Source organism: Gordionus sp. m RMFG-2023, chromosome 4, assembly GCF_954871325.1.
Source record: "Gordionus sp. m RMFG-2023 chromosome 4, tfGorSpeb1-WG-v2, whole genome shotgun sequence".
Lineage (NCBI taxonomy): Eukaryota > Metazoa > Nematomorpha > Gordioida > Chordodea > Parachordodidae > Gordionus > Gordionus sp. m RMFG-2023.
Genome location: NC_088778.1, coordinates 28,774,414 through 28,918,592, shown reverse-complemented (window position 1 = coordinate 28,918,592; position 144,179 = coordinate 28,774,414). Strand labels below are relative to the sequence as shown.

Genomic DNA, 144,179 nt, shown 5'->3' with positions numbered 1-144,179 from the left:
CAATGTAATGAATAATAATCAAAAATAGCTCTTTCGAAGTTAATACATCTGTTAAGAGAAATTATTTACATTATGAGAATACAACAGAAACTTTTTAAATAAATAAAATATCTTCGGTCCAGAATTGGGATACTTGACATTTTCTTGATGCCAATTTTGAAAATTCTTATTTTGCCAATAACTTAAAAAGAATTATTGTCTTACTTTACCAAACGGATTGAGGCACTAAACAAAAATGAATACTAATTAAGCATTACCTATTAGTATAAACTTTATAATTAGTGCTTCCAAAAGCTTGGGCACACTTCATGCTTAAGGGCTGCGTCTTAATATGAGTTTAGGTATCGTCTCCAAATCTTTGAAAATTATAACTCGATTCAAAATATAATGAGATCTTAAGTTTTAAGCCAGTGTACTGTGGTACTACCTAATTTCTAAACACCCTAAAAAGTAAGATGCCACTTAGTGTTGGCTAACTCAATATTTCATCCAGAAAAATACTAGGCAAGCCTGAAGATTTTGCTCATAGAAGGTACAAAGGTGTAGACATATATGAACGAAATCTCGAGGCTTAGACTATATTTTTCTGGCTAAAATATTGAGTTATCAGTTTTAAAAAATCGGCTCAAAACGAGCCGTTTAACAAAACTAGTTATAACCTCTATCAGGGACCTGGAGAGGTACCATTTTCACGGCAAAATATTTTTCTGTATATTCAGGCCCGGGTATATTTTTTAAAAAATATTCCGGCCCTTCAGGCCCGCCCAGATATATTTAAATAAATTAAAATATGACGGCGTAGGGCCGGGCCTGACCTGCAGGTCTCACCAAGAAATCGAATTTGAAATGAAATTTTCGAAAATTTTGGATAGAAATGTGTTGTAGCTGTTGAAAAAAAGATGAAATAAATTTAATTTAATACATCAAATGTCAGTTATTTTCTGACAAGAGATTGGAGTTTTCCTGGTGGATGGGGGGAAAACGTGATCATCACATGGGTTGTTGTTAATAAAAAGTCTTTTGTTGGAGATTTGGAGTGAAGATATTGGATTAATTGGAGAAGATGTCAGCTGGGAAGAACAAGGACCTTTGGGAGTGAAGAATATATGAAGCTGGATAATTATGATTAATAATCTTTATATTTTAATTAATGGATAGGTATTAGATTGTTTTTTTAATGAATAAATATGAAATCTTCTGATAAATATAATTATGAATAAATATAGATCTTCGTTATTCGTATTTTGATATTAATTTTTCTAATATTTAATTGAGAAATTAAGCCTTACTAACTCTATATTTTTTTTTCCTTTATCCACATTCCTATTCAAAATTCTTTAGATATCAAAATTTTTATTTTGCAACACATTTTCGTTAAAGAATAAAAAACATATTGTTTATTTAACACGGTTTTAAGGGGATAAAAAGTAATAAAAGCAATGCGTCGTAAAATATGACGTTATTTTTTTTATAAAATAAAAGAATTGATTAAAATGAAGAGAAAAAAAAGATACGAAAGGAATTTTTAAATAAATACAAATAAAATATATAAATAAATGGAAAAATTACAAAGGATAAGAAAAAAAAGGAACAAATATTTTGTAAACCAACCCTATTCCTTTTAGCTTAGCTTATTACATTTTGCGTGTAAGATCAATGATCATATTATTTCATTTATTTTAGTTATTTATTGAATAAAACAAATTAACATTCCTATTGTTATTACTTTATTTTTTAGGCCTTAAGGAAGAAATGATAGGAAGGAACAATAAAATTTAATCAAATAATTATTTTACGAAAATGATAGGAAAATTATATATAAAAGTGATTTGAATTTAAACAGATGTACTAAAATATCATTTTTTTTAAAAAAACATTACGTATATACTTAATTTAGAGAGTTACTTAATATTTACATCATCACAACATCTTGCTTAAGCCGAATATTTGCTTACGTATAATATAATATTTAATATAATATGATATGGGATCTTAAAGTTAAACCTCTGATTAAACTTACATTGATTTTAATAAATTTATTAGGACATGGCCGGACTTGAACCATAAGTCTTTCCTTCCTCTCTTCCTTTTACTAAGAGCTGGGAGGGCAGGGGGACTTTTTCCAATAAATTGAATGACATTGATTAAGTAAACGGGAAAAATTTATATAATGAATTATTAACATTCATTTTCTAGTTCAAAATCACAAATTATATGAATATTTATGGAATTTGTTGTTATTTATTTTCTCTAGTTAATTCTATTCAAAATTTGTGAGTATTTTATTAATTTTACAAAGTATAAATAAATGATATGTCAGCATTTTAGGGTTCAGTATAAAATTTTCGTGAATAAATTTATTTGTTATCGGTATTTTATTTTTAATAATAGATTTACCAAATAAATATTTTTTTTTTCTTTCAATATTTTAAATTGATTACAATTTTAATGATATTACCAATAAAAAAATAATTAAATAATACATTATTTAAATTATTTAGTAATAAAATAAATTCATTATTATAAATTAATTGTATATCTAAATTTTAAAATTTTTGATATGAATTTACCCAAATTTATTAGCTTGTGATAATTTTTTTTGTATATCATAACATTAAATAACAATTAATGCATCCTTGCGGATTAAAATTTGTATTTTCTTATTATATGTTACATTATAGGAATTACTCATTATCGCTAAATATGTAATGCTTCCCATTCAAAGATTCGAAGCAAGAAATCATATCTCTCAAATTGATAAATTCGAACAGAACATCCTCTGTCCCACTAATTCTTGAATAATTTACATCACAATTATAAGTTAAGTCGAACAAGATGTCATAAATTGAAATATTGTAGGGGATATTAATTAACTTGAACGAGAACATAATATAAAAAAATGAATTTACTTTTCAATCTTCTTATATATATAGGGAAAATTTTTTTTTATTTTTTAAAGAAAAACATTTAATTTCCATAAGGTGAAGATTCTTTTACCTATTATGGAGCACCATGCAAAGGAACATGTATTGTGCTATTAAACAAAAATGTATTTTTATTATTAACTTTATTATATCTATCTTTTCCATTTCACACTTCGTTTATATACATATTTTATAAATCCAAATTAGAATACAATATTAAAAAAACGAAAAACAAAAATAAGATTAAAATATAAAAAAAGTAAGGTTATGAAATATAACAAGTAAAATTAGATTATAAAAAATAAAAATTAGAATGCAACGACGCAACATTCTCCCTCTTCTGAAAGTCTTCCCATAGGTACATCTAAGAGTATTTTATTTGCATATCTTAACCTCAGGATTGAAAAATTAATTTATAAATATAAATAAATTTAATTCTAAAACGCGAAATAAATTAGAGACTAAAACGCGAAAAAATAAATTGGAGACTAAAACGCAAAAAATTAATTGAACACTAAAACGCGAAAACTTAAAACGCTGAAAATTTTATATAACAATCTTATTGATTTTTTATCATTCTTTACATATTCTTATATCCAATTTGATGAACTATTATTTCTCATTAATCACAACTTACTGATGATAATAACATTTTGGAAAATGATAATAACAACTGAGTACAACTAAGCAAGCTACATGGTAAAACATTCGATATGGATATCAAGCTTACGATTTAAACAAAAACGTGCAAAAACGAACAAACCAATGATTTGGACAAGCCAACGATTAATGACTTATGCAACATTGACAATCAAAACGATAAACCACTTGAACAACAAACTCTCTATGACTTCTTAGATGAAATTATGGGAAGGCTTGTAGAAGAGGGAGAATGTTACATTATAGGAATTAATAAATTAAAATATTGGTTATTGAATAGTAATATATTTTAATTTATATAGCATACATTCTTTATATTTTTATTTTGTTAGGGAATTCAAATTCAACTTGTATTACTTTTTATGAATTCAAATTTATCTTTTCAATTCAACTTTTTATTTTTGTAATTCAGCTTATATTACTTATTATTTTTCGTAACCTTACTCTTTGTTTTTATATATATTCTAATTTATATTTATAGAAAATATATATGTACCTTAAGAAAAGAGAAAGAAGTTAGTTAATAAAATATATTTTTACTGACTCGCACCTCGCGCCATATCCTTAGTCTCCTTATACTTTTCATTATAATTATGTTTTAATATATTGTATAAATTCATAATTTAAAATATACCATTAATTTAATTTTAATGGCTTGTTTAGAGTGTAAGAAAATAAATTTAAAATATAATTAATAGAATGTATAAAATAATTTTTGCCCCCTGGATTTAGAGCTACAACTTAGGACATATCGAGGACCTAACCGCATATTGAATTTAATATTAATTTAATACTGGAGGTTTTAATTATTGGCTTCTAAGAGTTCGAGCTGGGCTTTAAAAAAAATTACTTCTAAATAACATGTCAAGCTTAAAATTTTTAAATCCGCGATGAGCATCTAAAGAAGAAAAAAAATTATAAATCTGAGTCGCGAGGGCTAAGAATTCACCTCTGTATCCCTGAATTCAGATACACTAACTATGAATTCAAGGTGTCTCCGCTTTTTAAGTAATAAGATATATATATTAACTTTTTTTAAATATAAATTCTTTCTTTCTTTCCTTCCTTCCTTCTTTCCTTGAAAGAAAGAAAGTATCAATCTTAGTTTGTTCAAAATTTGATTTTTAAAAAGAAAATTGGCATGGAGTTGACAATTGGCAACGAATTAGAGTAAATAAAAGTTTACATTTTCATAATGTAAAAGTCGGATTTTTTAAGATCGATATAAATATTTATTTCTCACCTGCTAACTAAATATTTTCTTGATCTTGGTCTCTTATAAATTCTTCCTTTCTTTCCTTCCTTCCTTCCTTCCTTCCTTCCTTCCTTCCTTCCTTCCTTCCTTCCTTCCTTGAAAGAAAGTATCAATCTTAGTTTGTTCAAAATTTGATTTTTAAAAAGAAAATTGGCATGGAGTTGTCAATTGGCAACGAATTAGAGTAAATAAAAGTTTACATTTTTATAATGTAAAAGTCGGATTTTTTAAAACATCTTTCTAAAATAATGAATAATTTGTCTTACTTTTTTTTTTACAACGTGGCGTGTTTAAATTACGTTAAAGTTTTTTTAAAATTATTATACCAATTATCCGCATTCACAGTTACAGTTAGTGCCATTTCACGGCGAAGCACATGAAATACATATTTCACCGCGAATTCAGGGTTAGGGCATGTGACAAAAAAATAAATCCGCTAAACATTTGAGCGCGTACAGTTCTTATATCGGGTTTCCTCGAAGGTTTGAACCATTATTTCGGTTAAGACCTCGATGCTAAGGTGATAGTTTTTGGGAGATAAAAATCGATTTTGCCATTTTTTGGAGCCAGCTCAAATCCGACTTAAATAAGGCGACTTTTAGTGTTGTTAAACGGCTCATTTTGAGCCGATTTCTAAATACGGCTAACTCTATACTTCATCCTTAAAAAATATTACCTAAGCCTGAAGATTTTGCTCATAGAAGGAACAAAGGTTTAGACATATATTATGGAAATCTTGAGACTTAAGCAATATTTTTTGTGGCTAAAATATTGAGTTAGCCGTTTTTAAAAATCGGCTCAAAGCGAGCCGTTTAACAACACTATTTACAATAGTACAGATTATAAATGAATAATAAATCATTTTTTTAAGCACTAAATATCGTTCGAGGCTAATTAATATATAAATCATTTAAGATAAGATATATTTATTCGTTTTTTAAATTTCATGCTGTTAAAAACCAAAAATTTCAATTTTTTGAAGGCAAAAAAAACCTGAAATTCTACACCACATGAAATGAAATAAACAATGATTTTTACCTTTTTGTCAAAAGGAATGAATTTTTTTTCTTCTTCTAATTTTTATATATTTATTGTTATAGTATAATTGGAAGCGTTTTGAAAATTTTAAAAACAATTGATATAAATCAAATATCTTCTCTTTTATTAAACTAATATTATATAATATTATAAATAATTAAACAACCAAAAACAAAGGTCAGAAAAATGATTTTTTGTGTGATTTATTGATTTGTTATTGTTGTATATAAAAATTTAAAGGTGACATTATAATAAATATACTAATACACAAGTAAACAAAGTGGAAAAAATTTGCATATTTTCTCACAGGCCAAGATTGAGAAAAATCCTATCCTTTCAGGCATGGAATTACTTTTGACAAAAAAATCATTTTTCAATCGATTATAATCCCCGAAATTTAAATAATTAATCCTTTATGACATTTTGATTATAATATTTCTTTCGATTTTGATTGATAAACTTTTTGATACAAATCAGATTTTTATAAATAATTTTAATTCCTGCTTACTTCCCCTTGCGTAATAATTTGTGATGTTTGTGGAGATCGGATAGAAAAATTTATCTTAAATGTATCTTAATTTTACAAATTGAAACCGGAGTTATACAACTAGTTAAGAAACTGACAGGAGAATAGAATTAGATCGGCTGCGCCGGTAACTAAACCTTTTTTGAATTGTTAAGTTATGGAATTTCAATTTTTCCCAAATTTTAGGTAAAATTTTTTTTCCATTTTTTGCTTATTTTGAAAAATAAATAAAGGAAATGCCCTTTCCCCTTTAAATCAAATATTCCTAAACTACAAACTTTGTTTAACTGTCTTAAATTTTAAACTTATTAGCAATAATTAATTTTTAATGAATATAAAGCTAGTTTCTGTTTCATTTCGCCCTCAATCGCCTGTCCGTTGGTTCATTGTCTAAAAAAAATTTCCGCGCGAATTTCAGAGAATCGCCGTGAAATTTTTAAATAATCTTAATTAATATTAATAAATTCATAACGGAATCTGATATTCAAAGGCAAAAATATACGACTCCGCCGGGTCTTTCAAAATAAAGAAACGCGAGCTATAAAATAATTTACGTTTCTAAGAATTACTTGAAAAACTCGAGTCACTGAGCATGGTCATAGATTCACCAAACTCCCTAAAGACTAGGATATATACATTTTAAAAGTGGCGTTTCGCGTATAAACTTTATTATTGCAAACAATATAAATTGCTATATAATCGTCAAGAATCGCATCACTCGCTCTCAGAATATTAACTTTTCAAATGTATCGAAATTTCAAAATTATCAGTTACCGTTCGATACATAAAAAAAGAGACATTTCGAGGGGAAATATCACGACACTAACAAATTTGTTATCATTTAGCCATTAATTTTAAAAAAAATCTCAAATAAGCACGTTTTTGGCTGCCTTTAATTATTTTTAAATTTTACTATATATATAATTATATACTAAAATAAAACTTTAAAATAAATACAGTAGAATACGTTTTTTTTTAAAAAAATCCAGGCCAGCCTTTATCTACTTTGTTATTTAATCATCATAGTATTTTTATTTTGAAGAAAAAAAGTAATTAAAAGAAGATAAATAAAAAAATAGAGATCTTTAAAAAAGCCGCTATTAATAATGGATATTTATTAATACCTTCTCTTCTCTTTGAAATAAAAAATAGACTTTAAGTAGAATTTTAGCAAAAACAAATAGTAATACATTTATTTTGGATAATTTAAAAAAATAATTCAATTTTATATAGTATCAAAAAATGAAAAATATTCCGTAAAATAACAAGGTTTTTTTTTTGCATATACATAAGAGTTCAGCAAGATATAAGATTTTATAAAGCGATTTTTTTTTAAAAAAAAAACAAACAAAATTCCAGGCCGAGAAGAGGATAGCCAAAAAATTTAATTAGGTAAAAGATTAAAGATTTATTTTTTCCTTTCAAAAATTTCAGGGAGCATGCGCATAATCAATGGGAAGGGGGGGGGGGAGAGATGGGGGAAAGGGTGGGTTTTGCAAATTTATCCGTTCTCGTAAATATTATTTTAAGCTAATAAAAATCTCCCTCCCACTTTTCCCCAAAAAATTTAGACAATATACCATCATTATAAGTTGTGTTGTTAAACGGCTCGCGTTGAGCTGATTTTTAAAACCGGCTAACTCCATATTTTAGCCAGAAAAATATTACCTAAGCCTCGAAATTTCGCTGATAGATGTCCAAAGATTTGTTCCTTCAACAGATAAAATCTTCAGGCTTGCGTAATATTATTCTAGATGAAATATTGAGTTAGGTTTTTAAAAATCGGATCAAAGAGAGCCGTTTAAAAACACTAATTGTAAGGAAGAATTTGTAAGAAAAAATTGTTAAAAATTAAAATAATAACTTTTTAAAATAACGACTATTATTCAAAATTTTTTTTAGAAAAAAAGCATTTTAATTAATAAAAAAAAATGTGTGTAAATTTAAAATTATATTTATAAAAAGATAATATAGCCAAAGGCATATACAATAATTGGATCTTTATATTTCCAATAAAATTTACGGGAAAAAAAAAATTCACCTAATAATGGTTCCTCCTTTCTCCTTAGCAAAATCCTCGATAAGCCAGTGCCAACGAGATTCCAATATTTAGTCATTATTTTTATATCAGAAGGTTATCTAAAAAAAAGGACTCATTTAGCTTAATATTTCTCGGACAAAAGTATGCTGGGCAAAAAGACACCGGACCAAGACACCCCAATTTTATTTTAAAAATATTTTTAATACCTTTAATAGCAGATACTTTTGTCCAGTAGCTTTTGGACAAGGATTCAATTATTTGATCTGAATTCTGGGCCAATTCTTTCTTTTTATCCTAAAAAATCTCACTTCATTCCAATTAATTTATAATATTGCTATAAGCATTTAAGGCAACGGTAATACGATATTTACCATCCTTTATTCAAAAAATAAGCTGACTAATCAGTTAAAATCGGGGGGAGTTCGGCTTCATTTGCAGACGCGTGCCGTAAAAATTTGCTAAGCCTCGAGGCCGCGAATTAATTTTGCTCTGCTTTCTCCAAGGTTGAGAATAACATTTCCAAAAAAAATCCCGAGATAACAGTTTTTCGGCTAAAAAACCCGCTTTCGCAGTTTTTAGAATGGACTTAAAATGAGAACGATTTCCCAATCCAACTATATTATTATTAAGCTTTCACATTTTAGGAGTTGCACAAAATATTTTCATAATTTCCTTTACAAAATTAATCAATTTTAATCTATACCCTAAAAAATTGGTGATTAACTTTCATATATTTTTTTTAAGCTTACATTTATGCTTTATATTTAAAAATTCGAAGAAAGTACTGTTTCCGTTCTAAATTACTAAAAACAAAAAATCACTAAAATTGAGAATCTTACTTAGAGGCCTCAATTAGCGGTACCCGCTCGATAGCATCAAAGTTATTTTATTGATTTGGCTCTTTATTTAATTTAAACTTATACAATATGCAATTATTATAATATTAAAAAAAATGATTATTAATAAATACAAGCCCGAAAAATATTTCAGATTCACCCAATCATTGTTTTAATAATATTTTTTTTAACCCACCTCCCCCTTTCCTCCTCCCAATGTTTAAAATTTTTAGGCCGGAGAACTATAAACCTACTCATTGCAGATCTAATTTGCTTATACCTCCAAGAAAATATTTTTTAAAAGCATATCGAAGATAATGTTAATAAAATGCTAGGGAAACTAATACTTTGTATTTTTCAATTGAGGTTTTGTTTTTTTTTTAAAAAATTGCTTAAAAATGTGGAAAAATATTGTTAATATTATAAAGTTAAATTTTCTTTTTCCTTCGTCTCAATTAATTATAATTTTAAGTTATATTTTCCATAGCATAAAATTTAATAATCATTCTTAAAAAGAATTTCAATTATTTTAAATAAAAATGATTTCATCCATTACGGGAATATTGAAGATATTTTCCCCATTTCATCTTATCAAATATTATTTATTTTTCAATATTGCTTTAAATTTTTTTAGGAAGAATGTAAGCAAAATTCCCGATTTAGAAACCTATTCCTAAACTAAAGTAATTATGTCGTATCGGCTAAAAGTGGGAGAAGGTTAAAAAGCTGAACTGAATACTAAAAATTGATATTTATCGTGATACAAAACTATATTTTTTATATACCTATTCCCGGATGTATATTATGGAACTTGTGATAAGAATGGTCGATTCGAATAAAATGCTGAAAGGATGGAATGGCTTCCGATTATTCCCCAAGGAAAATTAATAATTTAAGATATTGAACAAAAAAAATGAACAGAGCAAATAATCAAATCTAATTTTTTTTTCTATTATCTTTTTAAAAGATAAACGAATAAATAAAATAAAAAAAAGTACAAAAATTTGTTTTTGTGATAATTATTTTTATTCTTGAGAGAAGCAAAGGTAAATAAAAGAAAAAAACGTAATAATAAAAAAATTGAATTTTTTTTTTAAAATATTTTACTTTTTTGTTTTACCTGAAAGGGTAAATATTTCATGTTTTAAAAATAAAATAAATATTATATTACAGATAGATATATAGATAGATACTAAAGGAATTAACAAATCAACAATAAAAAAATATTTTTTATTACTATGTGATTTTTATTTAATTAGGCACATAATTTTGAGATATCGTCCTAGCCTTATATTCTATGTTATCTTTATCACGTCATGTTATAACATTTTTTTTTAAAAAATAAGATAAATTATTGTGTAAAAAAAAATGTAGCATGAAATGAAATGTTATTTTAAATCAGAATGCAATTAAATCATTAATTTTTTTTTTAAATCGGATTTTATTGTCATTTTTTTTCTCATGGGTTAAATATAAGAAAATCTTAAAATGAGGGGATTTGTGATTTATGAAATAAATTTTTGAAATGTTAAGTTAAATTAGAATGCATTTAAATCATTAATTTTTATTTCTTTAAAGTTATAAAAATCGGATTTTATTGATTTAAATCATTTTTTATTTTTTAAAATAGATTGGGTTAAATAACAAAATCTTTAAATGAGGGGATTTATGATTTGTGAAATAAATTTTTTAAATGTTAAATTAAATTTCAATTAAATTATTTTTTTTAAAAAAAAGTTTTAAAAATCGGATTTTATTGATTTAAATCATTTTTTTTTTCAAAATAGGTTTTAGGTTAAATATGACAAAATCTTTAAATAGGGGATTTATATGATTTGTGAAATAAATGTTTAAAGCGTCTTATTTTATGTGATAACCTATATTTATTTAAATTTTAAAACATTTTACAAATATATAGAAAAATATAAAATTAAATATATAATATATAAAAATGAATTTAATTGAGAATATGTATACAAGTGTAGATAATAATGCATAAAATATGATGAAGATGAGGATACTTTTAGTATTTTGAGATATTTCAACTGACGCGCTTTTCAAATATTTAATCTTACTTCTAATGATTTAGAAGGTAAGAAAAAGTGTAAAGGAACATATATTAAATATTTTAGAAATAATCATTTTGCGCTCTAAAGATAGCAAGGGTAGACAGAATACAGTAACAAGGTTTAAATCAATGAGTTAAAACATTTTTTTAATATATACGAAATATTTAAACAAAAAAAAATATTAAGGGTACGGTACTAAATCTAAACTTTGTATACTAGTATCGTTTAGATTGTTCCCTTATTCAAAATATTTTAACCTCGATATTTCTAGTAGCTCAAATTTAAAAAAAAACATATGATTTTAGATTAAATTCTGATATATATTTTTTAAAAAAAATTTTGATGAGGATCTGAATGAGATTTATATATTTTTATGAAAATAAAGATTATTCTTTGAATATTTTAAATAATTCCCCCCCCCCCTCCCACCAAATAAATGTTTATATACTAAATATAATACAACACTCCCGTCTTCTGCATCAGTTGAACGTGTTTAGTAATGTTGTTAAACCGATTAATATTTTAGCCAAAATAATATTATGTAAGCCTCGAGATTTTTTAAATAGAAAAGATGTCCAAAACTTACTGCCGTCTATCAACAAAATCTCCGGACTTACATAATATTATTTTGTCTAAAATCTTAATCGAATCGTTTTTAAAAATCGACCCAAATCACACTAATGTTGTGAAATCTGTTTTAAGCACTAAACGCTTTTGTTTACGTCATTAATTTTAAAAATCGATTGGTAACGAGCAACATATCTCTTTTTGAGGCAACGTTTACACCACTCTTAAACACGAATAAAATAAACACCTAAGATGATGAGCATTTGAATTCGTATATTAGCGCTAATATTTTCATTTTTCATCTTTGGGAAAAATGGCGCGTAGGGGTGGGTACAATGCAAATCCTTCATTGAATTTCAGATGGGTGATGGTATTCTCTTCTTAGTCCGTATCCTTACTTAATTTAAATCATTTTATATATTAATCCTTAAAGGGACTTAAACACTGAGTAATTCTAATTTGACTAATAGGATTTGGAAATAGAGAAAAATGAATTTATCCTTCTTTGACTGTTGAATGTATTGCAATTTTTTTTGAGCCGCGCTGAGCTAGTTTTGCTTAACCCTTAGAAATGCCATTAATTAGAGGAATATTCGTTTTTGAATACTCGTTAATTACTACTGTAAAATAAAAATTTATTAATGAATGTCTTTGTGATGGGGAAAACGAATAAATATATGGAATTATGATCAAAATGAATTAATTCGATTTTAATTTATATAATAATTCTAAACTCATATTAAAATAATATTTTTTTAAATTAATAATATCGATTAAAATTAATACAATAATTGAAATTACGAATTATAACAATTTCTTTAAAAATTCTATCTTAGGGCATCAAACACTTTGTTCTTCAGAGTAACTAAACGTCACCAGCTTAGAGGAAAACCAAGCAACTCTACAAATTTAATTATGATGACCTCACCTTAGCTGATTTGAGCCTTTGCAATAGTGGCAAAGGACTTTGGCTATACAAATTTTGTCTTGAATTATTAACATTTTTAAATGTCTCTTCTCTTCTAAGCTTTAAATTTTCTTCATCTTTACGGACATTAATATCGATACAGGGGTTGCTTAGAAAATTCGCATCAAAATTAGATGTAATTTCCCCATGATTTTCAAATGTCAAATCTTCGAATATTAGAGCGCTTTGGTTAGAATCGGATTTACCATCAATATTTTTAATAATTTGATCATTCAAGTATGAATGAAAGACGGTGGGTGATAAAGAATCTAAAAAAACGTCATCAATTATTGATATCGCATCATCGCATATTTTCTTTGGCGTTTGAAAATCGATTTTTGTAATTTCAGCTGTGATAGTTTCTCGGGAATCTATATTAGCTGAACGAGGGAATGTAGGAGATATAATTTTATTGAAAATTTTGTCATTTTCCACGATTTTACTAATTTCAGAATTTAGAGATAATCTAGATCCCTTTTCTGTTTCCCGTGGTCGTAAACTATCTTGTAAATTTTCGTTGATAACAGTATTCTTCATACGAATATTATAATTTAGGGAATCATTAGACGATAACTTATAGTGGTTAGGGATTTCGAATGATGTTTCATCTCCACTGATTATCACTGTGTCATCTTGACAGCTACATCGGTTGTCACTCTTGTGCGAGAAGTGACTAATCATCTCTTTATGACTAATTCCAAGATTTTTATCAAATTTTCTATCGGAGGAAATATGTGAAGTGGGTGAACGAATAACGATGATTGGCGTGTCTAAATCTAAATCGATTTTCGCGTTATAATTTTTCTTAGTAGAATGAAGGCCGTATGAGTTAATCATATTTTTGGCGCTATTTTTAAATTCGTTTTCGTTAAGACTCAATTTGGCAGCGAAATCTGTGATAAGGCGATTATTAAGAGTGGCATCATTATTTCTCGAAGATTTTTTCGAAACCTTGCTTTTGATACCTTTTTTTGGAAGGGGGAAAATATTAATTATTAATTTTAAATATTAGAAAAATAATAGTAAAATGGAAATTAAAAATAAAGATAAAAAAAGGTATAATTTAAAAGGAACTAGAAAATTTGAGGTAAGAAATATAATAAAATAAATAAAAATATAGCCTTGCACACAACTACCCTAATCCGCGGTCAGATGGGCTTCTCGAACACTATGTTTCTAGGCTCGTAGTGCGGGTAAAATTTTAATATTTTCTCAGTCCGGACCAGATCTCATTTTAAGTTAGATTGAAATTTAGTGGGATCTGATTGGCCAAACAAATATAATTTTTTAAAATATTTTACCCTCAAATAGAAATGTGACTCAAAAGCATACTGGGGAAACAATATTATCTGAGATTGATAGTATTGAAGAGGAGTTCCTAAAAGCCAAAATAATACAAATGGTAACTGATGCTGGGGCCAATGTCAAAAGAAGCGTCAGATTAGAGGATTATGAGCATCATTTATGCTTAGGGCATGGACTTCATAATTTGGTTACAGTTGATGGCATGAAAAAAGTTACCAAGATTGATATTCTCATTAAAAAAATTAGAGAAATTATTTCAGCCCTCAGATATCGAGTAGCTGATTTGTAATGTGAAATTGACTGCATTTGAATGTACTTTTAATTTTGGATTGCTTAAAGGATTTCACGATGGCCGGGTAAGCTAAATCCATATACCGAAACTTGACAGGGATCTCATAAAATTGTAACAGTCTATCTTTAGTGCTCGCCACTTCCTCGTGTGCTTCAGTAAAATTGTCGAATTCTGGTGCGATAATAAAAAGTTATAAATTTTTTTTATTTAGAAACGAAATTGACAATTCTTGTTTAAAGTATCATTTCAAATTATACCCAATAAACCCTTTCGCGCCCCATGGATAACTTTTAGAATCATAATTTTAGTAATTTTTATGGATTAAAAATGACCACTGATAACTTTTAAATTTTTAATATTTGCTGTTTCGTATTTTATCACCAACTGGCTGCTTCATATGTAATTATATCATATAATAGTTATAAAAAATCAATTTTTTTTTGTACCATTTTTGCGCCAAAATTTTAATTCATATTTCTGGTTATCAAATTTTCTTAAAAAATGTAACTAATCATTTCATATTTATGTATTAATATTTTTATTTAAAAAATATCATCTTTTAAAACATTTTAGGTGCTGGAAATTGAACATAATGCCATTTGGCATCAATGGTCATTTCTTATGCACTAAAAAAAATTTATTCAATAAATGGAAATTTTCGGCAAATTATTTAGGAAATTAAGATTTAGGGTTATGGAAATTGGAAAGGGGGGTGGGGGTAATTAGATTTTATAATAGTTAACTATATTGATTATCTAATATCTGATTTTCTGGTAGGAAGAGGTTCTAATAGCTATTTTATATAAATAACATGTAATATGAAATGCTTTTTTTATCAGTATGCATTTAGATATGACTACACGTATCCCCGAGGGTGATATGTCTGAGGCTGATATAGAGAGCTCAGACGAAGAATACAATTATTATCCTTTGCTGGGAGATGATTTGCCGAAATCATCTAATATTACAAATGAACTAGGCCTTGAATTGGAGGATATAATAGAAGATACTACTATATCTAAAGTAATAGATAACCCTCTTTGGTCTAAAAAAGACGCCGGAAACATGATTACAGAGTTTATCCCTATATTGAAAATTCCTGAACAGGATTCAACTCCTCTAATCTATTTTCATAAATTTTTTGGACAACCAGATAATTAGCAATTTTGTATCGGAAACAAATATTTATTCCCTTCAATGTTGTGGTAAATCTATAAATACAGATAGCGATAAAATTGTAAAAATTTATTGGGATACACTTATATACTAGCTTAGTCAAGATGCCTTCTATACGACAATATTGGTCTGGTGAAACATCTCACAAGTAGCGCAAACTATGCCCTGCAATCGTTTCCCTTTGATCCGGAAATTTTTCTGATCATTTCAGAGAGTTCGTATAATGTTTTCTGGGAATAATAAGAATCAGGTTTATTTTATCAAAGAATCCCATAATATATTTTAATAAATTCATGAACCAAGTTTATTTTATTAAAGGATTAAATTTATTTTTCACCGAAAATACAAATGAAATTCGTTGTTTATATAATAAAATATTTAATTTAAATGATCTCCGAAAGGTAACAAAATGACCTTTCGAAATAAATTGTAACTTGTATAATGTCATTAACAATTAGAATTTGTAACAAAAAAAGAAAAACATTTCAAAATTTAAAAGTCATTATCAAAACAAAAAAATTAATAGTTTAAAGGAGAATATAAAAAAATATTTAAACGACTTCTTAACATTTTCCATATTAATAATAACAAGGATATGGTAAATAGGGGATAAAGGATACAACAAATTAAACAAATTTCACCCGATGGGGATAAACTCTGTATTCATGTTTCCGATGTCTTTCTTAGACCATAGAGGGTTATCTTTTATTTTAGTTATAGTAGTATTTTCGATTATATCCTCCAATTCAAGACCTAGCTCATTTGTAATATAAGATGATGTTGGAATATCATCTGCCAGTAAGATAATAATTGTCTTCTTCGTCTAAGCTCTCTATATCAGCCTCAGTTATATCACCCTTGGGGATAAGTGTAGTCATATCTAAATGCATTAAAAAGCGTCTCATATCATGTTATTGATATAAAAAGCATTTCATGTTATTTATGCAAAATATTTATTAGAACCTCTCCCTATATCCAAGAAAACCCAATAATAGATATTAGATAATCAATATAGATATTTTATCAAAATCTAATTAACCCCCACCCTATTCCCGTTTCCATAACCCTAAATCTAAATATCCTAAATAATTTGCCTAAAATTTCTATTTATTGATAACAAATATTTTAGTGCATAAGAAATGACCATAGATGCCAAATAGCATTATAGCTCAATTTCCAGCACCTAAAATGATTAAAAAGATGATAATTTAATAAAAATATTAATACATATAAATATATATTAATAATAAAATTATTACTTATATATTTTTAGCAAGATTTGATAACCAGAAATATGAATTAAAATTTTATGAAAATGGTACGAAAAATTTTTTTTTTTATATAATTATAAAATGATACTCGAAAAGTTATTAATAGCTTGAAATGATAAACTATAAGTTTAAAATGATACTTAATGAAGTAAAATACTCAATTAGGCGAAGTTGTTAAAATAATACATATCAAGTCTAAATACAAAAAAAATGTTTGTATCCTTATTTATAAAGCTGAATAAAGTTTAGCTAATTGATATCCTCATTTATTAATTATCCATAGGTAAGTTCAATAGAAAACATCATGGTCAACACATTACATATCATTCATATAATAAGTAATAAGCCGCCATTACATTAACATTAAGCGAATCTTCTCGAAAACGACTCCCATAATTACTTGGATGGATTTCACACAATCCCCTGGACTTCATGTTTGATACTCAATCGTTACACTTATTATCTAGATACATTTTTAGTTGCATCTATTTATAGCTACATTTTTGATGCGATTTTATTTTATGTTCTTTAATTATATTTCTATTAAATATCTGTCCTAATTAATTCTTTCCAATTTCAGATACGTGTTATTTTACAAGCAATGGATAACGAATATCATGGTAAATAAGTTATTAATTATTCATCTTTATATAAATATTTAGACGATTTATTAACGCTAGATGAAGAAAAAACAATCAACACAGTCATTACCAAATTTTTCGAACTTTATTGAACTTGGTTACAAATTCCAGAAAATTAAACAAATTGACAACGATTAATCGATAAACTTTCAATTCCAGATGACACAAATGGCAGGCGTCTTACTTTATTAATATTTTTAAAAATTCAAATCGCATCAAGATACTTTTTTAGGTAAAATATTTGTATCTAGATACTTTAATACATATATCAGTTCCAAGAAGTTGGCAGATAGATTGGAAGTACTACCTAAAATCTGAGGCCATTTTTTTGTGGTAACCAAAACTAAGGAAAAAAGTTATAAACAAATACAAATAATAATTTTGTAAACTTTTACGTTTAAAAGGTCGAATGAAAGCAGTAACGATAAAGCATAGGCCTATTCAAAAACGTATTCGAATATAATAGTGCATTATTCGTATTCGATTCGAATTATTCGAATAATTTTCGAATAATTGAAATGAATTTTCTTAATAAAATAAATCATACTCAAATATATTGACAAATTTTTTTATTGCAAATTTGATTTCAAACAGAAAAAATTATAATAATCCAATGACAAATAAATATAATCAAGTTATAAACAAAATTAAAATATTATATTATTCATTTAATTTATAATTTTAAGCCAATTTTTAAGGCAAAGGGTTTTTCTTATATTTTCTTCTTTATACGACATGCGGTTTTTTGACAACAAATTAGTGCCAACTGAGAAAAGTCTTTCACACGCAGTTGATGTTCCTTGTATAGATAAATAATCTCTTGCCATTTTTAAGAGTATGGGGATCCTATGTGCATTTGTCTTCCACCACATTAATGGATCAGTATCATTCTTTGATCTTGGTTCACTCAGGTAAAAATCGATTTCACATAATTGAACATAATTTTGTTTAAAAACAATGTCAAGCCTGTTTTTGTTGACTTTCATCCTTATTTTGGCAGTTGTAATTATCAGTAGCTTATAAAATAAAATGATATGTATTTAAATGGGGGTAAATTAAATACCTGTATATCTGCTTTAAATCCCTTTAAACTTGTCTGTTAACCTGTACTTTATTAACATAACATACAGGAGGAATGGGACGATCTTGTAAAAATTAAATCTATCCTATTGCCTTTGTATGAAACTACAAATATGGTTTGTGGGGAAAATTATCCTACTTATAATTTGGTTATACCCTATTATATTCTAATTCTTGAACACTTAAAAAATGAGAAACCTTGTTTCCATAAAACCTCTAACAATGATTTCAAAGTGGCATGTGATAAATTTTTGGGCTATTACAATTTAACTGCAGATGATGCAATAATAGCTACAATATTGGATCCCAGGCTCAAAATAGAATTTTTAAAATCAATATCTCTTGATTATGACATTGATATATCCAGGTTAACAGACAAGTTTAAAGAGATTTATAGCAGATATACAGGTATTTAATTTACCCCCATTTAAATACATATCCTTTTATTTTATAAGCTACTGATAATTACAACTGCCAAAATAAGGATGAAAGTCAACAAAACAGGCTTGACATTGTTTTTAAACAAAATTATGTTCAACTATATGAAATCGATTTTTACCTGAGTGAACCAAGATCAAAGAGTGATACTGATCCATTAATGTGGTGGAAGACAAATGCACATAGGATCCCCATACTCTCAAAAATGGCAAGAGATTATTTATCTATACAAGGAACATCAACTGCGTGTGAAAGACTTTTCTGAGTTGGCACTAATTTATTGTCAAAAAACCGCATGTCGTATAAAGAAGAAAATATAAGAAAAACCCTTTGCCTTAAAATTATAAATTAAATGAATAATATAATATTTTAATTTTGTTTATAACTTGATTATATTTATTTGTCATCGGATTATTATAATTTTTTCTGTTTGAAATCAAATTTGCAATAAAAAAAGTCAATATATTTGAGTATGATTTATTTTATTAAGAAAATTCATTTCAATTATTCGAATAATTCGAATCGAATACAAATAGTAGATTTTATTATTCAACGAATCGAATACGAATAATGCACTATCCGATTCGAATACGTTTTTGAATAGGCCTAGTATAAACTAGATTCTTCGGGTAAATAAGAATAATTATTAGAAACTTAAATAGTATTTTTATCGCGTTTATTAAACCGATTGAAGCACTAGCGTCTACTAACAAAGCAGTAAAGAATAATATAGTTAGTGTTGTTAAAAAGCCCAATTTGAGTCGATTTTTCAAAATTAGCCAATTTAAGATTTTGGCTAAAATAATGTAAGCATCGAGATTGGACAAATAGATGTCCAAGCATTTCTGCCAGTTATGCGCAAAATCTTTAGGCTTACATAGTTATTTTGGTCAAAATCCTAATCGGGCCGTTTTTTGAAATAAATAATCGAGCTTTTTAACAATACTAATATAGGGTTCATCGTTAGTCCTTCCAATCGATTGGCCAACTTCACGAAACATCATACAGTATCTGTATTTGTAGCTAGACACATTAAAAATATCTTTTAACGACCCTGATAATAAGTTTGTTTCATATTTCTCTCTCATTGCGATCGCCTAAAAATTAGTGTGCCGTCTGAGGCGATCTGCCAACGAGTCTTGCTCTCCGCGAAACAGAGTGTAAGAGCGAGCCTAGCAAAGTGTACAGTGGTTAGATCCGAGAAATGGTAAAAAAAATTTTTTACTGATTCTTCCTTTTTTCCCTAAACTTTCTTAAAAGTCATAAATTACCATAATAAAAATAATGAATATCGAAAAGGAGCTACCAAACATCGTCCAATGAGTCGTATAATACTGAATCCCTTGTTTAACGCAAGTTTTCCCGATCCGTAAGGGTTTTATACCGATTGAAAACGAAAGTAAACGATCGTTAAAATCGTCTGGTTTATATTGGCTTAAATTGTTTTCCCATTTTTCGCGATTCGCCATTTTAAAATACGAGGTAAAGTAATGATTCACGAGATAAGGAAGCAATTTCTGTAAGGTGTAGGCTTTGTTCCAATCCAAAATTTTCGAGGTAAATTCCTTATTTTATAATCGTAATTTTTTTTTTAAAAAAAAAAGAAGTTTAAGTCTGGAAACCGGAACCGGAACAAATCTAGCAACCGGAAATGTTTGCCTCAAATTTATAGAAACCGGAAATTTGTGCCTAAAATTTATAGAAACCGGAAATGTTTGTCTAAAATTTATAGAAACCGGAAATGTTTGCCTAAAATTTATAGAAACCGGAAAATGATTTTACGATCTTTTTTAGGAAAATAGTAATTAGTTGTAATAAAAGTTCAACCATTTTATACGTTCAACCCTAAATCATATTAGATCGCCATAAATTTAATAGTATAAATTTCCACTTAAAATTTTACAGGTTGATAAATTAAATAATAGTCTTTAATTTAAATGAATCTTAAAGATTTACATGCCCTTTAAATATTAAAGGGGAAAATGGATAAATTATTAACTTTCATATAGATAACGTAGTATCCATTTTTGAAAGCTCTTATATTATTAAAGAAAATAAAATGACACCTATGTAACTAAAATAAAATACTAGGTCTGGGAGTAGTATTGTTAAACGGCTCATTTTGAGCCGATTTTTGAAAACGGCTAACTCAATATTTAAGCCAGAAAAATGGTGCCTAAGTCTAGAGATTTCTATAAGTCTAGACCTTTGTTTCTTCTATGAGCAAAATCTTCAGGCTTAAGTAATATTTTTCTGGGTGACTATATTGGAGAATCCACAAGTTTTTTTAACGATCCGATATACATGTAAAAGATATCAGATATTTTAGATTGATGTTTATTTACCATCCATCTATGAACCAAGCCATAAAAAATAGTCAAAATTTTGAAGAGTTTGAATAAAAAAATTTGATTTAAATTACAAAGGATTTATTTATAAATGATTTTGACATTTTCAAGGTAAAATTTGTATTTCTAATCGCCACAGGAATGATTAAGTGTCTTTTTTTAAAAAAAAAAATTTCCATAAGGTTAACTATATTTCTAATTGTTGACCTATCGACATAATAAGAAATTTAATAATTATCTTAATTATATTTATACCTTATTAAGGTATGTTCCAGTATCTTTTTTAAAATATTCAAAAAGTTATCAAAACTTTCAGAAATTTTTAAAATTTTAGGGAATTATATTTTGGACATGTTTTTATTTTTTATATGTTTAAAAAAAACATATTTCTTCTTTTTCGACAAAGTTTCAAAAGTTCGCGAATCGAGTTTTTTTTTTGTTAAATATTTTTAATCCTTCTCTCATAATATAACAAAATTTCTTTTTAAAATAACTCGATCATTATTTAACGCTGCACTTGGTTGAGTTGAGGGGATCAAATCCATCGAGGGAAGACCAAATGACGACGAGGATGAAAGTAATAATGGGTGACATAAAAATAAAAACGATGGGTTTTACCGATCATCGACGCCTATGACCGAAAAAAAATGGAGAAAAGGGATAAGAGGGGAAACTGGCTTAACCCGGGTTAAACCTGGAAAACCGCTTGCAAAAATTTTTTTTGAAATTATATAAAAATATAATATATATCAAAATAATTCGGACAGGATATTACGCCCTAATAATTATAAAGGACTGCATAAATTTTCGGATCATTTTACCCCGGTAATAGAATTAAGAATCTCGGCCTTCTGTCCATAGGAAGACCCAGTTGGAATCGTCCTTGTTAAAAATACGCTCGAATGTAACATCATGAATTATCATATTTGAGAAAATGAATTTTATACACTGAAATAATATGATTTTAATTTATTCCCCATTATATTTTTTGGATAATGTAGTAGCATCGTTTTATATAAAAATTCTTTTTTTTAAAAAAAATCTATGGAATTAAAAACAAGATTAAATATTGTTTACATAATTTGTGCTCTTTATAATGTGAGTTTCTGCTCGAAAAACAACGGTAAACCCTGTGTTATATAAATATTAATTAACTTAAAATATTCTTAATGAATTTTGTTTTCAAAGTGGATATGCGGGAAAAAATTTGTAGTCAAGCGTTCTAATTATTTAGGGTTGAAATCGTTCTAAATGCTGGAACCGTGCTAAATCTATGAACAGGAACTATTTTTTTTAGTAACCGGTATACGCAATGATATTAATACTAGCCTAAACTGATAATTCCTTTTCTTTTAAAGTGTGCGACTTTGAAGTCAGCTGTAGTCGATGTCATTGGCTATATTAGACGTTATTGAAAAACCTTTCGACAAAATAGCCCGAAATTGTCTTTCAAATTTCGTCTAAATGCCTTTTGATGGTGAAATTCAATGTGTAGAACACTTATTTTTTATTAAATCCATTTTAATGTATAAATCATTCGCAGTCTCGGTTGGTATCTAATGTTAATGTCAGAAATACTTTAAAAATATTCAGAACCCGATATGAAAGAAATTAAGAATTGTAAATTACTAATAATACAAGTTCAAACAACTATATATTTTTTTTTAAATATGATTATTAATTAAAATAAGATGTATATCGTCGGATGAGTATTATAGTGTTCTATATCAATTTTTTTTTAAATTGTTCAGGAGAGAATTTTATTTAAAAAAATACGTTTGCACATCATATTCCTGGCTTATTATATTCAATGAATTAATGTATAATACATTAAATTGCTCTAAAATAAAATTAGTAATGCTTTGAGCATACATTGTAATTAATGATTCCTATTAAACTTTTTTGGATTTCTCCACAAAAAATATAACGAATAATTATGCTCAGGTTTTCACAACTAAATAAAAAAAAATTTAAATATGGGGGGGGGGGGGTTAAATTTTTTTTCAAGGGACCAAGTTATGGGGGTGAAATTTTTTTGGGAGGTTTGCCTTTCCGCCGCTACGGTCTTGTAGAACAGTATAATACTCATCCGACGATAAATGAAATCATTCTAAATACCAATATTCCTTGCACATTCGGAGCGCTAGGTAATAATTCGTTATGTTCCGGGATTCTTTCCTTCGAGCTATTAGTAAATTCGTCTGCTATCTAGACAAACAAACAAAAATATTTATAATTTTTATTACAGTTTATTATAAAAAAAATATATATCCTGGCGGAAAATTTTTTTTTGCCTTTTTTGAAGAAGGCACAACTTAATAGAATACTTTTACTTTAAAGGTATTCATAAAAATTTTGAAATATATGCATATTTTTTTTTTAAAAAAAATTTATTATGAATATTGAATTTTAAATGAAAAAACACGATTGTAATTAAATAATAGGGCCTAATTTTCCAAGCCTGGCCCCGCCGGAAATTTGATTAAATAAATTTACCCTGACAGGCCCGGCTCGATAACGAACAAAATTTTTTTATTTGTACTGAAAAGCCCGACCCGAAATTAAAATTGTTTGTCCGCTCAACCCGGAGAGAATTTATTTAAAATATAGAAATATCGAGTTTTTGATCATTTCTACAAAACAAAAATAAATATTGTCTCCATGTTTCTTGTAAAAAATTTTAAAATCAGCCTGAACCAAATTTTTTTTTTAAATGTGAGGGCCGGGGTTGGTTTGGGCCTACTCCCGCAGATCCCGAGTTAATATAGCATAAAATATATATTAAATTTTTGAATAGGTTCATATTTGGATTTAAATTCAAATCATAACACAATCGTGAAATATGTAAAAAGTGCGTGAATCACAAAATAAATCGAACATCCACATCCGTTCAGATATTTAAAATCATATTTTCGTGCCCCTCCTAGCCATTTCATATATGGCAACTTCTTAACTTACCTAAAAAAGAAAGTAAACAAATATGTAGTAATGTTTTACAATTTACAAATAAAAGTTGATAATAATTATATTGTTTATTTTTATTAATTATACGATTGATTTTTATGATGTTTAATTTTATTTATATAAAAGTTACTTTAACAAGAAAACAGATTTAATATTTATATATCGCTAATTGAAAAATCTTTTCTTATATAAAGATAAATATTTGCAGAACAAAAAAGGAAAGAATTTTTGTTTTACCTTTAAAATTGAAATTTTGACAGTTATTTAAATTTAATAAAAAATACTTCTGATTCGGAGACAAATTAATTATTTTATTATCGCCATGTCTTAATCACTATACCAGTTAAAAATCCCCTACAAAATAAAATTTCAATATTCCTAATTTTTAAACAAAAAATTAAATTTGACAAAAAAAATAAATAAATGTATGATTTATTACTTGGGAATACGGAAACTTTTCAATGGGTATGCCCCTAACTTTTTTATAAATATTTAGTTCCAACTTGTGATAATCCAAGATTTCTTGAGCCATGTGCCATTGGCAAACACAGACCCTCGCAATTTGTTTACCTGTTGTGTTTAACATTGATAAGATTGGATTTATTTAAGAAAATCACAGTTTAAAAAAAAATCTGGTTTTGGAGAACACAGATTTTTTTGATCAAATTTTAACTAAAATTCCCCCCAAAATATTAAATTTTTTTTAATTTGAACCAAAATATAAGATTTAAATTTGTGTTTTCATCATTAAAGATTATTTCATAAAAATCATAGAAGTTTATACTTATAAATTAAGATATTTTAAATAAAATATGATCAAAAATACATACTTGAATCATTCTCAAAAAAAAATCTTCAGATAAAAAATTTTTATTTTGAAGATCATTTCAAACTCTAATGTATAAAAAAAAAGAGAGAAAGTATATATATAAAACAATTGAGCCTTTTTTCCATCTTTCTTTACATAATTCTTTTCAACAAGTTTCAAAACGATTTCTTAAAAAAATATTTCAAATTTGTTTAAATTTTTGACTTAAAGATTCTTTTTATACCTGAAAATCACTAAAAAATTTTTACTTTGTATAAAATTATTTTAAAAAATGATTTTGGTATTTATTTTCTATTCAAACTCTGATTAACCCGGCGAGATTATGAGGCGTAGTCTAACGTGGTAAATAAATGAATGAAATATTGGTTAATGGTTCATTTTAAAATTTTAATTAAACTTTTCAATGATAAATTATTTGAAGATAAATAGAAATCAAATCGGAACTAAAAGAACCATATGTCAATTATAAATTATAGCGACCAAGAAGGGCTAAAAAGAATCAATTTTATAAAATAAAATTTAAAAAATGATCAAATTTAAGGGTATTTTTGCTCAATTTTTTAAAAAATAAATGGCAAGAGTTTGAAAAAAAAATTCCAAAATCTTTTTTAATACATTAAATATTTTGTAATTTTCATAGATGTGTCCTGCCTGAGGAGTGGCAACGTCTTTTGGCGGCTAATGGAGGTCTAAAAGGTTCCCTGTGATCTGAGTCTAAAATAGGATCACCGTCTCCTCGACGGGGTGTAAAAACCTTCTAAAGGGGGGTTGATGTCAGGAAGGGTATCCGATTGTAAAAAATCTTGCTAGATTTAAATCAGAAGGAAAACTGGCCAACCTGGAAATCGCCATTAAACGGAGAAGAAGAAGTGTGTCCATATTAGTGTTGCTGAATGGACCGATTTGGTTTCGATTTTTAAAAAGGCCCAAATTAAGAAGCCTATAGATTTTGCTCATAGGTGAGAGAGAAAGGTTTGGACAACTATTCCAAATCTCGAGACATATACACAATATTATTTTGGCTAAAATCTTCATGGGGTCATTTAAAAATAGAACCCAAATCGGGTAGTTTAACAACACTAGCCCTGATTCTAATTATTTTTGATACTTATTTGTTTAGCCTAGTCTAGACAGCATCAGCTTTTGAACTAGGATACTCTTATTTTGGTTTGTTTTAAGTGTTTGATGGCATTACTATTTTTTTTAGAGATGTACCGATATATTTTATCGGATAGGATCGGGTCGATATTTCATCTATTTGCAAATATCGGTTATCGGCCAATATTATAAAATTTTCCGATCCGACATAAAATGGCGTCTTTAACAAAAAATAAAATATTATAAAATTTTTAAAAAAGGTTATATTTAAAATCATTTATTTTTATAAAATAAAATCGAAATTCATTTTTATGTATATTTTTTAATAATAATAATTAATTAATAAACATTCTACCATATTGTTATTTTTTGTGCTCATTCTGTTTATAAAAGTGCGCGATAATCTCTTCAGAATCTGTTTTTAGTGAAGCTGGTGATATACTTACCATCGCCAAAGGCTGATCTCTGATTAATTGGAAATTTTGGTATTTCTAAAAAGAAATCTCCGATATGTTAATGGTAAATATTTATTTCAAATTAATATATTTGTTTATTACTTATTATGTATATAGATTAATGTTATTACTTATTATATAAAAGTGATTTAAAAATAAAAATATTTTAGATACTTTTAGAATTGCAATTTAATTGAAAACTATAACTGATCATTATAATATTTAAATGACATAAGTTATGGTATAGTTAAATTATATATATTATACCAATAAAAAATATATTAAAAATTAAAACCATTGGTATCTTAAAATTAGATATGATATCGGATCGGTAATCGGCCGATATCAATTTAATATCGGATCGGATAGGCCTCCAAAAAGTGGTAACGGTATACCCCTAATTTTACATCTCTTTTTCAGGCTGTTTAGTCGAAGCTATATAGCTGACTAAACAGCTGGTTTAGTGATAAGTTGAACCAGGGAACACCCTCAAAGATTTTTGATCATAAGATATTTTTTCAAACTCCGATTAATATATTGATTTAATTTAAATTCGAAAACAAAAATTTTATAAATTACTTACTAGATTTTGTGGTACAACGTTTGGGCAAATTTTCAAGTTCAACCAAAAAATGAAAGAAAGGATCTTGTCGCCAGCTATGAATTCTACATATTTATAAGTAAAATAAATTATTAATTTTATATATATATATATATATTTTTTTAAAAAACAAAAATTTCTTTTTAGCTTTCACTTTTTCTGGTGAAAATATGGATTAATAATCTCAAGGAACCTGATAGATGGGCATTTTTTAGCCTTTCCTGTTCCTACCAAGGAAAGAAAAAAAATGGCTTACCAATTTTTAGAACATTTTTCAGAAAAAATATGACTCTACTTAGACCAACACATTTTTCATATCAATAAATCCAGATTTAAGACTGGTAACTAAGGGCTGAATTCAAAAGTTTACAACCAGCTGATTTACTTTTTGTGAGCAGTGTATTAAGATGTAAATGACCCAAGTTTATTTTGTAAATATTCAGTTTGTGATTCAAATGTGATTTAAATTTTTATATCAACAACCTGAAAATAACCAATATAATTAAAAATTAATGTAAATAATTTTGAGTGATAGATTTTTAAGGGCTATAAGGACTGAAAATGACTAGGATAAAAAGATGATTATGGGACTTTAAATTCAATGTTACTGGGTAAAATACTAGTGATGTTAAAAGTTACTTTTGAAACATAACTAGTTACAGTTACTAGTTACATTGGCAAAAACATAACTAGTTACAGTTACTAGTTACATTTTTACAAAAGTAACTAGTTATTAGTTACAGTTATTTTCAAAAGTAACTAGTTACTTACTTTATACATCATTCATATACGCATTATTTATTTATTAAATGCATTTATTTAATATAAAAAAAATTAGGATAAACAAAGTATAATCAGTTATTTAAAATAATATACAATTTATTTATATAAAAAAATATCGCAAAATTGAATATTTACATCGAATATAAAAATATATATTTGCATTGAAAAAAAAATTTATTTTTCATAAAAATTAGAATCTAATAAATGTTTATTTGCTTTTAACAACAAATTAATTTCAAAGTTATTATCTAGGAGACGTGCTCGTTTATCTCCAAAAATGAGCTTACCTAGACTGAACAAGGGCTCTAAGGGAGCACTTGATGTTAGAACAACATTATATTTAATAAAGAGTAATTTTAATTTGGAAAATCGTTATATAAAGAAAAAGTGTTATTAGATTTGATAAAGTTTTCTATAAGTTCATTATCCAGAATATTTTGGCGCTTTAGGTCAAAAAATCCAACTACATCAAGTGATGTTGGTTTTGAGCATGATTTATTCGTCTGGGATTCACTTTGAGGTATTTATTAAATTTAAAATTTACTCCTTTTTGGCTTTATTCCTTTCTTGCCTAATCCAAGGCCAGTCAGTTTTAAATAAATGGTGAAGAATTGCAGCACTGATGTTGTCATTATCATAAAGATTATTAAACCTATAACATATTTTTGTTAGACTTGGTTCTTCTAAGTAATGATTAATAATTTAATATTAAATTCTAAAATAATCTGTCTTTGTTTTCCCTTATACTATATTTAATTTTATTACGTATGATATGAAGTTCCAATGCTTGTTACTTGACGGAAAAAAATATATTGTGCTACATTTGTAAATAAATATAATATTAAAATTTATTAAATACTTGAATTTGCTTACAAAATTATGAAGCCCAGCAGCAATGTAACAATTTAAGAAAAGAAAATCAATTTGAATGGGAAATTATAACAATCAGACATTTTCACAAAATTTTAATTTAATAAATTTAATTTAATAAATAAATTTGATTTAAAATTAATTTATCACAACATATTAAAAATAAAATTAATTATTTGAATATATCTTTAAAAGTAACTAGTTACTTTTGGCAATTACATTTCAAAAATTATAACTAGTTACAGTTACTAGTTACAATTTTAAAAATATAACTAGTTACAGTTATTTTTTAGCCAAAATCTAGTTACCAACTAGTTACTTGTATCTAGTTACCAACTAGTTACTTGTAACTAGTTACCTTAACATCACTATAAAATAAAATGGGAAATATTGGGAAGAGATTCAAGTTTAGGTTAAAAAGTCCAATTTAAAAATAACCAGATTAAGATTTTAGCCATATGTTGGCAAATAGATGTCCAACCTTTTCTGCCTTCTATGAACAAAATCTTCAGACTTGGATATTATTTTGGCTATAATCTGAATCAGGTTTTTTTTAAACAAATCAACCTGAATCTAGATTTTTAATAGGGATGTACCGATATTTTATATCGGATCGGGCCGATATTTCGCCCATTTTAAAATATCGGTTATTGGCAAATATTATAAAATTTTCCGATCCGATATAAAATGGCGCTTTTAACAAAATTTAAAAAAAGTTATATCTAAAAATCCATTTATTTTTATAAATAAAATCAGAATATATTTTTATGCTTAATTATTTTAATAGTAATAATTAGTTAATAAACATTCTGCAATATAGTTATTTTTTTTCGCATTCTGTTTAAAAAAGTGTTCATTAATCTCTTCAGAATCTGTTTTTAGTGATACTAGTGATATTAACAGTCCCCCTCACCACAGACCGATCTCTGATAAATTGGAAATTTTGGTATTTCTAAAAAGAAATCTTCGATAAATTAATTTTATATATTAATTTCAAATTTCAATATATTTGTTTATTACTAATTATGTAAATAGATTAATGTTATTACTTATTATATAAATAATTGCAATTGAATTGAATATAAACTATAACTGATCATTATAATATATTTAAATGACATATGTTATGGTATAGTAAAATTATAGATGTTGTACTAATAAAAAGAATATTAAAAATTAAAACCGGTATCTTTACAGAATACAAAATTAGTTATGATATCGGATTGGTTATCGGCCAATATCAATTAAATATCTGGAATATCGGATCGGATCGGCCTCCAAAAAGTGGTATCGGTACACCTCTAATTTTTAACAACCATAATCAAGTCATTTTGGTAAGTTTGAGTAGGTCTAAGATTCAGCACCATTAATCTCACATAGATCCAAAGATCAACCCAAATTGGGCCATTTAACAACATTACTATGCAGTGTATAGGTTTAAAAATCAAGTTATAACAAAAAAATTCAAAGAAAACCTCCCAAAATTGTTTTATTTCTAAAGAGAGTAGATTGTGCTATATTTATTTCAAACTATCCTCTAAAATCTTAAGGGTTTGGAACATAACCATTCTGTTTTAATCTCTGTCTAAATAAGATAATAAAAAACATACTTTACAATTTATAAGGCATAATTTTTACCGTGTCATAAGATTTTGATTTTCTTCACCTTCTTTTTGTATATGAGATATAATTTTGAGAACTTGTTCTTTTCCCACACCATTAACTCCCCCTTGTAAATAATCACAGCCCAAAAGAACAGAGGCACCAATTAAATCAGGAAGAGTTAAATTTAATTCTTTTAAGGTTTTTTGACAGTCAAAACTTTTTATAAAGTTTTTCTTCATTTAAATTTTTTTTAAAATAAATAATAAAAATAGATACCTTTTTGTTAGCTAGATTTATGTCAAAATTCTTGTAAACAATATTAGCTCCATATAAAATTATATCACTATCATTTGAAATACATCCATCCACTTTCTAAATAAATAAATATAGCTAATTAGAAATAAGTTTACATTGTGGGAGTTCAAAAGTGCACAAAGCTTTTCTGCTTCACTTTGACTTTGTAAACATGGAATACCCATAAGAGCTATTAATTGTCTACACTTTTAAATATAGATTTAAAAAACTTGCAATACAAAATTACTTTGTCTGAAAGTTTTTTAAAATGTGGTCTTGAACATTTGTTACCACTATTGAAATTAATTTTAGATTTTAATGTGTTTTTTGAATTCCTCTGGTTTATAGTTGCATATTTCAATTCAGGGGGAATACCATCCATTATAAATATTAAATTTATTTCATGTTCATAAAAAGCAAGGATACGAAAAAATAAATTTCTAGATCGTGCAAAAAATGAATAAATATTGTATTATCATGGAATATATATAGGTCACCTTAAGTAAAGAGTATTATTTATTGGACCTTGCAAAAAGTGACCCATGGCTAAGTTTTCACAAATCCATATACTTAAATCAACGCCTAAAGTCTTGCCTCTTAGTGATTCTATATCACAAGTTGTATTAAATTGAGCAAATATATTCCATATTTCTTTCACACCCATGTGGTAAAATTTGAATTTACTGGATATTTAGCAGACCACCAATTCAAGGAATGTTCATTTGAAGGAACTATTTTAATTGGTTGAAATAAATATAAATTTAGGTAACAAATGGAACAATCTATATAATTATCAGAATAGAAGTTTATTTTATTAGTTTCATTATTATAATGATAGAACAAAGAACTTATTAATATTTATAAAATTATATCTTAATTTTATAGGATTTAAAAATCTGGAGTCTATTTTAAAAAATTTAATAATTCAAAGATGATTCTTAGAACAGCCCATATTATCTAATAAAATGGGAAACTTTTGTTTATAAGATGAAATAGGCAACTATTTATCATTTATTATTTAGACTATAAATAAGTCCTTCAATAAAAAGTTAACATATGCTTTTACTTCAAACTTACAAGCAAGGATATTTAAATTAAATATTTATAAAATTTGATATCTGGAATCCAGCTAACTGTATTCGCTAGGAGGAAAATAAAACATAGAAGATACAACTATATTCGTTAATTTTCTTCAATTTTTTTTTTATTTAACTCATTTTTTTTGAAAAATGTATTACCTCTAATTTTTTAGTTTTTATCAATATTTTATTAACAACTTTATTTAAAATAATAAAAACACAAATATTGTTAGGGGAACCAATTTGATGAGCTTATAAGCTAGGATGTCATCTTAAAAAATTATTGGCTACATAATAATAAATAAAGGTAATATTAAATTTTTTAGGTCATAAATTGGAAATATATGAATATTAAATTTAAATCATTCTTTATTGTGGATGTAAAAACATTTTTTGAGATTTTATGAAATTGATAATAACATAAAATTAGTATATTGCAAATATGTTCCAAATATATGTTGATATTGAAAATACTAAATATATACTTTTACTTAAATAACATATTTTATAAAAATAATTAAAATTTTGGAATCAACATTCATCAAATAAAAAGTAAATTTTGATTCATCTATTACCGAAATGAGAAATTCTTGAGGGGCAAAATAATTGAAATAAAAGATAAAATAACCGAGTTCTATATAATCACGCGAGTTTTCTGATTTATATATAGAATATATGTAATCATTGTTGGTTGAAGAGAAAATGAGGCATACCAAATTAAGGCTGCATTGAGAAATATATGTTTCCAGATAGGTCTAATTTGATTTTAGTTGCATTTTGACCTATTTATAGGGATTGCATATAACATTTACATTCAGCCCTTTGATTATATCTTGGTCAGCCAATCTTCAATAGCATTTTTTATTTTTCGTAAATAATAAATGGTGGCAAACCATAAACCACAAAGTTGAAAGAAAAAGGAGAAGGAAAAGAAAAAGGGAAACATAAAGGAAGGTAAAAAGCTAAATTAAAATACTACACTAATTTGTAAAGGAGTCAATATCAAGTGCTTTTCTAGAGGTTCGAGCATTAACATCATTAAAGGGCATATCCACTGTTTGGAAATATAAGCCTACTGTCAGGTATCGCTATCGGGTGAGGTCGAGAACTAAAATAAAGATATAATATTTAAGAATCATGGGAAAAAACCCCCGGAAAAGAAACCCCGAAAAAATAACCCCCGAAAAAAAACCCCTAAATTTTTTTTCGAATTTACTTAAGATCTAATAATATCGGTAGATTTTTATTTGGATTTATATAAGATATAGAAAAATTAGTTTCAAAGTTTCTCTGCACAGAAACGTTTAACTTAGCAGTTTATTTTTTTTTAACCTTTTTTTTTTATTAATTTCACAACAAGGAATAATATCTTCTTTTTTTTTAATTTCACAACAAGTAATAATATCTCGTCTTTATTTTTCTTTTAAAAGAAAGAAGGATTTTTAAAAAAAAACAATATATAAAAAAAATATAATTATAATAATTAATTTCCACTTTTTTTTTAGTTTATATATGATTATTTTTTTATAAATATTAAATTATTTTTTACATAATAAATATTAAAAATATTTATATAATAATGTTCATGATGACTGCGCGAAACTAAAAAAAAATATTAAAAATAAAATTCCAAACAAAAAAAAAATATTTCATGACTCATACAAAAAAAATAAAACTATTTATAACACGCCCCCATTAAATGAAAACCCTTGAACATACAAAAAAAAATTAAAATTGTTGTTTAACAAAGACAAACAGGGGGGTTTTGTACATAAAATCAAAATGTAATTACTTATTATTCTCTACATGTGTTAACATAAATAAAAAAAAATATATGATGTAAAATATTTTAAAAGTTTTACTACATATATTAATATCGTATTTTAATTATTCCCGAAAATCTATTAAGGAAAATGATATTTAAAAAAAAATTGTTTCATTATTACAAAATTTGTAAAATTTATTCTGGTCCCATTACATCCTCCAACAATTCCTGAATCTCAGAGGCCGACAAATCAACCATCGGCCACTCCTTAGCGTAATAGGCCCTGGGACTCATCTCCTGCGTTTCTTCTCGAAACGGCTCAATAATCACCACCGGTCGCCCCATCGCAGTTATGGATTGATATTGTTGCGGCATTGCCCCTATCGTCAAAGGCGGCAAAATGGTCCTAACTGGGCGTGCGTCGCTCCTTCCCGGGCTTCGGCTTCTGTGGCTCGTCGTTTCCCTATTATCATTTAAGTCTTGCCTACGATTTGGCCCACGGGGGCACCGCATTCGCAAATGACTAGGCGAACCACACAAGTAACAAGAACGTCTCCTCCTCGAGCGCATGCTGAGGTGCCGGGGCTCCGGTAATTCGGAGTGATCTAAATTATTCGTCATTATCCCGGACACTCCCCTTTGGACCTGGGGCGATCTACTGCTCCGGCGTATTGGAGGCGATTGGTCTATTATGTTTCGGTAAATCGAAGGCGAGATTGGTCGCCTATCCTCATTAACATATCCTCGGTAAATACTTATTCTAATGGTAAAATTCTCCCAATATATACACCTATGCCTCCCCGACATTCATTTTTAAGAAAAAGGTATAATATAAAAAAAATTAATAACAGTTTTCACTCACTTTTCTTTTGGGTCAAAATGAATAAATACAGGAAAATTTTCTTTAACAAAATTAACAATTATACAAAAAAAAAAATTAATATTTTGCATTTATAAAATTCCCCTTTTAAAACCCAATTATTGGAACCTTCCTTGTTTTGTGTCTCGCTTCCAACTGTCATTGCCGAAATCTTCCGTGTTTCAGTCCAACTTGGAACCATTTTTTATTTGTTTCCTAGTCCAATTGTCACTCCTTTTTATTCTATTCTTCAACTATATACAAGTTCTATTTCCAACTTTTGATTTACGATCCCGACATCTCCCAAAATTATCCCTTACTTTAATTTATTACTTTGGTTAACATACCCAACATTTTTAACTTTTTGTGCATTATTTATTGGCACTCTAACTAAGTTCCCCCTTTTTTTTAGAAAAAAAATACTCGCTTTATTCCCCGAATCACGAAATCATTGACTAACTGATATCATTGATATTTATTTTATTTTTTATTAAATGTGATGTAATCCCGTAATTGCGGAGGTATTAATATCTTGGGTTAATTATCATTATCGATTTTTTTTTTAAAATTAAATTTGATTTAATCTCGAAACTGCGGAGGTATTACCATCTTGGGTTAATTATCATTATTAGTATTATTATTTTCTATGTGCTTTAACTCGAGAATCACGAAAGTTTATATATATATATATATATATATATATATATATATATGCCCCTTAACCTCCAACATTATTAGCACCGGTTACCATTATTATTATTGATCCCCTTTTTTTTTATTAAATGTGATTTAATCCCGTAATTGCGGAGGTATTACTATCTCGGGTTAATTAATATTTATTTTGTTTTTTTATTAATGTGATGTAATTCCAGAATTGCGGAGGTATTACTAACTTGGGTTAATTATCATTATCGATTTTTTTTTAAAATTTGATTTAATCTCGGAATTGCGGAGGTATTAATATCTTGGGTTAATTATCATTATCGATTTTTTTTTTTAAATTAAATTTGATTTAATCTCGGAACTGCGGAGGTATTACCATCTTGGGTTAATTATCATTATTAGTATTATTATTTTCTATGTGCTTTAACTCGAGAATTGCTAAGATATCTATCCCTCTCTCCTCGCCGCATGATGGCTGGATCTCAATCTTTCAGACTCTACTCTCTTCCGTATCTGTTCTACGTGTCTAACTCCTTCCTTTCCGTCAACGAATTTTACTCTCACCATTTTATGCCCCATGTTCTGTATAATTATTCCTGACTCCCATTTTCGGGTACCTCCAAAAATTCTCGCCCATATGGTCTGACCATTCACAAATTCACACTGATTATCCATTGAATTTTCCTCCTGCGCCGGTTTGGGTCTTAAGAAATCCAACTGAATACGAGTTCTACAGCCCAAAAACTTTTCTGCTGGGGACAATTCCTCTCCCTTTCGACTATTGTTTAAATATGCAATCGCTATCCAAATCTCTCCACCCCCATATTTCGACTTCCTCAACCAACTTTTCACCACCGCCACCATCCTTTCAGCCTGCCCATTTGAGCTTGGGTGGTAAGGAGGCGCCAAAATGTGTCTCGCCCCAGTTTCAGTTCAAAACACTTTAAATTGTTTACTTATGAAAGCGGGTCCTCCATCCGACACGACTATTTCCGCTACCCCAAATTTTGCCCAAAGATCTTTTAACGTCTTAATTACTACTTGCGTTGTTAACCCCTTTACTTCTTGATACTCTACCCATTTTGAGTAAGCGTCCACCACGAGGAGATATATTTTATTTTCGAAGTCGAAAAAGTTTAAGTGCACTCTTTCCCATGGTCGAGTATCCCTAGGCCAAATACTTTTCTTGTCCTTTCGAGGCATACTTGCCCATGAATTACACATTTCACAACTTCTCACCATATTCTCGATTTCTTTATTCATGCCAGGCCACCATACGTATTCCCGCCCCCATTGTTTCATTCGTTCCATACCCTGATGTCCAGCATGGATCATTGCCTTTACTCCCTCCCGTAATCTGGACGGCACCACTCCCCGACTTCCTCGTACCACACACTCGTCCACTATCGTTAGCTCTTTCTCCACTTGCTTGAACTTTTTGTCCCCATCTCGCCATTGCTTCCGACCCAATATGCACGCTTTGATTCTCGTCAACTCGCGATCTTTTAAAGTAGCATTTTTGAGTTGTTCCTGCAACTGGTCCTCCTTTAGATATTCCGACTATCGCTTTAATCAACCCGTGCTCATCCTCTTCATCCATATCTTTCGACCTACTCGTTTTGCAATCCTCTCCCGCTCCACATCTAGAAAGAATATCCTGTAAGTAATTTTCTCTTCCTCGTCGGTATTTCACTTGCACGTCGAAACTGCCTACCAGCAATAGCCATCGCTGCAACCTAGGCGACCACATGAGCTCCTTGTTGTCCTTCCTGAAAAGATGAACCAAGGGCTTGTGATCCGTATATATGACAAATCGATGTTCGATCAAGTATTCCCGACATTTAGTCAATCCAAATATAACCGCTAGCGCTTCTTGCTCGATCACTGAATATCTTGTCTCGGCCTCTCTAAAGATTCTTGAGAAAATAAAATAGGTCTCTCCAATTCGTCTATACAATGTAATAGCGCTCCACCCACACCCCTATTCGAAGCGTCAACGGCCAATGTCACTGGCACATCGTTATCAAAACACACTAGTACTGGATCCCTTCCAATCCTCAATTTCAACTCCTCAAAAGCCTCCTCCTGTTCAATCTTCCATTCAAATCTTTCTCCTTTCTTTAACAATTTATACAACGGCGCCGCTATCTGCGCGAAGCCTTCCACAAAACGGTGAATAATTCACCATTCCCAAGAAAGCTTGTACTTCCACTTTATTATTAGGCTTCAACATGCTTGTTATATTCGTCATATTTTTGTCTAAAAGTCTGACCTCTTTCCCATTGATTTTATGCCCCAAATATACGATTTCTGATACTCCCAACACACTTTTTTCAACGCTTGCCCGCAATCCTTTATCCTTGATCCTTTTGAACACCTCCTCCAATCTTCGTTCGTGTTGCTCGGGAGTCTCTCCCATCACCAATACGTCATCCGTGTAGTAAAATACTCCCTCTAGTCCTTGAAAAACTGCCGCCATCGTTCGTTGAAAAATTGGAGCCGACACGCTAAGTCCAAACGGCAATCTACAGAAGGCATACAATCCCTTCGGAGTCGTGATCGATAATAGCTTTTGTACCTCGGGTTTCATCTTCAATTGTAAGTAAGCGTTCGAAAAGTCCACCTTTGAAAAATATATGCTACCCTTCAAATTAGCTAATATTTCTTCAATCCGAGGTAACGGATATTTTATCTCCACAACACGGGTTTAGCGTGACCCGAAAATCAGCGCATAAACGAAGCTTTCCATTGGCCTTCTTCACGGGTACTAACGGTGTTGCCCATTCGCTATATTCCACTGGACAAACAATGCCCTTCTGCACCCACTGCTCCAATTCCTTGTCTACTTCATTTAGCCATTCGAACGGTATCCGACGTAATGCACAAAACTTGGGCACATATCCCTCCTTTAATTTGATATCCACTTCATAATCTCGGAGACAACCCAACTTCTCATCAAAAATCTCCTTGTAATTTTTCATCAAGTTTCTCACTCCCTCTTGTACTTTGATCATACCAAATTCTATCTCTCTATCCCGCAATTCCCTCTCTTCCCGTCGTCTCGTTTCCTTTCCATCCATTTCCATTTGTTGGCTATGTGTTCCCTTAGTATTTCCTTGTTCCAAATCATCATCTTCTCTAGTTTCTTCTTCTGGCAACATTATTTTCCCATCTGCCAATTCCTCCAGCCCCGCTTCAAACTTTCCTTGATCATAAATTTCTTTCTGTTCTTCGGTATCATTTCTTTCTTCCTTTCTCCCAAAGTCGCGACAACCCCTAAAATTCCCCCGATACCTCCCCTATAATTCCCCCCGATACCTCCCTAATATTCCCCCCGATACCTCCCCTATAATTCCCCCTGATACCACCCCTATAGTTCTCCCCAATACCTCCCCTAAAATTCCCCCCGATATCTCCCCTATAGTTCCCCCCAAAACCTCCCCTAAAATTCCCCCCGATATCTCCCCTATAGTTCCCCCCAAAACCTCCCCTATAGTTCCCCCCAAAACCTCCCCTACAGTCTCTAACAACCCTATTATCCTCTCCTCTCCTTTCCCCTTCCAAAAAGGTTTCAATTCCTGGCAAACTTTCTCCATACCACAAATTCATATCTCTATTTTCTTCACATCTTGCAACAGGTAAAAATACACCACACCATGCGAATACCCCCCAAAAACCACAATCTGGACCAATTCGGGTGATCCAATCCCATCCCACTACTGACTCTACTTTTCGATCTACTATCCATAAGTCCAAAATCTCCACTCTATTCTCTAATACCACCTTTAACTCCACCCTTCCCATCACTGCGACTTCTGATCCATCCAACTGACGGATCTTGATGTCCTCCCGTTTAATTATCCCTTCCGACCAAATACTCTGATATTTCTCATATCCCATCACGGATATGGCTGCCCCGGTATCAAATAACATGGATACCATATTTCCATTCAAATTTATCCAAACTCTAGGGCAAGGATCATGTATCTTTTCCTCTTGTATCATATTTATGCCCTTTGATACCCAATCTTTCTCACTATAATCTAATCTTTCCATCTCTTTCGCTCAAAGCCCCCCCCCCCCGACCTTTGCGGCATGCTCTTTGCCATCATATAGTCACAAATACTCGCAATCTCTCGCCCCATGTCCTTCCTTCCGGCAACGGAAACAGATTCTATTCTGCTCTTTATTCACAGCCAAAAATGGTATTCCTACCTCTTTATTTTTTTCACTTTCTATAATTCTAACATTTGGAGCACTTTGCCCCATGTCCCTCTGTGGAAAACCGCCTCTAGTTTTGAAATTACCCACATTGCATTCCTCCCTATTGTGACCAAATCGACCACAACCTGCACATCGTAGCTTATCACGTCTTCCTGGACAAAACGTGGCTATATGTCCATATTTTCCACATTCAAAACATTTCGCTTCTTGGCAATCTCTGACCATATGTCCCTGTCTTCCTCAATTATAACAATTCATTCCCCCCCTTACTCTAGAATCAAAGTTGGGTCTCATTTCTCCTCTCCTTCCCTGAGAACTTTTTCTAGGTCCCCTATATGTCCCCAATCTCTGATTAGTATATGAATCTCTCCTTTCAGGCCTATAGGTTAATTTATCTAATTCGCTATCCGTCCACCCATTTATTAACTCCTGCACTGGGAATCATGTTACCTTTCCCATAACATCCTCTTCCCCATTATGTCCTTCTATCGTCAATGTCTGCCCCTTTATTTTCACACTTCGACTTATTTTCAACTTTCTTCCCCATATTAAGCTACACATCCATATTACTAATATAACCAATGCCCCAAAAATATTATACTGTATTTCCCAGTATTTTACAAATTTTAAACTTTTCATTTCGACCTTATAAAAAATTTATAATTAATTTCAAAATAAAAATTTTGGTTATTTGTAATGTTAATAGATATGATATTATTAATAGTGTAAACAACCCAATAATACACATGTACATCTACAGTTAATAAGTCTAAAGATACGACAAAAATTTGGGCAAATTTTGTGTAACAGATTTACAACTCGTTAAATTCGGACAGCACTTCCGTACGATAAGATTTTTTTTTTTATTTTGGGAGAGAAGAAAAAATAAATAAATAAAATAAATGGACAGCTGATGTCGATGATGAAGACGATGTACAATTCACTTCAAGACTCAAATACCACTATATGATATTTTTCACTCGAAGACTCAAATACCACTATATGATATTTTACCGTAGATGTAGATGATGAAGACGATGTTCAATTCACTTCAAGACTCAAATACCACTATATGATATTTTTCACTCGAAGACTCAAATACCACTATATGATATTTTACCGTAGATGTAGATGATGAAGACGATGTTCAATTCACTTCAAGACTCAAATACCACTATATGATATTTTTACTCGAAGACTCAAATACCACTATATGATATTTTACCGTAGATGTAGACTCAAATACCACTATATGATATTACAACAACCGCACTAACCAGGTGGTTTTGTATAAACACGGCACCAATTTCAAAGTTTCTCTGCACAGAAACGTTTAACTTAGCAGTTTATTTTTTTTTTACCTTTTTTTTTATTAATTTCACAACAAGGAATAATATCTTCTTTTTTTTTTAATTTCACAACAAGGAATAATATCTCGTCTTTATTTTTCTTTTAAAAGAAAGAAGGATTTTTAAAAAAAAACAATATATAAAAAAAAATACAATTATAATAATTAATTTCCACTTTTTTTTTAGTTTATATATGATTATTTTTTTATAAATATTAAATTATTTTTTACATAATAAATATTAAAAATATTTATATAATAATGTTCATGATGACTGCGCGAAACTAAAAAAAAATATTAAAAATAAAATTCCAAACAAAAAAAAAATATTTCATGACTCATACAAAAAAAATAATTTATTTATAACAATTAGTATTTTAGAAAATATTATAAAATGATTTATCAATAAAATAAACAGATCTTATTGCAAATTTTGTCAAATTTTTGTCAAATTTAGTCTACTTAATATAGTAATTAAGGAAGGATATTTATTACTATAGCAAAAAATTTTTACGAAAATAAGTTATACATGGGTTATTTTACTGGGAAATATTTTTTCCCAGTACCATTGAATATCACCATTTTTTCTTGTTTAAGCACTGCGATTTTGTTTTCAGTGTCCAACTACCTACACGCCATCGTTCAAGTTTGGTTTCATCGGCAGCCACCTCGCATTTCATTTTTTTTAATCAATACCCAGATTGATGGGTGTTTATTCCCAATCAGATTAGAAAAACGATGATTCGAACCTTTGCATTGACTATTTATGAGTTATTAGTTGGATAGAGTGCTCTGATTCAAGTTTCTGGAGGAAATCGAGGCCAAATTCGACCTGTCTGAGATTGCGAATTGCTTCTTGTGACCTCCCTTGATATTCCATTGATGTAATTTTTATCGAAATATTCAAGTATATCCATATCATTGCTCGGAGTAACCGATCTAAAGAATGCCATTGCATTGCCCATATCACATAAAGGAACAAATGCTAAGCTGTCCATCATGCCACAAAAGAAGCTTAGGGCTTCATCGATTATGTATTGGCTTTCCAGAACTAGCTTTTAAATTTTTCTATGGGTACTTTGACACAAATGGTAAAAGCATCCTTTGATTATGATGTGATCTCCTAATTGAAAAAATAAATATAAATAATTTAACATATTAATAATCATACCAATGACAGTTTTAACAGCGCTCATAGCAGACTTTTGAAATCCATGTATATATATAATGGATCAGGAAATAAATCCCGTTTTTGACATTTAGACATTATTACTTCGAATATTTTTTCGTATATATTTTGTGTTTTTTTTTGGAGTCTAATAGCTGTTAATGATTGTGGCATTCGCTTATAAAATTATTTATCAATATTAATTATTGCTAGGTTATACTTAAAAAAATTAAGTGAAAATTGAGAAGAAAAAAATTGAGATAGAAAAATAAAGATTAACAATGACTTAAAGCAAAAATTGGAAGAAAACAATAAATTGAGAAAAAAAATTAAGAAAAATTGACAAGAAAAATTTTTTAAAAAATAACTATTTTCTTTTTTTAAATTTTATTTCCATGGGGTTTTTTTTCCTGGGGTTATTTTACGGGGTTTTTTTTTCCTATTACCGATATTTAATAATAAATATTATTATGTTCATATAGATTTTAATATACTATCAATAAAATAGAAGGAAAATATTAAAAAATGGAATGATAAAGAAGAATGGAAAGGAAGGGAAAAGCGAAAAGCGAAATGAAAAAGAAAAGATAACGGATAAGAAGAAGAAAGCCGAAGAAACAAGGGAAGAGAAATGAAAAAAGAAAAGGTAAGGAAACGAAAAGAAAAGAAAAATGAGAAGGGAAGGAAGGAGAAAAAGAAAAGAGAAAAGGAGAAGGTAAAAGAAAGGGATTGGAATTTATGTCTATAATAAAATTTAAAACACATGATAATTGATTTATCTTCTGAATTATGTCAGTAAAAATTAATGTCGAATACTTGTTTTGAATTAATGATAATTTTAAAGAAACACTTAATTTTAACATAGAATTTGTAAAGATAATTGAAAAATTGCAAAGGTAAAATTGAAAGTTTTATAATTGTAAGCAAATTAAAGGATAATAATTATATAAAATAATTACTGAGATTATATAAATTTTAATTGATAAATATAGAAGAAGTAAAAGAAAAAAAAACTAATATAATTTTTTGGTTTAATTTTATATTTTTAAGTTTGATTTTATATTTTTACGTTTTAGTTTATTTATATGTTATTCTTGAATGATTTTGATTATATTTAATAAATTAAACTGGCATCTTCAATTCGTGTTCATATTAAATTTAAACTTTCAACAATTAATAGTCGGCAAATTCTAACTTATCAATGATATTGATTTGTAACATTGTATTAAATGTTTTTATTTAATATTTTTTATAAATATAAATGGTTAAAAGTTTTAGGGAATTTGGGAAGAAATTATAAACTATAAAATATAATTCATAAAATTTTATGTTGAAATTATATTGAAATGGTCTCAAATATTGATAGCTTAGATGTATTATTTTACGTTTCCGGTTCGAAAATACATATATTTTAATAATTTTTATGTGTAATATAAAATTGAAAATAGCGAGGTAGCGCAAATTAGTGGCTAGCTACAACTACAGCTATTACTATTTTGTTTGTTTAAGGTAAAGATAACACACTAACGATCTCGCTACTTGTAAGAATTAGCTCGGAATTTAAAATATCAGAATTATCTTTATTAAAACAAACAACGGCTCCAATAATAATAATTTGAAAGTAAAAATAACTGATTGGTATAAATAATATTTATCTTTGTATAAAAAAAAACGATATTCAAAGAGTGAACAATTTACCATATAAACATGAAAATATATTAACTTTTACAATTATCGATGATTAAAATATTTGATTTACTATTCTGCTGCAATATACAAATATACAATAAAGATAATTATAACTATTTTGTTTAAAGGTAACTCGCTAAAGCTCTCGCTACTGAAAAAAAAGTGGCGCGCTATATTAGCTCCTTTTTTCCATTAGTGAGAATATATGTCCGGAGAATCTTTGTCTGGGATTCACAGTATATGTATAAGCAAATAAGAAAAATAAATTTTAAAAAATATCATTGTTGCGCAATAAAAATTGTTTTAAAATGCTCTCAAAGATTATTATAATATCTACAAAGAAGAAAGACTAAATTATATAGTTGAGAACCTTTTATTCTAAAACTTTTATAGCTGGTTGCAAAATTTAGGGCTCCCAATATTAAAAAATGAATCAGGAATGGTATAAAAATAAAAGCATCTTTTGTAGATTCCAATTTTTAAAAAAAAATCATTTTGTAGAGTTTGTTTTATTCCTATCCCTCAGAAAACTATTTTTATAATAAGAAATTTCAACAACTTTAAAAAAAAAGGTTTTATAGAAAAACGTCTAAGTCAATCTTACATATTAGTTTAAAGATGAAATAAGCCTTTCATTTTCCAATGGGGTTGTTCATTTAGTCAAAGGATTAGATCTACGTGGCCTATCTATGTTAAACAAATAAATTTTTATAAAGGTTTCAATCGGAAACTACTTTATAAATATTATTCATTTATATGGGTTCACAATGCTTCACGTTAAATCCTTTTGAAAATAAATATTCTTATAAAATATAATTTATTCAAAATTCATTTTTAAGCAAAACCTTATCTTTGAACATTTTCTTTTTGAAAAAAATTATTTTACGAGTGTTATTTTATAATTTTCCGTTTTATTTTTGGTGAGAATGAAAGCAAAACAAAAAAAAAATCTCATAATTATAAAAACAACAATATTTAATTTGCAAGACAAATTTAATATTTGAAGATTTTGACAGCAAAAAAAAAATAATATTCTTTCATTACTTTGTTTGTTAATGGTGACAGAACCATTTCCCACTCCTTTCACAATAATATTGAATATTTAAATACAATGTCCATTCTTTATTTGCATTTACACGCCATGCATTAAATAAAGGTAGTAGTACCCCAATAAGCAGAATTATTATTATATTTATTACAAAAATAAAACTTTTAGATCTCTTATATTGTCATTGATTCAAAACGTTCGGAAAAATAAATGAAAAATTTTTATATGAATAAATGGAACAGATCTTTTAGCTCGAGTTAATTAGTGATTAAAGAGATTTATTAAAGACGTAATTTGGGTCTCTTTTTAAAAAAAAATTAATAGGTTCCATATCAATTCAGTAAAACTTTTAATGGAAAAAAACCCTTCGCGAAACTTTTATCTCAAATTTTTATTACAGCGAAGATTATTGCGAATTTTTTAGAGCAAAAAACCCATCAATAAGCAAAAAAAATTTTATTTTTTATAGCAAAGTCATTATCGCGAAATACAAATTGCGAAGACAAAATAAGCAAAAACAATAGCGCCAAAGCTATACAACCGCGATCCGTGATAATTGCTAATGGTTTATATTTTATTTTAAAAAACAATTTATTTTTTAAGACCATGTTAATTAAATAGTATTTTTTTTAAAAAAAATAGGTTGTGAAAGATCGATTCAAATGTTAAAGTTTTTTTTTTAAACCAAGAATAAATATATATATAATGATTTTCGTAGTGTTGTTAAACCGTTCATTTGTGCTAAATTTTTAAAAAAGTCTAACTTAGTATTTTAGCCAGAAAAGCCTAAGTCTCGAAATTCCGCTAATAGATGTCCAAACCATTGTCCCTTCTACAAACAAAATCTTCAGGCTTGCGTAATATTATTCTGAATGAAATATTGGGTTAGCCCTATTTAAAAATCGGCTCAAAACGAGCTGTTAAACAACACTAGATTTTCGAAGTTTCGTATTGGTTTAGAAAAATTTATTACATGAATATAATTTTTTTTTTGCTACCCTTGTGCTATGCATCTCCTCCAAGATTTATTTTCTAAGAATAACGTACTATGAACTCGGGCTTTAAGAATATATTAGTTATTGGGTTTATTAGTTAACTTTGATCCTTATTGGTTGTTTTGGGCTTTATAGACTTAAGATCAAATTATTTACGAGAAATCCCCTTGAGTTGTTCCACTAAAAACAAAAGGTCTATAAAATTTTCAAGTGAGGCTTCAAATGCCATTCACACAAGGATAAAATTATTTAATTTTAATTTAATATTATCCCTGAGACTAGCTATCTATCTTCCTTTTTTTCTTTTTTTTTTCTTTCTTTCTTTTTTTCTTCCTTCCTTCCTTTCTTCCTTCCTTCCTTCCTTCCTTCCTTCCTTCCTTCCTTCCTTCCTTCCTTCCTTCCTTCCTTCCTTCCTTCCTTCCTTCCTTCCTTCCTTCCTTCCTTCCTTCCTTCCTTCCTTCCTTCCTTCCTTCCTTCCTTCCTTCCTTCCTTCCTTCCTTCTTTGTTTCTTTAATAGATATCCAAAATTGAAAATATTTTGGCCATATGATATTAAGGAATCCACTACTAAATTTGCCTTTTATTTATAAAAAAACCTAACTGCCAATATGCACAAAATATTTTAAAAATGATTGAGGAAAAAATTGATTTTCAAGTTAAATTTAAATATTTTGCAATGTCAAAGTTAGAATACCCTAAAAACGACATTTAGGTGACACACAAAGAATATGGATTATCCATAAAAAATTTTAAACTAACAAGACATCATTAAAATGAAATCAATTTTCCCATTTACCAAGTGTATGAAAATATGAAGCAATTATTTTATAAAATGGAATTAATATTCAAAAGGCGTCAAACAAAAATATGGTATATGTAATTATAATTATAATTATAAATTTATATAAATATTAAAAAAAAACTAATTTTAACAAATTTTTTATTACAGTTACGAAACCGAATTATGAAATATTTATTAGGTATAATAATATGTTCCATAATTATCGTTGGTTTTAAATAAATATGTTATACTAATTTAAAACAAAACTCACAATACTTTATATTAAAAATTTTTTTTTATGAATTCCATATAAAAATTTTTTTGGCAAGGTCGATTTCATAATTTTCCCATAGCCATTTTAAGAGGGGAAAAAAATTGAATACATTGTCATTAAATGGATGAGGAGGGGGGGTTGAAGAATACCAGGGGAAATAATATATATTTTTATAAATAATAACTAAAAAAATTTAATATAGTGTTAACTTGCCTTTTTATATATTTTTTTTAAATATTAAAGTCTAACTTAGATGATTATTATCTATATTCTATCCCATATGCATAATATATATATTTTTTCGACAGTTTGATATATGTATATATTTATTTTTAAATAGAAAATTTGGAATATAGAAGCAAACGTTAAGCTATAAAATCTTAATTAACACAATTTTCAGTTAGACCTCATAGTGAATGGTTAAAAATTTTGAAATGCGGAAAAGGGTATAATATCGATAACGCGAAGAATTATGAATGTCAAATCGTTGAAGGGAACAATTGATCGAAAGCGTGAAACACTGAAGGCGTAAAAACTAAAACAAAGACCTACAAAATTGCTTCTTTTGTTTTGTTTAAGGAAGATAAAAATTCTTTTTCATAAATCTACAAAGTACAAAGGCTTACGAACAAGTTTTTGACAAAAGAAAATCGCGCAAACTATTTACCTCAATGTCAGGACTTGTGCGATAGATCAAACATGATATCCATATTTTATTACAAGACAATATACCATTCAGTGCCAAATATAAAATTTCTGTATGAAAACTATCCAAATTTTGTCAAATTATATGAATTGCTATTAGATTATCTGTATGTAAACCTGTTAAATTATCATATTTGGAACTAACATAAACCTGGAGAATAAACACCTTAAGAAAGTCGTTTAAATCTCTGGAGTTACGCAAATAATTCAAGATATAGGGCCTCTCATATCTAAAAAATTACAATAAAATAGTCATCAACCAATAAAAAACCTGGTCTCTGATTATAATATTGACACACCCAGTGGTGCAATGTAACCATTCTTTAAATTAAAAAAAGATTGAAATGTTGCTGTCACCTTAACCTCCAAAAGGAAAAAAAAAGTGGGAAAATAGTTTTAAAAACAATCTAAAAGTGGTCGCATCGGGTTTAACTTTGTGAGCCCTCCACGGCCCGTAATAAAATATTTATCCGGCCCGGCCCGAACTTAAACCCGAAAAATATTAGGCCCAACTCAGCCCGAACTATAAAAAATTTTTTTTTAAATAGAGTCAGCCCGGCGCCCATACAGGCCGCACCTATTTTGACAAATTTCTAGCCTATATATCATTTTAACGAAATTTTAAAATATGTGATTCAAAAATTATCTGAAAATTAAAAGGTTAGATTTTTTCTAATAATCACAAATTAAGCAAAATGAGTGAGTTGTTTTAAAATGATTATGATGATAAAGAATTAGCCAAAATTAGAATAATATTGGTAATTTATAATCTAAGGATGATTGTGATAATGGAAAAATTTCAATAAAAATATATTAGCAGCATATACTTTTTATAAAATAAAAATAATGGGAAATAAAAAAGTTATTTTTGTTTCCAACTCAAAAATAAGGGATTTTTATTTATTTATTTATTTATTTATTATCTTTCTTTCTTTCTTTCTTTCTTCCTTCCTTTCTTTCTTTCTTTCTTTCTTTCTTTCTTTCTTTCTTCTCTTTCTTTCTTTTCTTTCTTTCTTTCGAAATCTTTAATGTTGTTAAACCGTTCGATTTGAGCCGATTATTAAAATGACTTACTCAATATTTTAGGCAGAAAAAATATTTCCTTAAGGCTAGAGATCTCGCTTCCAAACCTTTGTGCCATTTATGTCCAAAATCTTCAGGCTTGCGTAAAAAATCTTCTAAATAAAATACAGTCTTTTTATTTCTAAAAAAATTTACTCTTCCTCTTAATCATTAAAATAATCTTTTTTTAAATCAACAGAAGTCTTTATCGAGAATCAATTTAACATGATACGTTATTTATTTATTTTTAGCATAGTAAAAAAAAAGAAGAAAATTCAACTCAAGGAATGTTCAACTGCAGATAGTTTTTAATTGGGTGAAATAAATTTAAGGATAAATAACTACCTAAAGTAAGGGGTCGTATTAAAGGTTAAAGGGCTGCTGGCTAGTATTTATTAAAGGTTTGAAAGATATGGGTTAAGGTTAAGATATTTCAAAATGTTTCTTAACAAATTATAAATATTTTTTTTAAAATTTAACAGGTCATGTGATAATAAATAGACGAATAAAATTTAGAGATATCAGCTATGCTAAGGTTGGAACAACAATTGTTTTGAAGAACTTAATTTTTTTTTTAAATGTTGGCTAACTTCCAAAACGGGCATATTTTTTTGTAAATGATAATCGAATGGCATATAACAATACCTAAACTGTGTATTCTTTCATATAAATGTTTGCCAATATAAATCAGCTGTTGGCACTCCATTTTTGGTTTCCTCGTATAAAATATTTATATTTAAATTTTTATGAAAAAATCAGTAGTATTATTTATAATAATAATAATATGAATTATATGGGACGACACCAAAATGACGTGAAACCAAAATGATGTGACACCAGCCTAAAAATTTGTATAGAACGACGTTTCGAAATACTTTGGGAATTATTGTATGTCATTGGAAATAATATACTCTGAAATAAATGTTCAATAAAAAAATCTATATATTATTTTAAAAAATAAATATAAATAAAAATAAAAAGAAGGTCGCCATTGAGTTCATAGAAAGCTTAGATAGTTGCGTCGGAGCACAGTTATTTGGTCTTATTGTAAATTTGATCTACAATTCTTAATATCTCAGATTTTTTTTTTTACCTAAAATATTAAAAACAATTTGTTGTTTAGGAGACTTAAGCATCAAGGTAGAAATAACTAATGTGATGAATTGAAAGTTACTTTGTAATTTATTAGCCTTCCAGCTATTATAATAAGATAAATGTTTAGGTTATAGAAGAAATGGGAGACTTAATAATTTCAACCAAGGGATATTAATTGTGAGGATACAGGGATAGATAAACGGGTTCAAGGTAATTTGGACAGTTAGTCAAACCCAATTTATTTGAGCTTATCAATAATTGCACTATGGCAACTGAACCGCCCTTTAGAACACAGGTAAGCTGTGCCAGCAGATCTACCTTTAGGATCGGACTCTTTCCCACATCATTCATATAGGTAGACATGTGTCGCGAACTAGTCTATACCCTGTTGTCACCCTCAACTCATCTTTCAACCACAGACCAGGTACTTGAAACTGCTTTAGCCAATCTTGACCCGAGTCCCAAGTAATTGAGAATGGGAATGTCTTCAATGTTATTACCCACCAATCTAAAGTTAGACAAAAGAGAAATCTTTCTGCCGTAGATTGTTGCCTCCATATATTACAGGCAGCTTTAGTTAATCTCATACCTTCACAAGCTTATGGATAATCTCCTCGCAATAACGACGGGATGAATGGAAGGCTGACACAGATGCCTAATTGAGAGGGAGAAATAACCGATTCGAAAGCTGGTTCCAATTTAACTAAGGGAAATTGATGTTAAGGGTTAAGGGTAACTTCTAAGAAGATTTTGATTTTTAACATCTAGGAAGGAAAGAAAAATGGAGTTTAAAAACGAAGAATATGCCTAATATAAATATTTTTGAAGGTAACTAGATGGAATATTTCGCAGTTCTGCTTTTTTGTTGTGAAAATTTCTATAGGCTAATTATTATCAGAATAGCATTAAATGGAAACTCCAATAAAGTGATTGAATCCCTGTCAATAACCTTAAATCTGTTAAAATTGTCAGAAGGTGATTCATATGAAACACATATTTCTATTTTATATTTAATACAAAACCTATAAATTTTATTACCTTTTCCATGATCGATCACTTACAACACATTCGCACCTGGACCCTGTGTTTACATAAGCGGAATGTGGGGGGGGGGGGTTGTAGAACAGTTTGCCAAACGGCTAATTCAATATTTTAGCCAGAAAAATTTGCCTAAGTCTCGAGATTTCGCTAATTGATGTCTAGACCTTCGTGCCATCTATGAGCAAAATCTTCAGGCTTGCGTAATATTATTCTAGATAAAATAATAAGTTAGCCTTTTTTAAAAATCGGCTCAAATCGAACCGTTTAACAACACTAGTTATAGGTCCATGAAGAAGTGTGTAAGATTAATTAAAAGTAAGTAATTGGGAATTGGGAATTGATCTCCTACCAAACGTAAACTGCGCTTTTTTTTAAACATAAACGCGAAGTGGCAGATGATCAGTAATTTTATTTAGTATCTCATCTTATAATTGAACCTTTTATGATAATTTTGATATAGGTTTCATCAATTTGAATTATCATCTTAAAAATAAATTGTAAATATAAATAAAAACAAGTCTAGGCTTAATATCGGGTCGCTATTACCTCTCTACCTGCCTTATTGACAAATATTATTCCTTTTTTAAAAAAAAGGTATATTGATTGACTCTACAGTTATCAATTATTCTTTCATATTAAGTTTCAGTTTCAGTTTCGCATTATTTTAATTTTTAAAATATTTAAAAATAAAAAAATAAATCAGAAGAAAAAATTTTTGTAAATTTTTTATTATAAAAATAAAAATGGTATAATAAATAAAAATAATAGGGGAGAGGGGAAAATCAATAATTATAAATAGGATATTAATGAAAGAAATTAAAAATTTGAGTTAGAAAGGCTTTAAAAAACCCCTCCCGTTTTTTTTTTCAAAAAAAAACTTTTATCCTCCTTTGTTTTTCTAATTAAAAAGTATAGATTTTTTTTTATATACTTTTACGATTTTACATTTTCATCAAATTTTTGGGAATTGGTTTATATATTCGCGAAAAATCCATTTAGAAAAACCACAAACTCACACAAAAAAAAAGTATACAAAGATTATTTAATTCGGAAGGTTCCATTTTCTTATGTTCTGTTGCAGTGGAAATGAAGTAAAATAAAAAACTAATTTTTTTTTATTTATAATGTGTTAAGTATGTCCAGATTATTTCAAACTGGATCCAATATGCTACCGAGGAGTTAAGTCGGAAAAACACTCGAAAAAAATGAAGGTTGGGATCTTTTTAACCCCAATTCTTCGACTATCAAATTATACGTTTTAAAGTTTAATTGACTTTTATTTTTAACACTTTATTTAATGAAGAATGATTTTGGTCAGTCACCCACGTTGAGTGGTAGACAGGATTTATTTCGAAAATAATTAACTTTTACTAATTTTTCTTTCAGATTCTTGTTTATGATATATTATAACATATATTTTTTTTAGGGGGAAAAGGAGTATATGTAGGGGGTTGGGGGGGGGGGTGTTTAATAGTTTAAAATGTTATTTAACAGAACGGGCGATTTACCGAAGAGGGGGAATCATTCTTCACCACCACCCTGAAGGCGCCTATGTTGCCACCAAAATATAATCTCGTGATACAAGCCTATATATTAAATTTTTATTTGAATTGTTGGGTAGGAAATTACTATCATTTTATTTTATGGAAATTTTGATCCTGTTAGATAATAATGGGTTGGTTCTTTTTGATAGTGAATTCTAAAAGATATTTAAGCTATTAACGAATAAATTTTTAAGATAATTATTATTTTTTTATCGGTGATGGAATGTTTATACATATATATATATATTATTCTTTTTTTTTCAATGCTTAAATTAATGGTAAGATCTCCATCTCCTGCATTTCTATTGTAATCCATCTTTAAAATGATTGATTATCATTTATCATTATAAGATACTAAAATTATAACCCGCTCCAACTTTAGTGTTTCCTCAAGGACCCGGTATTTATAAAAATTAAAAGCGGGAAACGTTATAACCGGAAGGTTTGCAAATTATAAGATTTCTGGGGAACTCAAAGCTCAAAACTGTATTAAATCTTGTATAAAGTTTTATTATATTTTTAATATATAACATTTTTTTTTGTCTTAATAAAGCGATCATTTTTAAAAACCTTGTAAAATATTTATTCTAAACTTGAAGGTAATCATTCCAAAACCTGCAATTTTTTGCAATTCGTGAAATTTGAAATGATGAGAAATAAAAAGATTTAAGTTCAGGAATGATGATTGATATTAAGGAAAAAATAAATAATGTTAGATACAATAAATTAAAATAAAAGGAGATCAGTGTTTTGTCTATACCCTCAACTCTCCCTAAGTAAATAACGCGGAGGCATCTCTGATACTAATATATTTTAAGTATAAATAGGCTTTCACAGTTAAAGCGATCTCGAGGCGAAATATATAAAATACACACAAAATATAACATTTTTTGTCTTCGTCCCGACTTCGTACTGTGAATGGATAGTGATTACTCATTCACGGTTTGCGCGAAATTCGAATACAACATCTTATTTTGTATAATTCGCCGTGAATTCCTAACTATGAATGATGGGTAAGAAGGAGTCCATCTGGATGTATCTTTAACTCGATTAATTCGTACCCAAATATGTGCTAGAGGACCCTGAATAGTTCAATATCACCTGATATTATTTGGATCTGGCCAATAATTAACGAATCACTTTTATCTACTAATCACGTGTAAAATTCGAATCCACAGCTCATATGTGGAATGTTGCATTACATTTTTACAGAATTAAAATGCTATGCAATAATACAAGAAGGGCATTATGTCTTAAAGAGATTATATTTATGTACTTAGCCAGATTCTTCTTAAAAAGTGATTTGGATTGTACCTCCTCGCCCCCCCCCCACCCTCACGCTATAAATTATTTTTTTTGAATACCATGACACGTGACAAATCTTAATTGTATTTTAATGAAATATGATATTCAGTATTTATTGGGGGAGAAGGGGAATTGTAGAGATATAATTTTTACTTCCATAGGCAGATTTCCTACACACTTTCGCCATCTTGGCCACGTTTATGGTTACCTTTGATATAATGAATTTTTTTTTATTGATTTTGTATATATTGTTTTTTAATTGCAAAAAAAGGGGATAATTTTTTTTTATCTTTTCTATACAGCTGATTTTTAATAAAATGGGGGATTTAAAAGAAAAAAAATATATAAAAATTAATTAACACAAATATCATAAATCAAAAAAAAAATGAAGACAATATAATGATTAATATTGTCACGCGATTACAATAACAATTCAAACAGAATTTGGGATTAAGTTGTCATAAACTTTGCCTAAATAAAATATTTCTTTTCTTTTCTTTTCTTTTCTTTTCTTTTCTTTTCTTTTCTTTTCTTTTCTTTTCTTTTCTTTTCTTTTCTTTTCTTTTCTTTTCTTTTCTTTTCTTTTCTTTTCTTTTCTTTTCTTTCTTTTCTTTTCTTTCTTTCTTTCTTTCTTTCTTTCTTTCTTTCTTTCTTTCTTTCTTTCTTTCTTTCTTTCTTTCTTTCTTTCTTTCTTTCTTTCTTTCTTTCTTTCTTTCTTTCTTTCTTTCTTTCTTTCTTTCTTTCTTTCTTTCTTTCTTTCTTTCTTTCTTTCTTTCTTTCTTTCTTTCTTTCTTTCTTTCTTTCTTTCTTTCTTTCTTTCTTTATTTCTTTTTAGGCATACAAGGATAATTGTTTACTTAAGGTTTTTTCAATCCCACATTCGCGTTTAATATAAATTCTATTATACATACTCTTCTCTTAGAAATAAACCATTACTGAAATTTAGTTGAATAGGAAAAACTGTGTCATCAGCCTAATTTTATCCTATTCTAAAATGGCTTAATCAACTTTTTTATCCTAAAAAATTGGTATATCTTTAATGAGTTGATTTTATTGGTTCAAAGGTTATGCTCAAATCGGAAATATTTTATGGGGTGGAGGCGACTAGGGATTACGGGAAATAGAACCCTGAAAATTCAACTTACTTGAACCCGACTAGAAAATTTTTATAAATATTTAAGCTTGAGCGTGGCCCGACCTGGAATATCAAATTAAAATGAATATGAAAATTAAAGCATTTTTTTTATGAAGATGACTGAAGTAATAATCACAAATCGCTTTGTCTTTATCACACTATAAATTCCAATTATCATTTTATTTTGGTAAAAGAAAAAGAAAACAGCATTTTCAATGTTATTTTATTAGAATATTTTAAGCCATGGCCGTGCATCAAAATACTTTTAAATATCCGAACTTAAACTGGGCTGATTTTTTCTGGCAAAATCGGGACGCCAATGTTAGTCCCTAAAAGTCAAACGTCAGTAATATAAAGAATTACCCAATAATTTTAAATAAATTGTATGGCCGTGGTGCCCATCTTGTTTTATTTTCTAAACAGAAATCTGTTTTAGTCGGTCTATCTAGCTTCCTCGAACATAATTTTTTTTTTTTTAAAAAGAGGCTATTTAGATTTAGTCTACATATAAAATAAAATAGTCCAGGACTTAAGACTAACCAGGACACGGTCAAAAAACCCAAGAATCCTTGGGGTCTTTTTTATTCATATTAAATATGGCCACGATTTTATTGTTTCGATTTTATTGCTTCTCAATCAAATCATTTAAACAAATTTTAAAGTTTAATCAAATATATATGTCGTATTGGGATATTGAATCCATAGGGGAATCCCTCCATTTTAAGCTCATTTAAAATGGACGATTTTTTAAAGATTGGAAATGTATTCCAGAATATGTAGAAAACTTACATTGTGAAATTTATTTCGCTGTGAATTTTAGAACCACTTCACAAATTTACATAAATTTTTATATCGATTTTTAAAAAATATAAATTAAAATGATATATACACATAAAGTTCTAACGGAAATTATCTGAAATAAATTACAAATAGTTATTATTTTATACGTGCTCTGAAATAACATTTCAGGTCAAATAAGATAATAATTTATGATTTAAGAAAATTTCCCTCAAGTAAAATGATTTTAAAATAAGATTAAATTCCAAATTCCCCGCGAATTCAAAATTAAGTGATGTTGATAAATGGCCCGATTTGGGGTAGAATGATAGGAAAACCTCAAAATTTGGCAAATAAGAGGTCCAATCTACCACCTGTGAGCAAAAATCTCAGACTTTACATAATAGTGCTAAATTGCACGTTTCAACTCAGCGTTTCAAAACGCAAATAATGCATTTTTAATGTATTCTTTTAAATTGGACAGTATTTTATTTTTGTTTTAAATTTAGACGTTTCATATTAAAAAATAAATAAAAATTAAAACAGTTCAATTTAAACATAGCTTGCGTTTACGTTGTTTTTATTTGCGTTTTGAAACGCTGCTTTGAAACGTTCAATTTGTGCGCACTATAATATTATTTTTGGCTAAAACTCTTAATAGGACCGTTTTAAAAAAAATAGACTCAAATAAGGCACCTTATTGGGATATGGGATATATATTTTTATTATTTCGGTAATTTGCCATTTCTATCTATTTTTTTTTAAAAAAAAAAAACTCTCTAAAATATGATAATTATCTTGTCATTTTTTTTAGTTATATATAACCTTTTTATAATGTTAAGCTTCGTACATAATTATATTTAGACAGTAATGTGTTGTGATGATTCATAAAATATTTATGGTTTTTTTTTTGAAAAATGATAATTTTTTCAGAAATACAAATAATGTAATAAAAAGGAAAAGATTTTTTTTTTATAAAAATAAAATTTTTTCAAAAATTTTTTTGAAAATTAAAAAAGATATTTTCATAAAAAAAAATATATGTTATAATAATAATAATAATTGATTCTGAATCCCCGATAATGTATTTTTAATGGATTTTATTGATTTAAAATTATATAAAAAAAATAAAATAAATAATGTATATTGATATTGGGCGGTGGTCTCTATCCAAAATTTGTTAGGAATTTTGTATTTTTTAGAGAAATAAGGGATCCGTGGGATTTGGGGAACTCTCGACTTTATATCATTTACTGAAAGACATTTTTATGAAATTTGAAATTGACTGAAAATTGATTCGCCATATGCTTTTATTCAGGGATTCAAACTGAACCCGGAAAAGAGAACCCGAGTTTTTGAAAAAAATCCCTACCCGAACCACACCTGAACCTATTTATAAAATTTTCAAAACACCGAACCGAATTCGGGTATTTTATTTGAACCCGGGTTCAACCGGGTTCAGTGTATTGTTTATAATCATATATTAAAATATATATATAATTGTTAAATACAAATATTAATAATTTAGATGAGATTTTATAATATTTTCAAATTTCCAATAAAGTGAAGTGTTAATATATTTGAAACAATTTAATTAATTTACGCCATTTTTAAATTTTAGTTAAAATTTATTCTCAAAGTTTCTTATTGTATAGTGTTAATAAATTTTAAACAATTAAATTCAATTACGCCATTTATTTTTAATTTCTGACTTATTCTCAAAGATTAGAAAGTGAACAAATTCAAAGTTAAAATTATTATATTAGATATTGTTAATTTAAAAAAAAATCTAACTTAACAAAGATATAGGGCAGTTTTTGCAAACTTTTGTATTTTTAACTATATTTTGCCTATTATAAATAGAATAAAAAATTAATTTTTTATACCAAATTTATGTCTAGTTTTTTAACTATGATTTAAATATAAAATTTTTTTTTATCAATTCAATCTTAAACCCCCGGAACTAAACCCGGGTTCAAAGATATTTCGCTGAACCGAACCCGAACCGAACCCACCTATTTTTTTACTTTAAACCGAACCCCGACTAAAATTTTGCCGGGTTCGCATCCCTGCTTTTATTAGTGTTTTAAACCGTTCGATTCGAGCCGATTTCTAAGAACGGCTAACTCAATATTTTAGCTAGAAAAACATTGCTTAACCCTCGAGACTTTTCTAATAGATGTGTAAAACCTTTGTGCCATCTATGAGCAAGGTTTTCAGACTTGCATTTTATTTTTCTGGATAAGATATTGAGTTAGCCATTTTAGAAAATTTGCTCAAATCGAGCCTAATAACACTAACTTTTATGTATTTATTTTTTTTTTCGAAAATTTATATGCAAAATCTATATAAAAAATTGATATAAATTTTAAGAATACTTAAAAAGTTCTGGGCTAAATTGTCTGAAATTCACAGTGTGGATGGAAGCTTCTTCCATATGGGGTACTCGGATTTAAAATATTTTTAAAATCGCTCTGGGGTAAATGATTCAAAATTTAAAAATTCCAAATCCCAATGGATTCCATTACCCCCAAAACGACATATATAATATATTCGATAGTCAAAAAATGATTTTTTTTTTAAAAAAAATTTCCAATCTTAAAGTTTTGAAGATTTCAATCTCTAAGCAATTCATAAAATCTTGATTTATTTATATTTTCACCCTCTAATAATAATATAGCGCTATAATTTAGGGATACATTTAAATCAGTTTCCTTAGCTACATTTCTATACCGGAGTGAGCAGAAGTATTTTTTTGGAGCGCGGGCTTTCCAATAAGATAGCAAATTAAATATTGCTATGCCGCAGATTAAAGTGTCTAATTTTATTTTTATTACCTGGGAATTATATTCTGAAAATCTGGCTTATAGTTTGATTCCCAATAAATGTATTGCTCATAACACTCTTAATTATCAATCATATTTATAATAAATTACATGATAATAAAATACCACTCAAATCTTCGATCGATTTAATTATGAGATTCTAACCTTACTTTTCAGTATAAAATTGGTTAGATTCCAAATTCTATAACGGGGCCAATTACCTTCATTCCCCCTACATTAAAGGCCTAAAATACATAAATAATTCATCTTTTTTTAAATTTATAAAACAAAAAGTTATTTTATTATAATTGTTACTGTAAGTTTTAAAAAGAATTATCATTTATGAAAATGGTTAAAACCTTTCCTAGATTTTTATAGTCGTATTTTATATTCTCTCTTAATTTTTTTTTGTATAAAAATGTGATTAATTTTTATTTTTCGTTAAAATTTTTATTTGAGTTTTAAGTGGCAATTTAATCGTTATTACAAAAATGATTTTTTTTTAAAAAATAAAAATATTAGAAAATTGTTTCTAAAAAAAACTTTTTTTTTAAAAAAACGTATATAATGACCATAGTTATCTTTGATAATGGAATATATAGTTTAAAAATATTCCTTCCTTCCTTCCTCAGCTGATACCATCCGATACCCAATGCCAAAAAATTAATTCCTATTAATTTTCAATTTACATATATTTTTTTTTAAAATTAATCATGTTTTTCCGATTTCATAATCATATTTTAAAGAGGGATATTAAAGATCATCGGAATAATCCAAGAGGTTAAATTCATCAAAAGATAGTGACAATTTCTCTTAGGGATTCGAATAGAATATTTATATTTTATTAACCTTTTTAATTTTCAATGTATATATTTTAATAGTATTAATTTTAAAGCCTATTTGATAGAATAAAAAGAAATATGATGAAAATTTTTTTTTATAATCTCAAGGTTGATACTGTATCCTCTTTTAACAACTTTTAATATAAAAAATGTTTTTATTTAAAGATATTAAATATAAAATTGTATTTTTTTTAATTAATCAAAAAAGAATTTCCCCTAAAAATTATATATTCTAAAATATATTAAAATTAAAATTGAGATAAAAAGATACAAGTTATGTAAAATTTTTATTTAAAATTTAAATTTTATGAAATTTTTATCTCTCGATTGTCGTAAAACTTTAACAATTTATTTAAAAAAAAATATATCTGTGCATTTATATTGATATTTTATTAAAATTTATCCAAAAAAAATCGAAGTTATTTATCGGTAGGGTAGGGATCAATGACATATAATAATACCTAGACTGTCGCTGCATTCAATAAAAGTGTACATCAATGAAAACAGCTGGGGACCCCATTTTGGTGACCCGTATCATTATTAAAAATTTTATAACTAGAGGCCAATTTATTCCTATGTCTGACACAAACTTTATTAAGGTATTGCCTGATCATCGAGATAATAAGGAAGCAAGCTATCGATTTAATAGTAGTTTTTAATGTGAGAATAATTATTATATGAGTTACCAAGATGGCGGATCCGGCTGATTTGCATTCAACAACACTTTCAAATGCATTATTATGAATGCGTCTTCAGTCTAGGTATTATTAAATTGGGGGGGGGGGGGGATAAATATTATTAGAATATATTAAATTTTTTTGAAATTATCTAATCATAAAAGCCTATTTAAGACTCTAATAGATTAGAAATATCGATACTATACTACTGGTCTAAACTCAATCTGTATTATCAAATAATTTTAACCTCTTTTCTTCTTAAGATTATGATTTTTAGAACAAAACCTTTCTCTATTTTTTTTGTTAGCCCGACTGAGTGATAAGTGCTAGCGGCGTCAACTTGTTTGGATTGGTAATATAAATTTATACATTTGTAATCTATTAAAAAGAATGACCACAATTTCAATTCATAAAAAAAAATGGGTGATCTTCGAAAAAAACTAATCAATATTTTTGAAAAAGAAGTGTTTGAAAAAATTAATTTTTTGCCCAAAATTTTGAGAAATAATTTGAGATATTAAAAGACTATAAAAGTATTTTATTATCTAATAAAAATATCTACGATAAAATATTGTACAAAAAAAGATTTATATTTAAATGATAAAAGGTGTTCGTAACCCGGTCCAGATGATATAAAAATACTAACACAGATTATATTCTAATATAAAATTTGACACAGTAAAATAGGGTTCAAAGCTTGTTGCATTTATTACATTGTATATGATTTTTAATCTTATTACTCCAGAGATAAAATTAATCCAGTTAAATTTTCTTTAAATTTTAGCGTTAAAAACATATCTTCGAGTACAAATTTTTATTGGGTCAACATAAGGTAATCATTTTTTTTTCTCACGAGAGGTACATATCATAGTTATCTATTTTAGGATAAAATTTCAAACCTTAAATTTAAATTAGTTTTTAAATGAATCAGACTAGACTCTGATGCAGCCCTTGATCAACTCTCCGGTCTCCCTTAGTAACTAATAATATTTTGGAATTCCTGATATCTCATTTTCTTTCTGGATTCTTTTTTCTTTTAAAATCTCTTCCCCCCTAATTAACTTGTCGCAAAATTGTTATCTGAATAATCGACATGGTGGCCTAGTGGTGTATGATGTATGTTTGTAAACCGAAGGTCCCAGGTTCAATCCTGGCAAGGAGCTAAAATATTTCGGGTTTTTCTTCGATGAAGGATGTGTACATACATCTTATAAGATTTTCTGAGCTGAGAAATGCTACCCCGGTCCGACAGGCTTGGACAGACGGGTGCTAGGATACTTGTCCAATGAACCAAATAAGATGGCCAGCTAAACTCGTGGGTCATTCAAGGATGATAACGATCTCTTGACCAGCACTAGGATAATAGTGACCTCGGGAACCTTTCAAGCACTGTATACCAAGCTACAATGGATTTGATAACGATACTCCGGTGGGAGATCAAGCTTATAATAGAATCGATAAGAATACTTCGGTGTACTCTGTAGGATATCTGTCGATATTAATGCTTTGGTGTGAGGAATATGTGGGATATCTATCGATATTTAAAGAGTGAGACCAAGATACAATGGCCTCGGTGGGAGATCCAAATGATCGATCAGAAATATAAAAATAGATAGTATGAGTAATAAAGTTGAGAGAGATTGAAAAGGAGCTTACCATCAGAAAAGGTAAGCGAAAAGGGGAAAAAAAATGTTATCGAATAACATGTCTTTCGCATTATCATCTTGTATATTAATTTATATTAACAAAAAAAAAGTTTTTTTTTTTTACATATCATAGATATATGATATTTCCTTTTCTCATCTGACAAACAACAGTGGTATACTCCAGCCATAAATTATACTAGATATCCCTTTTATTATTACCTCATTCTATTACTATTTATAGGGATCGCATCTTTACCTGACTTTATTCTAATCCAATCCTGCATTAAATAATTTCTGAGGCTCACCATCATGCGCCTTATTTATTTTTATTTATTTTTATTTATCTCGTTCCCTCTTTATTTCTCTACCTCCCAAGTAATGATCTTGCTATCATCGTTTTCATCTCCCCCATCATTTCGTCAACTTCCTTATTTTTATTTATCTCGAGTCTATTGATCAATTCACTGTCTTTCCATTTTCTACCTTGCATTTTATTTCCATTTCCTGTTTCCTATTTGATTATCTATCCAGACTATTTTTTTTTAACTTCTATCTTCCATTGTGTCGGGTGATTATTTCTTCTCTCTTCTTGCCCTTCTGGCCAGATCTAATTTTCACTTCAAATAGCGTTCTTCTTTTGCTACTATCCTCATAGTAAAATACCACTTTTCCACTCTTAGCATTCTTACCCCTTTTCTCTCGTGTGTTCTTCTGCTGATAGAATAGTAAATATCTAAATATTATAATAGTTGTTTGAGAAAAAAAAATCTATGATAGTTAATAAAGATGGATATACTGCAAAAAATTTTGTAGCGACAGCTTATCTCTATTTGAAAGTTAAAAAAACAACTACATTTTTTTTTCCTAAAAATAATTTAAAATTTTTTTTAAAAAAAAAAAATTCAATAATCATTATGTCCATATAATAAACAATATATTTCTTTTATGGTTATCGAAAATAAAATTGTTATAAAAAAAATTTAATTAATATTAATAAAAAATATATATATTAAATTTTTTTTTATGAAAGTAATTCTTTTGTGAGTATAAAATGAGAGTCATTTATAGTTTTTTTTTGAAAATTTAATTATACTTAAATAGTTAAGGTAATTAAATAAAAATATGGCTTGAAAATTTCATAATGAAATATAAGGTGATGGCAAATATTGCATATAATAACTCTAATTTTCCCAAACAAAAATGAATGATTTAAAAGGTCGAAAGGTAATTGGGCATGAAGGGTGTTGAGCAGGAAGGGTGATTGACATGAAGGGTGTTAGGCATGAGGGTTGTTAGGCATGAAGAGTGTTAGACATAGAGGTTGTTAGGTATAGTATGGAGAACTTAATAGGCATGAAGGGTATTATGCTTCATGGATGTTCGTTATAGATGTATTGTTGAAATAATTGGGTTAAGGGGAGGGGTGGTTTAAAATTTAAAATTACGCTATAATATATTTCTAAGTAAAAAATGATGGTGGAGAATTTCAGCCTTTTTAACCCCCACCTCCTTTGTAATATAATGGTGTTATACATAGTGGATGTTTTAAATGTTATACATAAAGAATGGTGATATGAAGTTTTCTAGAAATGAAAGATGTTAGATATGGAGAGGTGATAGGTATGGAGACAGTATTAAGTAGTATGAAGGAAGCATGTTAGCTATGACGGGTGTTAGATATGAAAGGGTGATGTATGATGGATGTTAAGTATGAAGGGTGTCAGATATGAAGGATGTTATGTATGAGAGATTGAAAGATTTTAATATAAAAGGCGTTAAGGGTGGAACTAAGCTGTTTGATATGTGAAAAATACTATAAATATAATGTGACTATATTTTTGTTTAATTCTAGGATGAGAAAGCAGGTTTCAAAGCATGGATAGTTTCACATCCGAATTATTATAATTTTGTGAAATTATAAGTATAACCTCCCTCTTCCGTTTCTTATGTATTAGAACATTCGCGATATTAGGATATTCGCATCGAAATATTTCTCCTGAGCAAAAAATTTGTACTTATTATTCAGGAAAAATTCGTAGATTTTCTGGCACCAATCCTCATCGAATAAAAATTCTAAATAAGGACCTTATGGGGACAAATTCTAGAGAAAATTATCTTTTCTAATTAAAAAAAAGGTTATGCTCCCAAAATTTGATTTCATGAATAATAGTCAATTATATGAAATACAGGACAGCTATCTGCAACAACCTGTCAAATGAGAATTCACGAAATGGAATATTTTTTTTAAAAAAAGTATTTATTTATTTATCATTATTGTGCCTATCTTAATCTTTTATTTAAGCTAAGAATAACACTATAATGAATGATTCAAAAACAAAACAAAAAATATTAAAATGTGTTGTAAGTAAAAGATTATTGATAAGGTGTCGATCATCACGAATAGATGCTAAGAATATTGGAAGCACGGTATCGAGTGATCCCTATTAATTTAAGTATTGGAGTTTTGTGATTTTGAAAAGAAATAGTAGAATTGCATAGTGACATGTGATCGACTTTCTTCCCATCTGTATTTATATTTATATTATAATTCTATTACAGATACATTTAACAAAATTCTCCTTTACCTAAAACGCTAACATTGTTGCCGAAATCAAGTTTATTCTTTTCAGTTTAATACTCTTAAAAATAGCTTTTCGACAAACACAAATTACAATTTTAGGATATAGTGTCATGAAGAAACCCCTGTTAAAAATAATATTATTTTTTCTTTCAGGTGAATCCAGTTTACAAAATAAAATGTGGTAATATTAAGAATCGTGTTATCTGAAATGAGAATGGAAAACCATTAAATATTTAGCAAGAACAATGATAAATATGATTTATGAATTCAAAAGAGTGTTGGAAGTTTGGCCTTCTATACAGCATAATAAACTCTTAAAAATATCAAGAAATATTAAATCAGTATCTTCAATAATTATTATTATGGCGTAAGGATACTTCACTTCAACAATACGTGCCATGTCATACCGAAATAGACTAATCTGGTTATCCTATAAAAGGATTAATATAATAAAATAGCCAACATCGACCTGATTTAAACCAAATAAAACCTAAGGGAATACCATGTATAAAACAATTCAGCCATATTATTAGGATGAATTTAAAGAATAGATGATATATGGAATTTTATTTGGCTAGAATTATGCAAGTAGCAATACCTGATGAATATATTAAATACAATTGGACTTTATGTAGCTGTATTATTTATTTTTAAATGTAATATAATATTTTTATATATTCTAATATCTATATTAATATAATTAATAAATATATAAATAAGTAAATTATCAGGGGCGTCGCTAGCCTTTACAATCTCAGGGGGCTCAATATTCAAAATAACATTTTGTAACTATAAAATATGATATAGAGTGATATGATGAAAGCAATTAAGAATTTATATATTATTGTCGCACCATCTCCAGTTGGTATATTAAATCTTAAAATAATAATAGTTTGTAATAATATCAAAAATATACTGGTGTTAAAAATTTAAATCAAAACTGTTTTTCAAGAAAAAAATAGCTTTCCTAAAAACACATAAAAACTAGAAGATAAGATATCTAATTTATTACATCCACTGTGGAATGAAAAATTAGATGTTTAATTTTAATAATATTTTTAAATAAATAGATGGCGTTAAAGAATTGCATGCAAATTGTTACTTATATTTATTATTAAAAGCATTTATTAGTAAAATATATTAAAATAATTAACTGTAATATAATATAAAACCATCAAATACGTCTATAAAAGTTGCATTTTATCTAATATTTTATAAACAACTGTATATAGTAGAGGATTATAAACTATATGTCTGTCTACTAACTTTTTATAAAGAAATCTCTTATATTTATTTGGACCTTTAAAATATTTTTAGGAATAGGTATGATAATAAAATTTAAAAATAAATATACAGTTGATTAGTGATTTTGAACTCGGCTAATTACAATATTAAATTTATTAATTTTCAATTAATAAATGATTATATTTATTAAATTAGTTATAAAATAATTTAAATAATAAAAGTGAATTAAGCTTCAACTGTTAATGCTAAATTAATATTTGGGAGTGATATTGATATTCCTATGTTAACACAGAATTTGATTGCAAGCTGATATAGTGAAAATATAATTTATATGAATTAATCTATTCTAGTAATTAAAATAGTATTCATTTTAAAAAAAGTTTAGATAGTCTTATTAATTTTTAAATAATAAATTTAAATCTATATATTACATAATAGAATTATAAAAGAAATCTTTCAGGGGCAATCAAAAAAATTTATTTTTAGTTCAAGGGGATATTAAGGAGCCATTAAAAAAAAAATTATTCAGATTTTTAAGCCCTAACTCCCCCCCCCCCCCACCCTAGTGACAGCGCTGTAAATTAATATAATAAATAAATAATAAAATAAATGAAGTAATTTAAATAAAGTGATATTATCGAAATTTATTAAAATTTATAAATAAACAAATATATTGCGAAATGGACGAATATATGAAGTATTACACTAAATATTTAGTAAATTTTATCTTTATATATCAAAACCTGTTATTCAAATAATATACCAGTGTTGCTGAACGCTTAAAAGTAACGCGTTATCCCTATCGCTATTTTACAAAAAACTCGCTACTGATATTTCTCAAAGTAGCGCGCTCTTAGCTACTTTAAAAAAGGTAGCTTAGAGCTAGCTATTTTTTTTTAACTAGCTACTTACTTTTTTAAAGCTACTTTGGATTTTTTTAAAAAATATATATTTTGCGTATCTCTATTTCCACAAATAAGCATATTGGTATAAAAATATGAAATATATAATATAAATTCTTTTTTCCATACTGTCATACCCAAGTCTAGAGCGAAGATCATAAAGTATAAGCTTTATCGTACTAAATAATTGTTCAACTTGAGGGCAATGCAATATTAAATTTAATAGATATTTTAAGAAAAATCATCAAAAATTATCATATGAGTATTTTTAGATCTAAAAAAATGCTTCTTCAAAAGTATTATTATTTGTTTCAAAAAAATCATATATAGTATGCGGCGTTTTTGACCTGGCTAGGGTATCCTAGCTTGGTTTAGTATTAATTAACGTTATTATTAGCAATCAAGTTGCCCTTTGAATTCAGGCAAATTTAACAATTCAACTTGAAATTAGGGCAAACAATTGCAGCTATGTTTAACATACAGATAATAAAGATAGTAATTTATAAAATATTATCATAAAATGTATAAGTTTGATGATAAAAAATGAGTACAATTAATTATTTATTGTAATTTTTAATTTATAAATAATATCTTATGGTCAGTTAAAACAGACAGTGTTTGGACTGGAAAATCAACTTTCACATAAACTCATCTAGCTCGAAAACTATTATAGATTCAAATTTTATTTTTAAGATTAAGGATTGGGCCTTCACATTGATATTAAATTTGTTTGATATATTACCTTTAAATGTTTTCTCAAGTAGAACCCACTAGTTTTGTTTGATAATAAAACTTTCTGGCAAATCTTACAACGAAATTTATAACCTGTGTTAATTTTTTTTATTTAAATTAAAATATTTTGCGAATTTAGGAAAAGGAAATTCCATATTATCATCACTATCCATAGAAATTTCCAAAATTATCTTCAATATCAATTTCTATTGTCGACTTAAAATTATAACTAGATTTATACTGTATGTTTTTAAATATAAATTTAAATTTCAATATTAAATTAAATATAAAGAATGTGATATTGGAATTTCTAAATTAGAAGCGAGATACCACTATCGATATTTTAGCTTGCTACTTTAGCAGCACTGTAAATAATATTAAGTATTAAAAAGATATTAATGGGCATTATTTAAAAGTCTTACTTGTCAAAAGATATTTTAATATGTATCTTAATAAAAAGGTATCATTTCATTACAATTTATTTCAAAATATACTTAAGATGCCATTTTTTATTACGAATATCTAAGGTGTGCATGCTAAAATCAAAATTTTGAATAAAATTTTTAATCTATTGTTAGAACTCAAAATTTTAATATAGCTTAATCCTGAAATTTCATTCAAAGTTTGATGGCTGTTTCGTATCCTCGTATCATCTATAGAGTTGTTTAAGAAAATTGTATATAAAATTCTTCGATTTTTTTTGGCCCTTTGTGTAAAAAATTTGTTTTTTTTCGTAATTGTAAAAGAAATAAACTCGCAGAATTTTAATAAATTTAAATCCAAGAAAGGGGGTAGTTATTAGTTCTAAACTCCCATGCCTTGGGCCGGGTCTAGCCCCCATATATTTCTGATTATGCATTTTTTTTAAAAAATATTTCTTATTTTATGATTGTTTTTATATTGCTTTTTAAAAAAATGTAATATCTTTTTATTATCATTTACTTGAAGTTGACCAAACAATTGGAAGCAATAGCTCTATATTTCATTCTTTATTAGTGCCTACCTGTATAGTAAGAAAAAAATTATATTCGCAGCAAGTTTATGGCTAATTTTGGGTATAAAAATCGACAGACGATATTTCTTCTGAAAATTTTATTAATATTACATGCTTAAGATGGCGAAATATGTGGGAAAAATGCCAAAATTGATATTATATCCATAACGAAAAAATATTAAAGTTCTGGTTTATGTTAATATTGCCTTACTTAATGTTTCTTCAATCACTTTCACCTACTATAAAAAAAAAATTAACTGAATTATAAGCAAAATAAATACGATGTTTCGAAGAATTAATTTTTATACTTATGTATATCAATAATTAGTGCGTATTTAATACATTTTTACTGCCTCAAGCCTTTTGGTAGATAGTTTAAGAAGTATTATTGGGACAAAATAAAAACAAATTGCCACGATTGGCATTAAGCCAGAACAAATTCTATAAGCAGTGATTTAATTACTTCAAACATAAATATTAATATATCAAAGTCAGGCACTTAAACATAAAATATTACAGAAGGGCATTTATTTAAAATCAAAATAAACCATAGCAAATTTTTTTTCCCTAACATGTTTTCCATAGAGAGTCCAAATGATCCTTCATCTTCATTTTTCTAAATTATGAGTAGAAAATTATTTTAAAAACAGATAATTTTACCCCAACATATCCAATTGAAGGGGGGGGGGGGGGTTCATTCCAGAAAACCTCTCCTGTAAATGCCATTGATTTATTAATAGATAAAGATAGGTCTAAAAATGTATTGATAAAAACACTTTTTTTAAAAATGTATTATAGATATAAAATACCAGTTATATAGACATTAAAACAACTCTGACCTAAATATATTTTTATCAAAAAACTTTATATTTGTATATATTTATTATATTATTACATAATGACCTTCCAAATTTGATGATAAAAACTAAACTTATAAATTAATTATAGACTGTATATTTGTAAAAAAAAAAGTTAATGAATCTACGATGCATAATTGCTTATTAAAAAACAGTTTTTTATTCTTCTCTCTCTTTACTAAAAAAAAAACTTTACACTCCTTATCAATATTCATGCAATCTTATAAACATTCGAAATTTTTCTTATTATAATAACGGTTAAATATAATACATATAACATTTTACTTAATAATTTTCCTATTTTTTTAAAAATAACGATTAAACAGTAAGCAAGCAACTTTTTGAGCTTTTTAATTAAATATAATAACAATTTATGAATATAAAATTTTGATTTCGATATTGTTTTTAACCATTTTTGGCTTTTTTTCACCTTCAAGGAATGTTTTAGGCATTAGACAAAATTCAAATTAATTTTTTAAGTTATATAATTATAATTCTCTGATTTTTTTGGGGGGAAATATTATTTAAAAAGTTTTATATCAACAATTTTATACTTTTGAAAATGAATATTTTATAATTTACATATATAACACTACGCTTTTATTTTATAGTGTAAGGAAAACTTGTCTGGCTTTGGGCATCTGCTAGCCGAATAAATAATATTTATATGATTAAAGTTTTTAAGGACTATAAAAGATAAAAGTTTTTCTTTATTTCTAAAATAACTACCATCAAAGTCTTTGTAATGTTTTCCTGAAAATCAATATTACATATCTTAATAACATTGGATTATAAATAACAAAAAATCATTCTCACTTATGTAAAATGAGCCCCTTATAAGTAGGTTAGGTTATATTTTAAAATATATTTAAAACAATTTAAAGGGACGAAAATAATTATATACATTTTTTAAATTATCAACTGTTTGGATTGTACGGCATGAACAGACCTACTTAATTTTATATTAGTCATAAATTGACCACATTAAATTTTAAAAATATTTTTTTTTTGGATTTTAATAGTGTTTTTAATTTATTTTTTGGGTTTGCTTTTTATGATATTTTACGAATTTTTAAATTATTGCAGAAAATTCTACCCTCTCCCCCCCACCCCCCTTCTACTCCTATTATCCTGGTGAATCAAATTAATATAAGGTGTTAATCTATGCATAATTATACTTATGTAATTATATTAGGATATGACTCATAACTAGTGCTGTTAAAAAGCCCCATTAGGGTCAATTTTCTAAAAGGGGCCCGATTAAAGATTTTAGGGAAAATAATTTTCTATAAGCCTTGGAGAAGATTTTACTCATAGGTGACAGAAAGATTTTGACTTCTACTTGACAAATCTCGAGGCTTACATAATATTATTTTGACTGCGTTTAGCATATCACACAAATATCAAAACTTACCCACTTTTTCTAGGGTTAACCCATTGCCAATATCCAAACCACATTTTCTACGTTATCATTATTATGTATCCCTTTCATACATGTTCTACAAATAATGGTCATTCTTGCTAACATAAAACTTCCCTTATCCCGCTATTATGTACCCATTTCCGTCATCTGTTGGATTATATTTCTAGCATTTCTTTTCCCACACACATCACAAGGCCACTTACTGGATTCCACCATTTTTAGATTTCTTCACCAATCCTCACCTTTGACTTTGCTGCATTCATTTTCAGACTTTGCTTCCATAGTCATCTTCCATTAATTAATTTTATCCCTCAATTCTTCTTCACTGTTTGCCATAATAATGTACTCAGCACCGATCCTTGATAAAGTCCTACCTCCACTTCAAAGCTTCCACTAATACCACAATCTGCCCGTACTGCTGTTTGTGCTCCCACTTACATTGCCATCACTGCGATAACCAAACATTCCTCCATACCTGATTTTCTCAAGGCCCATCTAGTAACCTCATGTGGCACCCTGTCAATGCTTTCTCCAAAATAAAACCCACAATATAGTTTTTTTTCCTTCGCAAGATATTTCTGCATTTGTTTCACCACAAAAATCGCATCTGTCGTGCCTTTTGCCGATGTAAAACCAAACTGCATTTCATCAATTTTAGTTGTCCCTTATTCGCTTCTCTACCACCCTCTCAAATATCTTCATTGCATATTCCAAGAGTTTAATAGCTCTTTAAGACCCGCAATTTAAAGGATCACATTTTCCTTTGTATACCGGGATAATAATACTGCCAGTCCTTGGGAATAGTTACTTCTGTTACAATTTGATTGGATCCCTAAGTAATCAGAACCTTTAAACATCTCTGATACCACCATCGTTAAACCCGATGCCTTCCCTTTTTTCATCTTTTTCACTGCTCTCCTTATTTCGTCCTTGCCAAATTTACACCCTAGACCTTCTACCTTTGCAAACTAATATTATTATTCCATTCATTTTCTTCGTTCAAAAGTCCTTCCATGTAGAACTTCCAGATATTTACAATATCACTATTATCAATCACCATTTTTCCTTCCATATTTTTCAAACATTTAACACCTACCACATTCTACCTCTTTTTCTCCATCTGCTTTGCCATTCGAGCCACATTTCCTATTCCTTCAGCGCATTCCATTTCTTTAGCAAATTCCTGCCTTTTTTCTTACGCCATTGCTATTAATTTTTTAGCATTTATTTTCGCTATCTTGTCAATATCGTTATCACTATTTTCTTTACTACCATGCTTTGGAGCACCTCTATTTCTCATCCACAGATTTCATTACCTCCGCGTTTTACCACCAATCCTTATGTCTAGGCGACCCTTTTATCCATCCACATACCTACTCAGTTGTCATCACCCAGGATTTCTTCATGGCTTTCCCACTTGCCATTTACCCCAGAGTGCCACCTCTTGAATTGACTTATACCACTCTCCTCCTTCAATTTCCAAACCCTCAGCCTTGGCACAAACTCTTAGTGATCCTGGTGCCTATTTAGACTTCCTATAACTAGTCGATTTGATTAAAAAATTCCTCCCGGTATCGCTTTCACATTTTTACTAAACATCTATCATATCTCCTTAACAATAAATAATCCACTCCACTTTTTCCTGTTATGTAAGAATTATTCATTTCTTCTTCATGTAACAAGAATATCTCATGGGTAATTCTTAGAATTCCACGGGACATTTGAAAATTAAGAATAAAAAAAAATTGGGAAAAACTTATGTTCGTTTAAAATTAGTTATGACCATTTAAAACAAAGTCTAATATAAAAAATTAAAAAACGACGTTTTTTTGAAATTAAAATAACTTTATAAATATATTGTTATAACTTCGAAATTAGTGATCAAAAATAAATTATTAAAACACCACAATTGGAATTTTAAAAATAACTATAAATTACCATATTAAAATCCATTAAAGAAATCTTGAGGCTTAGGCAATATTTTTCTGGCTAAAATGTTGAGTTAGCCGTTTTTAAAAATCGGCTCAAATCTAGCCGTTTAACAGCACTAGTCAGAATACAACTGCATACAAAATATTTCGTCACAAATTAGTATAAAAAAAGACAAGATATAAAGCCAGTGTTATTTGAATTTGGGTCGATATATTGACTACTTGGATATTAACCCGACCCCCCCCCCCTCTTTAAAATATTACCTAATTCTACATTTTTTGTCCTTGAATTTTTATATAAATCGTAAGAACAATCTTATATTAATTTTATGATAATAGTAAAAGATATTTCAAATACAAAATTTAATTTATATGCAAATATTATGTAAAATAATTTATGTGGCCATTTATCTAGGCAAAGATTTCAGTAAATAAATCAATTTTTAAATAATATATCACTAATCTAATGATATAAGATTTAGTACTTAAATTTTTTTTATGAAAGTAAATTTAATTTTTGCTGAATTTCACTGGTAAAAGAAAAATCGACAAAAAAAAAATTAGTGTCTTTAAATTTAAAATTGATACATTAAATATTATAAATTTTAAATAAGATTATGTTTTATATTTTTTTTGAACTATTATGCAAAAGTTGGCCAAATGGGTGAGAATATGTTTTATATTTTCTGAACTTATAAAAAGTGAGACTGCAAAATAATATCAAATAAACTATAGACCGTTCAGAGGGGAAACGTGCGGTATTAGTTTAAATGATGTGTTAAAGATGCAGAGCTACATTTTCAAAATCGTCTTTAAATATTGTGAAATAGTTTAGCCACTGTGAAAAGCGAAAAAGTCACCATGTCTTATTACATCTTATTTTTGAAATGTAATTCTGTTAAGAGGCCAGTCAACTCAGATTTTGAACTAGTGCCACCCTATTCTGCTTTATTTTAAGTTTACATTAAATCTAAATAGCATCTTTTTATTCATTTTAGAGGAGGCTATATAGACGGCCAAACATATTTTTAATTAGAAATTAGAAAAATGTTGGGAAACGGCCCAGGGTTTTATTATACGATTTGGACGGTTATTATATCAACTTTGGTCGATAAACCTTGATAATTATTTATACGCCTGTTTCTCACAAATAGAATATCAAGAAGTTAAGGAAAAAGATGTTGGCAACATAAGATATGTTTATTATATCCGTAAATCATAAGCGTGTTCAAAAGTAATAAAAGTAAAACCAAGTATGTATCGGACAATTGCGATAGTGACGGGAAATATTTAAAAATATCGTGGACACAAGATTGATGAAAGATTGATTTGACCTGAATATACTAGAAGATTAAATATGTTTATATAGTCAAGGATGGATAATGTAGGGATTGGGGAGGGCTCGAATTGGAGTATTGTAATCGATGGTATGGAATAGAATTAACAAGGTTAGTAGGGATTTTATTTTTATAACGAATTTGCAGAATAAATATTATTAGCGAATAAAAAAATCAAAGTCTGAATATATCAATTATTGATATTATTGAACTATATATAGGTAATTTTGTTTCGCTTGTTTGGTCAAAAAAAATATAAAAAAGTAAATTGTATCTTTTTTAATATTATAACAAACTATAGCCCTCAGAACAGTAAAAATATAACACTTTTAAAATCAATTGAACATATTATAATATGAAAATATCGCCTCAGCCTCAGTACAGTAAACATATAAACATTTAAATATAATTTATCACAGCAAGGTAATAAAATTTTGTAGTTTTAATTCCTTTTTTATAAAAAAACTTAATTGAATACTAATAACATGTGATCGAGATTTAAATTAGTAATCATAATTATTATATAATTAAAAAATTTTTTTATCTTAACCGTAAAATTTTTTTAATTTGTATAGATTAGTATTGTTGTAATAATTAGAATGTTATTATTTGTATTTGCATTTAATTAAATAGCGGTTTATATAAATTTGAATAGTTAAGGAAAACAGTTTATATATATATATAAAGTTAAATATTAAAATTTGAATATGAATATGACGAGATTATATGATGTAAATTTTAGTAGTATACATATAGCGATAAAAAAATGTAATATGAATGAAGAAGAAATTTTTATAAATTTTAGTCGACTTTAATTTTTATTTTGCATTTTAATTTTTGTTATGTGTATTTATAATTTATTTAATTACAATCAATATTATTTAATAAAGTATAGTATTTAATTTTATTTATTCTATTTTATTTAAATTCTCTAAATTCTCATTTCTAATAAGTATGACAATGTTTATTTTTGTATTTTATTAATATATGCCTAAAAAAGGTAGATTATTGTTTTATTCTTCTTTTTTCATTGCGAATATGATATTAGAATTTTTTTTTAATTTTTTACTAATAAGATATAACCCAAATAAATTGGTATTTTTAAATAACAAATATCATAAAAACCAATATTAATAAAATTATATTTTATTTTTAGTAATTTAAAACTATTTTGCTGTTCATAAATCAAACTTATTTTTTTGGAATCAATTCTCTTTTCATCTTATGTTGCTCTTGTAGGTATCCATGACTTCGCAGGTTTTTTTGCATACTAAAATTTCCAAATATTCATTTTTTTTAATAACTGAGTTGAGAACAGAGTGGTTTGTGAGGCATTTTCCTCTTCTCAACGGTATAGAGTCTTAATATAAACATTTTTAATGATAGTTAAGATGTGCGCGATCTAGGTGTTCTCTAACTGATAGAATAATCGTGCATCAAATATTGAATTGTATAAGAATTTTCTTTTATCGAAACAAGTTAAAAATACGATTTTTAAAAAAATACTGAATATATGTATGTATAAGTTCTTAAATTCTTATCTCGAAAATATATTGACAAAATTTTTTAAATATTTTTAAATACTTCATTTTTTTTCTCAAAATCGATTTTATTTATCTATGAATTTTCTTATGGATGCTATGTAAACTTTTTTCACATTAATACGCAAATATATATATATTGCACTAAATGCAATCTCAGTATTTCTTAAAATAATAATCGGCTAAGAGTTTTTAGCCGAAATTATCACTGGCCTCGGGGAATATAGCAGCTTAAATTATATGATAGAAGGGGAATATTTATTAAATACTTTTTTAATCAACAGGTGTTCTTTAAAGATGAGCCATTATAAGATTTATTAGGCTATAGCCTTAGTTTTCGCACTCCAATGATGTCTTTCATGTTTGTTATTTACAGAGTTTGGGAAACCAGAAAAAACCGCGCTTTGGGCTGAGCCATGCAAACTTCTTAAAATAGCGTCAAATCTAAATATCAAAACCAATAAATTATTTTTAAGTAAATCAAAATCATCACTGGAACTTATTCTTTTTTTCTGTTCATTATTATCAAACTTATCGCAAAACGTGTATTTTAGACCTCCTAAAAATATATATGTTTCACATTCACATCTTTAAGCCAATTTTTTTTTATGCACAAAGTAAAATAAATATCTTGATAATAAATACTGTTATTATAGCCATATATATATATAAAATTATAATTTTAAATAAAATTATAGAATTTATTTGCAGTTTTATGATCACAAATGAAATACTAAGTTCATATCCATACATTGAATTTTATTTTTATTAATATATCGTAGGTCTAGAATTGAAGTGCTCCATCGACATTTTCAAAATTTTTGAGTCAAAAGTGGATAATAACTTATTTATTCCCAATATACATAAAATAAACTAGATTAAAAAATATTAATTTTTGCCAAAATTATAGCTCTGTCAAAATTGATCAATAAAATTTCCTGTATTTGATTTTAAACTTTAATGTTGATTTTCTTATTTTAAACATTTGCGCAAGTGGAGCACTCCAATTCTAGACCGACGATATAATATTACTATAATTTATGAATTAAATATTTTTTTCGAAGCCTTGTGCCAATGAGACATGTAATAATTATCGAGGCCATCATTTTCTGCGTTCCTATAATTGGAGGTTCAATTTAAGTCAAAAGAAATATATAGACCTCTAATTATCGTGAAATTCAAAGACTATTTTAAATATATAGTGAGTGGTAATTTTAATTTATATAGTATAAAATCGCTTGACTTATCTACAAATATGTTATTTCTTAAATTGAGTCTAATAATATGGGCAACAAATTATTTACCGATTTTTTTTAGCTTTTCACATTAATTTATATTATTAGTCAAAATGGGAATGAAGAATATAACCCATATTTATTCTATTCTATTTTTGAAAATTAATAAAATCTTGATTCATATGAAAAAAAAGGCATATATATAACTTTAAAATCATATGTAGTAAATTTACTGTTCAAAATTACTCATAGAGTTGCAATGATAATTTCCCCCCCCCCCCCTCCATTACATTGGAATTTTTTTTCTATTGATTAGGGATATGTAGAAATTTACAATAAGCATTACGTTATAGGTAACGTTACATTTACATAACATAAAGTTCCTGCAATTCTATCATTTCAAAAATGAAACTAAACCCTCTATAAAACCTTTTATATTTGTAAGGATAACCACACTTGCTTTCGTTACTTTATATTTAATCTTTTTTAAAATCTTTCTAAAACTGTTAAATTTTAAAATCTTCCGCCTAGTCTGAATGCTTAAAATGGTTTCATTGTTACTTTAATAGATATCCTTTTTTATTCCAGTATGTATTTACAAGTAAGGGAAGGAATGGATAAAATATACACGGCCAAAAAACTTATTAAATAGAAATTTTGAAATATCGACGCGACGATGACTGCTAATTTCAAAACAGACAAAACACATTGAAAATAGACCACTTTAAAGAGTATTTTTTTTGTGTATTTTCTAAAAATATGATCTTTCTTATTTTCCTATAAATAACATTATAAAAGGCCTATCTTAATTAATCCTACATAATCTTATTTTAATTATATAATGAAGAGCTTTTAGCCATTACATTTCTCAAAATAGGTTTTTATGTTCTACTTTAAATTTCAGTAAAAAGTTTAAATTAATTTTTATATTTTCTAACTTGTGTATTATTATTATTTTCTGGGTAATTTTGAAACATATTATCTTAAATTATTTTTAAACCTTGAACACTGATGGATATATTAAAAATTTATCGACCAATATATATAATTTAATATAAAAAATATATAACCCAAACCCAATACCAGAAATCATAATAACTGATTATTCATTTTCACAATCTGATACGTAATGAATGCAAATTAAAGTATTGAACAAAGCGAAGAATCTATAAAGATAGGTAAGGATGAAATAAGGTTTTCAGGAGCTCAGTAATAATTTTTCAGACAGAATTTGCTATATAGAAATATTTTTAAAACTTTTTTGTGCTAAGAAGAGGCCAAAAGCATGCCAAGCATGTTAAAGTCTTCGATTTCTGGTTGTTACAACATTTTTATCTAGTTAAGACTATTTAGATTGCCCCTGAAAAAATATCAGAATGGCCTGAACAGATATTTCATCTGAAGCTGGTGAATTATTGGATTCAAAATGACAGCCGATAATTTTTTTGGCATTGGAATATGTATTTATAAATTATTTAATTAAAATTTTATGCAATATTTTTTTTGAAATAGAAATTAGTGTTGGTTATTATAATATTACAACTTAGAAAACTAAGAAACAATAACGAGCAAAAATTTCACTTAGATTTATGTGATTATTAAGGCGAAACGGGATTATATACTTGAAATTCGTCTTAGGATATATTAATCTTGATATTGAAATTGAATATTTTCCAATTATTCAGAAGATATGAATGTATCTGAAGGCCATATCTGATGACCAATTCATTTAAGAATTTAAATCTTGGTATAAAAGATTAATTATTATTTACTCAATAAACGCCATGGAAGCCTTGCATATTTTAAACTAAGTTATTTTCTAAATATATTAAAATTCCTGGCAATAACAATTAGTAAAAATACAACATCTTTACCTAATATACATATATTTAATTGGTAATTTCTTTATTTTTTAAGTTGCTAAAATCTGACTGAATTAATTTTTTGACCTAAAATCACATAAAACTAGTGTTTTTTTTTGAAAATGTAGTTCAATATTTAAGAAAGCAGAAGTAAATTAACTCACGCTTTAATGGTCAAAAGATTCTTTAGCCCTCGTCTGTAAAACCGAAATGCCCGATTTTAATCATTACTCAACTAGGGTCCCTCCTTCCAATAATTTTATCCAGCTGCTGAACATAATAACTTTAAAAACTAATTAATTACTAATTATAAGTAGTCATACAATTACAAATTTCCTTTTGTTTTAAAATAAGTAATTGGATATAACATTTATTAGTAATCAATTTTTATACTAGTAATGAGATTACTAATAAAAAATTATTTTTAAATGATATGATGCACTTTGAGTATTAAATAACTCGTGGAATAGTCTTTGTAATGCTTTATTAATAGGTAATAAATATTAATCAAATATCTTTTAAATTTCAATATTATTTTTTATTTTAAACAAGTTAATATCTTAATTAAATATTGATAATATGTGGTATATGATTGCAAGTTTATGTTTTTGTTAAACCAAGATATATATATATATAAGTATATGATGTCTCTTTTTATTAATTTAAACGAATTTAAGAATGTTTTTATTAATTAAATTAATATTTAGATCTAAAAGATATCGAAATAATAAGAGATATAAATATATGACACTTGTCATCATTTTTATGTTCTAAATTTTCAATTCTAACGATTCCAAAAATAATTAAACCATATGTTGTAATCAATGACATATAATAATACCTAGATTGACTATGCATTCACAATAATGCATTTGAAAGCATCGTTGAATGCAAATCAGCTGGGCCCGCCATTTTGGTAACCCATATGGTAATTATTCTCATGTTAAAAACTACTATTAAATAGATAACTTGCTTCCTTTAATAAAGTCTTTGTCAGACATAGGAATAAATTGACCTCTCTTTTAAAATTTTCAATAATGATATGGGTAATCAAAATGGCGCCCAGCTGATTTCATTCATGTACACTTTTAATGAATGCATCGTCAGCCTAGGTAATATTATATGTCATTGGTTATAATGCACATAGCTTCTCCGCCCCCCCCCTCAGAAAATTTCCCTCTCTCAAATTAAAATTTAAGTTAACCTTTTTTTTACGGTAATAACTTAATCAAAATATAAAAAATAAAAAGAATAGAAAAATGTTAAACCAAAATTATTTTTTAAAAATAATGTAACCTAATCAAAAGGCCCTTAAAAAGAGGGTCTAACTAATTCCGATAAAATTTATGGAAGGAGAACCCACTCAAATGTTATATGTAAATTCTGGTTTTCGGCCTGTATACATAAAATATTTCATACCTGGTTTGTGTTTAATATCAGAAATTAAACTATATCTCTATAAGAAAATAATGCTGTAATAATCATATTCTAAAACAAGTTGAATAGTAATGAATATGAATCATAAAATTGTTCATTAATATGAATAAAGAATTATTGTATTTTTTGGATAATTTAAATAACTTGAATATTGGATCAAATTTAAATAATTCGTTTATTTAACAAAAATTATTTGAATAGAGTAATTATGATATCTTGATAAGACGTTTTATAGTTATAAAAATGATTGTGTATGAAATTTACAATGAATGATTTCTATAAACAATTAATCAATATTAATTCAATATTTAGTCATTTAAAAAAATACACTTAAATTTATTGCTATGCCAGAATTAAATCCAAAAAGTTACAAACTTTAATATTTAAATGAATCTTAAATTTCTAAAATTTCTAAAATTTTATAAATGTTTTGGGCATGTTTTTATTCTTATATTTAAAATAGCTAATTCATTTATTTTCATTTAAAGTTTTGAAAGTTCGTGAATTTAATTTTTTGATGTTTTGGACACAATCTAAATTAATCTTCTTTTTAAAAGTAATTTTTCATTTTTATAATCTCTTACATACGTTTGTTTTATCAAAATAAAAAATAAAAAATTTAAACTTTATTTCTTGTTGAATGATATTTATTTAACAAATTAGAAAACTTCACGTTCGACTTAATTTATGGGATTAAGGGGTAGTGTTGTTAAACGACTCGTTTTGAGCCGATTTTTAAAAACGGCTAACTCAATATTTGATCTAAAATAATATTACGCAAGCCTGAAGATTTTGTCTGTAGAAGGAACAAAGATTTGGACATCTATTAGCGAAATCTCGAGGTTTAGGCAATATTTTTTGGCTAAAATATTGAGTTAGCCGTTTTAAAATCGGCTCAAACCGAGCCGTTTAACAACACTATTAAGGGTATAAAATAATAAATTGGTTGGCACAATTTCTGGGTTTTTTACATTTGAAATTATTTATTAATATATAACAGAGACCTGCAGGCCCGACCCTATACCCGGCCGATATAGACGGGCCAGGCCTGAAAATTTTTTTTAAAAAAATACCCGGGCCGGACCGGACCGGTCTATATATTTTAAAACTAAATATTTTACATCGCCTTTATTAGCTATAAAAATTAAAAATAAATATAATATATTTTAAAAAAATCCGAGCTGGGCATTGAAAATATAAAACTCGGGCCGTGCAAATGGTGCCTCTGCAGGTCTCTGATATATATTAAAAAATATTATTAAATAAATTTAACTCATTTTTACCCCATAGACTCATCATATCTAAGATTTAAGTAAGGAGTCGAATTGATGTAATTAAAATTACCAATACCTTGCTATTTATTAATTCTAAATTTATCATTTATTTCTTAAGTGATAATTCAATAAAGGTACAATTTTATAGTACTCGTATTTACTTTATTTATTTAAAATTTTTAATACCAACTAACGGGAATATTTTTTATATTAAATTTTAAAATTGTATATAACTTTTGAGAAATGCATTGAAAAATATTGTCCACTTTTCGTGAATATTACGAAAGCTGATATACTCGCCCTGTCAGGAGATACTCCACTAACTTCTTCAAGAGAGCCGATTTTTTTGGGCAAAGAACTCTGTCGGTTGTTTACCAACACTTATGCCAATACCTGGGTTGAGCAATACGTTTATATGACGGTAAAATTCAAGGCGAGAGATTGATCCAAAACTAATTATCTCTATTTTTGTTTTCGTTAAGTCTAAATAAATAATTAATAAAATTTCTAAGAGGGTTTTTCCCACACCTCTATATTTTATTCGAAGGTTTTAGGCGCCTTTATCAGACCTTTGGTCAGGTTACTTTTTTCTTAAAAATAATAATTTTGATTTTGACATTTTTTTTTCTTTTTTAAATGCTTTATATTTTTAATTTTTTTTTTAAACTTATATTACTAAAAAAATATTTTTTTTTATTGTTTATTAGGGGACATATCGTATTTATTTTTTAGGGATAGGAGACGGGAAATATGATAGTTGCGAAAATTTGTAAATCCCCTTCTCCTATTGGCTGCTTATTATAACATTTAAATTTATATTTTAATAATATTATCTCACACTAATAGCCATTATGCACTTGTAATTTCTACTTTTTTAAAAAAAAACCATTTTATTTCATTTTTCTTTTTAAAATTTCATTTGGAAAAAATATATCTTCGAAAATAAAAAAATAATAAATGTAATATCTTACTATGTTCTATGTGTTATTTTTTTTTTAAAGATTAATATTTTTATTTTATCACTAAATTAAAATTACTCGAAATATAATATTATGAATGAAAGACGAAGGGGAGGATATCTTGCTTTTAATCCGGTATATATTTTTAGATTAAATTAGAGAGATATTAAATCTAAAATTAAATGTATAAGGATATTTTGAATGAGGTAAGTTCATGTATTTTAAATTTCTAATATTTTTAATATCAATTCAAGTAATCTGAGAATTATAATTTAATTATTCACTAAGAGATTTTAATGATCTTCAATAAACGTTTCGTTTGCCCGAAAAATAATTTATAATGACAAGTAATGATGTTAAATCGCTCCATTTGAGCCGATTTTTAAAAAACGATTAACAGAAAAATATTAGTTAAGCAAAGATTTTGCTCAAAGATGGCACAAAAGTTTTGGACATCTATTAAGCAACTTATGCATTTTCTGTCTAAAATATTGAGTTAGCCGTTTTAAAAAATCATCTCGAGTGGAGCCATATTGCATCACTAATGACGAGGGTATAACTTGTTGCGATCATTTCAAATAAAATAATTTTGAACTAAAATAGGATAGATATATAAAAAAAAGAAAAAATAATTGTTTAGTATCCCAATACGGAATAGATTGAAATGCAATTGCATCGACAGGTAGAAATTGTGTTGGATTGATGAGCCCCGCAAAGCTTTGTTAGTTTCGATATAATTTTATAACTTATTTATTTTTAAAACGACTCTTTTCCAAAAATTTTATAAGGGTATATATAGATATATGGGAAAATATTTGGCGACCTCTATGGCTGACAAATGATGAGCAGAGAATGGAGAGACTAGTATATCCTAAAAGAATGTTTAATATTGTGTATTACATAATAAGCAAATGTTATAATATTTTGGTATTAATAAGATTTGAAAATCCATGATTAATATTTTTAAAAAAAATTATTAACTAAATTTTAAGGAACTAAAAGAAAATATATTAAATTAAATTAAGTCATCGGTGTAAAATAAAAGAAAATTTTATTCCACAGATCCTCTTATTTCATTTATTTGTTCGATGGGTAATATTTGAGAGACAACATAGCAAATTACTGAACAATGCTCTAAATTTTAATAAAATAAATATATAAAATATATTTCCATTTAAAAAGAAAAATGTATATATAAACCGATTCTAAAAACATATCTCTCTAACCCTACCCTTAACTTACCACTATTTTCCCGTCGAGTTCGTTTCAGCCACCCCTTTTCCCTTAAGCTTGAGGTCCAAACCTTAACTTTCCTCATCTGAATTCTTGTCTATAACCTCTGAGCTACACATAGGAACTTCTACTAGTGGGGAATTATGACTCAAGTTCATCTTGGTTATTTTAATTTTGTTTTAATTTTGATTTGGTAGGAGAGGAGATATGGAGCTAAAAACAAAGGGGGGAGGGCAAGAGGGTAAAATGTCTGAGGGGGGGGGCGGTATTATGATAATTGTCTGTCTTGGAAGGGGTAGGTGCAGAAGTCTTCGGCCACACAAAATGCCGATTAATTTTTTTTTAACATCCCGGACCTTAAATATAATCACACATGTCCTGCTCAATTTTTATCATTAAACTCTATCTTATACCCCTTTAAAGTAAGCGCAATGAGGATTGGCGATGTGATTATTATCCCTATAAACAATAGCACAGTTGTAATCGCTAGGGAAAACGATGTCGGGTATTTCGATTACTATAAAGAATAAGCCTTATGCTCGCGTAATTTTAATATTTTCAATTTAAAAATTCCTCAAAAGATTTATATTCTATTTAAAAAAAAATCCTTTATGTAAGCGGCAATTAAAAGTGGTCAGGTCCAACTTCGAGTTTGTTACCAAACGCTTGATTATTTACAAAAGCTTTTTTTAAAAAATAATTATATTAAATATTTATAATATATTTAGTGGCTAGGTATATTATATATATTTATACCGATGAATACTAATTTTAAAGGCAAAATATGTTTTTTTAAGGATAATAATATATAATTATTTGACACGTTTTTTTAGTATAAATAAAATTTACTATAAATTTTATATTATAATTTCTCTATTTGTAACATTAAAAAAAAACTTAATAATTAGAATACATAAAGCAGTATGATTTCTTATAAAAACTATTAGTTAATTTTTTTTTGGGACAAAAAATAGTGAGGTGAGGTTAAATTGTAAAAGATTCCTTGAATTTGAATTTCGGCGAATATATACGAGATAAAAGGGAGGTGCCAATATAATATATTTGTACAATTGTAAAATATTGAGACTTTATTATCTGAATCTCTTCACAATTGGGGACATATTGCACTTTGCCCTAATATAATCTAAAAAAAATTTTTAATCATAATAATTTACATTCATTCTTTTTAATAATATTCATATTAAATCATTATATTTAATTTTATAAATATATTTCAATAAAGATATATTCTTAGTATAAAGAGCGGTATGGGTGCTATTCGCTCATTTTCTTGACATTATTATTAAGTTCTTCTAAATGGAGTTTCACCCAGATCAATGCGGACATGGTTAATTATATTATATTTTATCATTGTTGTTCATATATGATAGAAGAAATATAACCCTAAGACCGCCCGGTCTTGAAATTTTTTTTTAAAATACCCAGGCCGAACCTGGCCTTAAAACCAAATATTTGAAATCGCAATTATTTGCTATAAAAATCAAAGATATAAAAAAATCAGACCGGGCCTTCAAATATAAAACCCGGGCCGGTCCGTAAAAATTTTTTAAAAAACTAGGCATCCCTTATTCATGCATTACTAAATAAAAGCCAAAAAAATAATATATTGATCAAAAAAAAAATTTCCGATTGCCATCTTGATTGAAATATAAAATGCTGAGAATTTCTCTTCAAGATTTGAATTTCCTCGGGGGAAAAATTTGTGTTTTTTCTTCCTCCATCTTAAATCGCTAGTTTGTTTTTTTTTAAAAAAAAGGAAATTCTTATCATAATATTTAAGTAGGCCCCTGAGCTCACGTTTGTACTTGCATAACGGTGACGTCAAAAGTTAAGGCTCGCGTTTGTACCTGCATAACGATGACGTCATGGGTTATGTAAATTACCTAATTATTTCCGGCCTCTCAAATTATTTTTGGAATATTCTCGTTTTTAGCCTGAAATCATAGATATTATCAATTGATCAATTTGTATTGTTACATTATTATTATATGTCATATTGGGATTTGGAATCTTTCATTTTTAAATTATATATTTTGAGAGGCATTTTTTCAGATATAGAGATGTCTGACTTGAACCGGAAATGTATTCCGGCATGTTTAGAGTGAGTGCCCCACAACCGTAAATTTTAAAATAATTTGGCAGCGAACTTTTTAACTGCTCTCGGTTTATTGTTAATTTAAAAAAATTTTTTAATTACAACACATAGTTTATCACAAAAATTGTCAAAAATTTTACATTTGTGTGGCTACTCAACACATGCTGGAATTCATTTAGGGTCAATTGAGATTTCTCCTAACCCCTCCTTCATATTTGGCGCGAATTTTGCTAAATACTCTGTATTTTTGTAATCACCTCCACAGAATTCGCCCTAACTGTAAATGAGAGGTTACTCAGCATTCGCAGTTATCACAAATTCGCTGCGAAATTTACAAAATATGATATAATAGAAACCTGTTAAAATCAAAAAAAAATAGAGAAATAGGAAAAGAAATATAAAAATTAATATTATTCGAACCATAGGCCGGACCTATATATTTAAAATGTTAGTGTCATTCCGGCCCTTAGAGGACTCTAAATGACAAATATAATAATCTAAATAATTTACCTTACCTTTTAAAACTAATTGGTATAGTTGGGTAATATTGCTATATTTTTAGATGTTAACCCAATTTTTATCGGCTAAACCAAATTTTTGCCTAAATCTATCACTTTGGCCTCAGGATTTTTCTTAAAAAGATATCAGCTCAAATTCGAAAAGAAATTAATATTAATTAAAATCTCATAATGTTAAAGGATTTTCTCCGACACGCAACTGAAGACTAAGCCGAATTAGTGGACATTTAACCATTACCCAATTATACTTATTGGTTATAATATAAATCATATAAAATACTTTTGAAGATGAATTTATTTGATATGTTTGGTTTAAATTATTATTTTGTTTTATATGATCAATATTTTTGTTAATATCATTTGTGTTTTTGTGTTTTAAAAAAGAAATGTTTTTTGTATTTTTTGCCAATTATTATATAAAAAAATAATAATATAATAATATGAGAGAGATTATTCAATAATAAAAAAAAAGAGACAACTTTTATTTTGTATTTTTGCTATTAAAAATTTACAAAATCAATAAAAAATGGAATAAAGGCTTAAATATTTCGGACTTCGATATATAAAAGATAAATTATAAGACGAAAATTTCTACTAATCTTCTTTTGATCATTTGTCTAGTTTTTCTTGATTCAAAAATAAAGGTAAAATTTAGGAAAATATTAACAAATTTTTTTTTAAAAATATATATATATATTAGTAAGCAAAATTGTAATATAATCAGGAAATTCATTAAAGTGTTATAGTGTACTTTAGTTAATACAAGTGCTGTAAAATTATTTTTCTTAACAATTTTTGAAAGTTAAATAATTTGAAAAATAAATTTTTTTAAAAAAAAATAGAAATATTTTCCATTAAACCAACACAACACTGTTAAACAAAGATATTTAATAAAATTATCAGAGTTGTTAAAAGATACTTTTTAAATGGATCTAGATACAGATACATCGTCTAAAATAATATCTAGATACAGATATTTTAATCAAAAATCTATCTAGATACAGACACCACATTTTTATATCTAACTACAGGATCTAGTTACTTGTATCTAGATCCTTTAACAACTCTGAAAATGATGAAATATAGCTAACGCTATTTTTTTTAAAAAAAAATTGCCATTATTTCAACTAATGTTTGTTAAGCGGCTCATTTTAAGCCGATTTTTATAAACGGCTAACTCAATATTTTATTAGGAAAAATATTATGCAAGTCTTAAGATTTTGCTCATAGGTGGCACAAAGGTTTGAACATCTACTTACGAAATCTCGAGGCCTAGACAATATTTTTCTGGCTTAAATATTGAGCCCTTTAACAACACTAATTTAAACTAAATATGGGTTTATTTAAACATGCCTACCGCATCATAATGATGAAAGATATAATTATTAACAAGATATATATTTTTTTTTTAAAAATTACTGATCACATAACTATCAGGCTTTCAAGAAAGAAAAAAAGAAAGAAAAAAAGAAAGAAAAAAAGAAAGAAAAAAAGAAAGAAAAAAAGAAAGAAAGAAAGAAAGAAAGAAAGAAAAAAAGAAAGAAAGAACTGGTCCCTCACTTTTCTTCTAAATATCTTTAAAAAAACATATGTGATATGGTAAACTTCTGTCCCAAATATATACCATTTATCAAAGTGCTGAAATGACTAAATTTAGCCGATTTTAAATTAAGATTTTAGCCCCAAATAATATTACGGCAAGTCTCGAGATATCTTTGATAGTTGTCCAAACCTTTGTCATCTCCCAGTTTTTAAAAATCGAGCCATTTAACACTAGACATAACAAATCATATTGATCAATTAGTATGTAGATTTGTAATATTCTTCGTAATTATAAATAATAATTTTTATAGATTAACGATACATTATATTGTATATATATATATATTATGTATGAATATATCGATTTTTTTTTGCTTATTCCTACTTCGTTATCACATAAATCACAAAATATAAAATTATGCAAAATTAAGCGTTATTTCATTTATTACAGGAAATTAGCCCAATCCCTTCATATTGATTGATATTATTATAGATGTTAATGTGATTGTTAAATAGTGGAATATCACTACAAAATTGTGAAAAAGTAATTATTTAGAAATTTTTGGGATTGAAGAGTTGTTGCCATTGACCAATCCAAAACTCATATATATTATATATATAAGCGTATCCAGGATCTTCCTTTGGAAGGGAAGGGGTATTATAGGTGGGGTTTTCCGCGATAAATTTTATTGGAGGTCTTTAGGACCACTCATTGTAGACTTTTGGCTATGTTTTATATTTTTATAAAAAATGATTTAGATTTATAAAAATAGCTTCTTTTTTTATAAAAATTTTGAATGGTTCGTTAATTTAAAAAAATTATGCTTAAATTTTTATAGGGGGGAAATTTTTTTTTATTTTCTTAAAATGATATTTAAGAGAAGAGTCAAATATCCGAGGGGATGGGAAATTTCACACTTTCCCATTCCTTGGACATACCTATGTTATATAGTTTTACATTCAATTTTAGTTATTGCCTTATACATTTATTTAAGCAAATGAGTTAATATAATTGTTTAAATGCTTTTGAACGCATTATTAAAATGAAATATGTATTAATTATTAGAATTTAATCAATAATTTTGTTATTTCTTTTTTTGGAAAAATAATAATAATTAATACTTGCCCACCCTACAGTACACAAACACAGGGTTCCAGTACTAAATCGCTAAAAATAAAATTGGTGAATTTTGCCTATATCTTCCTAGAAGTAAACACTTGTTTTTAAATTGAGTTTTTTTTTTAAAAAAAAAATTCGCTAAAAATAGAGGAAAATATCATCAATATTACCCAAAGTTGTTTCCGATTCTGGGGGAAAAAATGATAATATTTTCCGCCATTTTTAGCGATTTTTTTTTAAAAAAAACTTAATTTAAAAAAGTTTACTTCCCTATCATCTATCGTTATTATTTTCAATATTACTTTTAGAAATTTTTCTAGGGGATATAAGAGAGATTCCCAATTTTTAGCGATTTTTGCTTTAGCAATTTAGAATCCTTCTCATGTCTGCTTCGTATTTTTTATATTTTTCTTTAAAACATAATCATTTTTTTTATATCTCCTCGCTTGCCATGCACATGCATAATTAAAAAAAATAAATAGCTCATCCTTATTCCAATTGATTTATATATTTTATCATTAATATGCTTTCATTTTTTTTTCCTTTTTTAAAAAATAAATTAATTTATTTTATATATTATAATAATTTAATCTTTATTCAATTTATTTTAAACTTTCTGTCAGTGATTCAGAATTAATCTCTTATCAAATTTTACTTTTTAAAAAGGAAATATAAAAGACTATAAATCAATTAAAAGCCCTACAGTTTGTCATAAGTCATTCTTCAACATGTCTATCAAAAATTGGAAAAATGATGAGGTCGGGGGGGGGGGGCGAGGGGAATTAAATTTATAATGAGAAGAATCATCTACCAATTATTGAGCAGGCTGCAGTTACATATGCACACATATAGAATGTCTGTATGCTTAAACGCTTATGGACAGTAAAAAAAATCCCATACCCAGTTTAATCAAATATTTTTATCTGGTTTAAATTTATATGTTACTTAGTTAAAGTTTATAAGGTTTTTCCTGAAATCAATGTATAATGATGAGTATACAATTTTTTTTATTAATTATTAAGCATGTATTATCTAGAAATATAAATATATAGATGATTTAAATACTTTTCTATTGATTTGGCGTGTTGATATTTCCAGACAGGTATAAGTGAACGAATATGTTTCTTATCGTGATGAAGAATTTGGTTGGGACTGAGATAAAGTTAGAGTTTTCCAGTTTTTTTTATAATGCAAATTAGCTTTTATTTTTTAAGTTTTTTTTTAAATTGACTTTTTGTTATTTAATTTAGTGAATTCGTCGCTTAAGAATTATATTATTCTATATCCACTTTTTGTCAAAAATGAATTTTTTACATAAATCAATTTTTTATAGTTATACTATTCTATTTAACCAAAAAAATTCTAAATACATATAAAATAAGTAAAATTATAGCAAATATAAGGTTAAATATCCCATTGAAAATAACAAAAACTTAAATTTTAAAATTGTACTCCTGTAAAATTAAGAAAAGTGTAAATATCTAATTCTCAGGAGACAAATTGTTTCATTAGTTAAATTTAGACTATCGTTTGTGGTTTTATACATACAGTGCGATCTATAAAACCCGTATTTCTTCACTTTGTATGAGTTAAGCTACAGAGATAATCATATGCTATGTTCACCTCATGAATTTCTTCTTAATATATGGCCAAAAAGTTCAATTCCTATTTTTCCCCACAATGATAAGAATATTCATATGTGTGATGATTTTTCCCACACTTTTTAATTCGATATGACTTTGAGATAACTGTATCCATTAAGTTGTCTGAGCTATTTATTTATTGTGTTTTAATATGCACATCCCATGTATCGCTACAATATAATAAGGATTGGTATAACTGTGGAGCTAATAATTCTGATACGCGTTTGCAGTGATACCTCTTTCGACGATCATAGTTTGCAATATTTTTTGAATATTCGCGTTCTTTATTCTGGCTTCTATTCTTCCGTCAGTATTACCTTGTCTATTAAAACTTCAAGATATTTGAAACATTCAGTTGTTTATATGACTTTTGCAACTGTAATGTTATCCATTTAGATAACTTGATGAGGGCATAATGATGGTTTTAATATAATAATTGATACTTAGTCGGGCTCTTAAAATATTTGTGCTTAAAAGTTTTATCAATTCCATAGTTTCTGTAATTGCATTCTTAATGAGAACTATATCATAGATCATGTAGGAAATTTTTTGATATTGTGTGAAATATTGTAAAGGATTTCATAATTATTTTTATACGGTATAAAGGCTGTAGGCGTTTCATTTTTTAAAACGATCGGCTGACGGCGGCAAATCGATTTAGACGCCGCCACAAAAATCGGCATCGGTGCGGCGAAGTCAAATATTTTTCCCACTTAAATTAAATTTATTGGAAATAATTTTAAAATAAAATTCATGATTTATAATGCAAATTTCGAATTAAATTATGACTATATTTTAACGGTTTTATCAAGTTATAATTATAATGTATAAATATTATTTTATTTAAATATATAGGAATAATCTTTTAGAGTTAATGAGCCAAGCTATGGAAAATACACGCTCGCTGGTTATGCTCCTAGCTGAAACACACAGGGTTTTTTTTAGCTAATATTGAAAGCTTAGGAAGATCCAATGCTCTTATCTTCCAATAATCTAAGATATCTTTTATCTCTAAATTAGAAGGCGAGGATAATACACTTTTTCTAGACTAGTTAAATAGTCTTGGTATTTCAAATTCTAGTGATGAATGTTTGGTAGCTAATATTTTAAGATAATCGAATTCTGAAGTAACTTCTGCAGTTTCACATTCGGTTAATAGGGAGCATGTGACATAAAAATTTAACCGGATTAATATTTTTTCTCTTTATATATTCATTTACTATGTTAATAGATTGAAAACGATGATCTAAAATGGCTCCCAACACCTAAATAAAAAAAATAAAACAGGGAGAAATAAATAAAAATGAAAACTAATTTATGTATTTTAAAATACTACCTGAAGATCGGTTATTGGAAATCTATTATCAAAATTATTAAGCATATTTTGTTTAAGGGATGCTAAGGGAGGACTATCATATACTTTTTAAGACTAAATAATTTTAAATTTCACTACGAAATAATAAGGATAAATTTATAAGTACATCCTTTTTGGGCGGATAAAAATTCAACAGTTTTTTGAAGGTTCTATGAAAATTTAAAAATTTATGCACCAAGTCCCAATCTGAGTTACATAATTTGAAATACGGATTCTCCATCCTATTTAAGTTTTCACATTTAAAATTTGAGTTTATTATTATCTGAATCATTTTCTTTTTACTTGTAAAAATTATTTTTTTATTTTTTTTAGATATGTATACAGTCTTTATAATTTATAAAAATTAAATTAAATTAAAAAATATTTTTTTGTTAAAAATGATGTTATAAAAAATAAAATTTATATATTAAATGAATAGGGCAAATATAAAGATAAACAATCCTCACTAAAATAAAACAATACAATGCAGAAATATTCATTATGCTCAAAAAAAGGAAATTTTAAATTTTAATATAAAAAAAAGTTTATTTATTTAAAGAAAAAAGTTTTTATGATACCAAAAAAAGGACATTTTAATTTTCAAAATATCCAATAAAGTTCATGTGAATAATTTTTATTAATATTTATTTAAATGATTTTAAATAACAAAAATTAAAAAAATTTTTAACCCGCCCACCTGGTCCGTTACTAAATTTTTTTAACCCAACCACTTAGATGGGCGGACGTGGGCCTGCGCGTCGAAAACCCGCCCAATCCAGACCTCTAGTCCAGATGCCATTTTTTACAATCATAGGGTGTTTTAGGACTTCTTCCGAGACTTCGTTTTTTTTTTGTATATCTACCCTAAAATTGAAGTAACTTAACTCTTATTTATATATTTGACGAATCGAGCTAAAAACGCGCCAACCCAAAAAACTAACAGTCTCAGTGATAACTCGACTTATAAAAAAAAAATTGAAACATTAACTATAATTTTTATTTTATTATATTTCGAATTTTAAACCTAATTTATCAATGGGAATGCCGACATTTTCAGGCGCTTCGGATTTAAGGAAAAATTATTGGTCATTAATTATTTTATTTTTTGGGGAGGAAAACACCGATAAATTTTTGTTAAAAACCTAATTATCCCAATTTATGATGGCTTATTTATTATACACATAAATATGATGATTAATATTCTATTATTCGATTCGGGTTTCCTACTTTTTTGGCTATTTTTCTTCTATTTTTCCCTCCTTTCCCGTTATAATTACATGACGGATAAAAGAAAAAATATTATTTTCTCTCGTATATCATCTATTTATTTTTGTTTCTTTTTATAATTAATATTATTATTACATATACGCATAGAATATTGAATTAGCAAAGGGAGTTTATAATGTCATGCATGTCAAAAGTTCTATAACATTTAATATTATCCCGAGATAATTTTGGCTAATATATAGGAATTTAATTTTTAGACTTTTAACCTTGTGCCGCAAACGTACTTTAAAAAAAAAGAGTAACACCGCTATTGTTGGTTAATACTCCGCGAAAGGTTAAAATAAAATATTATACTATAGTCAATGATGTATATATATTACTAGATTGGGGGGTTCTTTATGCATACATAGGAGTCAGCCGTAGCGCCAATCTGTGATTTCACCTCGACTTGTTGTCTTATTCATTATTTGTAATTTAATCGAACTGCAAACCTAAAAGTGGTGCTACTACTCTCTCCTATATATGTACATTTTTAAATGCGTTTAATGCATGGGTCACCAATCAGCTTACATGGACAGTATTTTATGATTCTTTTTTTTGATGATAGATTTTGACATCAGACGATTAGATCCTCCAAAATACGTTTAAAGGTGTAATTAATTATTCCTATTTTTAAGGAACCAGCTAGTACATAACCTTAGAGTTAAATACTTTACAAATAGAAGGAGTTACGTCTAGATATAACTTCTGGCTTAATATACTGCAGATCTCCCTTATTAGTAAAGTTGATTGTTTCAAAATTATCCATAGGGTCAATTGAGAGTTAAATTTCTTTCAAAGTCGATGTCTAAAAAAAACTATTATTGACAATGACGATTTACATTATCTAATCTTTAGGAAAATAAATTCAAAAAACACAATATAAGGGGGATATATTGGATTCACATCACATAAACATTATTTTACTTATGATTCATTATTAGAATAATTAACTTTAAATCTTGAGTCTCGTGGTTTGGAATGTTAAATAAAATAATAATTATAAAAGAAGAAAAAAAAATTATGTTTTTCTCAAAAAATCGAAAAGCCATTATTAATAAATATTTAGAAAAAAATAATATTTATAATAACTCATTTTCAAAAATGTAACGGAATAAGTTACTTATTGAAATGACACTTTACCTTTATCCATGTTAGCTTGCAACATTGTCTTTGACTTATTTGATAACTATTTTCAATAGTCATTTAAATTGTAACAATGTTATTTTAACCATTATTATTTAAAGCTTAATTTCCACTTCCCCCCCCCCACCCTCCTATCATTTTTTCGTTCCTGAAATAATTTTTTTTATTATTCTAATCAGCTAATTATAAATTTATCAATTAAAATGATTACAAGTTATTTTTAACAAAAGAAGAGAAATAAGATTTTTGACGTCCAATTTCTCGGTAGGGATAATTGTCAAAAAAAAAGAAGATATTATAAAAACTTTCATAAATTGACAATTTCCATACATATTTTTTTATATATAAATATATCTGATTATTTATTAATCGATAAATATAAAAATAATTTTTTCATTGAGTACATTAGTACTTCTTTCATTTTTTTTTAAATTTTTTTTAAAATCAATATTATTTTCAAAGTTTGAAGATTCATTGGTATTAAATTTGTAATATTTTAATTAGGATATTTATTTTTATTTTTTACCTGCGTTAAAATATAGTACATCATTTGAATAAAAGTGGGCAGAGTTCTTTTTTTTCATTCATTCATTTATATTTTGGTCATAACTGAAATAAAAATTGTTGGAGGCAAGAAACAGGGCAATACCATAGAATAATACCTCTGACACAAGATGCATTTATTTAAAAATGGTGTGAATAGAAATCAGCTGGGCACTCCATTGAAAAACTTTCTTTTTAAAAATTTATAGGGAGAAACCAAACTGACGTGTCACCAGTTGATTTGAATTTAACGCTTCAATACGAATTTTAATAAGTGATACATCAGTCTTTAAAAAAAACTTCGCGAATTTCGATCATGTTCTTTCTGTTATCCTTTTTTTTTTGTTTTATCTAATTCGCCAAAAACAAATAATTTATAATAATGACTTTAATTAGGTAATTATAAACATAAATTATGTAATATTTATGCTTTATAAATTTTACAATTCATTTTAAAAGGCAGAAATAAATTCGCAATTTTTCTAGGAAATAGGAGTTGATGAATGGGGGGGGGGGAATATGGGGTCTGGCCCCTTAATCCTTCCAAGTTCGAGCCATGGTCACTGAATAAATTGTGTCTTTCTTTTTATATTAAAGTTGAATATGTATTTTTATTTTCAAATTCTGATGAAAAGTTGAACAAGTTCTTGTGGAAGGAAGAGAAATATTAATAAAATCGATTGGTCATCTAAACTCGTTTATATATTATTTAGCGAAGTCATAATCACCCGAATATTATTAATGTTTTTAACAAACTATTTATAATTTTAATTTAAACTATACAAATATTATAGAAGAATGTATATATGTATATGTCCTATCGCGATACGGAATCTCTCAATTTTATATTATTTATTTAGGGAGATTATTAAATACGGAATATCTGATTTGGCCTGAAATGTATTTCCAACATATGTAGAGTAAACTACCCAATGAATTTCAGATAATTTTCGCCATAGAATTTTTGTGTATTATCAATTTTGTATATAAAAAAATATATATAAATGAATATAAGTTCACAGTGTGGGTTACTCTGCGGGGAAATTAGATTATTAAAAAATAACCTTCAGTAAATAATTTAAGGTTAAAATATTCTTGAATAAATGTTATAAAGATTTAGGACTAAATAGAAAACAAAAGCGATAAAACAAATTGACTTTGACGATATTTCTATCTGATTTTTAACTATAAATTCTGCGCATGAATTTTAAGAATTTGCTTTTATGTTGCAAAAAATAATGTTTTTTAAAAAATGGAAATTTATAATTATATTTACATCTTTGTTTAATTTTAAAAAAATAAATCTTATTAACATGTTTAACTACCTGAAAATAAATATAAGTGGAATACTCTACCCTCAATAGGCAGTTAATAATAATGGGAAATTTTTTCCTTCTTAATATAAATATTTATTAGTATTTATCTCAATTATCCAATCAATAAAAACCTTATTAAATTAATTGATTAATTTTCCATTATTATATTTTTGTGTCATGTTATAAAAAGCTTCTCTTTTTTTTTGAATAGTTAAATTTGTAAAAAAATAAAAATGACAAATTTATTGTCATAAATTATTTCGCAAAAATAACGGCGACAAAATTATTGAATTTCCTCCCCTTAATTTAATATGACATAACGTGTCCCAAATCGATTGAAAAATAAGATTGAAATGAACGGCCTACATTATTTGAGAATTTTTGTTTAGTTTTGAAAATCATTTTTTTCCTTTCCATTGTCCTATTTTCATTTCATTTGTAGGAAATAAAAAGAAATTTTTTCTTTATTAAATTTTATATTTGTAAAAAATATAGATAATATAAGATTATTTTTTTTAATAAGGGTTTTGCAAATTTGTATGTAAACTATTAATTATTTTAAAATAATTTTTTTGGGTTAATGGAAAATGAACATAGTTAATACAAAACTCTTAGAAGTTTTAGCGAATCTGGGTTTTTAACAAATCATTAGATAAGAAAGAAAGAAAAAGAGGAAGGAAGGAAGGAAGGAAGGAAGGAAGGAAGGAAGGAAGGAAGGAAGGAAGGAAGGAAGGAAGGAAGGAAGGAAGGAAGGAAGGAAGGAAGGAAGGAAGGAAGGAAGGAAGGAAGGAAGGAAGGAAGGAAGGAAGGAAAGAAGGAAGGAAAGAAAGAATTTAAGCTAGCCTTTTTTTTGAAAGACCCGATTATGCCGAAAAATCATATTGCAAACATGTATAGAGTACCTACCCTGTGTATCACAGAACGTTCTGAGGTAAACTTGTGATTCCTAAAATTGATTTTTCAAATATGATGGCTGTGTCCAAAATTTCAAAAAATTTTTCGCTATTTTTGAAACTTTATCGAAAAAGAAAAAAAATAAGACTTTTTAAAAAAAAAATAAAAACATGTCCAAAATATTATTCTAGAAAATTTTTTTCAAAATATGATGCACGATTTCATTAAAATTTTACAACTTCTGAAAGTTTTAAAATTTTTCTAATTTTTTTAATAAAGAGGATATTCACAGGGTAGGTATTTTATGCAATTTTCATTATCCAAGATTTTCCTAAAATGGTAGAGGCTTTGGGGTGCCTCCCCCCCCATAAATTTTGTTAGGGCCAACTTTTTACTGTTTTTAAAAAATAATTTTAAGTTTTATACTTTATCTTCTCATTTTTTTTTAACCTTTGCTTAAAAATTTTCAATTATATATTACAATTAAATTTAAAAGCTTTAATATAGAAGAGGGATATTATAAATTTTTACCCCCTCCGTCCCACTTTTTGGTTACAAATGACTAACTTCTAAACTATATCTATCTACTAACCAACTCTGCTATTAAGCCTGTGTTATTATTCATTGGATGTTATTCCAAAATTGAGTTTTTCCCCTCAGGCTTGGGGTCGAATCCATATTCGAAAATGCCTCAGTTCAGCTCTCTAGTCTTATCTGCTATTCTATTTTTTTTAAATGCAGAATTTTTCTTTGTATATAATGACAATTCTATATGGAAAGATGACGTTCTCAATTATGAATTTAAAGCAAAAAAAAACAACTTATATACTTACTTATCCATTTTAGTGTTGTTAAACGGCTCAAACGGCTAACTCAATATTTTATCCAGAAAAATATTACGCAAGCCTAAAGATTTTGCTCATAGATGGCACATAGGATTGGGCATCTATTGGATAAAATCTCGACGCTTAGGCAATATTTTCCTGACTATAATGTTGAACTAGCCGTTTTTAAAAATAGGCTCAAAATCGAGCCGTTTAACAACACTAGTCCATTTATTATGAACTTATTTTTTTTGACAAATTTTATAAAAAAAATATTACAATTGATACCATCACTGTTCATATCTAAGAAAGAGAGCACAAAGATTTTTGGATCAAATTTTACCTAAAATAAATACCAAAATATAGTTTTTTTTAAAAAAAAAAATCTTGAATTTTCAATGCAGAAAAATTTTTTCAGGATAGAAAATTCATAAATTATTTATTTTTTTTTCAAACTCTGCTAATAAATCTATGCACAATTCAACAAGTTTTAATTTCATTGTTTTTTCCTTTCTAACAAAAAAAAAGAGTAAATTAATCATTATGGACATAATAATTTGGACTAAGATAATGATCATTTTTGCACGACCAATCCTCATATTTTATTTTTAGATAAATATTTGTCGTACAATTCATTTACATTGATTATTACATATATCTTCTTTTTAAAATCTCAATAATATTAGTAAATTATCCATGATAAAAATATTTTTATCTATTTTGTTTTTTCATATTTATATTTAATTTTTTATGTCAAAATGAAAGATAAATTATTATTTTTTATAAATAAAAAACTTGGATAATTTTTATTATAAAAATCTATGGAAGTTGGCGAAATCGCAAACAAAACTCTCATAAATTACAAGAACTTAAAAATAGATTTTTCAATGGCTCGAAATATTATTATTTCTTTTAAAATCATCTTCTCAGAGCCTGCAGGCCCGGGTTTAGGGCCGGGCCGAGCCGGACCGTATTTTAATTTTTTTTAAAAATACCTGGGCCGGGCCGTTCAAATGGTATTTATGCGGGCCTCTGCCAAAAAGTTTTCAAAAAGGCTATAACATACCCCTCAACTTCGGATCTCCTTAATTGTCTAGAACTTTACACTTGTATTCATTTCTCAGCCAAACCAAACTATTCACAATTTGCCCTATGAAAAATTATTCTCATGTCCATAGTTACCAACACCTTAGAAATCTTTGGGGTCGAGGCCTTCCAGTTAATCAAAATCCTCCGAAAAAAAAAAGCTGTAGACACCAGATTCCAACGAGTGGTTTTATCCACACCTGCCGATCTAACTTTTATAAGCGTCCACTTAATATTGTTAAAGGGCTCGATTTGATCCATTTTTAACGACAAACTCAATATTTTATCCAGAATAATATTACGCAAAGCGGAAGATCTTGCTCATAGATGGCACAGCGGTTCGGACATCTATTAGAGAAATCGCAAGACTTAGCCAGTATTTTTCCGGGTACAATAATGAGTTAGCCGCTTTTAAAAATCGGCTCAAATCAAGCCGTGTAACAAGACTACTTCCACTCCTCCCTTGGATGACCCCAACCCGTATTTCTATTTTTTTATAAATATTTATTTATTTTCTCTTAGTTATAATCCTTTTTAAGTCACCTTTGTTTGCCACATATTTATAAAAAATTAGTGTCTTTTTTTTAAAAAGTTATATATATATATATAATGTTTATGTCTTTATTTTTATTAAGATAGAATTTTTTATCATTTGGTAATAATAATTAACAATATTAAATTATTTTTTTAAAATTTAAGTATCTGATTTTACCCGGAAATGTATTCCATCATGTTTGGAATACCTACCTTATAAATCTAAGATTATTAGAACTTAATATAATTTATATTCTTTTTTTCATAGATTTTTAATATAAATTATAAATAACTTAAGAGTTAACCGTGGAATTAGCTACAACTCATAAGATAGGTATTCTAAATATGCTCGAATATTTCCAGTAAAATCAGATTTTTAAATTTAAAAAAACACGCTCAAAAATATGATTTAAAAAATAACACATTACCCCTAACATATATATAATTCAATGACATGAATACTAAACCTAGTCAAACGATTCATTCATTAACATTTATTTAAAAAGTGGTAAATCCTTCATTAAAAACGCATTTAGACGAAATGTAAAAAGGGCATTTAAACGAAATGCATCTTTCAATGGCGTCTTACCATAACCAATGACATTTACTCCAGCTGAATTCATGCAAATTGGTTGCGCCTAATCTTTTTTATTTTAAAAAAAATCGTGAGCTTTAGAACCAAATATACCGATTGTGTCGGAAATGGGATATTAGATATATTTTTAATTTTCCTTTCAAACAACAGAGTTGAAGTTAAAAGAAGGCGCAAAAGGTTCATTGCATGTAAAATCTTAGGCTTAGGTGATTTCATTACTCTCTGGAATAAATATCATTCCATCCGGCCTAATCCTGAATTTATTAGCTCGAAATAGGGGCTAAATATGCAAAATTCTTTGCTAAGAATACAAAAATACAGCATATTTTGTAAAACTTAGACACGAATTCGCGATAACTATGAATGCAGGGGAATTCTACCCTCAAAATGACATCCTACGCGTCTAAGGTTGACCGTATCTTATCTGCTAGGAGAGCTCTATCAATCATCTCCCTAAAATGCATTTTAATTTTCATGAGTCTTGTGACTTATAAAATAAAATTAATTCTCCTGCAAAAATTCAAAAAAACCAACATCAATAATTTTGAGAAATGTGACTCAATTTTATTTTATTTAAAATTATATCCCCTATATATTATGTATTATTTAAACACCTAATACTAATTTGTTTACCGAATACAAATTCGAATACGTATATTTTATCTGTCGAATAATTTTTTTTATCTATTACTCGATTCAATTATCCGAAATTATTGGTATAGTTTATAATTATTAGGTTGTTATTCGAAATAATTTGTAAATATTCAAAATTGATTCAAAATTATTTTATAAATATTCAAAATTATTCATAAATACTCAAAATTATTCATAAATATTTAAAATTATTCCCTAAGTAATTTAATATTTTCCTTGCGGAACTATTTTATTTTTTTAACATTTTTTTCCCATATCTTTTAAAATTTTAATAATCCATTTTTCAAAAAAAAAATATTTCAAAAGGAATTTAATTTAAGAATCGAATATTTGACGATCAAATATTCTTTGTATTTTTGTAGACTGTGTCCAAAATATCAAATATATTCACAAACTTTCGAAACTTTAAGGAAAATAAATAAATAAGCTTATTTCAAATATAAAAATAAAAACATGTCCAAAACATAATTCTAGAAAATTTTATAAATTTTTAAAAAAAATTAACATATCATTTCATTTAAAATTTGTGAAAATTATGAACTCTTAGAATTTTTTAAAAAAGACTTTGGACATAGCAGAATATTATATCTAAATCTGTAATTTGATTTTCCTTAACATGAAGTTTTAACGATCGAATAATAATTTAAATTTTTTTTTTTGAAAACTTTTGAATTTACTTTAATGTTCCTTTTTAAAGGGATTTTTCGTAGATCAAAGCTTAAATAAAAACAATTTTATGTATATAATAAACAAAAAGTATATACATATATTATGTATAAGAGACCTGAAGAGTCACAATTTGCACCACCAGGCCCGGCCCGGATTTTTTTAATCAGGGCCGGGCTGGGCTTAGGGCATGGCCTGCAATAGATATACTATGTATAGTATTTAATTTTACACATAAAAATATTATACAATTTCATAATAATATATTTTTATTATTGATTTTTTTTTCTTCTTCTTTCAGTTTTTGCCTATTAAAATCTTGGTATTATATTATGTTATTATTACCAAATACACATTCAAAAAATAAATTTTATTATATATAATTATATAAATATTTTAAGCCTTTTTCATCCAATCTATACATAAATTTTTTTTAAAATAATTTATATAACATTTTTATATACTTCCCCAACCCCCACCCTTTATTTACCCAAATTTTTTTAAAAATAATATTCAGATATTTATATTTATATTTTGTTATTTTTTGGGGGGAAATAAGGCCGAAGAAGCCCACAATTTTCACTGCAAAAAAACATCCGAGAAAGCGGGAAGAAAAAGGTTTGTCAAAAATTTTAAAAAATGTCCCCTCCATGACAAAACGATCCAAAATTCATACATTCATTCAAATGACGACGGTAAAGGCTACGTTGAGGATAAATATTTGCGGCATTCCTTCACTAGTCCAGAATTGTTGAAACACGTCAAGGAGGGAAACCAATGCAAATGCCCTAAAAAATCCGCTCTATTCTCCATTTTAAATAGTTCGAAATCGACCCACGGATTTTTATTCGTCTCATCGCATAGAACCGACTCATCTAAAAACAACGTCACGACAAACCAGAGCCGCAATAATATTAAGCATCATATTATTAAGGATCATTTCAATGGATTAGCTGGAACGTCAGAATCTCTAGACATTCTTCCCACGAATCCCCTTGGCCGCGAAATTTCTGCAGTCAATTCCATAGGCGCTTTAAATCATAACCATAAAAATAACTGTAATATCCAAAATGGCTCAAACGGCGATAATCTTTATCCGCTAATACAATTCTCTTCGTTTAATCCTATTTGCCAAAATGCTTCTCGCGAAGCCAAAATAAACGAAAGTAATTTTTCCTTCGATATGGAACCCAGATCAACGGTTGGTATTGAGAAATCCTTTCTTCCCGTGAATTCAAAATCGAGTGTTCCTAGAATGATCACTATTTCATCTTCGTCTTCCATCTATTCCACTCCCAGGATGAACGATTCATTCGCTAAGTCTGATGGACTGAGACCCAACAATATTCCTAGCATAGCCTTGCCTTCTTCCATATCGAATCAAATATTCCGACAGATCCAAAGGGCTGACGATGATATGAGCGTGAAAAATTTGATAGATAAAGTCGATCAAACCGGTGAAATGAGTATTCGAAGAGTAGATATCTTAAAGTCATTTAATCAAGCCACACAAAACCCGACTAGGCTCCTCTCGGAAAATAAAACCACCAATGAAAGCGTGTATTCTCCAACTTTATCTAACATAAAAAATGAAAATTTTAAACCTGAGCCTACGCGCTGTTCTTTCACCAATCCTACCTCTTGCCTCACATCCAAACAGAATCCCAGGATAAATCGCGATACTCACGCCAAGGATAATAACCCATTGCCAGCGGAAAAAAAACTATCCCTTTCCCATATTTTGTTCAAGAAAAAGAGAAGTTCGAGCTCTTCCGTAAAGACACCTAGCATTGATATAACACCAGTAGCATCGAACTCCGAATCTTCAGGCAGGATTGATTCATTTAAGGGTATCGAAAGTTGCGACAGCGATTTCGCAAACTCGTTAAAAGATACCCTATCCCAATCGGGCTCCATTAAAACTAATTCCAACATATCGCCTTTATTGGCATCTCAACCCGATCAAAATAGCCTGGTTTCCGATAAATCTTCGTTAAAAAATTTTATTCAAATCATAGAGATTATTAAGAGACCTGGGCAAACGTTGGGATTGTACATTAGGTTAATTAATATATAAAATATTTTTTTTTAAAAATATAATCTATATACTTTCTCTATTGACATCAATTTTTAACTTGAATCTATATTTTTTGAAACTTTTATAAGATGAAAAAATTATCTTGATATTTTATTATTTGGTGACAGAATTTTATTTATTATAAAATTGGGAAAAATAAAATAATAATAATTTAACTTTTTTTTTCAAGATTATTAATTGATTAATAATTTAAACATTTTTGTTATAAAGAGAAGGCAAAGGTACGCGTAGACTAGATGGCGTTTTTATATCGCGTATGGCCCAGGGCTCGAGTATAGAGCGAAGCGGACTTTTGAAAGTAGGAGATGAGATATTAAAAGTGAACGGTGTCGACGTCACAAAAATGAGTCTAGACGATGTCGTGGTTATAATGTCCATCCCCAGGCGCCTTTTGCTCGAGCTTAAGACGGTTGACTTCCCGGAATCAGAATCTGATACTAAATCGTTCAATTATAACGACAGTAATGAAACCTGTCAGAAGTTATACGATTCGGCGGTTTCGATAAAACTGACTTCTAAATTTTCTAAATCGTCACATCTTCCGGACGGGAGATGCGTCTCGCCGAATGTGGGAACCGCCTCTTACTTATACGACGAACACGATAATTTTAAGCTTTCCGACCAAAGTGTCAGACAACAAATGCAGCAATATTATCAACCACTGCCTATGTCGGCACCTGAGCCCCTAAGAGAATTAAACGCGGCTTCCGAATCCAGACCCTATTCAAACCCTCCAAGCGATTATGGAGGAGGGAAGGTTATAACAATAATATTGATCGAAAAATAAATTTATATTAATTCATTTTGCTGTACGCTCAAAAAAACCGATTTACATTCGGTGAGAGATAATGTATATTGAGGGGTATCGTTATGGAACGCAGGTGCCGGTAAATAGTTTTCATATTAAAAATCTATTATAAGACCCCACAACATATGTATATATATATATATATGTTATCGGCTGAGTATTATAATGCTTTATATTCACGTTTTTAAAAATTTTGAATTAGGCCATTTCCAGTTCAAAGCGTTTTCTTTTCACAACGGTTTTTGGATAATGTTAGCAGAAAATTTTTCAAAATTTATTTCTAAACAAAAGGTCGAATTAATTTGATATAATATAATATTTTTTTAAAAAAAGTTAAAAAATATCCGAATCCCCATTTCAGACGTCATTTAATCGTTTATAAACCACTTTGAAAAAATGTTCCATCCTGAAATGGCCTTATAGTTGTTAGTTTAAAAATTTATCTAACTAGGACTAATTTTTCATTCAAATTTTGTCTATAGTGATATATTGCTATAATTGGGGTGGGATTCCTTTTGCCCTCCCCCTCTCTGACTAGTCTATGCAAGGGTATGAGAAAGATATTGTATATCTTTAAAGCAAAACGAATTAGAAAAATTTCTTAAAATTTAGCATTATAATTTTAAAAACAAAATCCTAGCCAAAATCAGGATACCTAATATCTATCAACCCTACTAGCCTAAATCAGGCATTGTCCTATATGTAGATTCCTTTTATTTTAACCAATTTTAAATATCATTTTAATAAACTATTCATGGACAATGTGTTTCGTAACAAGAATCTATATTTAAGCAGAGTTTCAGATGCTCTTAAAAATAAAAGATATTTAATCGCTGAAGACTTTGAAGTAAATCCTTTGTGATTTTTATGATGGAATCACAAATTTAAAATAAAAGGATTTTGATCCTTGTTAAAGACATTTTCAATTTTGTGATCTCAAAGATTTCTTTCAAATTCTCATATCTAAGCCGAAAACTGTTTTATTTTTAACTTTTACTTTTCGTTAGCTTAAATTAATTTTTGATGCAACTGTCTAAAGTTGTTGGATTGACAGTTCTATCTAAAATATAGTAGAACTAAAAGTGAAAGTCGAAAAAACAAAGAAAGTAACTGTCTTAATATGTTTGACAGTCAGTTAATCTTAATTTCATTATTACTTACATTACCTTAGACCTGGCCTTAAGCTGGATTCATGATGGTGGTATCAGATATACGATTTATCAGCTGTTCGATTTTTAAAATTTGTTCATGTGATCAATTTTTCCTAATTTAATATTGATTTTATTTTTTAATTTCTGATCATCATAATAATCTAAGAATTATTAAAAGGAAATTGATCTCATTATAAAAAAATTTAAATCGCTCAGCTGTTAAATCACGTCGGATCCGATACAATTATGGTATTAAACAAACGTGAAGTTGACTGTTTTTAATTATGAAGAAAGAAAGAAAGAAAGAAAGAAAGAAAGAAAGAAAGAAAGAAAGAAAGAAAGAAAGAAAGAAAGAAAGAAAGAAAGAAAGAAAGAAAGAAAGAAAGAAAGAAAGAAAGAAAGAAAGAAAGAAAGAAAGAAAGAAAGAAAGAAAAAGAATAAATTTTTAAATAGAGGCATTTCTATACTAAAAAATTTCGCAGCTCTACCAATTTAGTTATTACAGTTATTACAGTTATTACAAAGTCATTTTTTAAGGTATTTATATAATTTATTTTTAAAATGTATAAATTATTACCTTTCACTTTTAGAAAATAGGCACAATCATTCAAACTAAATTGACAACGGCTCAAACAGCTAGCGTGCATTTTCCTCCCAGACAGAGTTCCAGACAATTTGAACAATTTAAAAGGGTGGCTACTTATGAATCCCTTAAAGAGCCTTCTTCCTCCAACATTATATACGATTCTAAACATCCTACTTCTACAATGACCTCACCATCTTCAAACATGAAAAATGAGTATAGCAACGATTATCTGTATTACAACTCTCAGCCACTTCCCAAACAAATTAAGAATGTAACTACTACAACAATTGAAGGTAGTGATTATAAAAAGAGTAAGAATAAGAAAGAAATGGGTACCTATACATCGAGTCTTGACTTAAATTACACTAGACCTCACGAAAGGGATATGGGTAGATCTTCTCCTCAAAGGAACGACAGATTCAAAGAAAATAGCGATGGTTTTATAGTGAAAAACAAGCAAAAGGATGATAGCAAACCTTATATGTATCTCGTAAGTGAAAAGGTTCCGGACGCCAGGAGGGGTAGGTACATCAATTACAACATACCGTATAATACAATTTCTTCCAACCATTATTTACGTGTAAATCGTCGCAAGGAACAAATGGGTCCTTCCCCAGTGGCTAAAAATGATGGATATTACTACTATTATACTGACGAGGAGCCCGCTAACAGCTCGCGTAATATTGATGATGGTTATCGACGACAAATTAACATTGCTGGTATAGAACCCCGTATGAAGTCGATGATTATAGACGATTCCGCTCAGAATACTTACTCTTTAGACAGAGCAAAGAAATATGGAAGGCCTAGAAATGTTGTCAAAGACGATTTGGATGCGTCCCCGGGAAATCAGAGCGATAGTAACACGAAATACTCTTTCGAGGATAGTGATAAAAAGCAATCATATGCGAAAACTACCAACCTAGAGAAAATAAACGAAGAGTACAATTCCTCTAATAGAAATTATAACACTTTGCCTGGCTTTAGTTACCTCGGTGGCTCTAAAATCGATTCCTCTTACCGAGCTAATATAAATGACGGCAATTGGCTGGCCAAGGATCAAACTCAGAAATTGGCTCAATACGGAACAGTTTACCGACCTTTGGGTCATTACGCTAAGAATGGAACTAAAAATAGAAATTGTATGGACTCCTGCACCCAAACAGACTTATACTCTCAGCAACAATATGCAAAGGTAGATCCCGGTTTCATCAATAAAACCCCTTTTTACCACGAAGCCGGTTATTTCTCTGATGGATTGGCTGAAAACCGACTGATGATGATGGTGAAAAAGAGATTACCACATCAATACAATAACAATAGATATGTCGACACCAAAAATCAATATTATGCCGATGAACCAACCAAGAATTATGGGCAACATCAAACAGAAGGTTATTACATAACATCCGACAATGAATCCAGGGTACCTAAAATAGCGTCCATGTATCCTTATAAAAATTATGCCATTCTATTAAAAGATGGTGGCATACGCGATAACGACGAAGAAAACTTGATACCCGGTTGTTTAATCGAATCAAGGGATTCCCTTCATCATGGTCACCAACTGCCACCATCGCATCACATAATTTCGCATGCACCCGTGATAGATGACAATGGTAGGGAGAAAATTGTGTTACGAAAAGTATCGTGTCCTCACCCTTCCTACTTACCCCTTGCTACAGAAGGACCGGGAGAAACAAAGGGGTTCTTATACTATTCCCCTACCAAGAAAAGGATATTAAGGGCGGCCACCCTCGATACGAACCCTCATCATTACAAGGATTACATTAACGATAATTACAATAACTATGTGGAATATTATTCTGAAAGGTTTAACCACCCGACAACCAACACTAACGTTGGCAATGCGTATGACCAGTTATCCTCAAAAGGTACCATGTCAAATTACGATATAAAGGATGGGATGGATGACAACCGGAACGAACAAGATGCAAATTCCAGACTCAAACATAAATTTGCGGTAGGTGAAGCCAACAGCGATATTTTACCTCTTAAAAAACGGGTAGATTCCTATTTCTTGTACCACAATGACGTGGGGAAAAATGGATATGAAAGTGAAACCGGTTTAACGCGCGATAAAAACAACTTATTATTTAAAAGCACGGTCAAACAAAGGGAACCTAATATTTATGGAAAAGGTTCTAACTACCTTCTTTATAACGAATCTGATAAAAGAAATACTGCCTTTAAACAATCAGGGAGTGATATGGTGGAAAAGTACTCCGATGGTAATATTATTTTAGACTTATATAACATCTTTGAAGTATAATTCACAATTAAATTATCTTATTTTACAGGAAAAGATCATGGGTACTCAAAATCTTATAGCATTGATTACGAAAATGAAATAAGTATGCCAGACATGTATCAAGTATTATAAAATATACACTTCTTTCACACAAATTTATTAATTCTTCCCTCCTAGGAAAGCAAAAAAGATCTAAAATCGTCTTTAAAGTCAACCGAATTTATCACAAGTATATATAAAAAGATTTAATCATGTAATTGTATTCTTTTTAAAAAAAAATAAAATAATTATAATTAAGCTACCTCAAACGTAAGAAGAGTCCACTACTTTGACCATGGCGGAAATCAATTGCAGGATTTTTCCTTTTCGTCCCTTAAACATGATCCTACCCGATATTCAAACGGTATAATTTTTAACATTTTTAGTTAAAGTTCAGCGTAGTTCGACTCCTCCTGGCTATTTTTTTGTAACCCTTTTTTTGGTCAGGCCCATAAATAATATTTTACGAAAGAAAAAGTCATGAAAAAGATTGCGAAACACTATGCTAGTTGCTTTACAAAAATTATCAGGTCGGGCTACGCCAATCCCTAGTAAACCCTTAATAATTTTTTTAATTACCTATTAAAATTGGAAAAGGCCTTTCGAAAAATAATATTTTAAATTTATTTAAAAAAGTTAAGCGAAATTCTTATGCCTATACCCTTCAAGATGAAATCAACACGCCTTCCATAAATTTCGAAGATCTGGACCTGACCAATTACAAATATTGGGATTGGAAATCCTGCATCTTTGAGCCGTCGGCCAAAGGTTCCGCGACTCCTCAAACGTCATCGCTTACAGGGCTACTTAACATCTATATATGCGCCTGCGAAAATTTGGGTCTACCTACTCAAATTAATCATTCCCATAATTCAACCTCCGATAAAAATAGTCTACACAAAAAGACATCTTCAACATCGTTTTCCGATAGTGAAACGTTATTACAAGATTATGAAAATGTGAGAACGGATAGCTTTAAAATGAAAGCAGCAAAGATTGATAATAACGATGAGAAGAAAGCTGAAGATATTTCTTATGATTGTGATATAGATAGTTGTATGTACATGATACTGGAAGTGGATAAGTGCATCAAAGCGAGAACCTGCGCCAAACCTCTGATAGTTTACAAAGTAAATGATGATGCGGTTAAAACTCAGAAAGACAAGAAACCTAGTTTTAATGGTGTCATAAATTTGTCCACCGACGATACGGATCAAAAGATTTTTGGATCTAGACCTATAGTTTGGGACGAATCGTTCGAAATCGATCTTTTGAAAGGCAGAAAAATTGACATATTCCTCTATCACTGGGCCCAAAACTTACAATTAAATAAAACGAATGTTAAAATAAAAGGCAGAGAAGAGAAAATCACCGAAAATGATACCCCATTAGATGTTCCCAAGTTATCCTACCGCGCGGTTCTCAATTTATCCGCGCTGTACTCTAATTTATGGAGCGTCGATAAAAATTCATCCAATATTACAAAACAACAACCTTATAACAACAACAATGCCGTCAAGCGTCTAAAAATATATCTTCAACCCAGGGGCGCCTTATACATTATTCTCGAATACTCGGACCCTTTGAGCATCTTTAAACGCACCCTTAAAACTCAAAATATATTCGGGGTGGAGCTACCCAGACTCGTGGAAAATAAGAAATTGCGCTCAAACACGGGTTCGGACACAAATATAATCGATCTATTTTGTATAATTTTGCCGGAGATAGAAAGAAGGGGTGGTTTGGATAGCGTGGCCATTTATAACTTGTGCAGTTGCTTGCGTGAGAAGCTATTGGTTAAAGGGATCATTGAAAAAAATCTAATTTCTACAAATTTTTCGGCGAAAGGAATACCCGACATAAATATACTGACAGGTTTGGTTCATATTTTATTTAAAAATTTATTTTACTAATTTGCGGTAGGGAAGATATTTTGCGTAAGAATTCTTGATATGTAAACTTGTCGCCTGAGGTTAGTAAAATAAAAATAAAAGTATTTTATGATTATTTAAATAGGGTAGAGGAGCAATGCTCATTAATTGTAAATAGGTATAATATTATTGATTTCTGATTACCAGGGTTGTTAAAGTAGCGCACTTTTTTGGTAGCTATAGCTAATAGCGGCTACTTTTTTTGTAATTATTTAATTTTTTAGCGCGCTACTTTTTTGAAAGTAGCTAAGTAGCCGCTACTTCGCTACTTTTAAAAAATATATTGAATTTAAATATAATATCATAATTAATTATAATTTTTATTATTTATTTTTAATTTTGAAATTAAAATACGAGCCTATAAATTAATTTTTATAATATATACTATTAAGAAATAAATAATTTAATATGTATAAAAAAAAGTGATTTGCGATCTAATCTATATAGCATAAATAAAATACAAAAATGCAATTTATCATTTTTTAAAAAAAAAGATATCGTAAAAGATTTTTTGAGAGAGCTTCCAGAACCATTGATAACCAATAGTCTGTATCAAATGCTAGTAGACGCTTTTTCGGTTTTCAATCCTACTGACCCTACTGGCAATGAATCCCTACTGCTAAGCGTCGTTGAATGCTTACCCAAGATCAATAAAGTTAATAGATGCCATAATAAATTTCAGAATTTGAAAGAAAAAAAATCTTGAGAGATCTTTTAAATATTTTTCGGAATTTTAGGTTTAATAAAAAAAAAATGAAGTTCGGCACGGGTTCTGGTTCGATAATTTAAATGGTGTCCGGTCCATTGGGTATCAGATCTGGTATAAATCTAAATTACCAGTAAATTACTCAAACTATCGATCAAATAGAATGGGGTACTTGGGTAAAATTTTTTGAAAAACGCCAATTAAGTTAGGACAGGTATATCTTAAAAGGCTGGGAGTTAAGTTTGGACGTATAACCTTTATTTTTGAAATAAAAATCAATCGTAAAATAGCAAAGACTATTTAACCCCGGCCTGCTCCTTGGTTTAGAGAAATATAAGACGGGTCAGGGTTTATAAACCTAATTATTTTTGGTCCCGGATGTGGTACGGGTTAGGAAAAAAAAAGAGAATTATTTTCCATAGTTTTTGAAATTCTTTTCAAAATAAATAAAAAAAATCAAAGAGATCTCTGAGGATATTTTTTTTCTAAAAATCTTTTTGTGGTTTTTATGCATAACCTCGCATTTGCAGTTAGCCGGTATTTGCTGCGAAGTATACAAATATGAATGTAAAATTATTTATATTTATTTCGCCGTGATTTGATCTCTAACTGTGAATACGGGGTAAAAGATATTCCATGATGAAATCAAAAATATTTTTATCTTCTTTAAAAAAAATCTTAAATTTTGGGATAATAATTTTTTGTTGCTCAAAATTTTAGGCAAAAAAAAATAATTGGATTATTTGTTTTCAAACTCTAATTTTTTATTGTTGTTTAAAACATAGCAAGGAGTAAAATAAAAATTTTTGTGCGTTAAATTATTGTTCTCTAAAAAAAAATTATTGTAATTGAAGTAAAGCCAGGGATATATTGCTTTTCTTAGAGAATTCGGTGGTTATTTTTTTAATAGTAATCCCTTTACTTTAACAAGATATTTTTTTTATATAGTTAATCAAGTGATTATTTATAAAGATCGAATTTATTGAAATAGAATAAAATTCTTGAACGGAAAATCAATTTTGTATAAAAGTCATTTGCCATTATAACGCAATTCGGTTTAGGCATAATATTTTCATGATGTCGACCTCATTTTTTTGGCAATGTCAAAAAAATATTATTTGAGAACTCTTCAGTCTAAATGAATTAGAGAATGAATCTGCTGTTTCAATTGATGAAATGGGAGATATTATTTAGGCTGGATTTTAATTTAAAAAAGCCTTTTGAGATATATCGTGGCCTAAGAATTAGATTATTCTATGTCTACTTTTTGTCAAAAATGCCTTTTTTCGTAAATCAATTTTTTCATAATTATTGAAAAATCAGAATTATTTAATAAATAACTCAAATTAAATTTGATACAAGTTTAACCATCCTATCGAAAATAATATACTAATTTTTTTTTTAATTACTCTCTTATAAAGTTACAAAAAGTGGAAATAGAATATTCTAATTCTCATGCAACGATATATATAAATTATTCGCAGTTTCTTTCTTTATATACCATGAATTTCTCCTTAAAATAAGAAAATATAATTATAATTTTTTTTTAAAACAAATTTAGGACAACATAGATTTCCTATTACGGCACCTGAAAAAAGTTTTATGTCAATCGCGGCACAACAAGATGAATTTGGACGAAATTAGTGCTGTATTTGGTCCGATATTGTTAATTCCATCTAGTAAAATATCTGATCCAGATCCTGACACAGCATTCGCTATATTTAAGTATCTCTTTCAAATTTGGAAGTTTTGATGGAGCTCTATATTGAGGTAAATTTAGGGGGAAAAAAGTATCTTATTTGTTCCCAAATGTATTCACTATAAATATGAAATTTTATATAAATGTTAGATATTATTAAATCACAACCTAACTCAAAAAAAAGAAAAAAGTTTTACATAATTATAGCCAAAGTCAAAGTCCACAAAATTAAATTTGAATAAAAATGATAAAATTTATAAACCTTTTTTTTGAGTTGTATAAGTATACACTCTTAGCCAAAGTTGTTAAAAGATACTTTCAGATCTAAATATGGATACATTGTCTAAAAATATATCTAGATATAAATACTTTTTATAAAATTGTAGCTAGATTAGAGACCTGCACTGCCAGGCCCGGGGCCCTGCTAAGGTCTGAAAATTTATTTGGGCTTGGCGAGTAAAAGTAAAAATGTCCATCATGCTTGATAGAGAATAGAAGGTAACTAGGGATGTACAGATATTTTATATCGGATCGGACCGATATTTAACCCATTTTAAAATATCGGTTGTCGGCCAATATTATAAAATTTTCCGATCCGATATAAAATGGCGTCTTTAACAAAAATAAAATGTTATAAAATTTGTAAAAAAAGTTATATTTAAAATCATTTATTTTTATAAATAAAATCGAAATCCATTTTTATGTATATTTTTTTAATAATAATTAATTAATAAACATTCTGCCATATTGTTATTTTTTGCGTATTCTGTTTATAAAAGTGTGCGGTAATCCCTTCAGAATCTGTTTTTAGTGAAGCTGGTGATATTGGTTACCATCGCCGCAGGCTGACCTCTGATAAATTTGAAATTTTGGTATTTCTAAAAAGAAATCTTCGATATATTAATGTTAAATATTATTTTAAATATTTATTTTAAATTTCATAATATATTTATTTATTACTTATTAATAGATTAAATGGAAAATCATGAAACCCATATCTTCATCATTATTGGTTATTTTTACATAGGTTTTCTGGTTTTTTGAAAAATATACCGATTAGTGAAAATTAAAATCGGACTGACTCCCATCCGGGTTTGATCTAAAAAAATTTCCATTTGCAGACCTCTAATCTAGATACATATACCACATTTTTCTAGCTTGATACTTTGGCAACTCTGTAGAGCAACCATTCATTAATAGGTAGAATATGGGGTTTCTAAAAAAATAATTTATAACATATTTGATCTGTTATGAGATCAGTTTCTAACTTTCTCGAGGTTTTCCATATGGAGAAATGATTTAATTTAAGTTGTAGCTATATTAACCATATCCCAAGTAGATGGCTTCAGAAAAGAAAACTTAAATAGATTACTTTTTAAATAGAATACCCAACATTATACCGGTCCGGGCTTAAATAGAAAAAAAATGGAAGGTAAATATGTTAATTGAAAATGGCATCCACTAAAAATAAAAGAAATTTTATTTATAATTAACGATTCGAATCCCACCTTACCAAATTATGCCCTGATACCTATAAACTATATAACGCTCGTAGTATATAGATTCCTTGAATTGATGTTGTGACCAATGACACATAATAATACCTAGACTGACGATGTATTCATAATAATGCATTTGAAAGCGTCGTTGAATGCAAATCAGTTAGACCCACCATATTGGTAACCCATTTAATAATTATTCTCATGTTAATAACTACTATTAAATTTATTACTTGCTTCCTTATTATCTCGATGATCAGGCAATTCTTTAATAAAGTTTGAGTCAGAAATAGGAATAAATTGACCTCTGGTTTATTTTAAAAAGAATAAGGGTTATCAAAATGGCGTCCTCAGCTGTTTTCATTGATGTACACTGTCAAGAAAGCGAGATTTGACATTGGAAATCAAAACCTAAATATAAAAAGAAATATATACTAATATTATAGTTGAATCCTTTATTAAATAATAATAAACATAGTTAAATACAAAGTGAAAAACATAATCAAAATAAAAGAAAAATTAAAATTAATATAAAAAAATAAAATTAAAAAGTAAATTTAAGTTAAAATAATTTAATCATCCTTCCGCGCATCATAATTTCTCCATTATATATCCTTTTTCTTTAATCAACATTTGCATAGTCTCAATTAGTACCGAGATTTGATTCTTTTTTCTTGAGTAGATTTGAATATCTTTCGGCTTCGTAATTTTGTTTAAAAGTAATTTGCCTGTCGGGCGTTTTTCTTAATCTAGTAAATTTGCATGTTACCACAATTACAACATACACTTTTAATGAATGCATCGTGTCTGTCATTGGTTGTGACTTAGAAATATTTTGGAAGGACTGTTTTGAAAGAGACTGGCAGTCTTTTAATTTATAATAAGGGGAGACCGGGGTAAAGCGTTTGATGGCGTAACAATATTAACGCGAATAACATTTTAACCCTTGAGCACAAAGATTTTAAATTTGGTGTGAAGATATATTTTTATAACTAATTACTAACCTATGTTCATCTTTTAAAAAACTTACCTCGTTTTATATATTTTGTCAAAAAACACCTTTTTACCCAAAAAATATAAAAATCATTCTCTAGTATATTTTGCTTTTAGTGATATATACATATCCTCAGGATTCAATATTTGGCACACATGTTCCTTAATGTATTAGCTATAAAATAAAATTTATCTGATATCTATAGCTATAATAGAAGTCACGCAATAACGATATTTATAATATATGTCACCTTGGGGTAAAGCTGTTATGGGTAAAACGGTTAAAATATATAATTATTCACATTCTTCTTTCATTCATTTATTATAATTTTTATTTTATCAATCAAATAATGAGAAATTATAAAAGAAAAACCATATTTAGAGATGTAAGTATAATAGATTAGATGAAGCCATAAAATATAAAATAACACTTTATTGAATTTGTCTGCAAAAAATATAAAATACCTTATACAATATTGAGAAGAAGATATAAAAATGGTATTTAAAGTTCAGATCATAAACAAATATTTACAAATGAAGAAGAATCTAGATTGTGTGATCATATTAGAAGCAAGTAGGTCATTATGGGATTAAAGCCTAAACATAATTAAATTATTTTGTTTGTATTTGAATTGAGTATTAATTAATAGATATATTATATATTTCAATTGAGTTACTAATAAAGTTACCAAATTAATATTGAAATTATTTATTCAGAGAAGAAAAAAGATATCAAATTTGCAATAAAAACTATAAAAATAGTCGCGAGGGCGATGAATGGTTAAAATGTACACTGTGCCTTGAATGGGCTCATTCTAAATGTGCTAATTATGATAACTACTTTACATGTCCTTATTGTATTGATTAGTTTGTAAATAAAAATCATAAATATATCTTAAATTTGTAATATTTGTTAAATAAAATGATAAATATATGTCAAATATTACTTTAACCACTCTACCCCAGTGCTTATCCTGTACCCAGGGTAAAATGAGTAGTTTGACATAACTAATAATAGCTCCTAAAATATTATAGGTAGTGGGCTATACTTTTTTTTACTTGTAGATGAGAAATGAGGCTATACATTGTTCTATAATTTGTTGTGTTTGACTCTTGTTTAAAATTTTTATGGTAAATATGCAAAATGCCTAACGTTTTACCCCAGTCTCCCAAAAAATTAATTAGAAACTTGGGCCGCCTTGAGTTTTTTTTTAAAAAGTTTTTTAAATAATTACATCAATTGTTTAACAATTTTAAAAATTAGAATATTACATTAAAATTACAAGGTAGAAAAAATAAACGTGATGTATCAATTTGACATTTTAATAGATTTTCCTTTGAATCAATTTACAAAAATAAAGTCAAAATTATTTAAAATTTATCAAAACATTGTTTTAATAAAACCCATTGTCGTAACATGGAGCCCTACTCTAATCTTTTAATGTCAAAATCATGTTCAACCGAAATTTTAAATTCTGATCCGAACCCCGACGAATTTTTAATCGAAAAAGCACGAATTAAGCGCTTTTATAAAAAAATATAAATTTTAATGTTCTATTTGAATATTTAATCGCAGAATGTTTATCAAGATGTGAACAGATTATTTTTTACAAAAAGGACCGATTTCTTCAAAAATAATGCAAATATTTCTCGGTGCATAAATTTCGATCTGAACACACTGCATTTATCTTCCCCGCAAAAGCCCGAGTGCGACAATCTAACAATGGTGAATGAAATTAATATAACTACTGACTTAAAACCTTCAAATTGATGAAAATATTATACAATATAATAAATTTAGGAGCGACGAATTTTGATAAAATTTTTAATTATGATACTTATTTATAATAATTTATAAATAATATATATATTACAATTTAAATATAATTATTTATAAAAAAAAATAATAAAATAGTTTAAATTGAAGAATTTAATATTTATCTAATTTAAAACTTTTAAGATAGTGAAATGATTTAAATTTTATCAAAAAGTTTGGAGACAAAAAAACAAATAAGTTAGTTGGTCAATAAAATTTATTGCTGAAATTCCGAGGTCAGTTACAGATAAATCAATGTATCAGAAATGTCTACATGATTGTATTCCTATTATAATTCAGGAGATAGGCTTTCTAAAGGGGCATAAGAATAAAAAATATTCTGAGGGTAGGAAAAGGAAATAAATATAATCAGAAAAATTTTCTAAAATAAATGGTGCTAACGTGTAAACTTAAGGCCTGTTACATCTCCTAAGTAAAGGTACATAAATAAAATATTATATTTATTTTTCATACAAAATTTGGGCTATATTTTCCTACTAGTTTTAATACCTATATACTTTTATTATCCTAAATAAACCTGCTAAGAAAGGATTTATTATATTTGCTATGTACCTAGGGTCATGATAATTATATATATTATATTGAAAGCATTGTCAATTATTGGCTGTAATTTTTACATTCACTTTCATGTCTCATTTTTTTTTCCTTAGCTGCATAATCATACCAAACAAATTTTATTCACTGCTGAATATCGTTGACACATAATTTATTAAATATAGCATGAATAAATTAAAATAGCTATTTTTTTTATTCCTTTTTTAAAAAAATGACTGACAATAAATAAGCCTATTAATATTCTTTATATTTTTGTTAATAACGATATTGTAAGACAATAATACCACTTACATTGATTTACTTGTAAGATTAAGGATTAGTAACCGATTTCATGGCCCAATTATTATGTTATTTAATAATTTGTAAATTTAATAAAATAGCTCACCGACCCATATATGTATGAATGTTACACTATTAAAATATAGTTCATCAAAAATGATGTGTATTATAGATCTGCAAATCTTAAAAGAAATAATATTGGTTCGGGACTAATATTTTTTTTAAAAACTTCGGGCCAGGCCGGGTTTATTTTTTCTATATTTAAATAAATTCGGGCCGGGTGGACAAATAATTTTCAATTCGGATCGGGCTTTTCAGGATAGACAAAAAATATTTCGTTCGGGATCGGGAATGGCAGGACAAATTTTTTTTAAAAAAAATACCGTGCAAGGGTCGGGCTTGAAAAATTACCCCCAATGCAGATCGCTAATGTGTATTGTATATTGTAGAATAATCTCTTAATGTTTTTTTCGTTTAATTCAGAAGAAATCAGTGTTTTATTTTTTGGATTGGCATAATCGAATACTGAATTATTTGTAATTTTATTTTTTTGGAAAAATTGGTATAATATACTATTCGCAATTATACCGATCGAATAGTATATTTTAGTATTCGTACAAATAAATTAATAGTTTCTGAATAGGCCAAGTAGCCTGTATAAAAGGAATAGGTTATTAGCAGCGTTGTTAAAGTAGGGGGCTATTCTAGCGTTGCTACCTTTTTCAGTAGTGGAGTTTCAGCGCGCTACTTTAAAAAAAATAGCGGTAGAAATACTACTAATTTAGAAAGTAGAGGTAGCGATTATAATAATATAAAATTGTTCCTTTTTTTATAGTAAAATAAAAAATAATATAATAAATTCCGATATAATTTTATATATAAAAAATATACGATAATAATTTGAAGTCTAGAATATATTATTTAGCTGTTTTAATTTGCCTAATTTTAGCCATAAAAAATGTGAAATTTGCCGGATTAATAATATAAATTTAATTAAAAAAACGATTTAAATTATTTATGAAAAAGATGAATAATTCGATTATTTATAACAAAAAAAAAATTTCATCGAATATCCAAGGTTAATTATACCTCATAAAGAAGAACATTATTTAAAAAAAAAAATTTGTTGTTGCTTTGACATAAATGAAATAAGTTGTTAGAAAAAAATAAATAAATAATAAATTTCTTCAAAAGGTATCGATAATTATCGCGGCTTTCCCGGCGTAGTAAATACAAATTTCCGTTTTCGCATCAGCTGATTTTTTTAAAAAATGGAAAGTTCTGCTTCGAAGCTCTTCTTATCGTCTAAAGTATAAAAAAAATGCTAAGGTAGGACGGCATCTTGACACAAACTCTTGAAAATATTGCTTAATCGAAATCCAAATCGATGGACGAGGGCAAGGACGAGAAGGATGAATTTAGGGAGGAAAAATCGACTGAGTTACTGGAAGCGTTTTTGTTATTTTTGTTGCGGCGTTTGTCCTTTCTTTTAACCTTTTCTTTTTAAATGTAATGCCGATAGTTATAATATTAAATATTGAATTATAATAAATAACTTATTTTACGTTCAAAGCCGTTTTTTTTGTCAAAACTCTTACTTTTCGTTAGGTCCAATGATGTGTGAATAGTACTAGATTAGCGATGAGTGTAATAAATGCTTTTTGTGCATGCATACATAGGAGACAGCTGTGGCATCGTTTTGTGGCTTGCATGCCGATTAAAATGATATTAATATATGCATTCTAACATAATGAACGATAAAACAATTAGTCGACGCGCAAACCATAAAATGGCGCTAAAGCTAGCTTTCTCGTCAATCTATAGAATAAATACATTAGTTAGGTCCAATCAATTTTGATGTCCAAAAAAACGAATTAGGACTTGCATTAAAAATGGGGAAGAGCTATTAAAGATTAAATTATAATAATAACTTTAAAAAACGATTTCCCCTGACGAAAGTTTCTAAATTTAGAGAAGAGGGGGGGGGGCTCAATTGAATTGCTTCATTTCTACCTGAACGTGACGTAACTAGAGAGTTCGGGCGTGAAGGCGTGCTCAAAATGCCTAATTTCAATTTGGTAGTAGTGTCCATAAAAAATATTTTCGATTCGGCAAAAAAAGTCTAAGCGTCCTAAACGAGTTAATTTTAATTATGCTTAAAAACTAACCGACCAGTCGTAAAAAAAGTGCGAGTAATTTATATATATTATATTTTAAAATGTTAAAACGACTCATTTTAGAGGATTATTTTATTTGAAATTTTTTTTGATTGCTTTAACAGAGAGTTTTGAATCGGAACTTGGAACCGTGCCAAATTTATATACCGGAAAAGGAATCCATGTTTTCAAAATTTTGAGTTTTTTTTCGTTTCTTATTCTTAATATTTTTATAAAAATAATGTTTTCATAATTTTAAACTTTCTTCTTCCCACTAGCTCAACTAACTTTTTAATTTCCTAAAGGTTTTATTTTTGAAAAAAAAAATTTTCAAAATAGCGAATTCATAATTATCTGCTTATCTAACTTTTTAATTTTCCTAAAATTATTTTAATTTGCTTTTTAAACCAAAAAATATCCTTAAATATTATACATTAATTAAAATAATATTATTCAGAGTTTGAAATTTTTGCCCAAAATTTTAGAAAATTATAGTTAAAATAAAAATATATATTAAAAAAACATTTAAGCATAATATTAAAAATTATTTGCTTTTTAAACCAGAAAATATCCTTAAATATTCTACATTATTAAAATAATATTATTCAGTTGAAATTTTTGCCCAAAATTTTAGAAAATTATAATTATAAATATATATTAAACAAATAAGCATAATATTAAAAATGAATTAAAAAATATATATGTATAAAAAAAACTGAGAAAAAAAAATATATTAAAAAAAAAGGGTACAAATCATCCTAGAGAAGAGTTTAGACAAAAAAAAATTTTAGAGGATCACAAAATTATATTTTAAGAAGAAATTTTTTTTAAAAAAAATTTGGGATTAAGATTTTTATTACATAAAAAAATCACAAATTTGGAATTTTAGGTAAATCAATTCTCAAAAAATCTTCTCTTGAAGAGCATTTCAAACCCAGATTATTAGGTGAAAAACATCAAATGCGCGAAGACCGATATAAACTAAACCGATACATAGACTAAGGCCGCATTCATAGTGGATCCGATCCGACACGATTTAACAGCTGATCGATTTATAAAATCGGTTTATGAGAATCAATTTTTCTTTATTAAAACCAATATTTCTTAGGTTATTATCATGTATAGAATTAAAGACAACATTAATATTATTACAAAAAAATTGATCTCATAAACAGATTTTAAAAATCGATCAGCTGTTAAATCGTGTCGAATCGGGTCCTCTATGAATGCGGTCTAAACCCGATATATAAATTAAATATCTGGCGATCACTGCTAGGCATTTAATTTAAAAAAATAGTTTCGGTTCGGATTTAGTTGGGCCTGACATTTTTTTTAAAATTCCGGGCCGGTTCAGGTCGGGCTTAAACTTTTAAATACGATATTATTACATTTCGTCAAGTAAATTGATATATTTTAAAATTCCTGCAAGAAAAAGCCGCTATTTATTTGTAAAATTTTTATATTATTTAAATAAATTCGGAAGAAATCAGGTCCGATGCAGAACACTAATATAAACTAAAACCATTCTGGTATTAGCATCGATTTTTAGGAGCAAATTAACTTAGGAACCAAATTTTGTGCCATCACATTAGACATATGAAACAGATTATATATTAAACATAATAAATAATAATTTTGAAATGTTGTATTTACCCTAGCAAACTCAATAGGTTAGTAGAAAACATACAGTTTGGACCATTCTTGACAATGGATTAAGTAATTCAATTTGTAAAAAAATTAAGATAGTCACTGATGCTGGAACCCCTCATTAAAAAAAGGAGTGAGGGGCTATTAGATTATGAGAATATTATCGCATTTTGGATCCTGGTCTACACAATTTAGTAAACATCGACGGCATTATAAAAGTTATCATTTATTGAAAATCTAATCAAAAGAATAAGAGAAATCATAACTGTTCTGAGATATTAGAATAACAGCAGAGATTGTACTTGAGTTCGAAATCAGAGAAAATCTTGCATACAATTGATTCATCATCTGATATGTTAGATTTAGATCTTGATAACACCGATCCTTACCCTGATAACAGTTTTCCAGATGGTGATTCTAGTGATGATATTTACAATAACGCTCAAATGAAGATATTAAAATAAAATTTCCCCAACAAGATGAACCGCGATTTTGATCTAGTGGAGCAAAAATAAAATATTACTTTCAAAAAACTGAGCTTTAAGATTTCCTGTTAGGCATTCATTATATATTATATACGTATTTTAAATTACCTTTTTTATTTCACAAATTATCTAAGTGTCGTGTCGGTATCTTTACCAGATTCCCAGCTTAAAAGATTAAAAATTGTATCAAAATAAATGACAGAATAAAATTGTGCACTGACTGAATTTATTATAAAATATTTTAAACTACTTACAAATTATCTAACAAATTTAGCAAGTAAACATTCATTGACAAACACAAATTACGATTCTACTGTGAATGGATTAGAACAAGAATGCCATATTCTTATCGGAAAACGTCATCATCCACAGGATAGACGTTTTAAATCTTGAGAAAAACTTCCGCATCTATCCACACTAACCACAAAAAATTCTTTGTTTTCTAGCAACTAGCACCTTGTGAAAGGGGTTTCTCTATCTCTGCGGTCGAATCTAAGTAGATTCTCCTCATGTCCATCAAAATCCAATAAAATTATTTCCGTACATAACTATAAGATTACAAAATTGAATTTGTATTTATAACTAATAAAGAATCAAATATATATTTTACTTACTAATAATCTTTTAGCCTTTCTTTAAAAAAATAGATTTTATTGTCAATTTTTAAAAAAGTAATAATTTAACACCCCGATTTAATTTTTTAACATTGGGCAGGTGATAGATAGTTTCATCGGCAAACAGCTTTAATAATGCGCACAAATATAACGATCAAAAAAATATTATTGTTCGGTCCGTGGAGAGGTGTGACTACTCATTAGCAGTTAGCGCGAATTCATGGTGAATCGGACGCTTGATCTACGGTAAAAGATTAAATTGGATCCTTCCATGTCAAATCGATCACGATTCCTTAGAACCCTGAGGATTTGGGTAAAATTCGGTATACAAACTAAAGTACGCGTAACTAAATAAGTGCTCAAAATTTTAGAATCCTAATATTTTCTGGAAATATCAAAGGTTAAGGTATGAAAAATAACCTATTTTTATGTTTATCGATTGTCATTTAATTATAGCCTTACTAAAAAAAACTATAAAAATAATAAATAATGATACTAATTAGACATGTGAACAACCCTTATTCTAAAGTGGGAAAAGGAAGGGAGTTCAGGTTGCGTTTAGTGAAAAATCCCTAAACCAGGCTCGGGTTTAGAGTTTGAATCCATAAAAAATAAGGACTTACGAAATTTAGTTAAAATGAGAAAAAAAAATATCGGTATGATTTTAAGGGGGCTCACCAGCTCATATCCGCTACCATGTCCTAGTGATGTACACAATAATAATGTCAACGAAATAATACGCCAATTATAAATATGGATAGATTATTTAACAAGAATTCGAACAAGATTATTCATTAAAACATAAAACATTAAGAGTCAGTTCTAGAAGAAGTCTTAATAGTTTAAATCTCCAAAATCTCACCTTATATTATATTTATCTCTTTCTTCCTTCCCTCCTCTATAAATTAATATTTCAATAGTAAAGTTACCTATCGATTTCGTATTGGAATTCGTTGCGTTTTCTTGATTTTCTAACTTGTTTTGGTCAACAACTAAGGTGGGAGCTAAATCTTCGTTGTAAGATCCGAGGGATGAAGATGAACTTCCTCGAGACATATTTGCAGAATCTTTCTGGAAATTTGTTGGATCTCGTTTACCCTTAGTTATGTAGGGCTTGTTAGTGTTATTTTTGCCGGTAGGAAGGTAATTGGATGTATCATCGGGAAATACAGGATTGAATCTAATTGCACCAGGATTGACTATGCATAACGAATTCGTATTATTCGCCGTCGTAGGGCCAAACTCAAAAATATCTTTTTTGAGATTTAAATTAGTATTCTTCATTCCACGAGAAACGTATACATTTTCGGTAGCTATATTAGAATAAATTTGTTCTTCTCTATCCACAACTTTCCGAAGCAACGAAGAAGGGTTAGGAGTATTTATAGGATTGGAATCGAACGATCCAAAATTGACCCAAGAATTAGATGTCACGGAAGGACGAGGAGGAAGAGGTGGTGGAGCCAAGTTAGGAATTTCTAAAATATGAGAAGGGAGTGGAGGTGGTGGTAAAGATGGCGGCTCCATCTGATCTTCCAGAATATCGTCAGACGAAGAGGAATAGTCATAGCGGACGCTTCCAGAGCCATTAAATTCGGCGCCAGTTCGTTCTGGGCTGTTTTGAGGATTTGTTGAGGGGTAAAAAATTTCGGGTGAATTAAGGGCCTCTACTTGAGGGGCGATTCTTGGGGGTATTTCTACCGAGGATGGATGCTTTAATTGTGTGGGTAACACAGGGGTTTGTACGTCGAAAATATAATTAAATGCATCATCTCTGCTTCCATGACTATATGATGGTGGGTTGATGAGGGAAATGGGGTTAGTTTGATTAAGCGTATTTACAGGTGATAGTGGAGGGATACTGTTAGAAATGCGGGGGAAAGAATTGTTAACTGTATTCGGTTGAGGTGACATGAGCTTAAAAATTTGATATTAATTTATTTTTTATATTAAGTGTACCATAATGAATAAAATTTTAAATATTTTATTATTATCAATGACATATGATAATACCTAGACTGACGATTCATTCATAATAATGCATTTCAACGTCGTTGAATGCAAATCAGCTGGAGACTATGTGACACGCCATTTCGGTAACCTGTATGGGGTCCAGAATACTTTAAATTTGGTGTGCTAAATACTTATTTCCTTTTGAGAATAGTTTTAGAATAATTGTGAGGTATTATATTTTACTTTGCTTAAATTAAAATTTTAATTTTTTTTATCGTCCCCAAGCTGTTTTTCATTGATGTACACTTTTAATGAATGTGTCGTTAGTCTAGGTATTATTATATGTCATTGATAATCATATATTTTTTTAAAAGGTGTCACCATAAGTCATGGGAACTGACTTTATAGTTCTTATTAGAAGCTTGCTTTTTTTAGTCATTTATCAACATTAAAAATTAAAATTCCAAATAAAACTCAAGAACCATCTAATGCTCTTCAGAATAAAAAAAATCTTTAAAGATTCTTGTTCTATGAAGATATTTTTTTAATCAAATTTTACCTAAATTTCTAAAAAAAAAAATTTTGCTGAAAATTTTGGGCAAAAAATCTTTGCAGAATTTTCTTTCGAACTCTGTTATTATGTATTTTGTTTAAAGACAAAATATTAAAATATAAATTATGAGACATAAAAAACTTCCTAACACTTTTAATAGATATCAGGAATAAGATGCCCTTTTTGAAATCAGGTGAAAACCCTGCAAATTGACTTGACATTATGCCCAGTTTTAAAGTCAGTAGGCAAAAAAGCCCAAAATTATTATAAAACAATTAATAGAATTTTTATGGGATTAGGGCAATAAAAATAAATAAAAAATTTGGCGAGACTAGGCTTAAAAATAAATACAAATTTTTGGGCTAAATTGTGGCCAAAAAAAATGAATTTGCATAGTTCTACATTAAGCCTACAAAATAAGATAGCGAATATATTACAACTACAATCATATTCGAATCAGCAATAAGATGGAAGGTGTAAAAAGAAATTGTATGGCTGACATGACAAAGGCTATATAATTAAATATGCCCCATGTCAGGCATCCCACAAATAAGTATTTTTGGAAGAAGCAAAATCTATTTGAATCATTATTAATGATACATTTTAATAATTAATATATATATCCAAGACCTGCAGGCTTGGCCCAGCCCTAAGCCCATACTGGGTACATAGTTTGGGCTGTATTTTAACTTTTTTAGCTATACCTGGGCCAACCAAAAAAAATTTTCAATGTTCAGGTATAAATTTTTTTTAAAAACTGGACCAGGCTGTGCATATGATACCACTGCAGGTCTATGATATATATTTTTTAAAGTGGTTCAATTGAGATACTAGAGAATTTATAAATAAACAAAAATAAAAATGTCAGCTCAGCTATGACTTATAAGGTCTTACAATACAACCAAATCATGCATATTTAATTGATTATCTTAAAAGATGTTCACATTAAATGGTAACAAAAATATTTAAGTGTATCTAAATATATTTAAAATTTTCTACTCATTCAGATAATAATCTGATGTATAATTACATCATTCACTCATATTTCTTAAGGTAAAAACATTATAACAAATTATAATACATTATCTGTGAGGGATAAAAGATCTGGAGGTATAGATGGACTTTGAAAAAAATTATCGGGTGTATTTGATGAGGTAGACAAATGATCGGCAAATGAGGATGACACAATACTTATATTATCTTTATTGCTTCCATTAATATTGCTGTTAATTTTTGATTTTAGATCTTTAATAACCATAAATAGATCATGGATACTAGTTACAATTGTTTCAGCCTTAAAGCATTTAAAAATAAATAACAATCATTATGTTATCAAACTGATTTTTCAGCTTTAAATCCAAAATATTTAATAGATTTATCTTCAAGTGAAACAATGTAACCAAAGCATTTATTATCTTTTGAATCTTTAGAAACAAAAGAAATTCGGTTTACCGGGTGTTTGTGCATCAAAATCTAATTTTTTTAAATTAATAAATTAGATATTAAATTTTTAAAAAACTTTATTTTTAGCATCAAAAATACTAATTCCAATCAATGATATTTTAAATATTATTTTGGGTTTATGAGCATTATCTGTCTTTAACTTGGCCTAATAATAAAATATAGATTAGTATTATGATTGTAGAGTACTTTTAGGCTCTGTAAAGCTTCCTGGCAGATAAGTTTTCCCCTCAATTCTTTTACATTCTCATTTCCTATAAATTTACAATTATATTCAACACCAGATGTTAAGGCTGAAAATTTGGCATCATCAGAATCTAATTATGTCAATATATAAAATATTCAAACAGCTAAACTATACCATTAACATTTTTAGATTTGAGGCGTTGGGTAAAAGTGCCAAAATCTTTTCGAAAAGATTTTCTTTGTTGTTTTAATTCGTTTATATTAATACTTTTATCGCTGTTATTTATGTTTGATAATATATTAGAATCTTGAGATGAATTTATAGTGCTAAGTGAGATTCTTGAGGTTTTGAAATCGGTCATTAAGATAGTTTAGATGAATGTATGAACCATTTCTAACTAATGTTTAAAGCATAAACATACGGGTTTGTGTGACAGTACACCGTAGTAACCCTTAATGATGAAATACTCTATATATACGTAAGACAGTGTGCAGTAAATAAATTATATCTATTATGAAGTTAAAACGAATTTATATATGCATTTAAATCATTTTTAGATGATTATTAATATACTACATTATTGCAACATAAATTTCTTTAAAGAAATATAGCATATTTAGATGGATGATAATAATCTTACATTCATAAAAATTTAATTTTTTGCGAGTTTGGGTACAACCAATTTATAGGAATTTATTCAATCTACAGGTTATATTCTGGAGGTATACTAGCCTTTACAATCTCTCAGAGGGTTCAATTTAATTATTTTCAAAATTACCTTCATTTTTTAGCTAACATTATTAATAATTACATTTTTAGCTAACATTATTAATAATTACTTTTTTAGCTAACATTATCTAAAATTACCTGCTTTTTTTATTAGTCGACTTACCCTTTTTTTTAGTGGCATAAAAAGATTCAAAATTTTGAGGAGACTCTTAAATTTTTGCCCCCATGAGCTTGCCCCACCCTCTAGTAGTGGCGCTAGTGGCTTAATTGAATATACCTAAAGATATCTAACAATTTTTTATGAGCTATGAAATGTTTTCAGGAATTTCATGTCTATATTTTAATGCCATTTGATAAGTGTACTAGATTACTTTGTTTTCGGATATTTTAGAGCATGGGCGTCATTAGTCATTATAACCTCATGGAGCTCATAAAAATTTTGGTTTATATTTACAAAATTATTTTTGGGATGGGGGAGTGTGGGTATAATAACTAAATCTATTTCATCTAAATAGACACCCTGAAAAAATTTATCCTACCTCCACCCATAAATCATGCCCCCTATCTCTCTCAAAAAAATTGAATGCAAACTGTTCCTACCTTTCCCGCTTATGTAGACGCTGAGTATACTGGTAATTTATAAGTTCCGTTGCCGATTTTAAATGTATATCATCCAATCATATAATATAATAATAATGTAACTGACAATTTTGCTTGTTAATTCATTGTTTTTTTCTCATATATTTTTATGTTTAAGGAATTTTTCATATTCCTTAATTATTGATGATGTGTTTATATTATGTGCCGTAAGGAAAAATTTTCTATGTTTATTCAATCCTTGTTACAGTAATCAGGATCCTATTATTTAATCTTATTCTAATATACAACTTGATAGTGTATTAATTATAATTTTATCAATCAAAAATTAAAATCATATTGTGGAGAGAAAAAGATTCCCCAATTGTTATAAGACAATGTAAAAATAAATATTTATCCCTTCACCTATCTAAGATAAAATGGAAGAAATAAATTGGTAGGAAGGATGATCATCTATAATATAGAAGCTAAAATTATAATTATTATAATTCCAATAGCGTGAACTATATTGGAAACTATATATGGTTCTATCTCTTAATAGAGAAGTTGTTAAAATAAATTAAAATACATATCAATATATTTTAAAACATGGCTGATGAGAAGAAAGCAATTTTGATCTATTTAATAAATTTTAAAAAAATACTTACTTAATATTAAACTGTAAGACTCCTACTCAGGTTATTAGTAATATTGATATTAAATATTTGCACTATGTAACTTTTAAATTATAATAAGAGGTGGGTATAGATGAGTAAAGCAGGATATGAATTTTAGACTTAAATATTCAATTTTAATCTAAGAGATGATTTATATCCATTTAGTTGATTTAATATTCATATTAAAAAATATATTATTTGAAGTATTCAGATTATAAAACTTAATGGTAAGGCTATTTGGTTACTTATCTGATACATAGAGTATTATATCTATATTATATTTTTCCGATGTCTTCACTATGTCATGTACGTAATGTGGACATTATTATTTTTACAAAATCATCTATATTTAAATTTATAAGAAAATTAAGTTTTACTTTATATTCCTCAAATATTTTAGGTTAATATTATTTTCATATTTATATTTTCCAGATAGGATAATTTATTAAAAAACTGCTACTCCTTATATTTTACAAATTTATTTTATTTAAAGATTTATTTATTTTGAATTTATTTATTAAATACTCTCTCCTTGATAAAATAAAGTTACTCATTATTATTATAGACATAAAATATAATATCCACTTAATCTAAAAAAAATTCTAAAGAGTAAATAAAACAAATAAACCTTTTATAAAAAAAATATATAAGTCGAAAAATTTTTTAGCTTTGATAATAATAGCTTAGTTGAGATAAATAATTATGAAACCACATTTCCAAAGAGAAAAATCTCCTTAAATGGTAAAAAATACATCAAAATATGTATACTATATATTATATTATCAAAAAGTGCTAGAAATTATCTGGCAATTTCAGCATTCTAGATAATCTCTGAAAGGATATTTTTGGAAGAGAGTTATATTAAAACTGATAAACGTTGTTCACTATGTGAACTAACGATCCAAGCATTTTAAAGAATCTCAAAAACATATTACTTTATCTAATATTACTAATTTTTTGCTCATTGAATAAAAGTTTTAAAATCATGCTATTTATTTATTTTTTATTTGATTGCATACGGATTAATATTTTAATTCTGAATTATTATTTGATATGAAATCAAAATAAATACTTAGGTTCAGCTTTCCAAAACCATATTACTTCATATTTTTTTTTTACAATATAATATTTTTTAAAAAAAATTACATTTAAGGTTTTATAATATAACTCCTAATTTATCTAAACAATGTTTTTTTTTAAATCACTATTTTATTCTTTTAATAATTTGAAGTTAAAACAATAACAATATAAACCAATATAAATCAGTAGCAATAATATGCCAAAACAAGATATATTAAATATTGTATACACCTAATACCAAAATTTTGAAATATTATGTTACTATTGAGTTTTTAATTTTGGTTTCCAGCTCTATGTATTCTGCAGGGTCCTACTTTTTTTTAAAGGTTACCAATTACAATTAGTATACCCACACAATTTAGTTCTCCGAACAAGATTCGTCTTTATTCGTATTATCCTTATTATTTTAAATAATATTAGTAAATATTTGTATAATTTTTATTTATCATTGTTCCTGCTCAATAAAATTAGCTACTTATCATTTATATTATAGCAAACATTAATAAATTTTTTTTATTTTATCTACTCAGTCCAATGACTCAGCCATAGGCGTAGCCGGGAGAAAGGGGAAAGGGGAAATTACCCCCCTTTAGAAATTTATCACTTTTTGTGAATAACATTTTAAGCTAATAAAAAATATTCCCCTTAGTCCTCCACCCCCCTCCCTGATCCCCAAAAATGTATGCATATATCTTAATCATTAATTTGAAAGAAAGAATGTAAAAGTTGATATTTTTTTAAACTAAAACTATTCATCATAATTTATACATTTTTGGAAAAAAGCTTATATTTAAAAAAAAGTGAACCAAAAATGTTTTTAAACAAATGTAATATAAGCCAAAGATAAGTCATAAGACTAAAGTGAAATGTATTATAATTAATATAATAGATCCATAAAATTACTAAATATTATAATTTATCAAATATAATTTTTTATAAAGTGAGTAATTTTAATTTATTTATCCTAATAAAAGTAAAATAAAATTATAAAACTATTAATAAAATTAAATCATAAATTAAATAAAAAAAATTAAAGCACAATACAAACAGTGGAATATTCAATGGGAATATTATATGTCGTAAATTTTATCAATTATCATATGACAATCAAATAATTTTTACCAATATAGCAAATTATATATTTTACATAAAACTATAAAATATTGATAGGGGCATAAAAAATATCTTATAAAGACATTGTGGGATGAATAATATAAAGATTAATTTTAATATCCTTTTTTATTTAGAGAAAATAGATGGCGTTGAGTGCAAATTGTTGCTATATTTATTATCAAGAGCATTGATTAGTAAAATTTGCTTAAATATTAACTACAATATATTCTCTGACTGTCAAATATGTCTGTAAAAGTAGAATTTTACCTAGTATTTAACCAATTTTATATAATAGAGGAATATCAACTATATGTCTACTTACTTTTTATAAATAAATTTTTTATAAATAAATTTTTTATATTTGATTTCTTATACTTGTTTGGAATAAATTATTACCATGCTTTTATATTAATGTATATACAAGTAATTTATATTAATGTATATACAAGTAATTTATTATATTTCGTAGAAACTAATAAAAATATATTTCATATTTGTTCCAGGCTTATTTTTTTTTTATTAAAATTAACCTCCTATCTTGTAAAAATATTTTATGACTATATATAGACTAAGGTAACTCGGCCGAAGGCCGGGCAAACGAGGGCTGAAGGCCCGCTCAAAATGGGGTCTGGGGGCAAAGCTTCCATAAATTTTTAATTCCCCCCCCCCCCCTTAAGAAAATTCTGGTTACGTCTATGGACTCAGCCCATATCTATATATCTCTACTCTGTGATACGTCGCCATTTGTTGCTTATCACTATTTGTGATACATGGTCATCTCTGATCCGTGTCATTTCCTAGGCTACATCCCACCCCAGAAGGAAACCTGAACTAGAGGGACGGCATGGTTTATAATTTAGTCAATCTCAATATATAAAGAAGAAAAAAACATTTAAATTTTATGTGACCAAATAGTTTAGTATCTGTAACCGTTTAGAGCCAGAACTACATTATGTGATTTAATACCTTCAAATAACATGTTATATAATTCAATGTTTATCTGTAATCCTGATTATAAATAAAATTTATACTTGCATGCAACTTTTGCCAGAAGTTACATTTGTAAATCCCCTTTATATATTAGATTAGCCAGCGTCTACGTGACAGGATTTTCACTGGATGCGCAAACCCCCTTCAAAACCTTTGCCTAACCCCCTAAAAAATACACAACACCTTCGGCGGCGGTGTCTCATTATCATTATTTTCACCTATTTATTAATTGATACTCTTTTCAAAGAATTTATAAAGGATAACTTAAATTAATCTATCTCTACTACCAACTATCTATATTTTGTGAATATAAAGAATTTATTTTTTAGATAATAAATTCAATTAAAACCTCCATTATTTACAATGAATTAATTATTATGCCATTATGAGCTTGCTGAAATATCTAAACCTTTTAAATTACATTTAAAAGGATAGTTTATTTGGAAAACAATGTGTGTGATTGTTTGCAATATATAGATTTGGTTGATGAATTGTATTATAATAATACTATAATAAAAGTATTAATTTTTACAGCATTAAATTTTGTCCTATATCATCTCAAAATTTAATAGATAACCCCCCCAAAAATTTATTCTACCCCCATTAAAGCAGATTACCCCCTACCTCCTCAAAAAAATAGGATGAACTGTTCCTACCCCTCCCGCTCATGTAGATGCTGAAATTAGCTTATGCTGAATTTATAGTCCATTCCAAAATTATATTTTTATTTCACTTATTGTTGTTAAAACCCCAATTTGGATTCAAAAAACGGCCAAATTAGGATTTTAGTCAAAATAATAACCGTAGGCCATTTAGGAAATAATGGTTCAAACATCTCTGCTATCTATGAAATAAATCTAATATTTTTTTGAGGAAATCTTAATCGGGCTATTTTTTAAAATTGATCGGGACTACAATCTATTCGATTATATTATGTTTCATGGTAAAATAATAATTGATCAAGATGAACAGATGGCGCTGTGGCTCGACTACTATATTACGGTGTTCGATGGACGTAAAGTAACTAGAGCAACAAATGTAAATATAATTATGGCTCCACCCCAGTCTGGTTTCACCTTAGTGGAAATTATGAATGTAATAAAGAAATTACGAAACAATAAAGCTCCGGGGCTTGACAACATTACGGCGGAACATCTGAAGATCGCACCTAGAACGACATCTTCTTTTCTACTAGCCCTATTCAATAAAATATGGGAAAATGGAAGCACCCCTACGGAATGGAACAAGTCCCTTATATGCAATTTTCCCAAAACTGCAAACCCCCTGAAATTCACCGATTATCGGGCGTGCGCTTTAACATCTTGTGTTGCAAAGATATTTATGGTACTTATGAAGAATAAGATTGTTCATTCGACGCCCAATCTTTTTTCTAAATATATTTGTGCTTACAGGCCTAATAAAAATATACTAGAACCCATATTATCTCTGAAGATAATAATGCAAAAGTGTTATAGATATAAGATTCCGTCATTTTACACATTTATTGATTTCAGTAGAGCATTTGATAATGTTAATCATGAAGCGTTGTGGGAAACGCTCGTAGAATGTGGTATTGAAACCCAGATAATTCGTATCTTGAAATATCACTATTCGAATTTATTCGCTTGTTTCAAAATAAATAATAAAACCTCCCCCTTTTTCAGGATTAAGAAAGGAGTAAAACAGGGCTGTACCCTCTCACCTCTCCTGTTCAACATAATCATCAATAAAATAATAAAAGAAGTATTAGGAGCTGCAGATCTAGTAGACATAGGATCAAACGAGAAAATTTTTTTCGTTAACAGGATAATATCCTATGCAGACGATATTGTAGTGATTTCGAAAAGTATCGAAGAGACCAAAAATCTACTTTATCTAATCGAGACAGTGAGCTATAGAGCTGGCCTTAGGATCAACTTTAACAAAACGGTTATTCTTCCCTCCCCAAACGCGCCTTCAATCCAGGATTTTACAGTTGGAACGAATACAGTGAAAATAGTAGAGAATATAAAATACTTAGGGGTAATCTTGGATAACAAAGGTAGCTGTAAAGATGAGATGAAGATGAGGATACAGAAAGCTAGAGGTGCTTTCTACAGATATATGAAAATATGGAAAGCTAGTGAAATTTCAGTGTTCACTAGATTGAGAATATTCAACTCGTTGATTGTTCCAATTGCATTATACGGTGGAGATATCTGGGAGGCAAAAAAAACAGAGATCAGACGGCTTCAATCTTTCATAAATAATTGTCTGCGTACGATACACGGGATTTTCTACCCAAGAGTAATCTCTAACTCGAATCTTTGGAGGAAGTCTACTCACACTCCAGTGAATATTACTCTTAGGAAAAGACGGATCCAGTTATTAGGCCATGTAATAAGAAACTCTGATAATAGTTTAGTCCACGATGCCATAACATGGCTGTACTCGTATAAAGGTAAACAGTACACAAAATACAAATCATTATGGTACTATAAAACCATAAAAGATATAATGGATCTAAATGTTAACATGAAACAATTCATTAGACTGAATAACAATAAAAGATCCATTAAAAAACTATTTCGCATCAAGAAAAGCTACCTTCAATAAGTACATAATACATTCTCAGAATGTATGTTACATTATCATCACCCATTAATCCTATCGTATACTACCAGAGTAATAAATTTCAAAAACTACTCATCATTATCAAACTTTCCCAATACCATCATACATCCTAATCCTCTCATAAGTATATTTTATTTTACTTACCAAAAAGTGTTTTAATATAGTAAAGATTTTTAATGGTAAATTGTCCTTAACCCACCACAACGTAATTAACTTTCACTGTAGTTATCGGGTATAGGCTCTTTTTTTGTCCCATTCCCTTTTATATAAGCCTATAGAGGTTTAAGTAATATTTTTCGGAATGTTGCGCCTACAAGTACGTACGGCTTGCCCACAAACGTGTGGAGGGCTCCTCATATTTTAACTTTTACACCCAAATTTAACTGTTCCAATAAGATGGAAATGAGGAAAACCTAGCGTAGCTCTGTTGCATTTCAACACTAGAGGGCATAAGCGCTATATATCACGTATCACGTATATTCCTATATCAGCTGTTATTTAATTCTAAAAATTTATAAAAAAGATATATGATATTATGATGGATGGAATTTTCCGAAATATATGACGATACATGCTCTACTGTTGGCAAGCTAGCTAAGGAAGGAAATTATATTGTCCTAAAAAAATTACTTGAAGATGGAGCGGTTTATGATGCTGCAAATAATCAAGGATGGTTACCTTTGCATGAGGCTTCAGCTTGTGGCAATATAGAATGTGTTAAATTATTATTAAAACAAAGTACAACTTATATATTACTATTTCAAAATAAAATTGTTGACAGTAAAATTTATACATGCTTTTTAAAAATTAATTAGATAGAAAAATGATTGATTCTCAGACACATGAAGGCATGACCCCCTTTCATCTTGCTGTTGCTAGTAGATATTTGAATGTAGTAAGATTACTAATTAAGATGAATTGTGACGTTAATATATTAAATCATGAATTATGTTCACCATTATATACTGCAGTAGTGTGTGATGATATTATAGTTGTTAATCTTTTAATACAAAATGGTGCTAATATTAACCTAGTATCTTGTTATCATTACACCCCATTATTAGAAGCTGTTGATAAAGGTATATTTTATTATTATTTTAAATTATTTTGAAAAAAGGTAGTTTTGAAGTTGTTAATATATTATTAAAGAATGGAGCTGATGTTTTGTGCAAAGATTCTTATAATAGGAATGCAATATTTATTGCTGCTCAAAATGGACATTATGAAATTTTGAAATTGATTTTAGAAATTATTGTTGATCGGACAGATAAAAGTTGGAATATGAATAATTAGTCTACAGTTACTTATAATTATATAGTGGGAATAATCAACTGTCAAACTAGTGATGGTGCAACTCCACTTTTTATAGCAGCTCAATATAATTTTGTGAAGTGTGTTAAGGAGTTGTTAAAATGGAAAGCAGATTCAAATATAAAAGGCTACGATGGAAGTTTGCCTCTGCATATGGCTTGCCTTAAGGAGAACAAGGAGTTTAAATTAATATATAAATATGACAGAAAACTAATTATTTTTAAAATTATTTGATTAAAAAAATATAATTATAAGAAAACTCTTATAATAGGATAATTTTACAGATTGTCCTAATATTTATATCTAAGCAGTCCCCAAATTTTTAGGCCTAGCCTTAATTTAACCCTTTTGCGCCCGACATATTTCCCATGAACAAAAAATTTTTTTCTTCTAAAACTGAGATAAATAAGATGCAAATAACATATTTTCAACGTTTTTTATTTTAAAAAGTGTAAATATATAGAATTATAAAATGTTACCAATTGTCATCATTGGGATATTCATATGTAAAAAAATATACAATTTATTTTGAATGATAAGAAATATAACAATTGCGATTTTTATTTAAACATAAAGATATTTTACATTTTAAACATTCAAATCTGGTATAACCATTTTTGTAATTCTTGCATCTTTGTCTGTTAGCCGCCGAGGGCCAATGCCCTATTTTATCGAATCTAATATCTGGGATTGGATGAAAACTATTCAATTTCTTTCTTTTTTTTCAATCTTCAAATTATGTTTACCTTCTTTTCCATAATTTTCCTTTCCAACCATCATTGATCCTTTAGTTATCCGAGCTTTAAACGCTAAAAGAGATATATATTTATCATCTTTCTGTTTGATGTGGCGTCTATAGAGTAATCACGAATTCACCACACAGGAATCTAATAAATGAAAGAAAATTCGCATGTAAAAGCTCTTCCATTTTATGTCAATTCTGTATAGTTCAATTAACATATCATGGAGATCCACTCCGCCCATACCAACATTATAATCTTGAATTATAGCCGGAATTTCGACATTAATAAAAGATTTTTCAGATACCGACCATCTTTTCGTTTGTGATGTGGGATTTATACCCATAAATGATGATATCATGATAACCGATTTGTTATCAAACCATTTGCAAATTATAATATTATTATTAGAATCCACTTTATAATCAAGGGACCCTCTTCCTTTTTTCTTTAAGATTTTATCATCAACCAGATGGCATCCTAATAATCGATTAGATCTAATGGTCCCGACATGATAAAGCCATTATCTTTGAGCGCAACTGCTAAATTATATGAAGAAAAAAGGTTATCCATGTAAATTTTATGATTTTTATGTGGGGGAACAGTTTCTAATAGTCGTATAACAATATCTCCACTAATTCCCATCAAAGTTTTTTTATATTTGTGCATTTCCCTAAATATATTTCGAAATCATATAGCCTTCCAGATGATCCACATAAAGCGAAAATTTTAATTCCCCATTTATGCGGTTTTGAGCTAATATATTATTTAAATTCACATCGCCCTTTGAAGGGGACTATCATTTCATCAATTGATAATTTTTCCTCTAATTGAATCTTTCTCATGTTCATTTTTAATGCACTAATAAATGGTATTAGTTTGAAAAGTTTATCGTAATTAGGCTGGCCCCTAAGGATTATATTATTATTATCATTAATATGAAATTATTTTCTCAATTCCAAGAATCTGTTTCTTGTCATGCATTGAGAAATTTGAGGAATCACTGTCTCTATAGCCCAATATTGCCTTATTGATGGCAATTTAACAATGCCCGTATAAAGGTGAATTCCGAGAAATTTTTCAATTTCACTACTATTTGTTTTTGTTGATTTGCCAGATAATTGAAAAGAATAAATATTCGTTTGCTCTACTAAATTGTTAATAATATCATCGTCTATAAATTTTTTAAAATATTTGTAAGGCGAAATTTCCTTATCAGGTAGAGGCAAAAATTCTTGTTTAAATTCTGTATTATATTTATATAAATCCTTATTTCGCCATAGGGTTTTCCTATTACTTGGGATAATATCATTATCATAATTTTCCAGTTCAACCCAATATCTGGTAAAATATCATAAGTCATATTTAGATCAACTACTGTGGCATTTTCAAAGTTATCATCCTTCTCAATATCTACATCAGATATATCTCCCTCTGGTATAATACATGTTGAGGTCATCTAAAGATTATTTATAATATTTTTAAAAAAATATAAAATAAAATTTTCACTTTCTTAACTTTTTGCAAATATTATAGTGGCTTGCTAAATGGAAAATAGCCTATATTCAATTCTTACTATATCATATTTTCAATATTTAATTTTAAAAAATTTATGGAAAAAATTACATAAGAAAATCCCAATGTTACCAATTTGGATTTTCTTTAAAAAATCATATAAAAAATAGTTATTGTTAATTTTTTTTTACTAAACATGAAATACTAGTAATAATCTATCATAAAAATATTATTTACCTTTGATTTACATATATTTATATAGAATGGTAATCGATGTAAAAGTGTAAAAATTTTGGCGCCTAAAATACCTAACTTTGAACTTATATTCTGATATAATAAAATAATGATTTTGACAGGTTAATGATTAAATATGAAAGAATAAATATTGTTTTGTAAATTAATGTGTCTAAATAGCAACTATTCGTTTTTTAAATATAAAAATTAATTGATTAAAAATTTTGGTGACAAATGATCTCGCTGGGCGCGAAAGGGTTAAACAAATTTTTATAAATAAATATGATATAAGCCTTTAATGTCTTTGTGTTTATGCCAATGTCATATTTTTTAAGCTCAAGCCTACCATGGCCCAATTATCTTTATAAATTTAATCCCAAGCCCCTTCCCATCTCATTAAAAAAAAAATAATCAGGCCAGGCTTTGGGTCAACCTGCAGAGGCCTTTTCCATGACTTAACAAATGTAAATAAATCACATACTATTATTGTATTTAATATAGTTGTATAAAGTGCTTGCTACCACCAGTTTCCAACATTATTGGGCTTCAATCTAAGGATGTTATCAACATTTTTCTATTCCTTATAGACCATTATAAAGACTCTTCAATAAATATACTTTTATCAAATTACCATTTTTCTTTGGAAAACTTTTTGATCGACATTAATCTACATCTACAGTTAGAAGAAATTATTTATGATTATACTCAACAAGGGATATACTTTTTTTCTCCACTATCGTACTCTATATTTGAAAAAAAAATTACAATTTTTCAAGTTATTTTTTTTTTCCTTTTTGTAAATCATTTGTTTATATATTTTTGTAAATAATATTTTAAATTCAAAGCAATAACACAATAATAATAATGATTAACTAAACTTTATTAATTAAAATAATGTTTGAACAAAGGTGTCGCTGAATTACAAGTCGGCTGATAACACACCATTTTAATTTCCCATAAATATAACATATTGATTTTCCATAAAATTTTAATTGATGGGAAACGAGAATAGCGTGAAACTTGGTCGTTTTGGAGTTGGCCATAGCGTCGGTTGAATATTATAGTGTTCTAACTTCATATTTTTGCAAAATGGAGATTTTTTCTGATAAATCAATTCCTTTAAGTACTGTTATTCCTCCATATCTCCAATAAAAATGGGTTAAAATATTATCTAGGTAATTCTTTTATTTGCGTATTATTTTATTATGGTATAAAATTTTCTCTCTAAATTAACAAATAATATTTTGTTTTTAAAAATGTTCTCCCTGAAAAATTATCTTTAAAAAATAGGTATGGAACATTATAATATTTAGTCGACAAGAACTATAAAAGTAATAAGACTTGTCTTGGTTTGTCTTATTCCTCATACTTATTTCTATGTAGTCCCTTGACTAAATAGCTTTGGAATTAGGACACACTATTTATCTGACGGATTAACCTAAAAGCGATTTAAAAAAAAAATTTTTTTATATATCAGTCCGGAAAATAAAATTTAATGGCTTTTGTGGAAGGAAATATAATTTTTTTTAGTGCCAAATCACATTGGAAGAATTATTCGGTTAACTTTATAGGGTTGAAAATTTGTTATCGAGCCCATACCCGATATCAGGGCGTCTCTGAATAAAATCAACCATATTCATTAAATATTCTGTTATGTATTAAATTGTATATTTTTGATTATTTTGGCATTATCCTAATGAATTTGCATACACAAAAATAATAGAATAGCCAAATTACTACTAATATATGTTTACTGTAATACAAAAATATCTGTCGAAAATACTACTAAATATTTTGAATTGCTACATTTTTATTACTAAGCCGGTAATCTTATGATTATTTAAATGGCAACACTCTTTTTTTTCCATCCAAAGTTAATCATTATTAAGTAGCGTTGTTAAACGGCTCGTTTTGAGTCCATTTTTAAAAACGGCCAACTCAATATTTCCTCCAGAATAATATTAGGCAAGCCTCAAGATTTTGTTTGTAGAAGGAACACATTTTTGGATATCTATTAACTAGGCAATATTTTTCTGGCTAAAATATTGAGTTAGTCATTTTTAAAAATCGGTTCAAAACGAGTCGTTTAACAACACTATTATTAAGACATGTAAGCTGGTATAATTTTAATGATTTTGCCAAAATCGTGAATATCGAATAATTAAAAAAAAATATCTATATTTTATCGATCAAGTCATTTTTCGAATATGATGAATCGTCCACTTGCAGCTATGTCTCCAGTTCCCAAATAATAGACCACCTTGCCGCTTCCATATTATCGTCCTCTAACATCCCATTTAAATACATTAGAACTCTTTTATCCACCATCAAACTAGTTAATCCCGCTTATTTAATATATATGTTACCCGTTTTTACTTGGTGCAATTCAACCACATTCGACGTTATATTCGACTTTATAAAAATTGGGTACTTGGATCCTGACCTGCCCATTGACCATTATTTTGGAGAAATTACCCATAAACCGGATATAGATTATGCGAGATTTACGCGGACCAAAGATCGGCGTACGCTTTTAGATCACAGTCGAGATTACCTGGAAAATCATGTTAACACAAAAGAACCGGAAGTTACAAATACAAGCGCAAACAAGTTTAATAATATATATGTTAGCGTCAAATGTGTTTTTTTCGGCTTATTTTTTTTTAAAACTTTTAAATCATTTTTGGGATATGTTTTTTAAAATTTAATAATCTGATTTCAACTGATATGTATTCCAGCATGCTTAGAATATCTATCTTACGAATTAAATATAACCTTGTCGGTAATCTTTGAATCATTATGGAAAAACGAGTAGTATAAATTAATTAAGTTCGAAAGTTCATGACAAAAAATTGTTCCAAAATTCATAAGGTTGGTATTCCATCATTTCCGTTAAAATTAGACTTTTATATTTAAAAAAATAAGCGCTCAAAATATTTAAAGTTGAAAAAATAACACATTGCCGTAGAAAAAACCATATATAGTTATCTCCTTTTATTATTTTTTTTCTAGTTTCAAAAGCATAATGCAAAACTATTATGGAAGAGCATATCCAATCATGTTAAAATTCTCAACTCGATCGTGCAACTACCCAAGAGCCGATTTGCTGATAGACAGTAATACCGCTTATGATGGTTCTCTGGAGCCTAAAAATATAGCGAGTTAAAAAATTTTTTACTTTTTAAATTATAATTATTTATTACCCACTCTTATATATATCTGTCCGAATTTATTATTTTTTTATATGGTTTATTCTTCTCTATAATGCTTAATTTTGCAAACAAAATTTTCGAAAGTTAGAAAAAATAAGAAGAAATTGGAAAATAATTAACAACGCTTACTTTCTTCTAGTCTGTTTTTAGAAATTTGTATATCATTTTTTCCTATAAATTCGTTGTCTTACAAAAATAAATGAATGATTATTTTGAGTATCGGTCACTTGTATCGATTATTGAAAGTATCTTTGCAACTCTGATGTATTCCTATATTTCATTATTATTTTTTGCTTCCGGTAAGATTTACAACACATGTGCCGCCTTCGATTGAGACGATGGTATTTGTTTAGTCCTCCAAATTCCTCTATAAAATTAGAATACATACATCTTTGCATGCCCCAATATTCGTGGGACGATCATATTATCGAAGACGCGTCATCATCTCTCCATTGTTTGCCTCAAGTCATCAAAAATTATATCGCGTTTAAGGATTGTAGAATATAAATTCTTTTAGATGTTATTATTTGCTTCGATTGTAATACACTATTTATATACTTTTTTTTAATACTCATTTTATTAAATAACTAAGGAATTAATTGAAAAATAAAATGTGTTTATAAATGTACAAATATTTAATTAATTATAAAGAAAGAAGGAAGGAATATTCTTTCTAGTGTTCTACTTATAACGTGCACAATTATTGCTCTAATATTTATATATTTTTTAAATATATTTACTCATAATTAATTACAACCGTAAAGATACATGTTAGTAACATTCTTTTAATATTATACTGTATAGAGTAGAGTATTATTTTAGCAAGAATTACAAGAGTTGAGATTACATTTAAAATAAGAAACCTAAAGAGCAACCTAAATAAAAAAAAGTGATCTATATTACTCAATGTAATGAGCTTTTGTCTAAATACAAATTAACTTCCACAAGTCATATTGGAGGTAACAAGATTTTAAAAATATATTTTATTAACAATTGATTTGAAATGATATTTTTTTAAAAATAAGGTTTCAACTTAATATTTTAAATTTGTTTATATATTCTTTAAGCTAACTATTTCTAGGTTTAATTGGTGTTCAATTTGAATTATTTGATGATTAAATGTACAAACTTTGTGAATAAAATAAAGATTATTAATAATGTTGAAATTGCTCGTTTTGAGCCGATTTTTAAAAACGACTAACTCAATATTTTCGCCAGAAAAATATTAACTAAGCCTAGAAATTTCGATACTATATGTCTAGACCTTTGCTCCTTCTATGAGCAAAATTTTCAGGCTTGCATAATATTTTTCTGGATAAATAACTGAGTTAGCCGTTTTTAAAAATCGGCTCAAAACGAGGCGTTTAACAACACTAATTATTAATTTTAACTTGGTCTGAAAATTCTAATTAATCATTTTGTTCAAATAAAAATTATCTTATTACAATCTTTGAGTTGAGATACAGTTTACATTTTTTTAAAAAAATGCACATAAATAATATTTACGCCATCTGGCATATAAAATATTTTGCTATGTTAAATATTATAATAAATTTTTTAATAGTATAAAGAAATTTTTGAAATGCAAAAATTAATATCTTTTTATGCATTTAAATAATAATCTATTTTTTGAATAAATTTTATCGAAACAATATTTTGTAACACTATATTTGTAGGAATTAGCCCTACTTTGGATTTAAAAAAAAATTAAAAAAATATTCATAATCACACTACCTTTACGCAAATTTTAGACACTTTATTAAATTTATTTGGGTACTCTTAGTTTCATTATAGAGTTCTAAAATTTTTCTTTAAAATGAATAAAAAATAAATCCTATGTTTTTCCAATTCCAACGAAATCCGATTCTGAGATTTATTTTTTCAAAGATGCGATCCATGGAAATAGTTTTTCAATCATAATTTTCAAGATAGCGTTGTTAAAAAGCCCAATTCGGGTCGATTTTAAAAAATGGCTGATTAAGATTATAACTAAAATAACATGTATGGCTAAAGATTTTGCTTGCCAAATTTCGATGCTTATATAATAATATTTTAGCTAAAATCTTAATCTCGGGTCATTTTGTAGACCAAAATCGGGTTTTTTAACAGCACTAGCTAGTTAAAGGCGACACCACTATATTAATTTTCTCGGATCTTAATGATAGCTTTATTTTACTCCTTTTTTTTAAAAAATTCAATTGTTTTTTTTACCGCCTTATATGTTTTTTTGAAATTTAATATAGTATTTTTTTAATAGTTTATGTTTACATACTTTTTATATTTTAATTAGTGCTATACGGCTCGACTTTAGCCTATTTTTAAAAACGGCCAATTCGATATTCTAACAAAAATATTGCCTATGCCTCGAGATTTCTCTAATAGATGTCTAAACCTTTGTGTCATCAATGGGTAAAATCTTCAGGCTTGCGTAATATTTTTCTGGATAAAATATTGAGTTAATCGGTTATTAAAACGTTTAAAATACTAATTTTAATAATAGTTTTATTTATGTTATATGTATATATATTTTTAAATCTGTTCCGATATAAAATATCGAATGAGATTTGATCGATATTTTTAAAAAACTGATGCGATTTCGTGTTTTTATTCTTTTTACTTATTTTATGATTGTAGATAGTGTTGTTTATTAGTCGACTTCTTCCGAATCGACTAAAAACTTTAGCGGCTAAATTTGACAATTAGTCGACTAATTTTCGTGGATTTGCATTATAATTTTAAGAGTTGTTAAATCTAGATATAAAAATGGGGTACCTGTATCTAAATAGATTTAAAAATACTTGAATGCAAAATTTATTTTAGTTCACATTAGCATATAACTTAATATCAATATATATATTAAAAAATATTAAGACTACTATAATAAAAAATTGGATAAATATATAATATTATAACTTATATATAAATATATATATATAAATATTCATTAAATTTTATGCCCGAGTTATCAATAACAAGCAAATTCTGATATTTATTACAATCCATCTCAAGGAATTTGTCATTTTTATTTGCAATGGAATTG

The 144,179-nt window shown here is 27.7% G+C and overlaps 5 protein-coding genes across 7 annotated transcripts; 2 read left to right on the top strand and 3 right to left on the bottom strand.

The window, feature by feature from the left end:
* Window positions 1-12,571: 12,571 nt before the first annotated feature.
* Window positions 12,572-31,597, bottom strand: LOC135928311 (flap endonuclease GEN homolog 1-like). Its single transcript, XM_065464753.1, has 11 exons — window positions 31,431-31,597; window positions 31,181-31,373; window positions 31,050-31,139; window positions 30,901-31,011; window positions 30,673-30,848; window positions 27,364-27,446; window positions 24,838-24,968; window positions 23,553-23,642; window positions 20,393-20,651; window positions 14,505-14,651; window positions 12,572-13,848 (listed from the first exon to the last, which is right to left on the bottom strand). The coding sequence occupies exons 1-11, from the start codon at window positions 31,595-31,597 to the stop codon at window positions 12,830-12,832; spliced, it is 2,466 nt and encodes an 821-aa protein (XP_065320825.1). The 3' UTR covers window positions 12,572-12,829.
* Window positions 31,598-39,415: 7,818 nt separating this feature from the next.
* LOC135928793 (CCHC-type zinc finger nucleic acid binding protein-like) lies at window positions 39,416-39,748 on the bottom strand. Its single transcript, XM_065465257.1, has one exon. It carries the CDS (start codon window positions 39,746-39,748, stop codon window positions 39,416-39,418), a length of 333 nt encoding a protein of 110 aa, XP_065321329.1.
* Window positions 39,749-51,740: 11,992 nt separating this feature from the next.
* Window positions 51,741-116,424, top strand: LOC135928125 (uncharacterized). Of its 2 annotated transcripts, none has more exons than XM_065464486.1 (11): window positions 51,741-51,820; window positions 101,400-102,901; window positions 103,149-103,695; window positions 105,488-107,735; window positions 107,805-107,878; window positions 107,933-107,984; window positions 108,054-108,158; window positions 108,464-109,669; window positions 110,220-110,380; window positions 111,993-112,201; window positions 116,199-116,424. In XM_065464486.1, exons 1-10 carry the CDS (start codon window positions 51,797-51,799, stop codon window positions 112,182-112,184), a joined length of 6,111 nt encoding a protein of 2,036 aa, XP_065320558.1. In that variant the 5' UTR covers window positions 51,741-51,796; the 3' UTR covers window positions 112,185-112,201; window positions 116,199-116,424. The 2 variants fall into 2 exon arrangements, with proteins under 2 accessions (XP_065320558.1, XP_065320557.1); XM_065464485.1 differs by having other exon boundaries at window positions 108,431-109,669.
* A 1,428-nt stretch (window positions 116,425-117,852) lies between these two features.
* Window positions 117,853-126,710, bottom strand: LOC135928792 (disabled homolog 2-like). Its single transcript, XM_065465255.1, has 7 exons — window positions 126,524-126,710; window positions 126,352-126,479; window positions 126,221-126,310; window positions 126,040-126,174; window positions 125,783-125,995; window positions 123,125-124,112; window positions 117,853-118,792 (listed from the first exon to the last, which is right to left on the bottom strand). Exons 1-7 carry the CDS (start codon window positions 126,708-126,710, stop codon window positions 118,662-118,664), a joined length of 1,872 nt encoding a protein of 623 aa, XP_065321327.1. The 3' UTR covers window positions 117,853-118,661.
* Window positions 126,711-134,621: 7,911 nt separating this feature from the next.
* LOC135928064 (alpha-latroinsectotoxin-Lt1a-like) lies at window positions 134,622-141,749 on the top strand. Of its 2 annotated transcripts, none has more exons than XM_065464395.1 (8): window positions 134,622-134,865; window positions 134,943-135,206; window positions 135,245-135,400; window positions 135,446-135,617; window positions 138,429-138,702; window positions 140,122-140,537; window positions 140,940-141,088; window positions 141,444-141,749. In XM_065464395.1, exons 1-8 carry the CDS (start codon window positions 134,670-134,672, stop codon window positions 141,644-141,646), a joined length of 1,830 nt encoding a protein of 609 aa, XP_065320467.1. In that variant the 5' UTR covers window positions 134,622-134,669; the 3' UTR covers window positions 141,647-141,749. The 2 variants fall into 2 exon arrangements, with proteins under 2 accessions (XP_065320467.1, XP_065320468.1); XM_065464396.1 differs by having other exon boundaries at window positions 134,740-134,865; window positions 134,909-135,206.
* The last annotated feature ends 2,430 nt before the right edge of the window (window positions 141,750-144,179 follow it).

Excerpts from the sequence above, each read along its gene's own strand:
- LOC135928311 (XM_065464753.1), bottom strand. The coding sequence starts at position 31,597 with ATGGGTGTGAAAGAAATATGGAATATATTTGCTCAATTTAATACAACT. Across the intron at positions 30,849-30,900 it reads AAAAGGTATCTATTTTTATT|TGTCAAAAAACCTTAAAAGA; the intron begins ATTTATTTTAAA and ends AAAAGTTTTGAC. Across the intron at positions 23,643-24,837 it reads AAAAGTTTCCGTATTCCCAA|ATAGCAGACGAATTTACTAA; the intron begins GTAATAAATCAT and ends TTGTTTGTCTAG.
- LOC135928064 (XM_065464395.1), top strand. The coding sequence starts at position 134,670 with ATGGAATTTTCCGAAATATATGACGATACATGCTCTACTGTTGGCAAG. Across the intron at positions 138,703-140,121 it reads AAAAAATTACAATTTTTCAA|TCATTTTTCGAATATGATGA; the intron begins GTTATTTTTTTT and ends TTATCGATCAAG. Across the intron at positions 140,538-140,939 it reads ACAAATACAAGCGCAAACAA|TTTCAAAAGCATAATGCAAA; the intron begins GTTTAATAATAT and ends TTTTTTTTCTAG.
- LOC135928792 (XM_065465255.1), bottom strand. The coding sequence starts at position 126,710 with ATGACCGATTTCAAAACCTCAAGAATCTCACTTAGCACTATAAATTCA. Across the intron at positions 126,175-126,220 it reads TTTTTGATGCTAAAAATAAA|ATTTTGATGCACAAACACCC; the intron begins GTTTTTTAAAAA and ends TAAAAAAATTAG. Across the intron at positions 124,113-125,782 it reads TTTTATCCCTCACAGATAAT|CTCATGTCACCTCAACCGAA; the intron begins GTATTATAATTT and ends CAAATTTTTAAG.
- LOC135928793 (XM_065465257.1), bottom strand. The coding sequence starts at position 39,748 with ATGGTCAGAGATTGCCAAGAAGCGAAATGTTTTGAATGTGGAAAATAT.
- LOC135928125 (XM_065464485.1), top strand. The coding sequence starts at position 51,797 with ATGTTCTGTTGCAGTGGAAATGAA. Across the intron at positions 102,902-103,148 it reads ACGTTGGGATTGTACATTAG|AGAAGGCAAAGGTACGCGTA; the intron begins GTTAATTAATAT and ends TTTGTTATAAAG. Across the intron at positions 103,696-105,487 it reads GCGATTATGGAGGAGGGAAG|AAAATAGGCACAATCATTCA; the intron begins GTTATAACAATA and ends TTTCACTTTTAG.